This window comes from Hippoglossus hippoglossus, chromosome 3 (genome assembly GCF_009819705.1).
Source record: "Hippoglossus hippoglossus isolate fHipHip1 chromosome 3, fHipHip1.pri, whole genome shotgun sequence".
NCBI lineage: Eukaryota > Metazoa > Chordata > Actinopteri > Pleuronectiformes > Pleuronectidae > Hippoglossus > Hippoglossus hippoglossus.
The window spans coordinates 5114568-5239043 of NC_047153.1; the positions used below are offsets into that span (position 1 = coordinate 5114568).

The following is a 124476-nucleotide window of genomic DNA, read 5'->3' on the forward strand; positions in this document are numbered from 1 at the left end:
CATGAGAAGCATCAGCTGCAGTCTGCCAGTCTGCCCTGAGGAAGACGACTGAGATTAAAAACAGACGAGAAGTGGGAAGAAGGGAAAAAACTTCCAGCAGCACTCACACACTGTCAGGTTGGTTTTAAGAGTTTGAGTAAAATATCCAAATATCTGACGTCAAGAGAAACTGTCTGTTAGAGCAAAATAAAATATTATTTTCATCTTTTCATTCATGGAACGTCTCCGAGGTTTAAACTTTGAGGAAAGTTGTGGACGAATTGAAACCTCCGGTGGTTAAAACAACAGCAATACATTCACACCATTCAACATAATTGTCTTTCTCCAGTGTTTTTAGTCCTAAGCAGTAAAACAGCACAGTTGGTGGCTTATGTCCATGAAAACTTTATCTTTACAAGTCAAATAAAGGCTTATCTGACGTTATGCCTCACAGGGATTCAGGATTTCAGAATAAAACTACAGTGAAACTACTGTGAAGCCGTTTTCAGACACAAACTCCAGAAAATATCCGTGTGTTTCACTTATGACGAATGCTGCAGTACATTGTTCGAATAGATGACACTAGCGTCACATCACTTCCGTCACAGCTGTCATCCTGACATCCAATTAGCAGTCACAAATCATGTTAATTAACGATGTTGTGTTCAAATTACCAAACGACACAAGACGACAAACCAGGAAATGTCTTGTTTTAATCCTGCACATCCCTCGGGGACGGTAATTAATGTTTTGAAAACCAGACTTGCAGAAAGCCTTAAAATGAATGTTGCAATAAACATCCCCCCCCCGTGTGGAAAAGGCTTAGAGTTAAAAATCAGAGTTTAAAAGTGGATCCACATCAGCACTTTGAGACATGAGGCTCAAACGCAGGGGAGAAAAAAAAAACACATCAAATATATTACACTTTTTTTTTTCCAAGTTAAACTGAATTACCAGCCGTTCTGAAATGTCTTTTGTAATGACACGGACATTGAGCGTGCATTAAAATAGATTTGTTCTTGGGCCATTATCTCAGGCTAAAGAGAGAAATAACTTCATTAGAGGTGAGGGGGGGGGGGGGGCAAAATGTGAGACTGAGCAGTTGCCGCAGGAGAAGACAGACAGGAGGAGAGAAAACTAAGAATGGAATAGATGAGGTGTAAGTAAAGCTAAAGCACGCAGCAGCTAAAGCAGTTAAATATATTCGAATTGTGAAAATCGAAACTAGAAGAACATTAAATTTAAAAAACACAAACAAAAACATCATTTAAACTATATAGCATCAAAGATATTCAAAATATGCAGCCTACGATTATGAAAATAAAGGCATTAAGAAATCTGAAATATACAAAAGCAAAGAAATGAATATTGACAAATGGATAAATCTGCAATGTGCACATACAGGTGCATAGTTGTCAGTATTTGTACATTCATTATTAGTCAGAGATTTTTTTAATCCAAATTTGTGTGTAAAGGTTGTGCATGCGTGTTTATTGTAATCTTTTTTTGGGGGAACTGTATTCTATGGTATATTGATTCAAAGCTATGTTAGATCAGCTCAACTGTAGAATCTAGCAGCACTAATAGCCACTGCAATGCAATGGTAGCATCGTATGGTCCCATGTAGATGTTCAGCAGGTTCGGGGAGTAAGAAGACAAACATTTGCCAAATTAGCATTGAACACAAAGTAGACTACAGCTATAAGGCTAATGTCATTATCTCTGCAGGCAATTGTTCCTTAATGAAGGGGCTACGTAACAAAGCTAGAGGGGTTAGCTAATTGATTATGTTTCATCCCGAGAGGGAACTTAATTTCCAGTAATCGCTACAACTAAAGTCAGGGGATTACAGAAGTTCAGGAGGACACATCTTCTTAGAACAATGAAGGATTTGGACCAATCCATCTTATATATTGAGACACAAGTGACATTTTGACCTGCTGATGGCGATAAAGGAAAAAGTGGGAGTCAATAAAGTGAGTGGGTTTCCTCCTCAAGTCACGTTGGATAACTGTACAAACTTTCATGGCATTCCATCCAGTAGTTGTCTGGATATTTCAGTCTGACTCCTCAGAGCCGTGCAGCTATGCAGCGTCCATGGTTTGAAAGAACTGCAGTTTTGCTGCAGAGCACAAACTCTACAAAGACGGATTTCAAGTGAGCTGATCTCATCCGTCCACACGCTGCAGCATGTGGACATCAGCTGCCAGTCTGAAGCCGGGGAGTCCTGAAAAACTTCAGATCAAATACCACGACCCCCCCCCCCCCCCCCCCCCTCACGTGCGCACACATCCGTTCACATGGGAATTAAGATTGTGATTTTACATTTACAAAAGCCTGCTGTGCAGAGATTCTGTTAGTTTTGCAAACACTAAGACAACCAGGTGGCTAGAATGTTTTGCAGCTGTAAGAAGAGACGCTTCTACATCAGCAGCTTTGTCTTGTGAGAGCCGAAGCAGTAAAACAGTATAAAAACAGAGACACAGTTTCATACACACGCACAAAAAAAAATGATAGCATCATCAACTTTAAGGATACAAAGGACTTCTGGCTTTACAGATTCCTCATTTGAGGATCCGCAGACAAGGCAATGCATCTTCTGTATTGGCTGCACTATCTTAATCCTCCCTGACCCACAATCTGTCAGGAAATACAATAGATTCCCTGACTGGGAGAAGCAACCGATAATGAAAAACGATAAGAGGGAATATTGGAATTTCTCTTTGTGTTACGTTCTAAACGGGTCTGAGCTGCTGCACAAGCAAACTCTCGAAAGTCTGCATGATGCATGATGTCACTGCCACCGTGCTGCAGGCACTGGGCACGCTGGGTCATGGTCTCACTGCCAGAGGGTTGTGGGAGAGCGTTACAGAAAGTGGCGCCTGGATATAATTGGAAGTAAACTGTGACATAAGGGCCCAAAGTGAGCTGAGGAGCAGCCAAAAACATTTTCATGGGAGATTTTCTCTTGTGTCTAATTGTGTGAGTCTGAGTGAGTGTGGCAGACGTTTGCTGCAGCGTTGGACACAGACTTTTCCAAATATGCACCCTCCTCTGTGTCTGAGTAGAAGTCAGATGATATGACCCATTTAAGCTCAATGACACCAGAGAATACGTGTCAAACTGTATTGTTTACGTTGGATATTTCAACACAACTTTTTGAGACCAATTGGCATCGATTGTGTAGATTAATACCAGGAATATGAATTAGACATGGGCTGCTTTCCCCCAGTAATTCCAGCAATTTTATGCACAGACTAGAATGTCACTCAGTACAAAATTTAATTGAATCAAGCCGCACCAAATTGCTCAAGACTCAAAGAAATCCCTCCTCTAAATATGCCAGATTTTTTAAAAGAAATCAAAATCCATGAATTATTCCCTGGAGAAAATGTCCTATCTCGCAATGTTGAAGAAACAAAATCTTGCATCCATCTCTTTGTTTGGATCCACAACAAAAATGTAACGAGCTCTTTCTTGGCTCCTTCCACCATGTTTCAATAAAGTCAGTTCATTTTAACCTGATCCACCCGACATGAAAACAGACACAGCTGTGAAAGTACAGACCTCCTCGGTGGAGATGAACCTATTTGTACTTTGGCAAAACTCTCTGATTAACTTGAAATAAAACTTAATTCAGTTGTTTTTATGTTTGTAATATGTTTGGAAATACGTGTTCTTTTCTCAGTGCAGGTGCTCGATGATATGCAGCCCAGTAAAGTGAGTTAATCTTATAATGTTAAAGTGTAGTTGACACTGACTCTATTTCAGGCCTTTAGCTGTGCACCCTTTAGTTTAACTGTTTGGTGTAAATATGAGGAACAACTATGAACACGGGTTTCACTGCCACAGATTTGAGTCAACAGAGTCACAGCGTCACCATAAGCTCAACAATTCCGAAAGTAACACTTATTGCCAGACCATTGCAATACACTGGCTTTGATTTTCTGCCTTTGTTTACTTGCCATGTTCTTTGAACTAACATGTTCTTTTCAGACCCTGTCATTTTCTGACTTCAACGGTTCAGAGCATTGCCCCATCACCTGATCACCACCTGCACAACTGCCTCTTATTCTCCATGGAAACACATGGTGTACACTATATATACAATAAACTCTGTTATTCTATATATTCATCCACAAAAACTCTTGTTTGGAACATTTGATCCCTGGCGTAACCGACCTGCCGGCTCCCTTCTGGACACACTTCCCCCCCCAACAGCCAACATCTGTTCTGAACATAGAACAAACTCTGCTTTCACCTCCTCTGCCTTCGTACTCTGTTCTTACACACAACACCGTCCAGAAATGAGGTAATAAGTGAGCCCAATATACTGAGCTCTTAAATATATGAACTAACTAACAAGGTTTCCAATAACACAATACAGTCTCAGCTGGTTCCAGCAATTTAAAACAAAGGGAAGCTTTTCTGCAATCACAGGGAGAACTATTTGAGTCTAATCGCTGAATCATTTCCAATCAACCTTGGATCGTCTGCCGAGCCGGGACTTAATCCAGACTTGGTCAATTTAGCTCAAAGTTGGAGGCACTTTGGTGCAAATAAGGATGATTCGTGTTGTTATGTAGTAGATTTCAAATTCCTTCCAATATCTAGAGCGAGAGGATCAGATAAACGTCACCAGCTCAAACAACAGAGACTTCGTAAGAGGAAGAAAATCTCTGGATTGTGTTCCGTGTTCCAGCTTCGTTGCAAAATTAGGGAGGTCACAGAACCAGTTTTCTTTTATTATACGCCTACTCCTGTGTAAGTAGGACACTTCTTCACAATGATTGAATGTTAATGTGCCAGAAGGACTTCAAACTGCGACAGAGTGACACACCCTGAACTCAGAACATGACTTCATTTTCCATTTTCCTGTTTTTTTTTTTCATCTGACACCATATTGAAATTCCTTCTGCAGAGTGGTGACACAGGGCAGCCACCATTAAGCCTCTCTCGGCTGCCACTCTATTCCCTGTCTACAGGAGTTAGCGCTGCAGGTTTCTAATAAAAGTGGAGCTGCACACATGTCAATGCATAAGATTAATGTTAGCATAAGGAATACCTTAGTGTATAAGTGTAAAATCTCCGAGACTTGAGTTTGAGAAGAGGACGTCTGTGTTTCCCTGATATTAAAGACATTATGAAAGAAAAATGGAACATAAAATACAAAGCAGGATCATTTATTGCCTTCGTGGACAATAGTTAAAGCAGACGTTTCATAGAAGATATGTACTGTATGTTACATAAATGGTTTTTCCTCCTAATGGTGCCAATAACCTCTTTGCACAAATGAGAAAACCAGGAGGGAGGAAAGTCCCTGGTTTTATACAATGTGGGGTAAAGCTTCCACGTCCGTGTGTCCTTTATGTTGCCTCATCCCGAGTGTAAACTCTGGGCTCAAAGTCTGGTCAGACCATGTGTGCTTAAACTACATTACTGTACAGTTGGCACTTTTTCACGGAGTACAGTGGTGGATGCTCTGGATATTCTAGTTCCTTCTTTTCCAAATTTTTAAACTGTTTACACAAGCTTATTTTAAATTTAAAAAAGACAGACTTTTTTTACAAAATAATTTCCGCTGACAGGAAAAAACAAGCTGTTTGTATGCCGCACTCAAAATACCATCAACACAACATCCTTACATCTCAGTTGCTCATAAATACCAACGAGCAGCGTCTTCCTTCAGAAAACTCATAATTGAGGGGCCACGGCCTGCGTGTAATTCGCAGAAGAAAGATGCTTGTAAAGCAAACATGGAGGGGAGCTTTGTAATTGTGAAGCACGTGGCAGTACAGCATGCGAGTCCCTGTGGTTATGTGCCTACTACATAACACAAAGTCTGTGGACTGCCTGGATGCAGCTCCGCGGGGATCCTTGGCTTCACATGAGGAAAGATGTAAAGGCTCCATTTGTAAGTTTGTGCTAGAAAACATTAGGATTAGGTTGTGTTTACCAGTCTAACAGAAATGTTGAACAACAGCGTTCGGCACAACATTTTCTTTGCCTTTTATATCACTTCTTTGGTATAATTGAAGTTAGCACCCTACACAACTTGGCTGGCCCGGATGTGGAATGTGTTTATATATATATAAAGTTGGACGACGCTTCTCCACTTCCTCCCAATTTCTAGAAATTAAGCCAAAATATCCCAGATACAAACGTTTCGAGAGTCTGCACAGTAGCATCAAACCAAACTTACAGGGAAATTGAGCATTTGAGCATCGATCGATGTGATAAAACTACCAGAAATTACAGAAAACCTTTATTTGACCTGTATTTTGACTTCTTACTTTGGCCCATGCCCCATCCGTTAACATGGAGGAAGAGGGATTTATAATATATACTGCAGCCAGCCATCAGGGGGCAGTCAAGACGGTTGGTCTCACTGCTTTGGCTTCACATTATTTACAGTCTGTCATTCTACTGGAGTCAGCACGCTCACCAGCCGGCCACTTTCTGATAGTGAGCATTTGGAATTATAATATCTTGTCTTATAGATTTAAAGATAGTTGGTGGGAGAAAATACTGTATATATTACGTATTGCACCTTTAATCTCAATTATATGTATTTAAAACGGTAGAACAGCCGAACAGAACGGAAACATTCTGAGTAAATTTCAAATCTATTTTCCAAACTTTTTTATCTGAAGGTTTTTATGAATGTTTGTGCTGTGTTTAATTATTGTGTTTAACTTCATTATATTTTCCTCTGTTTCATGAACTGATAATATTTCTCTCGTTTTAATTCCCTTTTTTCCTGTATGTTCAGCATATCAACAATGTACCATGTAAATAAAATGTACGATTAATTCCCAGAATATATCAACAAAGGTGAAAAAGTTAAAGTAATTTTGCTTCAACACTGAACTTGAAACACAAACCTCTTTATTTGACACAACACAATCTGCTCCGACTGCCGTCACACAGATTAGTGTTTAACACTGACGTCCTCGAGTGCTGCCTGCAGTCTTACCCATCACACATCTTAGGTCAACAAGAATAGATATACGCTGCTCTATTTCAAAACTTTATATAAACAATGAATACATATCAAGGTGTTCTGTAATAAAGATATTGGCACTCACAGTATTTACTTACTTCTAATAACACACTGTACATTTGACAAGATTACACTGCCTGCACAGCACAGTAAAGTAAAGGCCTTGCATTTTAAATCCCGTCTCAACCTTTTAGCACCTTAATAGCAAAAAAACTAAAAAACAGATAGGTGTCCACTTGTAAACAGTCTTTTATCACTTCTGAAACATTCATGTGGAGGATCAGCGATTAATAGTTGCTCATGTGAGGAGCTGTAACTCAGCTTCTATATGAGGAGTTTTCCAAAGATAGTATATTTAACGTCTGGGGTCAGAATTAAAACATAAACACATATTATTCAGTATAGAATATAGACACTGACACATAAACTGCCCGAAGTGTCCAAAACATGACGTCGTCCTCCGGTGAATCAAAGAAATCTCTGCAAACATCACCCTGTTTTTTAACCTTTTTGATTGGCTGAGTCATAATGCCATTGTTTTTTGCATTTACACACACATACACACACAGACACACACACACATACACAAACCTGTGACAGATGAATTCAATGCACAAAAATTACCATTGTTAAGGATGACATTTAACAAACATGACAGCTTTCTTTTACATTCTGGGGAAATGTGAATCTCATTTGTTTATCCAGCCATGTTTAGTGTGGTGATGTAACCACCACTGTGTGTGTTTATGGTTTGTAGGGTGTGTTATTATTACTGACACTGGCCACAAGTCACAATGGTCTCTATACACTGTCACATGATATATTTGTTTTTACTGTAATGTTGAAAGAAAGTATGTTATATACTGTTCAGACTCTTTTAAAGGGTCAGTTCACTCAATAAACTGTTTTCTGACCGTTTGAATTTACTAGATTCTGAGATATCCCTCTGAGATTTCTCACTCACATCATAAAAATAATATAATAAAATAATATAACATATAAACTTGTCAGATCTCTTCACAACAACACCTCAAAACTTGTATCGTTGGGGAACCTTGAGCTGGGCTTGTTTTCTCTAAATGCTGTTTAGTTGTCTTTATTCGATATTTTGCAGTTTGTTTCTGGACAGAAAGGATTCATTTTTCCATGTAATTATTTAATGCTGAGGGCACAACAAACAAAACGCAATTCACCTTCATTGTTCTGGCTCAGCACAGACATATTAAACTCTCAGAGGGCCATAGGCTAGAATTAGCTCATGCACTCAGCATGTATACACTGGGGCCCCTGTTTTCCAATCAGGCTATAAAGAAGACTATACATGGGGCTTCATTATATGACCAGAAAGCAATACTCCTCGTATGGTGGAAAAATCTGTTGTGGGAAAGTTGATTGAACCCGGCTGCCTGGTTGCTAATCCAGCTTTGGAAGCGGATCCCTCTCGAAATCTGGGTAAATACATAGTTTGTTGATTTTTGAAGTGAAAAAAAGTGAAAACAGCCCCTTCTCCAAACAGACATTAAATATCATCCTTTCTTCAAATGCTAATGTGCTCGTTATATTTCATGAACTCGTGTTGTGGGATATGTGTGTAAGTCAGAAGTTAGTCAAACCCTATTTTTAGCAGATATCACAGTTTTGCAAATGCCTTTTGTAGCCAGATAAGAGTCTTTCAAGTCTTGATTAAGGAATTTTCCTTCATTGCAGATAACTTCAAATTCTGAGATATGTTTCTGCTGTGTTGCACACACAGCAAGTTTAATATCAGTTTGAAGTTATTCATGATGTATTTCAGTTTCTTAAATGACTCATTTACGTTTAGAAATTTGCTGACATTTACTGGAATCTATTCTTCCCGCTATGTTTCGTGTGTCAGTTGCTGCCGCAAAACCCCCCCCCCCCCCCCCAAGTATAGTATTTCCCCCCCTATGTTAAACAGCTGTCAAAGTGTGAGTTACTAATAGTGCGTTCCATTTGAATTGGGAAGTCAATCTTTCAGAGTTCCCAGTGGGACATTTTAACTGGAATGACCCCTGAAGTCGGATTTCCAACACGGAGAGTCCAAACAACCCCCAGCCATCGACCTGTTCTTTAGGTGAACTGACATTTTAAGCTTTGACTTTAAATCCCTGATATTAGTTTTCACCCTTGCCTCCACCAAACGGTCTCATTCAACCATAAAACTTAGAATAGAAAAAAATGAAATAGAGTGAGGTTTAATTTCACAGGCGTAAATCCCAGTTTATTTCCAAATGATCTCCTAAGAACTTTCCTGGAAAGAGCCCTGCCATTTAATAAATCATTATATTACTTTTGCATGGAAATTCATCTGGAAGTCAATAGTAAGCTCAACACAATAGAACAGACTAAAATAAAGCTCCTGTAACTCTCTTGTTTTCCTGGAACTGGTACAAAACTGCATAACTCTTTCCAGATATCTGGAAAATATACATTTATAAAGTATTAAAGGAAATAGCTCACGGATTTAGGCCACTTTAGGCAATAATGTGGCACTTCTGGACTTCTTGTAGCCTGAACAAAATGAAAGTGCAACCGTAAAACAACAAATGTGGCCAAAATATACCAAAACAAATATGGGCTTTGTCTCGCTAACACCCGGTGATCTAGGCAACATGTGTTCTGATGATGAAAGGTGAATACGGCCCAAATAGAACACAACTAATTTGGGCCATCCTTGGTTGACGCTATGGCTCGCTTGTGGCCAAGATCTGGCAAACAGGAGCAGACCGCCCAAGTGCCATCATTCCACGCATGTGTGTGCCAGATGACAGCGTGGGCCAAATCTGGGCCAAAACTATGTTGCACTAAGGGAAAGGACCTTTAAAATAAACTACGATAAAGCCGTGGCTGAGGATGACCAGGGACAGTGTTAGCCACATCTGGACCAAAACAATTTTACTCATAGGGAATTGATATGTAATATAAACTACGATAAAGTTTGTTAGGAAACTTTATTCAGAACTTCAAGTTGTCGTTCTCATGGCATGGGTGCGGATGATTGGGGACAACGTTGGCCAAATCCGGGCCAACACAATTTTGCTATTTGAGAAAGAACCTGTACTATAAACTACGATAAAGTATGTTAGGAGACTTCAGAACTTCATGTACTCGTTCTTCGGTCTCGTGCCGTGGCTGCTGATGATCGGCGACAGCGTGGGCCACAACTGGACCAAAACTATTTTACTCTGACGGAACTGATGTGTAAAATAAACTACGATAAACTATGCTAGGAAACTCTTTCAGAACTTCATGTTCTCGTTCTTCGGTCTGATCGATCTCGTGCCGTGGCTGCTGATGATCGGCGACAGCGTGGGCCACAACTGCGCCCAAACTATTTTACTCTGACGGAACTGATGTGTAAAATAAACTACGATAAACTATGCTAGGAAACTCTTTCAGAACTTCATGTTCTCGTTCTATGGGCTACTTAGTCTCGTCCCGTGGCTAAGGATGGTCAGGGACAGCGTGGGCCAAATCCGGGCCAACAGAATTTAGCTATTTGATAAAGGACCTTTAAATTAAACTACGATAATGTATTTTAGTTGACTTCAGAACTTCATGTACTCATTCTTCGGTCTGATCGATCTCTTGCCATGGCTGCAGATGATCGGGGACAGCTTGGGCCAAATCCAGGCCAACACAATTTAGCTATTTGAGAAAGGACCTTTAAAATAAACTACCATAAAGTATTTTTCGACTTTCTTCAGAACTTCATGTACTCGTTCTTCAGTCTGCTCAGTCTCGTCCCGTGGCTGCGGATGATCAGGGACAGCAGCTCGTGTTTGTCCCTCAGCCCCAGCGAGACGTCCAGCGTGTCCTTCAGCACGTCGCGCGTGTGCACCATCATGCTGAGGAAGTCGTCGTTGAGCCGGTGCTCCTCGCGCAGCTCGCTCTCCTGGCTCTGCTTGAACTTCACCTCCAGCTCCAGCAGAGACTTCTCGGAGTTCGTGAACGCCTCGCCGATCTGCGCCGTCTCCCTGCGCAGGTACTTCCCGTAGCTGTCCTCCCCGTCCAGGTCGTAGGAGATGCTCTTCCCGATGCCCTCCAGCACCCGCGCCGCGTCCTCGATCTGCCGCTTCACGATGGTGAAGTCGTCGCGGATCATCGCGTCCTGGTCCTCGTCGACGCCGCACTTGCGCTCGTCGGTCATCTTGAACAGCATCTGGCACTTCTCCGGGTCGTCGTTCTCCTCGTAGTCGCCGTCCGGCACGAAGTAGTGATGGAAGGTGCCGTTGGACATCTCCGGATGCAGCGGTCCGAGGTACGAGGCGGCGCACATTGTCCACAACACCCCGGCGCACAGGAGCCAGTGGAGAGGAGCCATGGCGCGTCCGCTCGTTGTCCACAAACACACGGTTGTTGAATTGTTAATAAAAATAAAAAAAAGTTGAAACGTCAGCTCGAGCCTCACACAGACTATTTGACTCCAGCCCGGCGGAGAAACCCAAACATCTCACCCGGGTTTAAACCTCCAAAAGTGCGCAGTTAGTTTCCTCCTCCAAGTCTCCTCTTCCTCCTCCCGGATAGAAAAACAACCTCTCTCCTCTTCCTCTTCCTCTTCCTCGTCTTCTTCTTCCTCTTCGTCTTCTTCACTCCAGGCTGCCAGCTCCCATCGCTGCCACTCGTCCGTGTGTGTGAGCGTCTCTCTGAGCGGTCGTTCTCCTCCTGACTTGTCTCGGTGCCTCGAACGCAACATCTGGATGTCTCAAGTGCCTCTCTGGGCTTTTTTGTCTAATAATAATACCCCAGTGCTGCTCTCAGGTTACAGCCCCTCCGTCACTGACAGGGCTGCATTCAGTCTGCACCCGGGGGCCAGCAGCTGCTAAAGTCTGCACCCAAACCGGGGAGAATCACTTTGGGTCAATGCACAAGTTCAAAAAGTTTTATTAGACCATTTAGAAATAAGTATAACCGCTTATCTAAAGGCCTGCAATACAATAAAAAACAGGAAAGTCCTGTAATTATCCTATATTTATAGAACTTGAGGACTTGTGGAAGAAACGTGGATTCAATTGGACGTAGTATTTCTTGTAGTAGTATTGTTGTAGATTACAAGTTCAAAAAGTTAAATTAGACGATTGAGGAATAAGTATAACCACTTGTTATTCACCTGAAATACAATCCATCTCAAAAGTCCTGTGATGAGTAGCCTTCATTTATAAAACTTAAATGTCTTACTGTGGTGCTGTAGGTTATTGGATCATTTGCACATTATTTATTTTTGAATTATACTTGCCTGAGGTGGAGTTAACCTTCTAATTAAAATGCTACTCAGGCATTGTTGATAACATTTTATTCTTGTACGGCTATTACAGGCTTTTTATCTAAGAAGACAACCAGGTCTTTGTGTCATGGATTCTACGAGAGATAGGAAGTTCTGGTCCATGTTGACATAACTGCATCATATAATTTCTGATTTGTGTGCTGCACAAATTCGCCACCACATCGCAAAGCTTCTTTTGGATTCAGCTCTAGTGACTGAAGGTAACATATAGAATTGGATTTTTTAAAATCGTTTTGTTCTTGCAGTTGATCAGCATTTTACTTTAAGGGATAACAAAGTGAAACACATCATTATCTAATACACAGGCTCAACCCTAATGCCTGTCTGGCCTTTGTTGCTGGTAGCACATATAATTCCGGAGGTGTGTAAACACATGTTCACGGAGCTTCAGACTGACCACCTGTTTTCAGTCTCCTCCTGGCGTCAAATGACAGGGCGAGTTTATTTCAAGGAGAAGGAAAAAAATCCACGTGATCGTCACCTGTTGAGTAAATGGAGCCGAGCAGCTTGGTCAGACCTTCAATTCCTAGGTGAGGAGTTTTGAATTGAAATGTTATATTTCCCAAACTAGCACACTGAGAGTAATCTAATTTGCTAAACCCACAATTCCCCTCAAAGCGAGCGTATCTTTCCAGTGGAAACAGCAGGCGTCACACCAGCACCTACCTCTGAGGAGACCTGCTCTCATTTTTCCACTGCATGAGTGATCTTCAGGGTTCTGACCTACATAAATAAATCTTGAGCAGAATATTTTTTTTTTAAAGTGGTCAACACACAGAGAGTTAAAAACAGATTTATCATCAGATTTGTCGACCAAGTAAAATATCATATTATATCGCAAAAATGTGGAAGTGAATGTGTTCCATAAGCCTTACGTAAACCGAGGTCTGCGATGTGCATCAGTCTGATTCCCGATGCACAAAAGTGTCTCACTGCTCATCACGTCTGTCTCTGGGGTTTGGACGATGTCTACTGAGCTGGCATGTGATGATGTGCACAGTGAAAGTTCGTGATGGACAGCGGCATCGAGGAGTCGGTGGTGTGCAGGGTTACTAAGGTTTCAGATATTGATAATCACTGAGAAACATCATTAGCTTTAGCTGGTGCTGGGCTGTTACGGCCTTACTGCTGATTCAAATGCGGTGCAGTGTTTTTTGTTCTTCCTCAGGTTAGCACCGCCCACTGACATTACAATCCAGTATTCCCCGCTTCTAGCCGGCTCAAAAGAACAAGAGAGAGTCTAGTTTAGCCAGGCAGCAGTTTCTTTTGTTCTTATGTTGGGGACCATCAGACTGGGTATAGGAAGAGGTTAGTTTAATGATTTGGCGTCACCCATTGTTCCTCACCTTGTTCAGTGCCGGTTAGCATTGCTGTTGTGGATCTTAATTTGCACCATTACAATAAAAGGCTACTTTGCCAGTTAATATCGGTGCTGTGTTGCTTCCCTTACTCCTAGACGCTCACTGAGTTGTAACATTGGCATTGCTGTTGTTGGTCTATTACACTACTATCACCAGCCTGTTGACCCAAGGCAGGTTTAGTCAATGGATTTATGCCACTGATGCCAAATTCTGACCTGAGACCAGTTTTGCCCAGTTTCGGTGAACATGTGTCCACTGCAGCCTCAGATTTCTGTTCTTGGACGATATGAGTGGAACCCAGTGTGGTCTTCTGCTGTCGGAGCCCTTAGGCTTCAACATGTCATGCAGTCTGACATTGTGTGATATCCTGGTTAGTTAATTGCAAAGGAAATACACAATTACACATTTTATTAAATTCTTTGTGATTGTCACTTTAAATGTTGAGCAATGTCCCCTCCCGTCAAGTCAGGTCAACCTTTCCTGTACGTCAACACATAACAGTGGATTTATGATGAAAATAAAGTATTGTTTTATCACAGGCGCACGTTGAACATTCACTCACCCAGAGTTGAGGCTTACTGTAGATTTGTTTGTACAGTATGTCTGTAGGTCAGACAAGTACATGGACCATGAAACTTGACATACATAGATCTGTAAGTTTATTGCCTGGACACAGCCAGTGTTGGGGAATAATAAAACAGAATCAAGTATTGAGAATATTGTAACTGTAGTTATGGTTACAATTTAAATAGGCCACAGTTAGAAAACAGTTGTATTAGTTATTATCGAACAACAAATCAAAGAGGGGAGACCAGACAAACTAAAAACATGCATGATATGTAATCTAAGACAATCTTGGCCAATTATTCTAGCCAACATTTTGATACAGCAGCTAGCTTCTTTGTTCCATGCACATTATCGTTAATTATATATTTTTTCACATGTTTAATGAAGCTAGAAACTGTTTTTCAAAAAAATCAAGAAAAAATTGGGTCATCCTTTTTTATAAGATTTAACATTTTCATCACTACTGGCTTCAGTCTACTTTAGGGAGCAGCATTGTACTAATACCACGTTTATTTACAACGTTCCATGCAATAATAATGTAAGATCCAAAGTATTTAAAGGTGTTACCGAGTACATTTCATTTTCTAGTCTGGATACAGCTTCATGTTGTTGTTGTTAATTGACACATGTGCACTGAGGTCATGCTGCAAAGGTGACGTCTCATCACCAGTTACCTCGTGAGACTCCAGTCTGTTATGTCATAGATTGTCCAGCCCTTTTGTGTTCCTGGTTAATAATTGTCAAAATGAAGCTTTTTAAATCAGAACTTCCCATGTGAGTCGTTACCATTTGGGACTGAAGACCGTTCTGCACATCCACTGGGAAGTGATCAACGCTCCTGAACCTGAAAAAAGACACAAGTGTTCAACTGACAGAGGTACGAGTGAAGCTTTTACTTATGGCAGGTTAGGTTAGTTCCTTCAGCAGTAACTGTGCCTGGTGCTCTGTAGCAACTGGCCACTTATCTGGCAACATACTTCAACATCTACATGACAGATTGGTATTAAACTTGAAAAGGTTTGCTTTAAATGCTTGAAAAGTGCACCACAGAGTGACAAGTGCACGAGGTGAGGTTAACCATTCAACCAAACCTGGGGGACAAACTGAGTATTCATATTTTGTTATTGTATAGTTATTTTGTAAATACACATTTTATTCTAATCTGTATATTTATTACCACTATATTACTATTTAACTTTTTTGTTTTTGCTCATATGGGAGCTTCCCTGCAAACGTTTTGAAGATGTTTATAACCTCTTTAGCAGTTTGGTTGAGTTCAAGCAGGTGCAAGTTTAACATACATGTAGAAAGAACAATTTGTTTTCGGATGCCACTCAAATGATGAAATGAGATTATGTGGAGGGGTGGGGCATGACCCAAGGAGGCACGTCTGTGGCTCAGCAGTTAGAGCAGGTCATCCTATAATCAGAAGGTCACAGGTTCATGGCCCTGCTCCTCAAGTCCACACCACCAAGTGTATTTGTTCAACAAACTGAAACTTCAATTGCTTATTTTTCTTCCTATAATGAGCAGGTCTATTGGATTTATGCAGTAAAAACCTGGGGCAGACGTTCATGTCTAAATCCATTCAGGATTGAATAATAATAATATAACTTTATTTTTACAAAGCTTTTATAGAAAGATAACATGATATAAAATACCAAAAAAAAGAAAAACATCTGTTAAAACCAGTTAAAAAAAATCAGACATTAAAAGGCTTTACTATGAATATATGTCTCAAGTGCGAGTCTAATCTCCTCAGACTGTTTTTAATTTACCTGATCCTGTCGCTACTTGTCTGGATTGTAAGATTAGAAAATTGGCTGCAGGCTGATGTTTGGTTCCCCTTGAAAATCTAATTCTTAATCTCCTGGTTAAACAAGAAATGAAATTCAAAATAAAAGCCCCAGAGCCTCAGTTGTACTTTTACCAGACATGAGCATCTGCTTGTTTTTTGACATTAACCCTGTTTAATACTGTTGTGTCGTCAAAGTACCAATATTCATGAAACCCACAGAGGAGGAAGGGTTTCATGAACTCAGAATCAGCCTTTGGCCTTGAGAGCACACTTATCTGATCTGAGCCGAGCCGAGCTGAGCTGAGCTGAACTGTGTGAGAAAAGTGTGACATCGTTCACTTCCTCCTCGACCTCTCACCTACTTTCTCTGCCCCCATAAAGAGCCGTGACAGACGGCGGCGGTGTTGACGGGCTCTCGGTGTGTGTGGTTGTGTGTGTGTGTGTTTGTGTGTGTGTTGAGGACCCGCCGCGTGTGAACCACACAGGTAACGACACACACTTTAATACAACAACTTAAACCACCGGCAGTTAGCCAACAAACGAGTTAGCTCCTTCCTCCGAGCTAAAGGCTAACAAGCGCAATGTTTTTAGCATCCGAGCTATTTTTAAAGTCGCACACGCTTGATGGAAGATGTGTTCAGTTCCTGTACTTGTACCTGTACTGTAAAAGTACTTAAATACTCAATACAAGTACAAAGTGCTGCATTTAAACCTCAAGTATTATCATCAAGTGGATAGAGTATGAAAAAGAAAGTAAAATGGTTTAATATTCCATCTATTAAATTCTATCTAGGTTATTATTACAGCTGCATTCATGTATATATAGGTTGTATTTTACCAGTTGATGTTTTTACTGTTATATAACCACACCATTATTATTATTATTACACAGTTATGCACTGTTTGGTATTTTAATCTGAAAAGCTAAAGCTGTCAGACAAATGTAGTGCAGTAAAAAGTACAATGTTTTCACCTGAGATGTCGTGAGGTACGAAGTAGAAAGCTGGACACCAATATAAATGTAAAGTACACTGTGTAGTAGTGTGTACTTAACTTTATATAATGATTGCGTAAACGTGTATGTTGCATTTAACTGCTGAAGATGTTAAAGGTTGAGCTCATTCGAACTAGTTCATAGACCGTTGGGAGGTTTAATCTGCAAGTTTATCATATGTATGTGACGTATCTAGTAGAAGTAGAAAGTTGCATAAATACCTAGAGTAATATAAAGTACAAGTACCTCAAATGTGTACTTTAGTGAAAGTAAATGTCCACCACTGCCTTTAGTTTGTCAACAAACATCAGGTTTGTATTCAGGTGATTTTATATCGTCTGCTAATCAAACTTCACATCCACCCACCGATAGTGATATCTGCTAAATTAGTGTTGACTTTGAGTGTTGACATCTTTTTGCAGGTTTGTTATCAGTATAAGCAAATACACTTCTTTATGAGTAGAGGATGACAAACATTTGATAAACAACAAATACTCTCTGTGCTTGACCAGTGCATAAAGCATTTATATACATATTATATTGGGCTTTGCAGCTTTGTTCGGATCATACCAAACACACAGTCAGCTGACCAAGCTTAGAAAATACCTCTGGCTGGCACGGTTACCAGTCAATCCTGATGACTGGAGACTTTTCAAAGCCCATTGAAAAGCTCCCTGAACTGTGTCCAATGGGCTTGGCATCGATCAAAAACAAGCAGAACACAATGTTTTGCTTCTGAAAGAGTCATTAAAAAATTGGTTCTTGTTATTTGAACTTCATCCCATTGGCTCATTATATCCTCAATTTAATTATATGGCATTTAGACATTGTATTTGTTGATATTTCAGTTTTTAAGCTCAATAGGAGACTCATAATATTGGTCTTTTATCCACTGCTGGTTTGGAAACACATCATCCGAAAGGTAAAAGTTCATGATTCTCTATTTAACCTTTTTTTTTTTCATATTCTTTGCTCATTATCTACAGATTCTGTGGCACGTTCTGCTCTTGAGACACAGGTGCCTGGTGGGAACCCTTCAGAAATGTGGATGAGCACATTTGCACGTTTCGCCCTGCCGGCCCTGCGGAGTCGCTCCTCCGCTGTGGCCTGCCAGGCTCTCAGGGCTTGTCGTGGACCGGGGCAGGCTGCAGGTCCACCTTCATCTCGTCTGACTTCAGTGCAGCTTCGTGGGCAGCAGACCATGGTCTCGGCCTCGGTCCCTGTGGCGAGCCAGTCCGTGAGGCACGCCCGGGCTCTGGGCGAGGCGCGGATGGTGGAGGTGGAGTGGGATGATGGAGGCACCAGTCTGTACCCATTCACCTGGCTGAGAGACAACTGCCAGTGTCCACTGTGCACCCTGCAGTCAGCTCAGGCCAGGCAGCTGGTGATGTGTGATCTGGACATCCACATAGGGATCGACTCTGTAGATGTCATCAATGACAACAAGGTATTGTTTCATATAAACTGTACAATTGTTCTGTATTAAGAGAAAAGCATAAATGTTTAAATTATTATCCAAACTAGCTGTGAATATGTCCAAAGACTTCTGGCATAAAAGTAACCTACCACTGTGGAGCTGCTTTAATTGATTGTAGTTAATTTATGTTTTTGGTGCATTCAGTTTTAACTTTCAACTTTCAATAAGTGACCTGTTTGGGCTTGGTATAGTTCTGTTGCTATTTTAAATAAACATTTAAATATGTCAAACAAACATGCTGCATCTTGAGATCCTAGCTCTTAACCAGGTTAGTAAGATATTGTCATTTTAAATAATCTGAAATATGTAAATAAGGTTTTACTTTTGGAAAAGTATAGAAACAATTATTTTGGAGCTGCATGAGGAGCCTCCTGTTACAAAGCATGTAGATGAAGTACTTCATATGCACATAGAAACTGAAGCAAAGTAGCGCACTCACATTTAGACGCATTTAATTCGAATATATCTCAACTAATCTATATCCATCTGCTCCTGCATGTTTGTAGTGTTCAGTTGTAGTAGTACAGTTTGTAGAGTTTCTTGTTGTGGATAAAAGTAGCTTACAAGAAAAATAAATGTGAAAAACCTTTGAGACAATGACGTTAAGATACTATTCATAAAAAAGTTTGTATAATATTTTTAGATCAGATCTGTGGGAAAGACTCAATTTCACTTTGTGTTCCCCTTCGCTGGAAGTTTTTACTAGAGATGAATTATGTGAATCGTCCATTCAGCACTGATGCACACACGTGTTGTTGATGTTGGATAATACATTTAACTTTAAAACGTTTTTGGCGGATTGTGATCAATATGCGTTTTGTCTCTCAGGTGTCGGTTGTGTGGCCTGACCATCACACCAGTGTGTTTGACTCAGAGTGGCTGAGGAGACGCTGTTTCTCTACCGCTGCCAGACAGTCACTGCAGGAAGAGCTTTTCCTCAATGGTGAGTCCAGCTTTTATATCTTCTCATTTCAAAGTCAATGTATAACTCTGAATTTCATGTGGTGAATTGGTGTTGTTAACCTTCACCTCCTCTATGGGCTCGGCTCCGTCTGCTTTAGCCTTGATGTAAAGATTAAGAGAAGATAGCACTTTATTGTCTGTTAACAAGGAAGTCTCTCACCACTGCCACGTCTACAACTTTGACACGTCGACAACATAAAAACATAAACTAAACTCTCGCTGCTGGCAGAGACATACGAGGGTAGTTGCACAGTCCATGTGTGAGTCTGTTGTTGTGAAATGATTTAGAGTAAAGTTGATTGGGGACAGTCAATAACTAATTGATTTGTTTAGTTTTGGTTTCACATTGTAATTTAAAAAGCACACTTAAGAGATTTTGTATTATAGATGAACGTCTGGTCATCATCACCCACATGGGCTTTGTCTCAACTATACATGTTATTGATTGGTGTACGTGGGCGTGCGTCTGACATCGGCATGTTGTCAATTTGACTATTGTTCTTTTCTGTTTGAATGGAGAAAATAATGAACCGGTTCACTTCGTTACTGTTGTTGTAATATAATTATGGTTTTTACTACCAGCTAAAATGAACATCATTATATTGTCATTGGTCTGACATCTTTCACGCCCGTTATTTTGGTTTGGACTAAACTGAAAAAGTCCAAAGTTTCCGGACCAAACAGCCTCAGAGTCTGGTGAAGAAAAGTTGTTGTACTTGTATCTGGAGCCCAAAACAAACTTTTGTAAATCAGATGCATAAACACACAATATTATTCGGAGCAGGCATTCGATCCTGCAGCTCAGCAGCATCATCGTGTGACGCTGTGATGTCAGATACCAAGCAGTGATAACATGAGCTGTCACTCCAGCCTCAGAGCTGGGTTCAGCCGCACTGACCTGCGGTGCTGTGGTTTTGCTTGGTAGCGGGTTCGACCACATCCAACCTCCTTCATTCACCGTCTCCTCCCCTCAGCTGTGACTTGAGTGACTGAACTTCTTTTTCTGAGCTAGAGATCAGAGAAAAATCGGTGTTTTTACAAATCTTCAGCTTTCGTAGCGCCTGGATCTCAGTCCAGTGTTCCTGTTTGCACTTTCACATATCAGACTTAATTCACTGTGAATTGATCGTTTTAAGCTGTAGACCTGTGTTCAGTTATTGCTAATGCAAACCGTAGCTGCTGTCGCTGTTTCACATGGGAAACTCTCCACTGGCAAAGCAGCAGGAGGCTTTTATTGTGAAGAAGTTATGGGAAATGCAATGTGTTTGTCACCAGCTTAGTAGGGCATCATTAGCTGTGCTATTCTACAAATAAAAACAGGTTTATGGATATATTCTGGGCTATTTGTCAGCTCAGATTGGTTTTAATTTTGCAGAGAGGAACAGTAGAAGCACAGGAAGTCACAGTGAGTGGAAAAGAGTTGCAGGTGTACTTTGCAATATGATGTGCTGCGAGCAAAAGCCACATGATTCTTGAGTAGATTGTAAAAGAGGTTAATGGTGTTTGAGTCACGCTCAAACGATGTCTCTACGACAGAAGTTGCTCCTCGTTGTAATGTGGACTCTCGGTTTTGTCTTGGCTGGTCTGAGTCCTTCTTCTGTTCAGAATTACCACATTCTGTGTCATGTTCTCTCCCCTTGTGTGGCCTTCATGCTAATTTCCTGGCCTGTATCTATATTGTGTTGGAAGAACACACAGAACTGTCCAACAGACAAAGAATTTCCATAAAAGGGTAATTTGCAAAAGATGTTTTTCATTTGTCACACAAAATGTTGTAATATCACAAAGCCCTAAGAAAGGATTGACTACTTTGTAATTGATTGATCTGACATTGACGTACTGGCCCTTTGCTGCTTGTTAATGAAAGAGTTTGTCAAAGTTACTCAGCGGAAATTTATTTCACCCTGACATTACTGCAAAATTAACAAAACGTCCAGTCTGTGATTTTTCATTCTGGATTACGTTTCTTCTTTTTATGCTTTCAAGAAGTTTTTGGCTTCATCTCTGTCTTCTGTCGTGTTCTTTTATCCCGAGATATGAGAAGAGCCGGTCTCGGTTTGGTTCAACAAGTATTTATTCAGAAGCAATGAAAAGGAACAGCATAGCTATGTGCACATAGCTATGGGCACTCAATACACAGCCTCGGCTAAGTCAGTAGCACGGGGTAGTCAAGATTCGCCCCGAACGGATGGCGGGTACAGTACTTATAATAGTAGGTATAACTTCATTGGTCAATAACGAGGGGGAGTCACCGGGGTTCAGACCTTGGCTCTCCCTTGCTGGTGTGCAGGCGTGGTCCCAGCCTCTTGGCCCTGGAGTCTGCGAATGATGAGGAGCCGCTCCCAGGTTCGCCCCTCTTTTGACAGTAGCTGGGATCATCCACATTCTGACAGTGTTTGGTTTCATGTTTTACAGACAGGCCTTCAGCTGAAGCCTTGTGGGTCTTCAGTATTTTTGCAGATATGGTGTTGTTGTTCATTGGAGTGAGAAACCTTGTTCCTGCGTTATCGGCTGTATGTTCTGTGTGCGTAAGCATGCGCATTTTCTAGACAAAACAACGCCTTTCCTATCTGTCCTTCAGAACCTAGTGGCAGCTGCTTGAATTCTTTCTAAGGGTAGGTCACAGTTTCTTATGAAAACAGTGCATTCATGTATGTGTGATGTTTGAATAAAGCTAATGGAGTTTAGGCTGTAATATAGTAAGTTGAGAACAAGTTAAAGTACAGTGTATTGTATGCCACAGATGTACAGTCTCCACAACAGGTGCGAGACTGAACTGCGATGTGACGCACACACACACACAACAACCAACTTCAAGATTAAAACCAGCCAGCAACGGCTACTAAAAGTCACTATGTGAAGGCCACACATTCTCCCACATATTCAGCCCAAACTGCCCCTGCCCCCACCCCTGTCTAACATACTGCATTTGTTTAGAGTTCAGTTTCATTGCCATCTTCACAGACACACACACATTAATTCTTTCTGTTAAGGTACAAACATGGTGCGCGTAAAATCGATCCTTTTCGGGGCTATAGTGTCTAATTATATTATTAAAATCCTAACACTTCACTTGTCTTTATTTTTGCAACTTTTACAAATGTATTAATCAAATAGGTTGTGCTGGCAACACCATGCCTTACCTGTGATGCACAACATCAAAATAATATATAACTGGGTAGGTTTACAACTAGGATTATATTTTAAATTTAAATTTAAGAGGTAAACATGCGGTAACAGCAGGAACAAGATGCTTGTTCACATCCATTATGTGATTAAACAGCAGCTCTCTGGTTTGTTTGGCTGTGAAATGAAAATTTGTGTATTTTCCCTGCTGACTTTTTTTCTGGGGGGAATGCGATGCCCCTGATTTAAACTCCTCTTTCCACCCATTTCCCCTCAGTAACACAACAGGGTTGTTAAGGAAGGACGTTGTTCTAAAGACTGGAGGGAGAAGTCATTTTACAGTACATTTACAATGGGCCCAATACACTTTACAGTCCTGCCAGACGGCAGACGATTCAAACGTGGAACAAGGTAGCGGCACTTCAGTGGAGTGGGGGGATGGACTGAAGTCAGTTTGTGTACACACACGTGGTCCTGAAGGACCCACAGGGCTGAGTGGCTCCTGCTCGCTTCCAGACTTATTAAGGGTGTGTGTGTGTGTGTCTGTGTGTGTGTGTGTGTCTCAGAATTCCTCCATTCATGTTGAAGTGTAAACAGATCTCCCTCATAGCAATTTAGAGACAGATAAGTCATTCTGTAGAGTGGATTCTTTTCCGCTCAGAGCCAGCGGCGTACCTTGAAGACGCTGCTAAACTCATTCACCAAAAACACAATACGAGATGACGCACAGGGTTTATTTGGGTTAAATTATTTCCCCCCTGACATTCCTTACACAGAAAAATAAGACCACATACTCCGAAAGATGTGTAATGAACAGCTTTCACCTCCCAGGATTTCCGTTCTACTCCCACTGCTGAGCTTTCGATGACGTTAACTCACCGAAGCGTAGTCCACAGTTTGAGTTTCTGTTTCCTTTTCCATGTAGAGCACCTAGATTTTACAGGCCCGTCCCTGCCTGTTAAAGTGTTCTCAGCAGCGAAAGTGAAGTGCGCTCAGGATACCAGGAGGTCAATATGATAATTGGAGCTGTGGGGATATTATTCAGCCCGCACCGTACCTCCTGTTTTTTATGTCTGGGCTAATGTTTTTTTCTTCTGCTTTTACTGTTTCTACGGAGTTGTGCAAACTTGAACTGCAGTATTTAGTTCAGCAGCAAGTTCTGGAGCAAGACATGGAACTAGTTCTTATCAAGGGCACTTACATTATGACTTTTTATCTGTTATACAGTCCCAAATATAGTTGATTGACATTGAAATGTACTTATCACACATTTTAGAATAGTTTTCAATGGAGTAGTGACATGATTAGGTCGACTCTGGGACCCTGTTGATACGTTTCCATCATTAACAGACATTAAATTGTGTATTTCCAGGGTTTTGGAAGCACATGAGATTTGTCAGCATTTCTGGTTTATTGGCTTTGGACATTTACTTTACACAAAAATAAATAGCGGTACAGTACGTCTGCACGTAAGCTGGTGTAAATGGAGCCCTATGAAAAGCTGACATCTGTTTAAATGTGAACGTCTCATTCAGAACCCCACGTCTGCCTCCGCCAGATGGAAAACTTATTTAGACTTGAGGGTCAAGAAAAGATCTGCATGTTCTTACCAAACACAAGCTCACCAGTATTTCCTTCCCTGGGAACAAGCAATTCCCTGAGCCTGTAGGTATGTGTAACCAGGAATTTAAACTCAAACTGCCCGGTGTCCACGACGGAGGAGATCTTACAGACATTTTCCTACTGAATCTCTAAACATCCACATATACAGTTGTCATTGACTGGACACTAATTTTGGGTTGTGACTCACTTTCATGGTCAGGTTTTTGAATTTGACCACTTTGGTTGCACGGTTGTTGGCTTTGTAATTTTTTAAAAACATCTTTCTTGCAAGAGAACAAAGATTGTTTGCAGCTGTGCTTCATCTATGGGTCTGTCTTCAGGGGGACGTCTTGATTTGAATATATTTTTAAGAGACAAAAAACTACAAAAGGCCACCACAGTCCAGTGCACTGGGTTTTTCTCTTAGCCAAAGCTGAGGCCTGGCTCCCGGGTTGGAAATGCCTGTTTGTTGGTGGATCACCCAGTCCACTGCTTTAGTCTAGACTGGAATATGTCAAAAACTATTAGATGGATTACCCTGAAATTTTATACTTATATTTATGGTGCCCAGAGGATAAATCCAAGTGATGACATTCCTGGTTCCAATACCATGGATCCTAATTTCTTTGGTGTTCCCCCAACTTTCCTCTGTGGTTTTGAGTGAACTGTCTAACAGCTATTGGCTGGATTGTTATGAAATTTGATTCAAACCTTCATGTTCCCCGTGGGAATAACATTTTGGCACACCACCGGTAAATCAATATTGGTTCTGGATATTAAGTGAAATACCTCAAGATCAAATTGTACAAGCTCTGTAAAATTTCTTGGCCAATTTCTAACAATTTTTTGTTGATGATTTTTCCTCAAGTGCAACCACAGGTTTGCATTTTTTGGTCACAACTATTAAACTTCTATAGGTTGTATATAAACTTCAAAATAAAATGTGTCTAATACTTTGGTTTATCTACTAGTTTGGTAGAGATTCACGTCCTTAATCAGCCTCTAGTTCTGCTACAGACTGCACTCTCCTTTAATTCAGTACTTGGCGTCTTAAGTCAGGTATTTAATTAGCTAAATGGTTAAATGGTAAATGGTTTTGTATTTATATAGCGCTTTTCTAGTCTTGATGACCACTCAAAGCTCTTTACAGTACAGATTTACATTCACCCATTCACACACACATTCATACAGTGCATCTATTAGCAGTACTTTGTTGTTCTATGAGGGGCAATTCAGGGTTCAGCATCTTGCCCAAGGACACTTCGGCATGCAGATGAGGAAGACTGGGGATCGAACTGCCGACTTTCAGGTTGGAGGATGACCGCTCTACCCCTCAGCCACAGCCGCCCCTAACCGCCTCTAACTGCTATGTTTATATGCATGCTCTCAGATTTATGTTTGCATCCAACACTTTCATCTTTTTCTGCATCGATACAAGTATTTACACCTGATTCGTACATGTTTTCAGCCTCTGTGAAATCCACACATGCCCATTTTTGTGCCGGTTTGTCCACTTTAAACCCGTCGCATCACTCGACACAGACTAATGTTGTCTCCGAACACCAAAAGCTTGTATATCACTCACACGCTTATCTGCAATGACTCTTCCTTTCACCGACAATCTGTCAGTGATTTGCTGAAACGGCTGCCAAATGCTTTTAATATTTGGAGCATGTCATCGTCTCACGCCTCAAATTTTGTGCTTGTCATGTTTATTTAGTCGCTTTGTGAATCATGACTAATTTCATGTCACTGATATTTAACAGGCAGATATAAATGGATTTTCTCAAAAAGTAAAAATATGACAAAAATAGAGGGATCACGGCTTTTTCTCTCGAATATCCACAACCTCACAGTTGTATTTTGTCAGATAGCGTCAGTCCTCTCTCCAAGATCCCTGTGCGACCCTTCTTTCATCCAGTGAGCCATTTGAATTGCTCACCCTCGACATAATGGCCATGTCATTGCTGTTACCACTCGAGTGATTTGTTTGGATTACTCAAAATTCATCCAGTAATAAAGGAGCTAAGGGAGAAGGGTCTGAGATCCACTCGTCCAAAATACTTTTGCACTGCACATGAAGATTAAAATCGATTGGATAGACGAGAGAAAAATTGAAAAAACTGATTTCTGGTTACATCTAAAGTTTTAGGAGTTATTTTAAATACAATTAGTTTTTATTTGGTATTTGTTCGTTATTTATTAAGTTAATTGACAGGACAGCATGATTGTACAGTGGTTAGCACGCACTGTGGCCCAGGCCTTGACTGATTGGAGACTCTAAATTGACCATAGGTGTGACTCTGTATCTCTGTAGGTCATATCTGGTGACCTGTCCAGGGTTTACCTCATCGCTGACCCAATGGGTATAGATTATGGATGGGTAGTTCATTTAGTTTGAGTATTTTGTAGTAATCTATTTGGCAGTGGCATCTCTTAGGATTCCTAGGGATCACTATATTTTAAACATCCGTAGCACCTTTGACTGAAATATACTGTGTGATATTTAGTCGTAGTCACCAGTTGTGGTACCGTGTGGGTTTCTCATGTCCATACCTGCAGGTTTTTGCTCCAGGTCTACAAACTTTACCTAATTAAGGTGGCAGATAAATACGTAGCCATGAATTAGACAAGGAGTAAAACAACAGAAATGGAGAGACTGGAGTATCTGAGACCCTGAGGACTTTGGGTCTTTCCTACGACTCCTCAACGCGTCCTGACTCACCGGAAAACAATAAACGATTGATTCAGCCAGCTGTTTTCAGCACATGGCCGTCATCACAATTTTTCACAGAATGAGTAATACCACAACCCAACCACAGAAAGGCTGACTCTTAACCAATTATCCAGTGAGGACTGGACACACATATGCTGTGTCATGATTCAGGAGCTGGATCCTTTGAAGTCTTTATTTCTAGACTCAATATGTCAGAATTGGCTCGTCCCATTTTTAATTTCTCATCCAGCAAATGAAGCCTCCTTGTTTCCACATTTGGAAGAAACACAATACTCAGAAATCCGTAATCCGCTGATGTCAATAGTGATTTGAAGTGAAGCATCAAAGCTCAGAAATTGTGGGAAATCGACAATTTCCAGTTAACACCAGCTCCTGATTTTGGGAAGACGTGGAGGTCTGGAGCCGATTATCTGGAGCAGAGCTATAATTGACCACTATTAATGTTCCCCACATTCAGACATTTCGAAAGATAACCCCATGAAATAAAGATATTCGAATAATACACATAATAATACACAGGAAAAAGTTGTTGACGCATTTTGTGAAATGCATTGTGGGAAAATTCCTAAAATTAGTTACGCTAAAGACGCAATGAGATTTCTGTCACTCCAACAGCTGTCCCTTTTTCATGTCTTCCTCTGGCCTTCCAGAAAATAATCCCAGTTACTAGTAGCAGCCAAACTATCTGGTCTTAATCGATCTCAGCTGAACGAAGATCCCCGTGAAGCTGACAAATCTTGACAAAAGCCATACAAGCCCTAAATACAAGGTGGAAAATATTCCCTGGCAGTTTAATATTTGACTGTGATACTATAGTCATGGTGCTTTGGGGAAAACATGTTGATGCTAATACCGACAACTTCTCTGCCTGCTTGACAAATCGAATGCATCTGTCTTGTTGACCCAAAAACATCACAGAGGAGTTCAGAGTTGGTCCAGATCTCTGCTGATCATTAACTGAAGGAGAGGAAACATCACACCTTTTAAAAAAGCATCACTCTTGTTATCTTTAATTTACTGCCTGGTGACGTCCGTTACGAGATGGAAATTCAAGACCACGAGAAGTTTGCACATCTGCCGTTGGAGCAAATCCAACAAAGACTGGCTGTGGACCAAAAGGGAAGCTGGAAATGGTAGTGTCCTAAATGTACATGTAAATATGTTTTGTATTTCATAATATTAATCTTACTCACTTTTAAACTTGATTATTAGTTACAAAAATAGTAACTTTTGCATTTAACTTCAAAGTAAGCTGTTTTCAGACATTGTTGAGTTTTTCTTTTACATATGTAGAACACAGCAGGAGATTGTCGGGGTCCTGAGATCTTTATATATTCTTCCAGTTTCATGCCTGTTCCGTGTCAGAAACATTATCAACACGCCCGCTGTTTTCTGGACATTTTACCAGGTTCTGACAGGAGAAGTTCCAGAAAATGTCTGGACTTCAGTACATGTCTGAAAGCAGCTGCAGTAATCATCTCAATACTCTACTACTTTATACACTTCTACTTCTACTGGCAAATAAATTGTCAGTCAAATTCACAACAGTAATCTGCTCTCACCTGCAACAAATATAAAGTTTAAAGAATGAGTTTCTCTTGGCAGTCACTTCCTGTTTTGAGTACCTACAGAACACGTCAGTCGGTGTCCATTTGAAAGTTATCCTAAACTTCCTGACGGATCGGTCACTTAAACTGACTCTTGAGTTTGGAAGTTTCTTCATTAAGTCTGCTGACTGATCCTTTACTCCGCCAAGTAGCAGCTGATTTGTCAATTCTCTTTCTGGCTGCTGTTGCCCCCCCCCCCCCTGGCCATCTGGTCTGAATTTAGTCGCGTGTGTCATCACTCGTCAGTTGACAGGATGACTCCTGGAAACATAGCTGAGGAGGTCCTTCGATTGGAAAAACTCTCATGTTCTTCCAAACCTGAGCATCACTTCACACGCCACAGCACAACCGACCTCTCACACACGTTCTCACACATGTGCGGACGCTGTGTTACCAACCTGAAAGGAATGTGAGGAATCTGAATTTGTAAACTTTGACTTTGAGTGTTTTCATTCGTCAAAATTAGCAATAATGGTCTGCTGAGGGTTGTAGTGCCTCGGACGTGTGGTCAGCCAAACACATCACTCATCAGGTCCAAGAAATTTCTAAATTGTCCCATTTTCAGAAAGTATTATCATTTTTCACCCTCAGTGTTTTCACAGTATTCCTGTAATCCCTCTTCTTTGTCATCTCTTTACATCGGACTGCATGGAAAGCTCGGTCGATTATAATGATTGGACTTTTCATTGCTTTGGCAAAGCGGACCTCCCGCTTGGCTCGTCAAACGACACTGAGAGCCGTTTGAGTATAAGTTGGCAAAAAGGACATAATTTGACAAACTACTGCAAGGCTCAGTAGGATTCTGGAAAGCTAAACTTGCTGATGGAGAGAGAGTTGGGTCTGGATTAGTCTGCGGAGGGGCTGCGGCTCTCTGGTGAGAAAACACTGCTCAGTCTGTCTGCACAGAGACTGTGAACGCAGAGGCCGGCCGCCCTGTCACCCAAGACTGTGTCGTAAATAAAGGTGCGTTTGTCGAATCGGTCGAGGGTGGAGTGGGTTTCCTGCCGCTCCATTGACACTCACACACAAACAAAACACACACACACACACACACACACACACACACACACACACACACACACACACACACACACACACACACACACACACACACACACACACACACACACACACACACACACACACACACACACACACACACACACACACACACACACACACACTAATGGGTGATGATGGAGCACAGCTTCTTTTTTTTATTTTTCAAATGTCTGGACTCACTGGTCTGGTGAGAATAAGTTTCTTTTTTAAACACAACACAATTTCAAGCCTTAATGAAGTTATTCAATTGCAGCTGATTTTATAATTGCAGTTGCTCACCAGTTGATGAAATACCAAATCAGACTTGGTCATTAACGTTGACTTGAACATGCGTTAACACATGGAAAACATTAATACTGATTTATTACTTACTGTGAAAAATACGTCAGTTAAACTATGTTTATTTAGTGGTGGAGGAAGTACTAAAACCTTAAAGTAAAGTAATTTAGAAATCCTCACGTTTTTTAAAAGTACATGAATATTAAAAGCAAAATGTTTGTTGTGACATCAGTCGATATCAATAATCATCTTGATAAATGTTCCCATTATTATTTCTTCTAAGTTTAAAGAGCACCCAGACCTGCAGTGTACACATGGCAACCTCACTTTCTACAATATGGGACATTTATTTTATCAAGTAACTAGTCACTGTAGCTGTCAAATAAATGTACAGGAGTAAACATAACAACATTTCTCTCTTCCTTTTAACTGAACTATAAAGTGCTATACTATAGAAACATGTAGTGAAGAACTACCACTCAAATATGTACTTCAGGACAGTTTGTGATTTTATTTTTTGGGAATAAATGTTCTTGGCTTCATTCCACCACATTTTATTGCTGCCGAAAAATTCAAGCGAGGGATACTTGGGGATTACCTTGGCGCAGAAAAAAACATGGTGATCTCATTTTATTTCAGTAGAATCTCTAAACTGAGCTCCTTCTATAAACAACAGCTTCAGTCAGATTTACGAGGCCCGTTTCTTTCTGAAGACTCGCAGCCCTCCTGTGTGTGTGTGTGTGTGAGCTCCACAGACGGCCCATTGAAGTGAGATGATCGGAGCTCTGTGATCAAACTTAACCAAGTCAAAACAACAGCTCTGTGGCGACTCGAGCAGAGGTCTGAAGGGTCTCACAGCTGCAGAGGAGAGCGAGCGACGCAGCCCACCGAGCTCCAGCAGAGCACAGTGAGCGAGGCCAGGGCCAAACTGCCATGAGCTGCCCGGCAGCCACGGGAGCCGGGAGCTTCAGGTTTCCTCATCTGGAAAAGCCACTGTAACAGACCGCGAGCGAGGGGGGGGGGACTTTGGGGAGGGGGGATTATGCACATATACTATCTTGTCAGGCTGTCAGAGGTGTCCTGTCATGCACATGCCAGCACTGTCCTGTGAAAACCACAGTGGTTTTACTCAAATCAGCACACACCAGAAACTCTGGGCTGTCGCAGTGTGACGCTCCCTCACTCCGTGTGTTTCTCTCTTGCCCCCAAATACTTAAAAACACATGCTACTTCTGGTGAATATGAGGATTGAGTATTGTTCAATGGAGCCACAAGGCCGGTCTTTCGAAAAATGATTCACTTTGCTTCCAATTTCTCTTCCAGTCATTCTCTCTGCAATTTTTCCAGTTCATTTCCTTTTGTGTCTGACTTTTAATGCTTCTACACAGGCACAGACAGTCTTCAAGCATTAATCACCGTCCACGTCTCTGGCTTTGTCTGTGATTAGTCAGATTCTCTTTGTCTCGAGCACAGACGGCTCCTCAGGAAGCAAGTCCGAAGCTGTTCCCATCTTATTTTCATATTTAACTGATTAATCTAGTGAGTGATGTTGATGTGAAGTTTGTTGGCTGCGTCATACTAATATGGTTTTGCTTTAAAACCAGAATGATCCGTCTAGTCAAGCGTTTTATCTCTGTATCGGCACCATACGGACAAATCTGAAGACGACTATCACATGACCATTCGTAAACACTGAGCGTGTGTCGATGTAAACAGGAAGCAGATTTATTCTCTGTGAAAAGTAAGAATCGGGAGCTGATGACGAGGTGAAACCGTTTATTTAGCAAAGAAAATGCCTCCGTCGTGTATTTGTCAAGAGTAAAAAGTTAAATATTTCCCTCTGAAGTCAAACAGAGGAGATGCACAGTAAACAAGCCTCTAACAGGCCTCGGCGCTGTACTTGAATAAATGTTATTTTTCACTGGAGCTCCTTTTTTCATCTGCTCTAAATCTGACCAGATTTGTATCCGACAAGGCTCTTATTTGTTTTTTTAATCTGCAGCCAGTGTGAGACTAAAAAAAGAGCTTCTTCATTATCCGTCACATCTAAGACTCGTTATCAGCGTCTCCAGTTTAAGATGGTCACACGATAGCAGACGTTCATGCACAGCTCTCATCTTGTATGTCCAACCTCCGTGTGAACTCGCTCTGCGGCAGCAAAAAAACGTGAGAGGTTTTTCAAAACGAGAACGGAGCCGAGCTGCAGCCTGGGGCCGCTCAGCTGATGTATCGTCACGCTGCGACCGACACCTCGGCCTCTTTGTCCCGGCTGACACCGTAAAACTGTGGAGCTGAGACACCGCGCACGCAGCTGCACCACACGTCCAGGTCCAGTTTCACGAGAGTAATTTGTAACATTCTGCTTTGACCTTCGCCCCAGTTTCTCATTCTCAGCCTTTGTTTCCGTCTGACCGCTTGACAGGTTTTAACAAGCAGGGGGTGTTCCTGACCCTTTGAACTGTTTGGCCAGAAACTCATTGTTTGTGACAACAGCCTGGAGGGAGGTCAGCGACTCCTGAGGATCGCTGTGTGCCTGAGTGTTGCATCTGGAGCGCTCGGTGCCTCCCTGCCTCCCCGGAGAAATGTTTAATTTAAAGATTGTGCTGCTGAAACTCCTCATTACGACTTAAACTCTGCTTGTTGCATCTGTAAATCTTTATGGCCTTCAGCGCACACGGTCACATTTCTTTAAAAGTTGCAGACGCTTTGGAGGACGATGAATTCTGCATGACGTTTTTCAGCGAGCTCGTCGTGTGTGTGTGTGTGTGTGTGTGTGTGTGTGTGTGTGTGTGTGTGTGTGTGTGTGTGTGTGTGTGTGTGTGTGTGTGTGTGTGTGTGTGTGTGTGTGTGTGTGTGTGTGTGTGTGTGTGTGTGTGTGTGTGTGTGTGTGTGTGTGTGTCCTGGCCTCAGCCTTGTAATCTGTTTGCGATGCAGCCGTTTGGAGAGTTGTTGTGAGTCGGTGGGGACGGAAAAGAGACACAAAGAGGAGCCGTAACCATCAGACAGGTACACAATCCCCCTCAGTTAAACCCCCCCCAGCACCAGCACCAGCATCACCTCACCACCCCCCCCCCCCCCCCCCCCCCCACCCCCCCACCCCCCCTCCTCCTCCAAATGTACTTAGCAGCTGTTTTCTGTGGAAGTCACTGGAGGGAGACTCAGTGGAAAAAGCAGGCGAGCCAGCTGGGTGGAGAGCAGTGGGAGGATTTTTTCCACTTCTGTCCGTCTGATGGAGACATGCTGATTTCTCTCAGCCAGCTCTTCGTCTTGAAGTGTGCAGACGCTCGCGTGCGGCGTCACGTTTCAGTGTTTATAGACCAAATCAGCTCTAATGAGTAGGAGGCCAATAATAGACTTGTATTGTATTATTGATTGCTTCCATTTTGCAAAACAAACCAAAGTCTGTCAAACTGTTGTTGGATCTGAATGCAATTTAAATTCAGTTTTAAGTCAGAAAAATCTACAAATTGATGATGTGTCTTATTCAATAGAAAGTTTTCATTCATACTTGAGTTGATTTGTTTTGACAGTTTTAACTGAATTTGTCCTTGTTTTGAAATATCTGTGATTTATTTTAATGATCTAAACATGCACATTTGAACAAACAGTGTGATGAGAACTACCTTAAATAACAAAAAAACATATTTGAGAAGTGTTTTGACTTTTTAGTTTGAGCCATGTCCCATCTACTTACATGGAGGAAACAGGGTTTAAGACCTTTTCTGTAACAAACCACCAGGTGGCGATCCAGATACTTTGGCTTTGAGGCACCTGTAATGTATATATATATATATGTACATTACAGGTGCCTCCCATATATTACAGGTGCCTCCCTTATATTACAGGTGCCTCCCATATATTACAGGTGCCTCCCTTATATTTCTCCCATAGTGCACTTTCCACACATTGTTGGACTTTTCTTTGTCACGTGTTCTTGAGGGTTAATGTAAATATAAGCGAATGGTTGCTCATCTCTGCTGCACACAAAGGTGCAGGTCCATTTATGTCAGTTGAACCTTCAAAGTGATGATGTTGACCCTGTTAACTCTAAAATGTTATTATATTTATTTAGTCAAACGTAAATTAGTAGTTATCATTCATGATTCAGAAAGAAAAACCTGCCTGAAAGGTCGTGGTGGTTATGAGGCTTTGGGTCGATGCTCAGTAAAAGAAAATGATTCTAACAGGAGAAGCTGAGACTGAGGGGAAGAAACAATGAACCTCTGATGAAGTGATGAAACAGTTCAGCTTCATGTCAGAACACAGATGCACTGGTGGGTGGAACAGCTTCAAGTTGGCTCCTTGCAGACGCAGTTTATTTCTTGGCGGACGCACAAAAACCAAAAACATGTAAAACTCTTAAACTATCAACTATTAAAAGGATATTTCCTCCACGTCCTTCTTCTCATTTCAGATCGTTATTACTTTGATTCCAAGCTGAACATCCCCACCGGCGACTACGAGGAAGTCCTCCATGACGATAAGGCCGCGCTGGCCTGGCTCCTGGCCCTGCGTCGCTTTGGCATCGTCCGCCTGAAGGGGGCGCCGAGAGAGCGGGGCCAAGTGGCCAGACTCTCCGAGAGGATCGGTTATCTCAGGCTCACATTCTACGGGTAAGTCTGCATGACGTTCATCCACTTCTCTTCTCCAGTCGGCCTCAGCCAAGCCACTGTTTAATAATCTGACTCGCCACTAAATCTTGCTGTTGAATGTTCCACTGTTCATATTTTAGCTGGAGCGGTGCCCGGGAAACGTTGTTGGAGAAAATCAGATACAAAAGATTTTTATTTACATCCTTTTTCCAGGGAATCGAACAAGGCAGGAAGACTTTTTTGATAAGATTCTCGATTTATATTGTTTAATGTTGAGGAAGATACGTCAATGAGTCAAGTTCTCTGCAGCATTGATTGATTTTGTCTCCGTGGAGAAGCTCAGTGAGTGTCTGCTGCCTCCTTCATCATCCAGACTTCATCTCTTTGACTTATTGCAGAGCTGATTACTCGAGGACAGAGACGGAGAAAACAACCTAAAAGCATTCCAGCGTTTTTTTATTTTTAAACCAGAGGAATTACCTGGTGCACTCAGTCAGAACAGGGGTTTGGAGCGTAAAGCTTCTTCCTCTGCCAGCAGATGAGCTCATGCTGCTGGAAGTAAAGCGGCTGCAGACTAAAGCTGAAGTCCGGCCATCACAGAAACTAGACTGTTTTACGAGCCGGGAATCCAAACGAGGCATGCAAACAGAACAGGGAAGATAACTTTACCTCATTAGCGCTCGACTCCTGCTGCATCTCAATGAAGTATCTACTTCAGAGGTCTGAGCATTCCTGTGAAGCCGCTCCGCCCCCCCCCTCAGGAATCCCTGCAGGGTTCATCTCATCTTTTTTTTTCTCCACACAGCCTAATTGTCGCCGCTGATCTTCCAAATCCAAAGTTAAATAATGAACGTGGAGTTTATTAATGAATATTATCTTTGTCCTCAGGCACACATGGCAGGTCCAGGACAAAAACATGGCAAACAATTTGGCCTACACGTCCAAACGCCTCAGTCTCCACACGGACTACCCTGCGTTACACTTCTCACCAGGAGTGAGTAAAACCTCACTTATGAATTCATGTTCTTGTTTTGACATTTGGCTTTTATGGCCTCCGAGTTGCAAATTGAGCATTTGTGTGTGTGTTGGACTCTTGTAGGTGCAGTTTGTGCACTGCATCAGCCAGGCCGTGGAGGGGGGGGAGAGCGAGGTGGTGGACGGCTTCCACATGGTCGAGCTGCTGCAGAGAGAAGACCCGGAGGCCTACAGGACCCTCACCTCCACCCTGGTGGACTTCACCGACATGGGGAGGGACTACTGCGACTTCCTGCTGCAGTCCAAGAAACACGTCATCGAGTGAGTGGAGACGAGCTGTCACACCACATGTTGTGGTTTTACTCTCATACGTACGCACACGTGTAGCTTCTGTGTTTGAGGCAAAGATTCAGACCCTACACAACAACAGTGAATCACAAAGAAAGATGTGTATCTCACCGGCGAGGGCGTTTGTGTGATTTGAAATGCGACACTGCCATCTGCTGGCTGGGAGATGTTCTCAACACGGCCTCACACTGAGCAGATGTGTGTTTCAGCTGCTTTGTGATTATTCATTGTGTTGGAAAGAGATGTTTAATAATCACACACGTGCGTCAAATAATTGTGAATAATAAATAATGTCAGAAAACTTACGTCTTCCATCTATCTATAGTATTATAATATAATATGAATGTGTGTAACTTCTATAATATGAATGTTTTCAATTTTTTCATTGTCTTTTATTATACTAAACATTATATTTGCATTTTTTAAACCATAATTAACAGTATTTTTATGGCACTTTTCTTAACAAACCTTCAAAGTTCTCAGTTGAAAGAAAAACATTTAAATGAAAAGAGCAGAGATTAAAACAATATTCGGACAAAACAACACGTTTGAAAACACGAGGATCTTTTAGAGTTTTTCTTCTGAAACTTAAAATCAACCTCTTCCAGATTATATCAGAATAATCCATTATTAAAAGTAATCACTCGTTACTAGTGACTTTTCCTTCTTCTTTCTGAGCAGCGTCGATCGTACAGGCCGAGTTGAGAGGATCAACTTCAACAACGCCACCAGAGACTCGGTGCTGGACCTCCCCGTCCACCAGGTCCAACCCTTCTACAGAGCGCTGAAGGCCTTCACCGACCTCATGAACCGCCCAGAGAACGTGGTCAGCTACACGATGGAGCCAGGTCAGTGGACGACACCTTTCAAACTGACATGTATAAGTGTGAGAAGGTTAGAAGGAGTGAACATGTGAGTTTCTCAGGGAAAAGTGATTGAAGAGGAACAGAAAAAACACCAAAGGGCCATAAAATTATAACATTTCGAGCTAGCAGAGTATTTTTTGCACTTCCAGGGATTTAATGTTCCAGTTAGTTCTCATCCTGAAATCATTTGTAGGATGTTTGGAAACGAGAACAGTGGAAACAGCTGAACAAGTGAGAACAGTCACATTATTCCTGTATCGCTCTCACGTAACGAGACTAACAGGCTCCACCCTGCAACACAAGGACAGTAGGTGTGTGTCCGTCTGTCGTTGTGTAATCACGGAAAATTAGAAAACAAACCAAACTGTCACAGAAAGATTCGGCTGAAGTGGAGACGTTTGTCTATTGATCAAAAACCAGAGAAGAAACAGCTGCAGATAAAAACCTGAATTCTGTGTCGACTCTGTAACATTTAACATTTAACCGTTTAAACATTTAAATCACGTTGTAGTTCCGTCTTTTATTTTACGTTTTCATTCCTGTTGCACCTGTTTCTTCTGCAGTTTAAAGACACTAGAAGAGAAATCTTTAAACAACTGTTAAAGACGACAAATTAATTCCTTATATTTACTGAAAAGCAGTGGATGGAAACATATTAATGTACTTTTCTTTTCAAAATTTGGTGAAGATTTATAATAAATTTAGATCAAAATCCAACTCATGTTTTTACTTATTTCCTTGTGAGGCTGATATCTGTAGTTTGCAGCTTAAGCCTCTTTCTTTCAGCCTGATGTCTAATCACGAAAGTAGTTTAATAATAATACAGATTATATTATATGATATGATTTGATAACATAACAAAATATTAATATGAAGCCATCAAGTGCTTGAGATCCTTTTTTACAAGTCAGTTGGAAACATGGAAGTAATTCTAACTGAGTTATCTGAATGAAGTGGAACGAAAATGACAAAATAACATATCTTATTAAAACAAACTGATTCGAATGAAACAAATCTTCACATCTGAACTTTGCGTGTTTGTTGTATTTCAGGCGAAATGGTGACGTTTGATAACTGGCGCCTGCTCCACGGACGGAGGAGCTACGTCACCAGGCCCGACTGCTCCAGACACCTCGAGGGCGCCTACCTGGACTGGGACGAGGTCATGTCTCGCCTCCGGTTGCTGCGCAACATCGTCCACAAGCACACATGAGCTCGGCAAAGCAAACGGTGACATTACGTTTTTTTAAAAAAGGATCTTAGCTAAAGAATAGGAGCTAAACTACATATTGGTGTTGAACACTGAGGTGACGGGGCAACGTGCAAAGGTTCTGAGATATTTGTTAACAGTCGAGAGCCGAATCTTAAGTCGTACACCAGGAATTTATAAAGCAAACAAACAGCAACACTACAATGCAAAGACAAAAGTTTTTTTAATGATTAATTTCACTGCTTTGTCTTCTCCAGCAGGGGGTGCTGTAGCCCCCTCATCACCAGACTATTGACGAAACATTGTATAAGATAAAATTGTATACGTGTATAGTTTTCTACATTGATCTGGCTCCTTCAAATTATCATTATAATGATGATTTTGAGTAAATTATTCGAGGATAAAACTTCCTGGTTCTTGTTAAAAATCAATTTACTTTGCACCTGATTTAAGTTACAGTCGGCCATTTTCTCTGATATCAAATATTGATAACGCTACATAGAAATGTTCAGGTGTTGAAACTTAAAGTGAGTCTCTTCAGAAATGATCTCTGGGTAGATTAAGCGTTTATTTTTCTCTTGCTGCTTGTTTGAGAATCTTTGTTCCGCTGGTTTTTAATCCTCTTTACATTCAAATCACTTAAAGCTCTGAATTCTCCTTCAGTCTGAATCTTGAAGTTGCCTTAAATCCTGTTTTAGTCGGATTTCTTTCACTCGCTGACAAATCCATCGCCAAACTCCAGATTTCAGGATAAATGTCTGTAGGTGATCCGGCAACAACTCCAGCCAATCAGAGCGCAGGAGACCAGTCGTCCCAGTCAAGGTTTCTCCAGGTGAACGTTGAGGTTGTGACTCTCCCGTTGACAAACAGTCGTGTGGTGTGAACTCTCAAAGAGTCCGGATCACGAGACAGGAAGTCGTGTGGTGTGACGCTGCTGGTTCCCGAACAGTCGCTGTTCAACATTTGTAAATTAGTTTGAAGTTAAGAACTTTAAATAACTCTAAATAACCTGGTTCGGAGGTTTCAAGAAACTGAGTCAAACCACATCTTACTTCATTATAATTAGTACAAGTTTCCTGTTTCTGCTTTAATGTGAGATTTCAGATTCTCAGGATGATGCTTGTTTAAAACTCTTGTGCCTGAATGTGATGGTGAAGTTTCTGTTAAATATAAAAACTATTTCTACAAAAACAAAACGCATTTCTCGATGTTTTTAGCAGAATAAATACATTTATTTTTTCTTTTCATAGAAAGGAACAAAATCTTAGTTTGTAGATAAACGTTTCAGCGCAGAACTTGGATGAAATGATACGAGATCGATTCTTCTTTTGTGTTTGTTTTGCAGGTTTTATGTTTTTGTTTCTTTTTCTCTCTTTGATGTTGCATGAAAGATCAAAGTGTTGTACAAACGTTTGTAAAACTGTGGCATCACTCGCTTGAATAAACGTCATCGAGCTGAAAGGAATTTCTCCACGTCTGATTCTTTTTACCTTCATCAAAGAGTTCATGTTCTCATCCGTCTGTCACCAGGATGAAGGAACATGTTTCCACCTCCAGGTCCGTCTGCTCCCTGCGATATCGTGTTCACAAGAATCAAACATTCACTTGAACTCAAAGATGAAGAGATTTCTGGGGTCAAAGGTCACTTTGACCTCACTTTTCTGTTTTGCCTTGTGAACACTGTGGTGGCAATTTCTGTTTAATAATGATACTCTACTGTATAATAATACACACATAACATTGTCTCTCGGAAAGTTCAATTCTAACACCTGCAGGTGGGCTCACCCCACACAGCCACCTATTGTAACGTGTATAGAATGAACACAGAGCATAGGAGAATCACTTCACTTATACAATCAGAAGCCCCTCCCTGCGAGGAGCCAAAAGGTATTCTTCAGCTTCCTGATGTCTGACCAGGTTGGGCAGAGTTCCTGTCTCAGATCTCCGTCCCAGACCCCTGGTGTGAGACAATCTGTCTCCGAGATCCTCTAATCTTCATTTACAACATCAAAAGACCCCAGTCCTGTATACAATGCAGAGTTCCCCTCACCCATCTCTATCAGACACACTAAGTAAAACCCCTGCAGTGAAGCAATTGCCAAGTCACACATGTGGGGGCCATAAACACTTATAGTCCCCTCTGCAACTCTTGTAAGTCATAGAAAACATTTGTTATCTACTTCTTCTAAATACATATCTGTTCTTCTATTAAACATTACACAAATGCAAAATCTGCCATTACAACACGACATCTCCAAAATAACTTGAGGGAGTTCTCTTACATTTGGCAAAAACAATCTTTTGGTTTATAGGATTAACTCATTTGATTTTGGTGGCTGAAGGTCAAAGGCCAAGGTCACAGTGACCTCATGTTCTGTCAATGTAATTTATCAGGACGGCCTGTAGGGACTTAATGAAAACTGTTGTGTCCTGGCTGAGGTTCTACGGAGTTCTACTAAAAAGCACGATGAATCCACGGAGCTTCATTTGGGACAACTTTTATTTATATTGCCAAAGCTGTATATATTCTATAAATACTTTTTCAGATACTGGAATACTTCCACCTTGCATCTCAGTAGTTGTGACTTCTCGTTACAGCAGCTGGCCAAGTACAATGACAAGAGATGAGCTGGAATAATCCAGTTGTAAAACAAAAAAACGTTTTAACTTAAGCAGAAAGAGCCGTGTCCTGTTCCCGAACCAATTTCACAACAGCTTCAGATCCGGTTTGGTCACGTTCACACCGACATGCGGTGTCATTTCATGAGAGGAACAACATTTCATCAACATCCCACTGATCATTTTCCTTTTACAGCAGTTAAGTTACTAAAAATACGAGCATGTCAGAATCAAAATAAAACCTCTTTCCAGTGACATGGCTGTACCGATACATGTATATTGCTGATCAGGAGAAAACTGTTCACCACAGGAACGCACACGTGCACACACACAAATACACACAATTACACAAACACACACTCACACGTACTCTCGTTGTGATGGGACCAGATTTAACACAAAACAGAGACATTTAGAGACGGTGTGTTTTCCGCAGGGAGCAGGAAACCAAACTGTCGGGGGGAAAAAAAATTCGCTGCCAAGTTAGTTTTTTAACATTTTGATGCAGTGATGTCAAAGCAGGTGGTTTTTCTTGGTTGTTCACTCTGGTTACAGTTTGTTTTTCTTTACTAATATATTGATCATCTTTACCTTTGCCGAGCAGGTTTTCATGTTTTCGTTACTCAAACTACTGAACCGAGTTTTGTGGAGCGTTGGGACTTGACCCCAGGAAGAACCTCAGTACATTGTTAGGTCACATCTGGATAAACGAGCAGATCCAGGAATTTTTTGACCCGCTTCTCTTTAACATGAGACGAGGTGTTCGTCCTCTGAGCTGTTTGAGTTTTACATCATTAGTTGGACAAAACAAAAAACTTTTCAGAGTTTTAATGAATCGCTAATGAAAAGAATCATTACTTTGATGACAGATTCTTGGTCATTCTTGGATGGATGTAGTTAATTATTACTCAGAGAAAGTGGCTTGAAATACCTGGATATCATTTTCTTCATTAACAAGTGAAACTAGGTCCAGTTTACTTATTTTTAACTCTGGATTTCATTTGGATGAAATCAACATTAGTCTCTGACGAATCTAAAGATAATAAAGTTTTAACTCTGCCGCTCATCGAAAACGCCTGCTGTGACATCACTGTTTGGGGGTGTGGCCCGAGTGCCAAACGCCCTGTGGTTTGTACAGTTTTTTCCTGTTTGTGATCTGAAGTAGATTCACTTTTAAAAAGACAAACACTAAACAGTCATGTCACATTGAATCGTCATATTCACATCAATCGAAACGTAAAAAAAAAAAAGGAACAAAAGAAATCTTACATCTTACATTCTCCACCCTGTGAAGCCAGTGAACTCCACTAGCTCTGGCAATGGCTAACTACTCATTAAGTATTGCACATCTAGCAAATGAACAATTGGTAACATTACTCTTTTTTTCCAGGGAAATGTACAGTCAATAAATGTATATATTAAATAAATACTATATATAGAAATATATATATAATATTTATTTGTCACAGGAACATGCAGTTGATAACAGAGCACGGACGAGAAGTTTTACAGCAGAACTAGAACAGTTAACTCAGCCTGGACGGCCGAGCTGGAGAACACACGTCTGAGAACACGTCACATTACCGAAGGGTTCAAACACCTTGTAAGAAGCGTGTACATGCGGAGCTCCGGTGCGGTTTACAGAAGCGTTTTTCAGCGCGGGACGTCCTGCACGATGAGAAGCTCGCCCCCCCTCCTTCACCAGTTTAAACTTGGAACAGACTGGAACTTTACAGTAACCACGGAATCACAAAACAACTCACACAGTCGTACGGAGACGAGACGAGAGGGGTCTACTCTGCAGTAGAAGTCAAGGCTGTGCACGGGACCTGCATGCACTGTGTGCCTCAGGATGGGGGTGGTCGTGGTGGTGGTGGGGGGGTACTCCTCCACAAACTGTTGAGTCTTGGCAGCAGGAACGACAGGAGACGTTTCACAGAGTAGAGTCGTCACTTCTCTGGAGTTTAAGGAGCAGGCAAACATTTAGCTAGGTCATCAGAACGACAGCGACGAGGAGCTGGAAGTATTTACATGACATCACGGACCAAACACGCCATCACAAGAAGATCTAAAAGGGGTACGAGGGTCTCGTATATACACGGGAGAGGGGGCGGGGGGGAGGGAGGGGGCAGGGATCGTGTGCTTAGAGTAAAACTATGGATTGTCAGAAAGTCTGTGGTTTAAGAGCCGAGATGCCGTTTCAAGTAGAGAGGCACACAGAGGACGATACGGGGGGGGACAGGGGGGGGACGGGGGAGGCGAGGGAGGTGTGGACTAGCTGGGAAGGGGTCTCGGCGAAATAATCTTGGGTTTCCCTTCCGCCTCCTTCCCCTTCACGGCCGCCACGTAGGAGAAAAGGCAGAGGACGGAGTAACAGATCTGATGTGCCTGCAGACGCAGAAGAGAAACCAAGATGTGAGGTGACGTCTGTGGTAAAATATCACAAGGTGCAAAGTCTCTGAAGCAAATGAACTCAAGATATAAAAAGTTGTCCTGTGGAGACTCTGACCAGTAAAAGACACTGGAGGGGTTTTTCCTCACTGGTGTTTGTTTGAACATCTCCAGGTTCATGATGCTCTGATGTTCTGCTCATGGCAGCGAAGCTCTAACGCTTCAGTTCAGACCTGGAACCAACATCTGTCCTCAGAGATGTGATCACAAGTCGACAAGTCCGTCTGTTCACACCTTCAAAAAAATGTTTCCTGAACGTTTCTCCTGTGATCAGATCCCACTTCTCTGAATGTGGTTTAAGTGTTTAGGGCTCAGGACACATTCAGGGGCGAGTTCAGACCTGAACCTATGATCAGATCACTCAGGACAGATGTTGATATCAAGTCTGAACTGAGGTGGAGCAAAGTGCGACAAAAACAACCATCAGGCAAACCAGGATGTAAAGATTGCTCAATTAAATTAAAATTAGAGTCTCCCAGTTATTTTTATGAACATGAAATAAGTTAAACACGTCTGTCCAACGTCAAAGACACGAGAAATCTCCACAGGGCATCTTTTAATATCCGTCCTTAATCTGAATTTCACATTTGCCTGAATTCAACTCAGAAAACTTTCCGATTCACCAGTGGAATTTATGTAAACGCTTTATTTACAAGTAGAGAATCAACAGTTTATTCCCAGATTATCTCCTGGGAAGTTTCCCGGAAACAAACACTAGAGGACTCACCATGGGCGTCTTGTACTTGTGGATCACCACTTCTTTAGTTTCAGGAACTACGCCGATGCAAGAGACAAAACAAAGAATTCAAAGACAGCAGGAACCTCAGTGAGTTCATGTCTGAGACATCTGGGGTTTCACAGAGATGGACAATCAACAAGGTGTTAAAGAACTGAAGAGGAGCTCCACACGTCGGTCAGGAGAACGTCCAATGTTTGACAAATGGCTGCTCTACTTTTAAAGAAGCAGTAAAATCCCGGTCGTGTTAAAAATAGATCAACAATCTGTCAAACGAAACACTGGAGGTGAGACGCTCATGACCCACGAGATGGACGAAGGAAAAACACAGATGTGTTCTAACAAGAGACCAAAGAGTGTGAAGTGTCAAATAGGAAAAAGAAACCAAAAGAAACCAGAGCCCGATCAAAGATATTCTGATAGAAAAAAGTTTTTACTTTTTTCTTTTTACAGATTATAGTATATAAATATATATTGGGGGTAAATAGAGAAAGCAAATATTAAATTGAGCTTTAAGCTAATTTATACTAAACGAATATATCTATGTACTTGTGTGTGTTAGAATATCCACTGATATGATATAATTTTGAGACATAACAATATTTTTCTCCCTAAAATAAACTCCAGAGTTGGTCGGGCTCTAAAATGACAAACAAAAAAGAGAAAACAGGAAGTGAACTGAAAGTCAAACGACATGAACAGAGAAGCAGCTACAAGGCCAAAGACCCTTTGACCCGGGACCATGTCCCCGTCCACAGGACTTTTCATTAGTAACTGTGAATCCAGAGCAGAGATGAGGAGGCGGAGATCTGGAGAGATGAAGGGGGCCGGGAAAACATCCTCCCCCCTCCCCCTTATTTATATATATTTATATATATATATATATATCTTTATATATAAATATAAAAACAACTCCAGTCCCACCACAGATCTCCACTTGAGGCAGAGACGTCAGAGAGAGAGAGAGAAAGAGAGAGAGAGCGAGGACCAACGTGGGGAGGAGGGAATCTGGGGTTCAGCTCCGCAAAAAAACGAGAAACAAAAAGAGAAGCGGAGGGAAAGTGAGAGAGAGGATGGAAACTAAACGATGGATGAGGAAATATTCAGCACAGAACTGGTTTGAATAAGAAAGGAGAAAGGTGACAACACTTTACCTGCTGGAGAATGAAGGTTTTCATAGTGGCAAAGATGAGGGCAACATTACAAAAGCAGCACAGAGACACGACAGTAACCCAGCCTGGCTCTCACACCTCAACCTGCTCCTCATACTGATGATATGTGTTGATCTATAGATCAGATATCTGTTACCCTCTTCTCTTCAAGTCTTTTAAAATACACGTCTAAACTACTGTTTGCTTCTTATTATTGTTATATTTGATTTTATATATTTCTGAGGCCTTTTAACACTGAAGTATCCTGGATATGTTTTTTCCAATGTAAACGAAACTAGTGATTTTCTTAGTTTAAGAACTAAAACCTTTACATTTTCTTTGCTCACGGTCAAATGGTGATTTTCATTAAACCTTGTTGAAAACCATTATAAACACTTTTAAGCTTGAATGCATTTATTGATTTACTCATTTACTTCAGGGGAAATCTTTAACTCATGATGCGTGAAAACGTTCAAAAAGGTTTATTATCCAATTCTCTTAAGGCTGCTGATCTTCTATATTTTCATTTCTATTCAAAGTCCCATATTTGACAATTTTTTGTGTTTTATTTAAAGAAACATTTGTGGTTTAAGAACCTAAAAACATTTGAATCTCACTCTTCTGTCTGGAGCAACAAAATGATTATTTTGTGTTGGTCTTGGAGAAACTTTTCTGATTCCTGCCTGTTTTGGTGAAGTAAAACTAACATTTGAAAATAGTAGCCAGGCTGTTGTGTCCTCCCACTTGTCTCCACGTGGTAGAGACGTGTTTCTGTCCCTCTTTAACGCCTCCACGAACAGTCGCTGGCTCTCAACTAAAGAAAACCACATCCTGTACAGAATTCATCCATCACTTTAACACCTGCAGACATCGGTGGCTCAGCTTTTCCTCCAGGAGAACGAGTATCCAATTTATTGAACCCCTTATTCGTCAATACGTTTGCCATGAAGCTGAGTTACTGCCGTGCCGAGTACAGGCCTAGAATCAATAGATGGTGTAATTACCAAATTCCTCCAGGACAAAGACTCCCTTCACTGTATTGCACTTTTTAATGTGACTCAGCTCTATGAAAACCTAAAAACAAACAAAAAAACAAACAAAAACAAGACAGAACATTATTAACTCAACAACACTGGATGAGAAGTAAACACTTTGTATTTAAGAAATGTTAAACTGGGTTTTAATCAGTATGAAAGGTCAAAATAAAAAAACGACTACACATGGATGCAAGCTTTTAACGGCTAATGAAAGAAAAGAAAGTCACACTATGAGAAGTTTCCATGATCGAACGCATACATGGGCGACGGTTAAATGAGGAGAAATGCACCGAGTCCGCTCAAAGCTCGGGGGGGGGGGGTGCTAATGACTCGTTTCATCAATGAAGTGTGTCACAACTTTAAAGATTACACTTATATTGTTAAACTGCAAAGTGATTTTTTTTTTTTTTTTTTTAAACAACACAACACATTTCTTCTTTTTTTTTACGCTCAGTGATGCAATATGGGCCCAAATGATGCAGACATGGAATTTCCATACAAAAATGTAGACAAGGACACAAACTTAGATTTTGCCAAAAAACAGCTACGACAGTCAAAAGGAAAAGATAGAGGAAACAAAAAAAGGAACCCAATAAAGATGTAACTGCTAATAAGCAAACACAGCAGAGGTTGTGTACCTTCCGCTCCTTGCAGGGGGAGAGAGCATGGGAGAGAAATGGTTTGGATTATTATCGGACAGAAGAGCACAGACACTCGACGACACTCCCGAGAGGGCGCTATCCGCAGGAGCCTCGTGCGGAATTCAGATCAAGAGATCTGGCTGAGAGGTTTCCAGAGCCAATATGAGAAAAATGAAAAATAAAATAAAAAAGGTCACAAGACGAAATCGGCCCCCGTAAAGGTAGAAAATGGAAAAAAAAAAGAAAAGAGGACTAGGGGTTTGACTAGGGGGAGAGCTGGATTCACCTTCTGGACTTTAAACATCTCAGTCCCCCAGAGCCCTCCATGCCTCCTCCTCCAGCAACAAGGGCTGGCACCAACACCACTTGCTCACACAGCAGCACCGATAAACTGAGGGCAGCTGATGGAGAATAAACGCCGCTACGTGAAGGACGTCACCTCGGACACGACCACGATCGCTGCTCATTCACTATCATGAAGAATTTAGTTTTACTCCTAATGAGGATGTTCCTGCTGTGGAATCGCAAAACTGAGCCTCTTTAGGAATAAAAACAACTCGACCCCTTGAAATGTGAAGCACAAAACTTTAACGTGAAAAGTAGAAGCAGGAAGAAGAAGCAGGAATCATAACAGTGACTCAGTTAAAGGGTCAGTTCACTCAAATTATAAAACATTATTCTAAATCCGTATCTGATTTTATCTGCCCTTCTTTTATTGTTTTCACTCTTCCTTCAGCTTTTTATCCCTCAACTAAATCCTGAGTGAAATATCCGTCACCACTACTTTCACCAGCTAGTGTTTATCTTCCTGCTGTTCGATGTGCGACAGGTCGAGGACACTGGGTTTTTAGAGCCCGTCTCCTGAAACAAGCTACGACCGACAACAAACACCAGGAGAGAGTGAACTGAAAGGGTCGAGATGGGAGCTGGAAAGTCAAAATAATGAGCTGAGAGATGCTGAACTGCTTTTGTTACGTTAAACTATTTCCTCTGCAGAGAAGCATTAATTTGTAATACCGGGCAAATCCACCTTTATAAAAACAAACCCCCAAGATGCAAAAGCAAACAGCATTTAGTCAGGGACAGCTCTCTGATTGGTTAATTGCATGTTATGTCCAAAACACACCCCTGATTGATTACGAGACTAAATACAACCCTTTGAACCACACGTCTAAACTTTGTAATAAAGATGGACGACATGACGGCTCCTCCAATGTGAAGCCAAATCACCTGGATCGCCACTTTATGGATTATAAACCCCACGTCCTCTATGCTAAGATGGTTTCGGTCATTTCTTTTCCTACTGATGAATATTCTTGTTCCTGTTTCTGATCAATTTGGTCTTAATCATTTAAATGATTGATTAACTTGATTGACAGCTGGGACCAAATCGAGATGTGTGACTGGGACCTCGATGCTGCAGCTCCACCTAAAGATCACAACAGGATATTTAAGCTTCACTTTTGTAAAGTGGGAGGAAGTAGACATGTCGTCGGTCTTTATATTCAGTCCATACTCCTGCTGCAGACACTTTTTTGTGCCATTAAACGAGTGGATTTGTACACAGCCTGTATGCACTTCAGACTTAGATCATTAAAATAGAAGCCAACCATCTCAGACCAGGACAAATTTAACCAAAACTGTCGTGGATAGACACCACGAGCGCTGAAGAACTGAACGTTTGTCTAATCTGAGTGAACTGACCCTGAAAATCACGTTTATTGTTGAGTTTAGTTTAAAGACGCAGGACGTGTGAGGAGAAACGCTGCTGTTCAAGCTATCGGACACTTTTGTGTTGTTGTGTTAAAAGATGCCGAACACTTCTGACGTGTGTTAACAACACGAGAGGCTGATCCTTCCGCGCGGTCGCTCCTCAAGACTATTCACCTACCGCACATTGTACAATCACAGCTTCACACACCTGAGAGGACAACGTACCGTCTATCGCTACCTGCACAGACGTGAAGACAACACACGACGATGTTCAAGGGTCCCAACTAAAACGTGGAAGTTGCTATTAAAGAGCCAATTATTAATGAAAAGTCGTTGCTGGAGATCCTCCATCGTACCACTGACGCACAACACACACACACACACACACACATTAACACTTCATCTCCTCCCACACAGTAAATGAACATGAGGTTTGAGCACCACAGATGTCGAAAAGAAACTCGTGTGGAAGGATGTGTTAATTAATGTTTGGGGGAAACGCATGCACACAAAGACACACACACACAAACAAACACAATCTGAAAACTTAAAAAAGCAAATCCATAAAAGCAAAAAAAAAGCACAAACGGAAAGTCTTCCTCTAAAGGAAAAAAAACATCAGATGGGAGTAAAGGCCAATCAAATGTTGTGCGATCGGTCGTCTCTGCCGTTTTGAATGAGATTGAGTTTTTAATGACAATAGAGGAAGATCTGACGAGATGACGGGAAATGAAACAAACACGTGAGACGAGCAGAAGGACGGGATGAGCTCTGAACCATCAGGAGGGATTTCTTTGTTTTCATGCCCTCGTGTGAGATGAAAAGCAGTTTCTCTGCGCTGGTTCAGCCCTCTTACCTGGCTGTGCATGAACTTAAGGTTGATTCCTTCCAGTGTGACCTGCAGCAGTCCACCTTCGCCCGTCTTCATGTCCTGGACAGGAAACTCTCCGCCCAGCTCCGGCCCTGAAGGAAACCACAGCTCAGAGGTCAGAGCTGCTGTGGATGATTCGTTCTCAAAAAGCATCCAATAAAACCACATGCTGCCGGGATGCAGAAATCTTTTAGCCTATTCTAGTTGTGGATGAACATCGAGGGGATTTAAGTTAAGATGCTGATGAGAAGAACTAATTCAAAACGTAGAAAATACAAAGAAACAGATTTTTCGAGCTTCTGCAGAGATTGACCTGCTGAAATAAAACACTGGAGTACTCAACCAATCAGGCATCTTCAGCACTACAAGCCCCCCCACCCCCCAAAGGTAAAGTACGACCGCCGAGCAGAGACGAGCGCTTTTATTTTGATATAAAATGGAACAGAAGGTTTAAAGGAATTCACAGGACTGCAGAGCAACACAGAGCTGTCATGGAGCTTGAAGTTTCCCCCAAACTGTCTGTTACGATTTGTTCAGGTCGATATGAAACTTCTTTTTGTTGCTGCAGCTCATCCAGAGAAACATTTTGTGAGAAGAGCAGGTTGTAAGGACAGTTTTTGAAAGAGTCTAAGATAAATAAAGACCGAGGAAAGAAAGAATAAGCAAAAAGATAATTCAGCACAGCGAGCTCGCTCTCTCCTCACCTGGTTTAATGCTTTGCTGTCTGGCTGCAGCTCTTTCCATACTGTCTTTAACACAGTAGTAGAGTTCACGACACTGGAACGCAAAAAAGCAAAGTTATTAGAATGAATCGGCAACGTTCTCCTCCAGTGGATTAAAAGTACAGGTCGTCGGTATCCTGACCTTTTTGGTATAGAACTTGTTGAGCTGCGTCTCTTGGCCGTTGCGTCTCCACAGACACAGAACCTTGGTCTTGGGGCAGTACGTCATGTTGATGAGTTTCTCGTACCACCAGCGCTCGTAAACTGTGCCGATGTTGCTGCGCAGGACGATACAGTCGTCACAGACCTGAAACAATCACCAGTGAAGAGTTAAATAAGTTAATTTCCACAGAACTGATTCATTAGAACAGAGTTATTCTACCTGCTCTGCTGCGCCGAGTTTTTCATTTCAACAGAAATAATGTTTTAATGCTGTTATTTATTCCAGCTCGTGTATTTTTACTGATCAATGTTAAGACAGCTTCAAAAAAACATATAAAAATAATTATCTTGATGTTTTTATTTTTCAAATTAAAAGTCTACTTATGAGGAACAGCAGAAAAACATTTGGTGTGAAAATCCTAAAAGAAAATACAAATTAATTCCTTATCCACTCTTGACGTAAGTAAAAGATAGTTTGCAGAATTCTCTTATGTCACAAATAAAGCTCTATTCATAGTTGGTCAAATGGTGGTTGGTGAACTTCCTCTACCTCCATGAAGAAGATGTCTCCTGTGGTGTCAGTGCCGGCGTGAACAACAAACGTTTGCTTCTTGATGTGACGGCTTCCACTGGGCCTGATGGACCACTCACGGCCATTCTGAAAATAAAGCACAGACCAATTATCAATCACACAGGAACATTAAAGGTTTCCTGGAAATAACCATGTAATTAGCTTCTAATTATCAGGAAAACAAAGACAAAGTTGTTACGAAGTTATGAAAGTTGATTTTATAATTTATGCCGATTATCTGAGGCGTGTCCATGAAAGAAAAGGTCAATTTAAACCACAGTAATTATACATTGGTCTTCAATTTAATGACAGTTCTTTTATAATGAATGTTTGTTTGTAGACAGATGTTCACCTCCCCCCCCACTCTGATCCAGCCTTAATACATGTAAACGACTGGATGTTAAAGCAACTCCCTCTTTTCATCTTTAATAAGAACCAGATTACTCAATTCTTTTGTAGGAGAACTTCCCAGGAAACAATCATGGACGCACGGAGCCATAAACCGAGGCAGCAGCAGCTGAATCAACTGAACAAACACAGGACCGATATTCACCATGTTTGCCAGTTTGTCCAGCATCTCGTTGATCTCCTGGCTGTACGTGAGGCCGATGTGGGACTTTCCCATCAAACGTCTCACTTTCTTCCTGATGTCGTTTGTGGTCAACTAAACAAATATTAAAAAGGGAAACAAACAGCAGTAAAAAAAAAAGTCAAACAGGAAATTAAGTGAGTGATTTAACGGTTTCGTGATATGAATAACAAACAGGGCTCCGTACTTTCATCATGAGCATGTACGCTATCATGTTGTGCAGCAGAGTAGCCAGAAGTCTGTCCTCGTCATCCTCCAGACGCTTTCGGTCATGATCTCCCAGCGACAGGTATCTGTGGTGACAGACAACACACAGGAGGGAGAATTAGGAGTTCAAGGGAGGTGCTGGGATCAAACTCACAAGAGGAATCTGGTAACTGTGAATAGGTGATGCTAAAATTATCCAAAGATGAGGCAGAAAGAAAACGTCAGCCGTGTGGAACCTTTCGATCATCTCCTGAGGCCCCTGGTCCATCCCCATGCCCTCGCGCTCCAACATCACAGCGTCTAGGAAGGCGTCCTCCCAGAACTGCAGCTGGTCCCACAGGGTGGAGCGCTCTTTGCCTGAACACACCACGACAGAGCACGTTCAGCTCCACATCATCACAGCTGATCCATTCAAAAACAACCTAGACCACGTAGGTGCAGCCACAAGAGAAGCTTAAAAAAGATTTCTGTCCCGATCGAACGAACTTAATTAAATCGAATTAAAAAGATTAAAATGTTCTGAAAACAGTCAGCAACAAAAAACATGCACATGTATATGCAACTGATATAAATATATAAACTGATATAAATATATAAATAATTTATTAGACATGCAAAAAAAAAATCACATTATAATAAATTAGACCCTGTTACAGTTACACTATGCTTATTAAGGGGATTTGTGGTGAAGCTCGTAACATAATAAAATATTTGCTCTAATTAACCTTAACTATTTGGCAGCTTTTTATAAAAGGAGCATTGTTGTATTTATAAGAATAATCTGATGCTGCCTTTAAATGCTGCTCAGTCAATAATAACTGAGGAAATAATATTTAGTTTTATTTTGATAGCGGCTCTATACAAAATTATTAAAACCTTACAACGAAGTTCATGTCTCAACTTTAAGGGTCAAACAAACTGTTTTCACAGGAGGTTAAAAATGTGTTAAATATTTCACTTGTACCTTCAGTTTAACCCCCCCCCACTCGTATATCATCAAAAGAAACTAATTAGTAATCTTGACATTCTCCAGTCTTATCCAACAGGTGGTGTCTCGTTTGAGTGCGCTCGAGTCATTATTACATTTCCGACAGCACTTGAAGGCAACGTGCACTCATCCGATACGCGAAGCCATGAAAAAGCTTTTAATCCAAGTCGGTCGGACGACTGTGAAAATGCAGGTGAGCAGCGGTGAAAGTGACGTGAGTGGAAACATCTCGATCTGCCTGTGAGGGGAAACTCTGACCAGATTCTGCAGCTGAGCTCATATTTCCACCTCTATCACAGACGTGCAGATCCCCAACAACACAGGAAATACCCCACATCACATCAAAGGTAACACACAGAGACCGGCAGATCAGTGGATACACCCCCCCCACACACACACACACACACACACACAGGGAAAAAAGGGCAAAGGCAAAAGATTAGCCCTACTTAGAGAAAAGGTTTCCATGGCAGCATCCTCTAGTTGATCCCAGACGGAGCTCTTATCGCGGCCTGGAAATATTTCCCAGGAGGAGCAGCAGGAGGGAAGAGGAGCAGCGAGAGCAGGGGGGGGGGCGGGAGAGTTAGTCGAGGAGGTGAGGAGGTTTAATGAGAGCAGAGCGAGCAGAGAACCAGAAGAGGAACAAGAACCAGGACAAACAAGGACAGACCACGTTTAATTACTCTTATCTTTAGACTTTGACCTCAGAATATTAAACTAGAAATATATATAAATATATATATATATATATATATATCAGCACAGTGGATTCAAAAAGCAATATCTTATAAGTGTTTATCAATGAAAAAATTGTGTTTCCTTAAACATTCAATCACAGTTATGTGTTATTCCTTTTATAATCTGTTTTCACGCTTTAGCGACGTGTCATTTAATTAACACAACTTCCTCCTACTGAGTTCCTCTTCATCACTATATAAAGCTGGACAGTTACATCAGGCTGTAACCTCATCGTTACACAGCTCATTAACATGACACCACTTCTCTGTCATCACGTCTGACTCTTTTCCCCTAAGAAAATTATCAAAAGTTCAATGTGGTCAAATTCTCAGGAAAACCAAAGCAAATGACTCTTTACCTTCGTGGAAAGTACCTTTTAATATTGTTAGAAAAAACGATGCAGAAAAATCAGAGCAAACTACCGTGACAGAAAAAGTGAGGGAGTGAGTAAATGGAGGAATAAATATTCAATCACACATTGACTGACGTAACTGTGAGAGAAGGTCTCTGAAGCAGACGGCGGAACGTACCCAGCAGGCCTTCACAGAGGTAAATCCTCATACTCAGGTCCTCCAAGGGCTGAGGGGGGGGCCCCTTGGACAGAGCTGGGACGGGATCTTTGACGCCTGGTTTCAGAGTGTGAGTCCTCCCCTGGAAAAACAAGACAGGGTCATTTCAGTAAACTAAAGAGTGGAAATTAATGTTTGATTTAAAGGATTCAAGCCTCTGAAACTGGGCACCCGAGCTAGGTGAGCCCCAACAGACTATCATTCGTAAAAGAAAAATCCAGAGCTTTTAATTTTCCAGTTTTTTAATTCACGCAGAAACCCTCCAGTGATTAATCTCCAGGCGCCTTCTCTGACTTCATATTAAGCTCATAATTCAATTAACTAACAACCAAATTAGATTTACTATCTCAACAAAGAGGGGGTATAACCTGCACATTCCCATTATCCTGAGTCTTTGACTTACAAACACTGAGCTGGTGGCTGGATTGGTTTCTATCTCACTGTCGGAGAGCGTCCCTCTGGACTGAGTCAGATGAGCAGCCATCCTCCCACCGAGGCCGTCTCCCGCTGTGCTGCTCAGGTCACTGTCGGCTCCCAGAGTCTCCCCCGAGCTGTTGCTTATCTAAACATAAAGATCCAGGTGCACGGATGAAACACAAGTGCAGAGGATTTTGTAGAATTGGAGCTTCAGGGACTCAGATTGATGCCTAATCGCTCTGTGTGGAATAAAGTGGCTTCAAACTAACAGCATCTGAAACCTTCACGTGTGGTGTGTTGTGTATGAGCTTCCAGCTCTTCTTTGAAATAGATTTTTATAGAATATTGATTTAAGAATCTGTGTTTTCAAAGGTTGAAATATTCCACCGGGTTGTCCATAATTTTTGCTCAGTTCTTTTTGTATGCATGAACTTTGTCTAATGACGGTTTGATGCATGAGCGATGTTAAATATATACACACACATAATATACAGGAATTTGCAGCCCTCAAACTGAGTGTTATCAATTATTTGTCCGACTAGTAAGTTTCATGCTGCTAACAATAAGCTAAACGTGGCAACATGTTTTTATAATTATAGATTTTCAAGAGGAAAGACAAGAGTGACAAAGTATCTGAGTTTTACAGATATATATTAGTATTGTGACATATGTATGTAGAATACAAAGGGACAGAGTATCTGAGTTGGCCGTGCCCTACCACTGTGCTGGCCTCTGAGTCCTGGCTGGTTGTTCTCGTCAGGATCGGTGGCTCAGAGCTCGTTACCGACTCAGTGTCGCTCTTCTATAATTAGAAAACATAAAGACAGAAGAGAAGAATTTGGTTGTTGTCATTATCACTATTTAAGAGATAATATGCAGCTTTTCTCTTTTTTCCCCCCATTTGCTAACCTGAGAGCCAGATGTGACACTGAGGCCACTGTCGGCACTGATCTGTGATTTCTTCTCCTCTGCATCGGCCACCTGGGGGCGCTGCTGCTTTGCTCCTTCAGACCCTGCAGGGCACACATGATTATCAGCAGGTCGTCGTGAACAGAACCTACACGACCTTCTTACCTCGAGGAGTCGCCTCACTCAAAGCCACCACCACAGCACAGCAACACTGACGCTACAACCATCTAAAAGTGCCAAAGCCTCCATTTCAACACTGCATCACACCGGAGACACAGCGAAGCAAACAGTAGAACACTACCTCACTCGGGGCATGAAATGATATCGAAGACTTTAACTTCCTCCAGGTAAAAAAATACAGACAGTTATGCACTTTATATTTTTCACATTTTCTGTATCCAGTGGTGAGTTTGTTTTTTCTAAAAAGACCAGACAGAGAAGTGACAAAAGGGGGCAAGCAGAGAGTGCAGTCAAATTGGGGGAAAAGTTACAAATGAAATAAATAAAACAATAAAACTGCAAGAGCGTGACATTAATTCTCAGTCAATGCTGCAGATGTGGCCCAAGTTTCACCAAAACCAACAGACACAGGCAGTTAGGCATGCAGACAAACTGATGGACGGTAAAGGAGACATTTTCTGTTTCAAGTGTGATTTGTATTTATCAGGTGACACGTCGAACCTGACACTTCCTCGTTTGTCTGTGTGTGTTTTTTTTTTTTTGTGACACTTCAATTTTGAAGATATTTAATAAAAATGTTGGCTGTAAATAGGTAATTCCCAGCAAGCCACTTGAAACTGGAAAAAATACAGTTAAAAGAGCGGGACAGGGCGGCAAGTTTTCATTTCTGTTCATCGGGATGCAGGGAAATAAAGAAAAACACACTGGAAAATAAACTTACTTTGCTCAAGCTGAAAAAGTGACTAAAAATAGCAAATACTTGATTCTAAACGCTGTTAAAAATATATAAAGTTCTTGTCTGACTAAAATGCATATAACCATCACATATTAAAGTCATGGCTGCTGAAGGAACTGAGAAAACAAACCAATACATCCTCATCTTAAGTCTTAATTAAACACAACATGAAACATAGTTCAAATTGTGTTCCAATTTCTCACAACACTTCATCTGTGAGAAATTGTCTGACCCTAGTTGTCGTGTAGCCAATACTGCAAATTCAATGAAAACTACTTAATATGATGAATTAAGTATCATGTTCACTTTGTACAAAACATCAATATATTCTTATTGTAAAATGAAATTACCCCGATCGACCTCTTCTCTCACATGAAGACTCTAAGCTGGTATATTATGGGTTATCCATTGAGTACATGATTATTAGGAGCATTATTAGATTTTAATTGTTCATCTGTTAAGACACGGGTGAGGCAGGTGAGAGAAGGGGGTGGGAAAAGGTCAACAGCCGAGCACCCCATTTGTTATTCTTTTTTTATTTTTCTGGTGTGTGAAAAGTGTCTTACTCTGTGGTTTTTCCAAAGCTTTTTGCTTATCCTGGTGCTTGCTCCACAATTCTACCCAAGATGCATTGCAAGCAAGGAGAGAAAGACAGAGAGAGAGTCAGAGAGCGGATTGAAAAGGCATGTATGGTGGATGAGCATTCAAATCAAAACAAAGAACTCAACAAGCAGTTAGAATCTGTCATTGCTAAACATAGGCGTGTTGTAATGTTTGCATGTAGCTGTGGTTTAAATCTGGACAAGATGAAACGTTTGGTCTCTCGTCGTGTGGGTCCACCGTGTGTGACAGCTACTACGGTAACATTACAACAGCCAGAGCTCCGGTTCCAGAGTCCTGGAGAGCCACACAGTGAAGTCCGGCCGAGCTTCGGCTCCGAACCGCAGGACACTGACGCCATCGACTGCATGTGTGCGGCTCTCCAGAGCAAAGGTTAGAGAGAAAGAGAGCGACAGAGAGAGAGAGAGAGAGAGAGAGAGAGAGAGAGAGAGAGAGCTGGATGATCCGGAAAAAAAGAGCATGGGATGGGGTTGAGAGGCCGACTAGCCAGCAGGTGAAATGGAGCAGTTGCAGAAGCCGGGATGCAAGTCTCAAAGCATTCTGTAGAATTGAAGGTGCAACTTCTAAAAACAGGAAGAAAAGGGGTGCAGGTAGGAGAGGTGTCAGGGTGGTTGACTGAAGAGTGTCCCCCGTATACAGACCCAGGAGAATTCTCAGAGAATTAAGAGGTAGAGAGAGTGTTAAAGATTTTCTCAATCAATTGGTTCTTTGGTGACCAATAAAAGAAGCAGTGAAATTTGTCTCTTTACTGGGACTGTTTACTGGGGAGCGATGCTTCCACCCTCCATGCTAATAGCAGAGGAGCTGCCGTTTTGTTTCTACAGCACGCCTCGCAGAAACCTGCAGTAACAGGCACAAGACCGGCACCGATTTTTGACTTATCGATGCACGTACCTCCGGTTTCCTTCGCCCACTACTGCAGATTTAGGATATTGGGAGACCAAAACAAAGACATGCATTCAAGGTGCTAAGAGGCTGACAACAGAAGTCCAGAGGGGAGGCAAACAGGGGCACAGATGTTTGAGGGAGGGGGAGACAAACACACGCAGTCCAGGCTGAAGGACAGGGAAATATTCCAGACACTTTTTCATGTGACATCACGTCTACGATGGAAATCTTGTAAAAAATGTGTAAGTCTGAAAATTCAGACTTTAGCTTTTCATTTAAAATTATTTTGTTTAGGTTTGAAAATCATTACTAGGCATAGAAATTCCCCTCTTGTATTTTTATAAAGGGGATTTTCATGTTGTGCTGCTGCTCCAGTGTTTGAGGTCAAAGTGTGTGGAATATTTTAACACCTGTAAGAATCTATCTGAAGGGATTTTTCTTTGAGACGGTTGGAGGGGGGTGGGGTGGGGTGGGGGAGACTGGTGTTCAGGTTGATGAGCTTGTAGGGGGGCTGGGTAGGGGGGGAATCTCACAGTGCACATGCAACCGGGGCCGGAGTGGTGTACACACCAATCGAGGCAATAAAGTTCTCCTCGTTCAGACTCCGGGTATCAAAATGGCGGTCTCCTTTCCCCGTGGGGTGGTGCGGCAGCTGCAGGTGGGGAACATTCAGGAGGCCCTGAGGTCGGGCAGTCTCCATACGACCAGACGGACTCTCTTTACTCCCCGGGCTGCCAGCACTGTCTGTGGGGCTTCGCTTGCGCTTTTCTGGGTCTACACCGAGTTACCGGGATTAAGGTTCCAAAGACAGAGTTCATCAAGTTAAGAAGAGAAGTGGGAGAAATATGTGGGGGGTGCAAACTGGGAGAGGGTTAGCAGTTTTACACAAAGAAGGAAAAACAGCGAGGAAATATTAGCTTTGCAGTTACAGTTAATGTTAAGAGTCAAAATCTCGCATGCAGCTTAAAGCTTAATATTAACACAATGCAAAGACATGGAAACGTGTTAGTAGAACAGGGCCACTGCTACTATGGTTCCCAGCAAACTTCTAATAAATTCATCAAATGTAAACATTCCTGTGCTAAACACCTTTGTGTGACGTACCTTTGGTTTGATAATGTGTCCGTGCTATTTCCAATAGGCTGAAGACACTGGCCATTCCTCCAAGGCCTGCGTTTGTGTACGAGTGCTCCAGACTGGAAACTGTGCACTTCAAGATGTCCAGCATGCCTTTGTAAACCTTCCTGCTCACCTCCTAGAGGCAAGACACAGTGACACGGCTTATAATGAGATCAACAAGACAAGTGACAATACAAGTAGCTCCTGGTCTGACGATAGAAGACCTCAAACGTCTTCTGAGAAAAGTTCATTGCAAGTTCACTTAAAAACATAAGAGTTGCCACAGGGGCAAAAACAAGCATCTCACCACGTCACGTATGATCTCCTGTCGGGCATCTTCCTCCGACTGGACGGCTCTGTTCAGTTTACTCAGAACGAAGACGCGAAGCTGCTCATTCTCCAACAGACGCCGGACCTTTTTCATGTTGAGCCAGCCGACCCCCTGACCATCGAGAACACTCTGCACCACCTCCTTCAAGAACTGCTGGTTCTCACTGGGAAAAATAACAGTTTGTGTTTAGTTCAACGGAGGAACAGGAACTTTTCCTGCCCGCTCCAAGTAAAATGTACAGAAAAATGTCAGATTGAGCCAATGTGAGAGTGCAGCAGGAAACATCCAGAAAATTCACAGCGAGCAAGTGGGCGTGTCTAACAAATAGAATGCAAATATCTCAGGATGAAAAAGAGGAGTCATTTACGAGAGGACGAAGATGTCAACTTGGAAAGACGACGAAATTCGAGAGTTTTTGGTCATAAGGGTCGACGCCGGTGTTGATGTGCTGTAAACACAAACAAGTTATTTCCACAGGGGAATTTATACGTCCTGTCCTGACTCCTGCTGCTCTACACAAACACCACTGCTCGCCTGAATGTTCTGGACATTATTCTCTTGTTGTGAAGCGTCTGACCTGCACCCTCTCCTGCTGCGTTCTTCATATGTGAAAAACAAACTCTGCAAAATGTCTGGACCCAATTTTCTGGTGTTGGTGTCTGAAAGTGGCGTGGAACATTCGGAAGAATCCATTACCTCGTGTTGTTGACTCGACCTTGAGGAGAGGGGGATTCTCTCTTCACTGTGGGACTGTGCTTGATCACCGAAGACTTCTGGTCAACGAGTGCTCGCGGTGCACGTGCGCCTGGAGGAAGAACCACACACATCAGGAACCATAAACCAGGACGAGAAACTACTTTCAAACCAAGTTGTTTTTTAAGCTAACACGTCAAATACAAAAGAGAGCAGTTGACTGTGTGAAGAGGACACACACACCTGGAATCTACTGAAGGTTATCTACTGCTGATCAGACAAATTACTGGAGGTGCTAGAGTCTATTATTACAACAAGAGAGGTGAAGGGCAAATCAAACAGGGATGGTTCACACACCACACACACACACACACACACCACACACACCACACCACACACAGGTGTCCCAATGGTGCTCTTGGTGGTGACATCACACATTAGCAGCATAGAGATGTGAGGTCAGACAGAGGACAGTCTGAACAGCAACTACATCAGTGACGTCATGCATGAAGGAAATAAAGAGATGAGTGGATGATAAAGAAGATGATGAGCCACAATTCAAGGACCCGAGCTCATTATAATACACATTGAATTGATGCTGCTCAGCATCTGCAAGTGAACCTCTTGGGTCAATCATTTTATCATTATATTATATTTCCCTCCAACAAGGAGGTTGTGTTTTCATTGTCATCTCTTTGTCTGTCTGTCAGCAGGGTTACTCGAAAACTACAAAACCTATTTCCATGAAATGTTGTGCGTGTGAGGGGGTTTGGATCAGGACCCAAGGGAGAACACATTCAATTCTGGAGCAGATCGGAATAACGAGCAGATCCAGGATTTTTTTTCACACTTTCTATGAAGTAAATAGGTTCTACTCATACACAAGTTGATGCTTTTAATTAGTGTTATTACATGAGAATGTTTACAAGCTGTCCTCAAACTGTCTATTGCTACAGTTCCTCTTTTCAGCCTCTGTCTGAAAGACTTGGTTTTAGCTCATCTCTCTATACGACCCCCCCCCGTCCTGATAAAGCCTGCTCTGTTGGTATTAGTCAACTGCTTCCAGCACGTGTAGGAAATGTCAGCTTCTGCTCCCGCTCTACATGGCTCTGTCAGGGGGTGTGTCGGGCTAGTAGCTAGCAAATGTGAGGCCCTAATGATGTGACATCACGGTTCCATGACAGGACTCTCTGGTCCTCGAGATGTATTTGGGGTCACTGATGTGTCAGTACTTCATTCTACAGAGATGAGTTTTATCTCAAGTGGTCCCTCTCCTCGGTCAGTTGTCCAACTCCAGAGCAGAATAAAGACTAGAACATTCACAGCACCCAGTCCCCTTCTGTTCCTGCCATGAATCTCAGACTTGGACTAATCAAGAATCATCCACTGTGTAATGCTGGTGTTTCTTATCCCACCTCAGGCACTTGGCCTTGTTTCTGTGAAGTATTTTAGAAACGACTTCTCGTCCTCTCAGGCGACTACAACAGAGCTTCTATTCTTTATTTAGAAAATTCTGCATCAGTGAAAAAGCTCTTTCATTTTCTATCTTTCAGGAAACTAAACTTGATGCGTATGTATATGCAACTTGATCACAATACTTTCTTTGCAACCAAAGATCTTTTTAGATCTTTAGAGAATCAATTAAGCAATTCTATGACCATGATTTCACATTCACTGCAATACAATAATCTCTAGACAACACTTGAAATGAAATACAAGAAGTTAACGTTTTCTTTAGGATGCTGAAAAATGCAGGTGAACCAAGTACAGTCAGTCACATCACTACTGCCCACACTGTGAAAAGTGCATTCAGTGGTCGTTGTGTCACTCCTGTGTGGCGACACAAGATTTTTAACGTTTGTATTGTGGTTTTCGGTCGTGGTTTCAGAATCTTTACACAACTACAACCAACAGGAAGCTGAGACAATCACAGACATAGAAAGAATCTCTGTGGTAACAGCATCGGTCACATTTAACCCCTCATCTTACCCGGTCAAGCTGAAATCATAGTAAGTCAAGCTGACAGACTCTTGGGTGTCTGACTCATGTTAGACAGTTATTTATAAAGATGACTCATTATTAAATACATGAAAATGTATATATTCATCAAATTGTGTGATGTCTACGGTTAAGAGATTTCTTTCTACACCATCTAATGGTATTTGAACATTCCAAGCGCATGTGTGACATTTCACCTTTTTTATTCCAGTTCTCTCTGTGGCTTCGTCACATAATTATATTCTCCTCTGGACTAAGGATTAAATTATATTGTTTCTGTATATCAGCAGCTCTAAGGAGCAAACTGGCCCTACGGATAATTATTTGGTTAAACTTGATGCATAGGAAAACATTTAGACTGAAAGACGAAACCTAATGGAAAGCTGCATGAAGAAAAAAGGAAGGAAGAGAGACTCAGTGGGTGAACTCTTTCAGTGGAAGCTACAGGTAAAGTATTCTACCCCTGCTGGCCCGCTGCATTGATTTTATAATTGGATTGTCACAGTTTATGCATCGCACGATAATGGAAGCACTGCCTGATGAGCAGTGTGCAGGTATGGGGGCGGAGGGCAAGTCGTTCTGGAGATGTTCTCATGTTTGTTTTGTGAAATGGATTTCTGATGTGCAGAGATCCAGATTATTCTCTTCATAACTTGTAAAGTTTGTTTTCCTTTGGCAATTTTTAAGGGTTTTTATCACATATTTGTCGTCTGTAAAGTCATCAAGTCTGTCAGCTTCTTATTTATTCATAAGTGATCGACTGTGACTAAGCAGACTCCTGAGATCTGTGTCTGTTATCTTGGAACGTGTCTGTGCGCTGCGTTACCATTGTTGCGGTATTATATACGAAAGTAGCACATAAATAATGTACAGTTATGAATGTGAATGATTGTGACACCAACAGAAGCAAAATCCAGCAACAAATCCTGCAGGATAAGTGAGGAGACGTTTCATGTTTTACAAAAGAGAAATAAAAGTGGAAAATGGAAATGTGTAATTTTCTTTCATTTAAGAAATATATATATATTATACTTCCCATTGCTTTCATTATGTATTAAGTTTCAGGACTGCAATTATATCAAATGCCAGCTAATGCATCTTGAGCTAAAACTAATAAAGTCTGATATATTACTCCTTCCTACATTCACCCCTCCAGGACGTTATAATGTTCAGTTTTTATTCACGGGATTATTGAATGCATTCTGTGGAACTCTTGAATTGTAATGCATTATATCGACATGTGTTATTTTCGCATAGACTCGCTATTTAGTAAATGGGGTAAATAGTATAAACACGTGTCCATATGATGCAACATCATCAGCCTCCAAACTGATCATACAGTTCAACCAACACATCTCGGAATCCTTCATGAAGGAGCATTTATTGTGGGATGTATTTTTAGCTGGGTGCCTAAAATACATAGCCAACTGAGCTTTGCAGCATCATGCCTCATCTATAGAATCTGCTGTGCTATCCAAATAACTGCAATGCCCGGGAACCATCTAGACAACCATTATGTTGCCTGATGAAAGCCTGACATTCACTGATAAAAAAGAAAAAAACCCATTCAGGTTCAGAATTTGCATAATTTTCACTGGCGTCACTGCTCATTGTGCTCAGCACAATTAAAGCTTGATTCGGCCCAACCCCCATATGTTCTCTGTGGGAGCGTAAAGGACAAGAAAACAATGGCAAACAATGGATGTGGGTAGATTAGCTTCATCTATTCTATTCTTATCCTGTAACTCCAACATCTGCTTCCGTGTTTTGTACTTCATTTGCCTCCCTGTGGCTTTTTCAATTTTTCCTGTGATTGCTGATGTTGGTTCAGGTGTATTTTTCTAATGAAATCTATTCAGAGTCACTTGTGATAGAGTTACTTCAACAAATAAAACCAGACGTACTGTGGAGTGAAAAAACAACAATCACTATGAATGGCAGCATGGTAAGACAAAAAGACTCAATGCTCAACTGGATCGTTGATGACACACACAGTGACTGGAATGAGGGACAGAGAGAGGGGGATGCTGGGAGATGTAGTTGACTGGCTTGGAGAAGCATGCAGCTCACTCGATTAAAGGGCAGAACCCACCTTCTCCGCTCCCCGGGCCGGCCTCAGTAATAATCTCCATTAGAGAATTTAGCCCAAATACTGCACACAAAACCCAGAATTAGTGCCGCGAAAGAGGTGGACAGAGAGAGGGACACCGGCCCAGACACAACCAGTCTGAACATCAGCCCTTAACAGACATGCACACTCAACATGGCGCCAAAACAGAGAAAGAAAATGAAAGTAAAGAGGAAAAGGGCAGACAGACAATAGAATAAATACGTACTGATGGTGTGTCAACCCTGAAACTGTTTGAAAAGATGTCTTATGCTGTATGTGTATAAGCTCATATTCTTAGCAATGACTGGAGTTGTTTTTCAATCACCGGGAAGAAATCGTATTTTGAGCACAAAGACAGAAAAGATAATCATGACTAACAGAAGTAACAAGTGTGATCTTCAAAGATTCATCACCGTTTCTGCCAAAACAGTCTTAGACCTCAAAATAGGGAAAGAAACACACAACAATGGAAGCCACAACACACGCAAGCAAAGCAAAAACACATGAGCATGGGCGGCAGGTGGGATTTAAACTTCCAACAGCAATCCAAATACATATATTATGTAAATGCGGGTAACACGGATTAAACCATCCTTCTGTGGTAAGGATGTGCAGATGCCACACCAATAACGGTTTGTCGTCACACGTGAAATCCTCTGACTATAAATGCATCCAAAAGACTCCCACCAGTCACACAGAGGGGAATGGCAAAGGAACGGAAGGGGAGGACATGGATAAACATGATTATGGCATTAAAAGGGGTCTTCTATCTTAGTCCTATGTTAAGGAACAGGGTGTAAGATAGGGAAAAAAGGTCACTTCAAGGATAAAGGAACGCCTAAGTCAGGGGGCTGAAACAAACTACCACACCAGACGTAACATACCCGGGCTGTCAGGGGAATCTGAACGACAAAGACAAAACACATCATGTTCAAAAGGAACAGAACTTTTTTTTTTTTTTTATGGCAGCTATTCCACACGGAGTGGAGCTATTGAGTTAGGTTACCATGCTCCACTTCTCTTTTTCTCTCAGTTAGAGTGAAAATCCAGAAAAACAGAATTCATATTTCCGTCTGATTATTAGCCATTAAGTGTCACTCCCTGTAATTTAAGCAAATCTTTAAAAAATGTATGGGCTGTGCAAAATTAACTTATTTCAGAATAGTTAAAGTAATTAATATATATTTTGAAGTAAAAGGACCAGATTATCATCATCTAATGTTTATTCCATCTCTCCTTTCCCGAGATGCGATTTTTAAATCCTTCTAATTTCACTAATCACGTCGCACTTGATGTGAATTGTCGAGTAAACTGTTTAATCCCATTTGATGTAAATACGATACCTGACCGTTTAGATTCTCTCACTCATTGGTTCCCTTCAAAAACTGCCTGTGCACAGATTTTGTTAAATTTACATATGAACAACTAATCAGTAGTCTGTAGCTCATCTCAACAACAAATCTGAAGTCTGTTTTTTCGAGTGGATTTTCCTCTTAAGAGAAAAACGTTGTTTCATATATCCTCAATATTCTCCTTTAAAATAGTGCCATATCCATTTGGCAATCCAGAGGGAAGGAAGTCAGGCTTTAAAAATAGCTCTACAAACCTGCTTGATCCATTTCCTCCTCAATATCAATATTGAAATATTCTTTTATCCCCAAAAATCAAACAGAAAAAGAAATACAAACAAACAGTAAGTTAATTAGATAGAAAAATAAAGTTAAAAACACTTCACTGGGTAATTAGTTATGGTTGTTAATGCAGAAGCACTGCTCGCTTTAAACAAATGACTAGTTAGGGTTTTTAATTGTTAGAATTGTATGAATGCATGTGATGTGATGTATATTAAAAATATTCTAATAAAACAGGTAAATAACTGCAAATGTGATGTGATGAAAAAAATGACATTAATGGTAAAAAATATTAATTTATTGAAAAGTATCCTTAAACTTTCCCTCAGGTACCTGTATATTTTAACAAAACATTTTTCTAATCACCTTAATAGACACAAACACCAACTTCCTGAAGTTTACATTGAACAGATGTAAAAATGGTCACATCAGCTGTGATGTCCTACCTTTCAGGCTGGGAAAGGGTGTGGATTTATCCCTCGCTGCCTTGTTGGGGAGGGCGAGATTGGACAAACTGAAACTGGTGCCATGGTTCTTGTACAGATTGCCTATAGTGGGAGTGACAAGAACCATAGTTATGTCTTCAAGAACATATCACATTGGTCTGATAAGAGCTTTTGGTGCCTTGATTCATCATCATCATCCACATAAATCCGCCCACTTTTCATGTTTTTCTGGATTTCAGCTGAAAATTAAATGCAAATATTCTTACTGGCAAAGGACATGAGTCCTCCGAACCCATCATTGCTGCTGTTGGAGATGGTGGAGTTTGGCGAGCTGTTGCGGGAGTCTCCCTCCCCGTCAGACTCTCCTGGAAGCCTCAAGCTACTGGGACGTAACGGACGCTGCGTCCTAAAGAAATGACCAAAAGACATCAGCGTGTGTCCAGGACAAGATACAGGTAACTTACAATATGGGAAACTGTCAAGCATTCACACCGCATCACAACATCACACCACCAAAGATTCAAGACCACCATGAATGGAGAGAGTCGTATGGCATGCTGGGTTTTGATAGAGAACATTGCATGGTGGGTCAGAGCCCATTTGAATGATGATAAAACATTCATTCAAGCGATGAACAAGTATAACACACTTGTTGCCATTGAGGTTCTGGTTGAATCGAGGGGTGTATGACTCCACTTGCTCCTCTGCATCAGGGTCATCCTCAGCGGGGAAGCCATACTGGGGCTCAAAGTACGGGTTATCATACTCTTGCTTTTTGTTGCCTGGGTCCTGCAGGCCAGTGTCAGCTGGAGGCCTGAGGAACGGCTGACTGCCCAGTGCGGGGACAGGGTTCTGTAAAGCAGCGCTCGCCGATGCTTCAATTTCAGGCGCTTCCCCCTGCTCCTGAAAAAAAACGCACACGGATTAATGGGAGCCTCGTTCGACCATATTTATTCTTCTGATAAATACGACATTGAAAAGCTCACGACGCTCAAGTTGCATCTACAAAAACAATAAATATAACAAAAGTGAAGAAGGTTAGAGAAAAATACAGTTTCTAGAGGAAACACTTTGATTAGAAAGGTCACACACGTTGACTCCCTGGATTATTGTACTGGGACTGGAGCTTGCAGTTGTGCTGGAGCTCGAGCGCAGCGGTTGTCCATCGGAGGCTTCAGCAGGTCCCTCCCCACCAGGGGGACCCTCGGAGCCAGGACCTTCCCCGAATTCATGGAAGTCCTGAAACTCCACCTCACTGGCATCTCCCAGTGCAGCGTGGGTAGGAGGGTCCAAGCCTGAGACATCAAAGTAAAACACCATGAGGAGGAAAACAGCATGAATATGGTCAATGTGCATCTATTAAGTCAAACAACTTACTGGGCGTATCTCCCTGGATGTCCCCTTGGATCATCTCGCTCACCAGGTCACCGAGCGAGGAGTAAGATGAGCTGGAGTCATCGTAAGCCTCACTGTCACTTCCACTGCAAGAAATAAAACTGATTGAAGAGCTGCCAAAAGGAAATGACTATAGACTGTATACATAAAGATGGACTAACAAGTCAAAGTACACTTAAAATACATTTTTGCGAAATATGGTTTCTGTCATTTCAGGTAGATCTTATCACACTGATGTATTCCTAATTTCTCAGTTATTTTATGCTATAAAAATGGGGTGAAATGTCGTGATTGACAGCTGAGGCCGACTCGCCACTGATGTATAGGCAGGACCTCAATACACCACAATTCATTTTTGTAGAACCGGAGGAAGTGGATGTCCATCTTCCATCTTTACATACAGTTTATGTTGTGATTTACCATTGGCAATTTGCATAAAGCAAGAACTCTTGGATGTGATTGGACTGTTTAGATTGCTCTTTCTTACCTGTCTGTGGGATCAGATTCGTTGCCATCGTCCTCCAAGGGACCGGCCATGGCTTCAACCAGCTGGGAGCTCCCATCATACACTCTGTACGACACTGGTTGTAGCTGGTGAGCGTACCACTTGGGTTTATCTCCGATCAAGGACGGGTCAAACACATCTGCAACAAAAGTAGAAGGTTTGTCCAACACATTTTCTGTAAAGAACACGAAACAACTCAAATCAACTGAAATGGGTCTCACTGTTATGTATCCTCTGAAAGGCGAGGTTGGTGGGGTTGAGAGCCCACTCTCCGTAAAACTCCACTGCCTGCGTGTGGGACAGTTTATCTGCAAAGCTAGAGCGCCGAGGCCGAGACGCAAGAAAAGACTGCGACTGGAAAGCCACCACTGGTCGGGGGAAGAGGCGCAGGGTACGAGTGTGCATCTGAAACCCCTGAAGAACGTTGGCGGAGTTGAAGAACCGTACCATGGCCACCCTGCAAGACAGAATTAATTCAGTTTAATATTCCTTGACTTCACAGGCAGACAGACAGTCACTGGGAAGAGACAGCGAGGACTCACCTGGTGGCTACATCCACTGAATCAACGTCATTGCCGTAAATCAGAGGGTTGAACTCTGTGGAGGACGGTGAGGCTTTGTCTCGTCCCGGTGGGAGCAGAGGCATCTCCTGACCTTCCTGGAACTTCTCCAGGTTCAGAATGGGCTGGGTGTTCAAACTCATACTGGCCAAGGCCTACGACAAGTAACGGTGACACTAGTTACAAACACAGCAGTGGATTTATAAACAAAAAAAACACAGCGCTGCGATGGACCACCCCCACGTTTGGCATCAACATTTACTTTACAATTAATGGGACAATATATCATAATTTGGGGAAACAATTGGGACCAAAGTATCCGATTGCAAAACTGTAGGGGGTTAAATATGGAAATTATGATTCATGGGATGAAATTATAGGATGATTCAACTTTTTAAAATTGATCTCAATGGTAATCCCAGTAATTGCAATGTTTAAAAGGAAGAGGATAATTATCTATATGGTCCAAACTATTGGTTTTCTCCAATTTGACTTATTATATAAAGCGGCTGAAGGATCAGTTTTATGCATATTGATGCCTGAAGTGGGTGTGTCATTTTGGAGAGGAAGAGCACAAGGGAAGTAAGTCACTATGCATGGTTTGCTTTGAGGGAACTGCTGCAGACTCAAGTGTCAATGTTTAGCTTAGCATAATGGAACATTTAGTTGCTGGGGTTTGGATGAATGTTAACTTTGTAAAAGTGATTAGCTTCATCATATCTTGCTTTGGTTACGAGAACACTCACTGATGCCAAGATAGATGCACGCACATTCAGTCATGCGCAAGCCAGAGCTAAGCAGTGTATCGAGAGGACTGGTCCGAAACATTCTGCGACACTTTTAATGCATTTTATTCAAGTCTTGAGAGGAGGAGACAAGTAGTAGTGACAAGCAAAAACAATGTGAGAGAGAGAGAGAGAAGAATATCCGTGCAGGGGCATTACACATTCCACAGGAGGAGAAATAAGTAACCTTATTTTCAGAGGAGAAGATCTGCTTTTGGGTGATCACGGTCAACCTAACCAGACACTAGGAAGGGGATAAGAGAGATGCGAGGAGAATCACATGAAGGCCTGGGATGACAACTTCGTGACTGACACTGGAACAGCACATGACGGAAGAGTCACAACTGTGGCGCTTTCCCTTTCTTTCCTTTATCTCCTTTCAACAGCACTTCCTTTTTTTTGCTGACAGCAAAAACGCACACGAGAATCAAATAGATCTAACTTCATGACAAAAATCCATAATGGATTTTCTTTTTTTTTGCTGTTGCTGTTTTTACCATTTTCCATTTTGTCTACAATTCACTGAAGAAAGGAGATAAGAAAAGGTAAATCTGTATTTGCTTTTGAAGAGGTGATGGACAGCCAGGAAAGCAAGAGAGTGTCCGACAGGAAAGAGAGAGAACTGTCAGAGAGATCCAGAGAGAGAGAGAGAGAGAGAGAGAGAGAGAGAGAGAGAGAGAGAGAGAGAGAGAGAGAGAGAGAGAGAGAAGAGGAATGTGAGGAATGTTTGGTTTTAATGTTTAACGTGACAGACAGTGAGGGACAGAGACAGGTGACCAAACAACCAGACTTCACCCAGAGAGTCCGGCCACTACGAGACACATGAAGACCATCCATGGTGACCAACTGGAACAAACCAGTGATTACAATGGAGTGGTGATGACAGAAACAAAAACAGCAGATCTTTTCAGACATAGAGAATAAAAATACTTGCACGACAAAAGTACCTGGAGCAAAACAAAAGGCTTAATTGTAACTGATAATTCAGATAGAAAAATGTTGGGTGAGCGGGAAAACAATACAACCAAACCAAAAGTAAACAAATGTGTCACTTCCTGGTGCAAGTATTTTTTAAAGTGGCTCTCAAATCAGCAGTGTTCTGCTTTGGCATCACAATCTGATAATCACTTAAACCATCTTCGGCGACATTTTCTCCATTCACAGATATTCAATATTGTGAGCTTGTTTCCAAATATACAACTGCTAAACTGAGGCTTTGCACACTCCTACACACCAGCCTCGCAGTCACACATCCGCACACAGGGAGAGAGCTGCTAATCACACACAGCTAATGAACCGGCTCTGATTCAAGGCATGTTACACAAAATAATCACTATGTGCACAGGATTCTAACTTTAAAAAACATTTTTTGAAAGTTTCAACAAGACATGAAGTTAAGTTTGAATAAACCACACAAGGAAAGGTCAAATAAAAGTTGAAAACAGTTTCAGGGTGTTGACTACATAGCTTGTGAAGCTTTAGGGATGGATCTGTAAAGCAACTAAATTATGATACTGGAAATTATGATGCTTAAAATTGTGCCCCTGCATCATTTAAATTGATGATTAAAAGTAAAGTTATTATAAGGATTATAAAATTAGCATTGGTTTTAGAACTGCAGTGGAAAAACAATGCCTGGATACATGGCAATCTAACTGACGATCAACAGCCAACGGACAATATGCAAACTGAATGATCACTTGTTTCCATATCTGCAAAGATGTGAAGGGACTTTGTATGAGAGGGCGCTGGTATCACTCACATGTTAGACGTATGAAAAGGTCTTTCCATGAATCAGAACCTGATGTTTTATTAAAGGGACCCGATTATGCTTTTTCAAATAAATCCTTTTTTATCCCAAACTCCCTGTTAGGTAGCACGTCAGCTGAGCCTCTGCCTCAAACCAGCTGTATTAGCTCAGGCCTCCTTAAAAGCCTGCTTTCCTCTGATTAGCCGAACATCTGGACGCGCGCTGAGAGGCAGCAAACTAGACGCTTGCGAGCACCACCTCATATTTTAAAGTACTTAATAACCAAAGCTAATTAACAGGAAAATAATTGATTTGAAATGGCTACTCTGTACATGATGGAGCCTGAATTCGATCTTGAGTGGGCAGCAGTAACATCCACAGCAAAAAAAGATGACAGCAGGATTCCTCTACTTGAATAATATTACGCTGCTTTCCTACTTAATGTGCAGCATAACGGTGGATTCAGTCTTTCAATGACAATCTGTGTGTAAAATGTTTTTCACATGTGCTCCTGTTTATAGTTGTACATGTGAGAAATGCACAACGGCTGCTGTCAGGAAACACCAAAGGTAAAAAAAAATAAAAAATTTCTGTTGCCAAAACACTGTGTGGTGAACCTGCACCATTAGTTATTTAAATGCAGGAGTACATTAAATTAACATTAAATGTTAGTACTACTGATGTAGACTGTTAAAGGAAAACAAGCTGTGGTTGTAGATGTAAAAAGTAGCGGGAAAGTGTTGGAAACCTTTCAGAGCAGTTTTTGTCTCACAGTAATTACCTGTGCATATATCAATTCTTAGTATGTGAAACCTAAGCCACTTTTAATATAAACATCTGAAATTGTTAAAATATATGCATTACATTTATATAAATATGTTAATTTCTGACAGGAAATAAAGAAAAGCATAATAGGTCCCTTTAAACAATGAGGTTACAGGGGTAAGTTAGTTACTACAAGTATTTCTAAAGGTTTTTGCTTGGGGAGCAGGGTCCTAACATCTGCTTTTACCTCCAAGAGCTAGAGCATGCAGAGAGAACAGGACGAAAAAGAACAGGAAAAAAAACAAACATTTGTTCATGTTAGTGCACGACAAAACCCTTCTCAAATGCTGCCACACTCATGTTCAATACATACAACTGTGTTGAGGAAGGAAATCCCTACTCTTCGCACTGCTGAAAGAGAAGTTTTATGCTTCTATAAGACTTCAAATCACAGGTCACAGGAAGATGCATCAGACGGTGGCTCCACAGGAGTCCCTGAGTTCTAGAAACGTCTCAGCAAAATGCTGATATGTAGCAGTTTGACTGGTTTTTGTGCCGACGGCCATCGTGTAAGAGAATCAGAGAAAGGTCACACAGAATCTAAGAGGAATCAGATTTGCAGTACCTGTTTCAGATGTTTCTTAAGCTCGCATGCTTCCGGCTCTGGAAGAGGTGGTAGCAGCTCTGCATTGGTGGGTGCAACAACCTGCCGGCAAATAAAACAGTCCTCTTTAATCAATTCTAGAAAACGTCCCTCCAGGAGCAGGTTAATTAGACATTATCTGTCAGCTTTCCCTGGACATGATGAAAACAGACAAAACGAGATCAGGAGGAGGAGAGGGAACTAATGTTGATGTACCGACCTTGCTGCTGTCAAGGTCCACAAGCCACACATCATCCGGGATTTTGAAATCTGCTTTGTAGAGGAAGAAACTTGCTGGAACGCCAATAATGTAGGGAGTGGGGGCAAGAAGGAGCTGAGGAGACGAGAAAACACACCAGTCAGTCACAGTTCGATGTTACAACCTCAAACAGCATTTGCAATTAAAACAGCAATAAATACAATTATAAAGCACATAAAAAAAACATCTGCTTAATTGCAATATATCTTTACCTGTTCAGCTGAGGCCATACATGTTGGCAGTAGAGGGATGACAGGGAACATGTACTCCAGAGGGTAAATCATGGCCACAAAGGCCATAACGCTCATTGATAAAGCATTATAATCTCTGGATTGAAGAATGACCTGAGGGAAAAAATACATACATGGGCGTTATTATCTTTATTTTACTGTGTTTCAATACAAACTTTCTGGGTGTTCACGGCCCTGTTTCCTTCATATTTAAATGAACAGACACACTAACACCTCTTGACGGCTTCTTCTGTTGCTCTGTTACATTACGATGGTTTATCAATACCTCCTCTAATGTTAAGATGTGAACAACCATTTGACCGTGGATTCATAACAGCAATATTCAAAACTGAGCTTTTAGGAGAAACTTATATCTGCAGCATGAAGTGCTTGAAAGTTAAAAAAAAAGCTTCTCGGCAGCACTTAGTTCAGACTGACTGAATTTAATGATGCATTGAATTCAGCTTCAGAATAAAAGAAAATGGATGAATACAAAATGGCCGAGTTTGATACAGATGGTCTATGGACTGTGGGGAGGAGAGGGAGGAGAGAGGTGCAGAGGCTGCAGACAGCACTGAAACCAACCAGTGACTCCACATCGGACAATTAGACTGAAACACTGAATCACACCCTCTTGCTTTTCAGGCTTTCCATCTTCTTACCTCCTTTCTTCAGTAAATCGTAGACTAAAAATGGAAAAATGATAAAAGAGCGACAGCCCCAAAACAAATCTAAATCATAATGACGTTGTAGGAATTGAGGGTTGCACAAATACGTTTTCATATTTGAGAAATGCTTAAGTGACAGAAAGGCAGAGAAACAACCAGTGTCTCTCCAACACTGAGGTCTCTCCGCAGTGTGGCTGAGGCTGTAAAGCTGAGATTTGATTGGTTGTACATGAGCCTTTGTATCAGTGTCACTGTAAAGCAAGAGCAACAACACAACACCACCTAAGAAAAACACAGATTCCTATAATGTCCCTACGAATGCCTCCAGTGTTGGAGATAGGAGAGACAGAAATGAAGTCTTTCCGTTCAGTCACTCTGTGTACTCAGTCTTCTATTTACCCATAATCCTTTGTCCAAACTGCTGACGAATTGCTTCGGCGAGCCTCCATCTAACAGAGAATGTCTGATGAAGGACACTCAGGACATTTCTAAGGAGGTCGGTATGAATAAATATAGCTCCGCTTATCCTTTCTCCTTGAAGCATTCGGTCTGGTCTTTAATAAAACCCCACAGGGGATATGGTTGCAGTTTGAAGCCACGCACGCACACATCTCATGTTCCTGCTCCGTAAACATTGGTGCAGAAAGCAAAGATGGACCTGATTGACAATTGATTGGCGGCTGTTAGCATCCTGAAGTCACCGCTGTGCATGTCCCTACCTTGTGCTCTAGCAGTATGCAGCTGAGGACCTGAAGACAGGCGTCCACCCCCAGCAGCTCCAGGGGCAGGTGCAGGGGGAAGTCGACCATTGAGAAGCGGGAGTTGTCAGGCAGGGCGAAGTTGAACGGCCGTTTGAGTTCATGGGGCAACACTTCCACGTCCACACGTCTCTGACCCGCCACGGGTACTGGTGAACGCAGCAACCGGTACATCCAGGATTCAATCTCCCGCAAGTCGGCCAGCAGCTGGCTGCCTTTCTCTTCCACCGTCAGCGCCCCAGTAAACACTCGCCACATGGTGTCCCTGGAAGTGGAAGGAAAATGGGAAAAAATAGATTAGAAAAATAAATAAATCCGGGCTCAGTGCATATGTCAGGGTTGTTTTTACATTTGTTCGGATTAAGTTCAGGGAGAAATTAAATCATTTCCAAAAGAGCAACAAGTTTGCCCCTAACTTCAATATGATGTTTCTGCATTGCTCATTTAGTTTATCACATAATCCACCACTTCAATTATATTGAATTTACTAATACATGCACTCAACAGTGATGTTAGGGTTAAAAACTGAAGCGACCACGAGGCCTGAACAAACACCCGCTGAAATCACTAATACGATGAGCAAATGAGACTGAAACACAGGAGAGGCTCTTAAGCAATTGTGAATTGCAAAGTATTGATGTGTAAACCCTCCACTCTACGCACACATGGTGTCATTAAACCCTTTCTCAAGTGTATGCTCTCTGCACGTGTGGCAAAGTGGGAGATAAATCATTAGGCCTTCGGAGCCCTCCCACCAACTGCAGCTGCTACCCAAAGGCAGCCACAGACCTCAATCTGTCAGAGCCACCATAGCACAAAGCGCTTGCAGCCATTATGCAATGGCCTGCCTCCCTCTCCGTCATTGACACACCGCAGCTCAACCAACCACGTCTGGGTAAAAAGGATTCTCAGGTCACTTCAGCCGCTGGATAGAACGGCTTTTTCCAAGGTTGTCAGATAAATGAGAGACATGTGGATCCACTGCAGCATTTCACCAGAGACAAATACAGTGATGGTCTGAGATGAGCTGTGCATTAGCCACTCAATTACTGTTAGTGATGATGAGAAAGCTGCACTGGTTCGACACCTATAAATACACGACTGAGGAGAAAACACGGGCACCAGTGGGTGAAAACCAACAATCACACTGGGCCGAAGCCAGTGTTAAGTGACAGCCTAATTATCACTTTGTCACTCCAGTGTTGCAACCTATTGAGTCACCCATGGCAACAGAGTAACCCAACGAGCACTGCAAACTGCCGCATCACAAAGTCATAACCAAATGGTGTGGGTTTTTTTTACTGCCTCATTTCTGCAGCTTTAATAAAATATGAATCATCGGCCATTTTACCACATGAGCAATTCTTTGCCTCAAGTCTAACAAGTGAAATGCCATGCTAAATGCCATTTCACCATGTCGCAGTATACCATGCAGTGACTAGGTTTCTTGTTTTCATTTTCTTACTCAGTGTAATAACTTCTTATTACATTACAGTATTTATAGAGCACAAGGATCACCACACCTTCACAGTCATAACATCTAACCTTTAAAAACTGTCTTCAGCTAAACCCGTGACACTGGTTGAAATAATATTTGCCCGTAACGCAAGTTTCTCAAAACAATCTGATGCAGTACACTGTGAACACTTTGGTTATTTATCATGAAGGTGGAGTGTAGAGAGAACTGTGAAAACATGACGAGCTGCAGATGGCCTGCAAAGCTGCACGGGGCCGCAGCACAAAGGCTCCTGTATTAATTCTGGAACACAAACATACAGGTGGACGATGAGGGAAGCAGGTGGGAAGCATGAAAGCGTGTGAGCAGCAGCAGACATAACGTGGAACCGACACATTGTCATGTAGTCGTCTCCTTTTGTGATCTTTTCTAGAACTAAAAAATGCTGAATTACAGCAAACAATGATTTTAAATAACGCATACAGCCTTTTGTTTGTAATGAACGAATGTACAGAATATATTTAATAGCTAACAGATGATGAAGATAGTTATTGGCTTTAGCTACCGACCGATTTATTTGTTGGCAGATAAAAATCAGGTGATCAGTATAAAAAGATCTTAGGAATAATTGCCAAATTTACTTATATAATGTAGTGTAAACTTTTTATTCCCTAATATCAGTATTTGAATCAGCAACAAAATATCCATATATTAGTTGGACTCTACAATTTACCTTATTTTCTTGTGTTACGAGCACTATTTATTATTTTTACAGGTGTGTATGTACATGAAATAAAATTGTTTATTAATGGCCTATTGTTATTTGTTGGATGTGCATTTTCATAGCAATTAACTATTAGAAGTTTGGTATTTGTTTAAACTGTATTTCAAGGACTTTTGATAAATGATCTATTAGCTGGAAACCTGGCTAGTGGAAGATTTGCTAAGTGACACTTAAGTAAAGAAAAAAACACGAAAGAATCACAACAACTTAAAGGCAAGCAACACAAATGAGTTGCGTTAACAACTTGTATAGGCAATCTCAACCCTCACCTCTGGGTGGCGCGAGGCAGCCCAGCCCGCTGCGTTAGCCTCTGACTGCAGCAGTCCACCAGCCTCTTCAGAATATATAGGCATTCCCTGAAGGTGGAGAAGAACGGGTAGTGGCTGAGAATGCACAGCGAGGTCAGGGTGCTGTTGCGGTTCCTGGGCGCCGTCTTAGCAGCGCTTCGTCTGTGCTGTGGGGATTTGCTGGCGTTTAGCTCGGCACCTGGTTTTCTGCCCTCTTCTCCGGAGGCAGGCGGAGCTCCGGACTCAGCATTGCTAGGTGGAGCTAACACGGAGGATGAGCCTCCGCCACTTCCATCAGACCCTTCACTAGCGGTATCTGCTGCCTGTGCGGCTGTGTCTGAGTGGCTGCCCTTGTCCCCGCGGGCACGGTGATGCCCTCGCTGAAAAGAGCGGTAGAAGTTGATGCAGATTCCATAGCGGGTGATTCCTGAGTCTTTGTCGGTAAGAGTGAAAACAAACGAGGAGTCGTCGCGGAGGCTAACCCTGCGCTGGCGGATGCTAAGGCAGCCCTCCGGTTGGCAGAAAAACACCACATCTGGTGGGAGTGGGAAGTCAGGGTGGTCCTCCAGCGGGTAGCGGCGAAGGAGCTGAGGTGTCTGGGCCACAGTGTCACTGCTAGGTTGCCTGGAGGGGAGATAGAAAAACATTTGTTACGTTTTTAAAGAAGCAATTTACAGACTGACGACAAATTAAAGGAAAACCTGAACAATTTGCAAAAAAACAGGATGACAAAACCCCAGAACAAAAGGGCACATGAGGTCACTGAGAATAAAAATTATGATCTTCGCAGTCACCAGATCTCAACCCAATTGAACAACTACAGTATGGCAGATTTTGTCTGCATGGACAGTAAAAACTTCATGGACAATAGCACGATCGAGTGCTCTGCAAACAGTGCTGCACACAGCTATGCAACGCATCAGGTTAGAGATTGATTATGAGAAGTGTCAAAGGATTTTTGGTTCATTAAGAAACTGTGGTGGAACAAATTGGAATATGACAGCTGCCACAGTCTTGATAATTAATGGGAACCACTGCTGAATGGGGCATTGGCCTGGGGGGGGGGGGGGGGTATTAGCTCTTCGCCTCTGTCCATTTGTGTATTTGTGGGTTGCTTTGTTGTCTGTACAATTACGCAAACACCTCTGAACAGATTTCCACGAAACTTGGTGGAGGGATGGGACACGGGCCAAGAAAGAATTCTTAAAACTTTTTTCATAGATTTCCAAGGAAATAATTCTTGGATCCTCTGGCAGTTTGAGCGGTGCAGTTTGGTGAAGATCCAACCACAAATCTGGATCTGATGAATTTAAATGTTGTGTCATAAGGGGACTGTTGGGTCATGACCAAAGTAAGTGCTCTACTGTGAGCCATTCTAGTTTACTTTATTGCTGTACCCATCATTAGCTCTAGGTGGTTGAATAACTCTGATGTAATCTGTTTTCCCTCATAGTTTTAAATTGAATTTGAAAAGGCCATCAACTCATGAGAAGTATTTTATAAAAGAGGAATCAAAGCCAAAGTCTTTGCTCACTTCATAGTAAAAACGCAATGTCTAAACAAAGTCCTGACAGTAGTCTGTTGGTTACAAAAGCAAATTCTTAGCTTTTGAAATCCAAGAACTGATTTGAAAAAAAATCTAAATCAGGGAAACTTCACAAATTACATGCATCTCACCCCATAATAACTCTGAAATTGCCCCTGAAGCATATCGCTTCAAATCCATGAATGTTACAGCAGAGATGCTCGGTGGCCAGCTTCAAAAACACTAGCACCCTGGACTGTTTGCTAATTCTACAGTGTTTATATGACTCATCCTTTTCTCCTGTGGATACTCTGCTTGAAACAATGTGCTACTATGCTACATTATGCATGCTACATCAACTCCAAAGCAAAAACCTGAGAGTGTTAACACAGGGGTGGAGGAACCTCTGGCCCGCAGGCCACAATACGGCCCCCCGAGATAAATACATAAAAAAGCAACTAATGAATTCTAAAATCCTCATGACCAGGGCTCGAGACAAACGGCACCACATCGTCTCAGGAACAACAAAATGTGAACAAGATGAACAGAGATATTCTCCAGGATGCCTCCCGGGAGAAAAGAACTAAATAGTTTATATATTTACTGATTTATTTTTTTAATTATTGCTCAGCCAATGGCAAACTGAATCCAGTGCTGACTAGTGAGCACAGCAGAGCAATTTAGTGTCTATAGCAAAACCTGAAATGAACTGACAACACCAGTCAACCCATCTGCTCAGTCACAGGTTGTTAATAAATATGCAGCTAAACAAAGAACTGCTATACAAGAGACAGAACGACCACAGGGGGGGTATAATTTTGATCCATCCCAAGTAAAAATGTCTGCTTTGGAGTAAAAAAAAAAAACGTGCTACTGTCTTTTGTCGTCTCCTAAGCCTCAAACACGTAGTCACATGGTTTGTTTGTGGACAACAGTGGTTGTGGTTTGTGTAATTTGGACATGTGACATGTTTAGCATTAATAAACCTGATCTGATCAGCTCTGGAGCTGCAGGGCGGGGGGGGGCTGCTCACCATGAGCACAGCCTGAATCAGATTTCACATAGCGTGCAATAAGAAGAAGTAGATCAAGAGATTGTATTTCAGTTCACCAGAGAAATGTCTACAATTACTGAGAGCAGCATCTCTAGTCTTTACAGATAACTCTTTTGTTTTAAACAATATTTTTGAATGTAGCAAAACAAATATAATTATTGCCTCTGCCAAGGAGGTTCTGTTTTCACCCCGGTTTGTTTGTTCGATTGTTTGTAAGCAGGATTATGCTTAAAACTACTGAATGGAATTTCACGAAGCTTTTAGACAGTAAAGACGATACGTCTCTACAACCTGACAGAGATTCCCTCAGCTGACATCACTTAACTTCAGTTTTCAAAGCAATGTTTAGCACCACCCTTATATCTAAGCTGAGGATAACTTTAAACCAAAACTACTACTTAAAGTCAGATTAAGTTCTTACCTTGCTCCAACTACGACTAAGTAGTCGAGAAGGCGAGGGCACATTTTCTTTTTCTCCATCTTGGATTGAACCCGTCCTGTATGTCACGGCATCCAGGATATGTGTTCTGTCTTGAGTCAGTGTTGTCTTTCCAACCGCTGCGACTCGCTCGTCATTGTGTTGATCCCAAAGAAATGACTAAGTCAGACCTGTAACGCACAGAGAAGAAGAAAAAACATTAGCTCAGTTTGAGCTCACGTAAAACACAAGTCTACTGACGTGTCTCATCTTTTACCTCTGTCAGAAACTCTCTATCCAATTGAAAACAAACAAAAAAAAAATATCACTTTTATAAGAGTGATTCTTCAGTTTGAGAAATTGTGATGTTGCGCTGTCCATGGTTGTTGAAACAATTAAATAACCTTTCATGGCCACCGGTTTATTTTACAAACCACCAATGTCAGATCAGCAACAGGATAAAATGAAGCCGTACTAAATGATTTGGGAGAGTTCATGATTCGCGGAAAAATGTGGATCAAGGGGACATGACAGAGTTTTCATGTTATGAAACACCGCTGTCAAACTGCTGAGAATGTAACTGCAATGTCACGTCTACATTTTACAGTGTGTTTGACTTAACTAATAAAAACATGCCTCAAACAAAATGTACGGTTCGTTCTTAATAAACTTGCTGTGAGTGTTTTTAGATTCTGTTTTGACCATTGTTTCAGCTGCTTGTTTTTGTGGGGGGGGGGATAAGGATTTTTCATTAGCGGCTCACTGATATAATAAGCAGCTTAGGGGCCTTAGTGGTGAAACAAGCAACAACCCCCTCTCTACTTGTAGTGTGGTCTTTACAGGCCTGTGACTGACAGGTGAGTGGAGCCTCTTGAAATTGGTGAATGTGTAAAAAGAAAAACATCCCATCTCATAATGGTGAAAACTAATTCTTGGCAATGCGCCTTTTTCCTGATCCGACATCCTATTCTTCCACTAAGTTTGTTGGAAAGCCACTCAGTAGTTTTTTGCGTAATCCTGCTAATAAACAAACCGGCCAACAAACAAAGCGAGACACAAAGACATAACCGTGTAATTCAATTATTATATTTGAAGCAATGTCCTCAGTCCTCCTTCTCCGCTGCCAAGTATCAGCTACATCTCTGGCCAAAACAAGTCTCGTCATTAAAAACCCAACATTTTTTTGCATCAACAAACCAAAACAAATCTGGTTTCTTCTACTGGATCTTGTCAAACACAAATTTCCTTTGGTCCGTCAAAGAATTACAAAATGGGATTTATCCTCAATAACCCTTGGATCACAAAAGCACACACGCGTTGTCCGGCAGGAATGAGAAATGTCTTTACTTCTGCCTACGTCAATTGCCGGTGGCAAAGCACCAGCTCTGATCCGAGCACACAAAGCCCTCTGTTTTCTCTGCAAATTGTATTTCATATATCATTCAGCAACAATAAGCCATAACTTCATCTGGATGTGATTTCTAAGCTTTGAATTTGGACAAAATTTGTTGTTTCAATTCATCTTTATAAAGCTTTAATATATTTTAGTTTAACTGTTGTTTAAATTACCACGCAGGCTATTCCTACAAATAAAATTCAGATCAACGATGGAAATTTCTCAAATAATTGAGCACGATCCCAGTTTAAGATCTTTTTTGGTCCGTTTTTTCCTCTGGCAAGTGAACAAGGCAATTCTCTGACCTCTGCAGTTTCCCGCTCTGCTTTACAGACAAAGCTCCTCTTTCATATCAACTCAAATAGCTCTGTTAACAGTAACTTTATGCACCCAAAGAAAGCATCTCGTGTTCGATTCTGGATACAATGTCTATCAGGGGAATCCGCACAACGCCACGCTCCTGCAGCATACCATGAAACTGAGATGACGGTTGAATTATGGAGAGATAAATAATAAAAACTAGGGTCAGGTGACGATTACATGTTATTTTTCACTGACCCTCTTCCAGCCGCTGCTCTGCTAACATCAATAGTCAATTTCCATTATTCCCTCCATAAACTTAGCAACACTGTAATTCACATCAATTCATGAACCAAGGTTGACCTGCTTAGTTCTTGAGCCCAAACATTTACATAAAGGGTTGATGATGATAAAGGGGGGGGGAGTTGGTTGCCTGGCTTCACTCAATATGAAACCAGCAAGTCCTTGAGATGTTCGACTGCAAACACGAGACGGGAACAAGGCTTCGGAGCATCATCAAAACCTTCGATACCAAAACACATTCGATCTAGTGAAGAGCTTACACGAAGGAGACAATCGGTCGACTGCCTCCAGCGTGTACACAGACGAGCGGCTGTTCTCGCTCTACCTGGCTGTGTTAGTTGCATATCTCATGCAAATGTGGGTCACGTGACATCACAAAACACCACGGCAGTAACAGCCCAACCACACACAAGCTGTTTCAGGAGCTCGAGCAGCAGTGTTTTCTGTGGGGGAGAATTAACTGTTGACTTCGGGCTTTTAGCTCTAAAGCAGAACCTTTATATACACACACACACACACACACACACACACACAACAAAAACCTAAAAAACACACTAGAGAGAGAAAGTATAATACCCCCCCCCCCCCCCTTTAAAGTCCTCTTGTAGTAGAAGTACTCTTGTGGAGGTGATGAGGACACATTAACAACTCCATTCAAAAACAAACAAACCAGGAGGGAGGGGGGGGGGTCATGATGGGCTCAACTCTACAACCACTTGCAGCGACACAATCATTCCCACTGACATGTCATGTTGTGCTATGAGGTGCAATAATGTGATGTCACTGACGTACACCGACCCACAAACAGAGGTCAGAGGTCAAGATGATAAGAAACCATCTGCTTTCTTTATGCCTGTTAGTTACCTGCTGTGTGCACCACTGTGTTTCACACGAGCAGGGACACAACCAGCATCGAATAAAGCACAGTCGCTGTCACGTCCACGACAGATTTCACTCAGCATGACTGTTAAACGTTGCTGCAAAATGGCGCCTCTACTAACAAGCTGTTGCTCTTTGATTCTGAGGGACGAATAAAAAACCAAAACGCATGCGTATTAGTAGATCCTATTGTACTGTACATGTTCTGTTATATCATACGGTGTTATACACATTATTATATCTGTCACAGGGAAGCTTGAGGTGTTAAAACATAACTGTGAGGACAAGCTTCCTTCAGCAACTGGAACAGATGTTTGTAGAAAAAGAAAAAGCGACAGTGACAGGATCTACTTGGTGCCACAGCGAGCGGCGTTCAACTCTGACAAACACGAGGCTGAGCTTCAGAAACTCCACCCTGAAACACAAACATCGAGAGCAGCTTTCCACTGTCTCTTAAGGGCTGTTATCCCTGCACTGATAAGCTAATGGATCAGTAATTTAGCCAGTAGGTGTTATGCGTTCCAACTGAGAAAAACCTGGGCGGTTACACAGCATCGTTTATACATGAAGAGGCGTCAGTGTTAAAACCACTACCCCTCTATCACACTAAGAGAAAAAAAACGGAATATTATCTCTTTTGACATTTTAAATAATCAGGCAAGTCTGCTGTGGCTTCAAGCTTAATTTTATTTACTTTTAAATGTATTCAATTAAAAAAATAAAAGGCCACAGCCCATTAAAAAAAAGAAATATTTAAAAGGCCTCATAATTATCTTGACATTAAAAATAAAAAAACAAGTTAATTAAACAACTATTAACATTGGGAATTATCCAGACACAGTGTTGTAATTGGGGCTTTTTTAGAAACGTCAACCTGATATGGTCGTGTCGGCTGCACCATCCCTGTGTCACGTTTCCAGAAAATCGTATCAATGTCACACGGGCACCTTAAAGCAGCCCGACTATCTGGCACGAACAAAAAAAACCTCAAAGGCAACAAGGTAAATGACAGGAGTGTTTGTATTTAGGTGGCGAGAGGGACAATAAAGTCACACATCCTGACACAAGCTGCCTCTAACCCCCAACAGCCACAGCATGTGATGCAGCTGCGTCCAGTGGGGGTGACTTCATCACAGAAGGCTTCAGATGCATTATGGGTATAATTATGTCTAATAGCTCTACTTTTGAGTAAGGAGCCATTCGCAAATTGACTTGGACTAAATGTCAGCTAGACTCATTTTGAAGGAAGAAGAAAACAAAGCTGGTCCATACTCGATAGGGTCGAGATAGATTTTTGGCACTATAGCCTTAATTGATGGGACACAATCTAGGCGAGGTTCTCAAGCATCCACCCAAACATTTTACTGATTCTTTCTTAGGTCATGACCCATCCCTCCACAACATTTCATGGAAATTGGTTCTGCAGTATTTGAGTAATCCTGCAGACAGACATCCAGACATACGGCAATGAAAACATAACCTCCCTTGCGGAGGAGGATAAGAGTAAACAGGCTGACAGTATTTGAAGATGTGGTTCGCGCTGCACCACACAGTGAAACACGTCGTTTTGAGGGAGCTTAACGTCACCGCTCATCACACTTGGTCAAATTATTCAAGTGCTCCCCAAGCCTGACAGTCTCCTGCTGCTCTTTGCATGTTAATGAACAAGAAGGCCACAGTAAACTGTCACTTAACATTAACGAGGATATCTGCACTAAGCAGCTAGTCAGAGCACATAACCCCGTGTGGCAATATTCTATTTTACTGTATTTCTGCATACTACTGAACACGTTGAAGGGTTGGAGGGGTAAACAGTTCATCCTTACTCACAGAAATGGTTAATTACAGGAAGTAATCACAACATATCGCAGAGTACACATGGAAACCTTTTTATCTCAGGTCTGGAAACGTAGCTGCCTCCTGGTGCGAAGCCAAAATGGCCATTTTCTGAAGCAGGACCACATCATTATTTTTAGATGAGGATGGAAGGACTTCACCACTTCACTGGTTGTATTGAGTGAGTGAACTTTGTTTCTCTCTCTCTCTCTCTCTCTCTCTCTCTCTCTCTCTCTCTCTCTCTCTCTCTCTCTCTCTCTCTCTCTCTCTCTCTCTCTCTCTCTCTCTCTCTCTCTCTCTCTCTCTCTCTCTCTCAAAACAAAAAACACGAGATAAAAGAACCACAACAACAGTGTAATCTTGAAAAGGGGGGAGATAATGATGTAGGTTAACACGACAGATGAATCTGGTCGGAGTTGTTCGCAGGCTGCGCTCTTGCTGGTTATGTAAGTGCGGAGGGGAAGATGGATATGATTCACAGTGTTTCCTGCCAGTCACAGCGACTGGCAGCAACTAGCGATGGAGACTGTTGAATTTGTTTTAGCCGAGTGACGAAGCACAAACGAGAGAGAGAGAGATGAAGTGTAGATTAATAATCAAGTATTGATCGCTGCACACTCACTTTTAGAATTAGATTACCCACGCCTGGTTTGTTTATTACATGCCTGAAGAAATGCAAGACCTGATTAATTACCCTGTCAATAAAACTGGTTAGCACAAAATTGTAGCCTAGACCTCTTTACCCCCCCCTCTCTTATTATGTATGATATTTTAAAGACGTCGTCCGGGCTGTGACCCCCATCTTGGTGGCATTATTCACTTGTAGTGTTAGGTTGTGTGTTTGTCTCATAGACAACATGCACGACATGACAGCTCCTTTTAAAGTGAAGCCAAAAGTGTCTAAATCGCCCCCTGGTGGCTGGCTGCGGAATATGTCCTAAACCTCCTCAATGTTAGTGGTTGGGAAAATCTAAATACAAGTCTCAAAGATGGTTTCTCTCATGTTAGGTCGTTCTCATCACTGAGATCTGAGCACGTGTTTCTGCAGAACCTCGCACAGACTCTCTTGGCGTGAGATGCCAACATTCGTATCAAGGATTAGCATCGTCCATGTTTATATACAAGTCTGAATGAAGATGAATGCATGTGTTAGAATCTGCGTTACATCCTCTTTGTACCCGTCTCACTCTGGTGTCATAACAGTAACAGTTGAATGTGATGACAGGTTGCATTTGGGGCCGGGTGCGATGACTCAAGCCGTCATGTCGAGCTTGTACTTTCTCCTGAGAAACAGGGAGGGGCCTGAGCTCAGCGTGTGGCACATCAAGACATTCACATACAAATCGGGTATTGAACAATTCACCATGTACCGATACCTTTGTCAATCCACATGTCCATCTGTGTTTAATAATCAATCGGGACAATATTTAAGCAGTTGTCAAAATGAATTGAATTATCACTTGATTTTTTGGGGGTCACCTTCACAAATGTGCTATTTATTCCAGACATGTATGTAACCTGTCATGTGACACTATCCCAGTGTCATAACGAAATACTATGATACAATATAAATATATGAATGCATTTGCTTTGAAGTTAACAAATGAAAAATGAACACTCGTGCATGACAACTAATTATGGATGACTATTTTTTATTCGGGGGCTATTTGGTGCATTTGTGGTCATGCATAAATCAGTCATGATAAAAATTCAATTAAAAAAAAAAATCAAGTAATTCGTTTCCATGGCAACGGCCAAAGCTTCAAAGCATCTAGTCTTTTGGGAATAATTTGGATGTGGAGCAGTTATACAAAAAGAAACCACCTGATAATAACAGGATAAACAGCTCTGTTATATGGAGGCCAACAATTTAGAGCTAGCTGGAGGAATCACCAGACAAAATGGCTTTGACGCACTTGTATTTTCTACGATTATTATATGTGAAGTTATAGCTTCAGCCGACACCATTTATATCTCCATACATTTATATATATTATACTGAAAATATTGTATTGTCAATATCTCCATTAGCACATACTTCTTCACAGTGACAGCTTTGCAGTACTAGACTTTCATCTCACTGCAGTGAACTTATTCTGGACCCATTTTGACCTTTTATAATTCTTATGCTCTTGTGTTTGACTGTTTTGTTTGATACGGGATGCATGAATTTCCCTCGGGGCCAATAAAGTATCTATCCATCTATCTGTCCATCCATCTATATTACATTTATATTCCTTTGTATATTTTCTGTTACTTAATCGCTTCAGTGTTTTCTATCTAATTTCTTGTGGAAATTGTTTATGTGGACCAGAATAAACAGAATGACAGAATGAATGAAGTCTAACCCCTGAACGGTAACTAGGATCTTCCAGATAAATATACTGGCTCCTCTGACACGTACCAACTGTGAAAGACAGACAGAGGCTGGTTGAAGTAGAAATACTCTCACAGTAACTGAGTGCGTGTACTTAGTTACTTCGCACTACTGCAGGTTTGACATTGAGTAAAAACAACCGAACAGAGATCAGGCCTCAATGACAAACACGTTTTGACCAGTGTGGGAGGTTAAAACCAGTTAAACCCCCCCACAGGAGACCAGTTCAGTGGAGGTTTAGAGGGAATTTCACCTACAACCTATGGAGATTACAGACGATGAGCTGAAGGTAACTGAGCTAATAACTAGAGATGAGGCGATGCTAACATCTCCCGGTGAATCCCACAGATCCGAGCCTGTAGCCGCAGGTGGTGCTTCCGTGTTCCCAGCTCCGGGACGAGGACCCAGGCCTCGTCCTCCACATCCCTTCCCCCGAACCTCCATCCTCTCACCCCCGCTCCGCTAGCTCGACGGCTGTCACTACGCCACGGGTTGGATTAGCTAGCTAGCCGCCTAGCTGCTAACGCTAGCGTCCCCCCGCGGATAACGACACAAATGGATAAAACATGGTGGATTGTTAGGAGGTGGCTTTGTGTGTGGTGGTGATGATGAAATAAACCCAGCGGGGTTGAGCGGCTCGGGTGTCGGTGTGAAAGAGCGTCCTCACCTGGCCGCGTTAGCCGGTTAGCCGCTAACGCTCGCTGCGGAGCCAGCTGCTGCTGATGACGGCCTGGGCGGAGGGTGTCCTGCTCGGTCACGGAGGGAGAGAGGCCGCGCGGAGCGTCTGGATTCGGGCGTTTCTCGTGAAGACCGCGGTGTAGCACCGGGTGTGGAGGACGGGTTGTAGGGGCGAGCTGCGCCCGTGTGGTCCGGCGGGCAGAGGTGTGACTGATGATGGGAGGAGGTGTGCGTGTGTGTGTGTCCGCCTCTCCGCTCCGCTGCTTCGGTCAGTTCCGACCTGCCGCCTTCACAACATCCCCTCCGACAGCACCGTCAGTCCGCAGGGAGTTCCGCATACTCACGGTCCCAGAGGAGGGAAGCGACGAGCGGTGACACAGCCAGCAGGGGCGGACATCAGAGTCTGTGGTGACGGTGACAGCAGCAGTAATGTGTCGGTCAGGTTTTCACTGTGTTTTATCATCTGACAGGGCCGGTCCCAGCCTTTGTGGGGCCCTGTGTGTATGACACCCCCCCCACCCCACCTCCATTCTAACTATGGCCAAGACCTCCGGGTAAAATCTGGAGAATTGGCTGCAGAGTTTAGCCAGAGTTTGTCTTTTTGACACGTGCACAACACACAACGGGAGGTTTTCTGCACAACAAAAGCAACAAATCCTTCATATTATTACTGCAAAAGAAACTACAAAAAAAAAAATGTTAAGAAAAAAATCCTGTGCTTTTATTTTGAAGGGGATTTTGATGGTATATATTGCTATTACTCGGTTGTACACTACTCTTTAAGTACTTACTTAAGTTACTGAATTGTTACGTATGTTGTAATACCTTGTGTCCGTCAGATGCACTTTTTTGGTTTTTAATTAAAATGCAGCTAATTGAGTGTAAAAGGGAATATTTCCCTCTCGAGCATCTCCACCTGCTGGTCGTTTTGGTTTATCATTGAACTTGTTTTTTTGTGTTGGCATACTGTGATATTCTGGACTATCTCAGGTTCAAACTGCGCCATCTTTTCATCAAATAAATTTGAGAAGTTGAAACTTTTCCTCGATTTGGGTCGCGGCTTGTCATCAAGGGGGGATGGTGGGTCCCGAAGCCAGACCAGTTGAGAACCACTGGTGTAGAGAACTATATAGTGAGTTCAAAAAAACTTCTTGGTTTTAATAACACATTTTTCTTTATTTTAGTTACTTTCTAAAATAGAGGCTATGTATGACAGCTCCCTAAAAACGACACCTGGTGGCCGGCTGCAGTATCGATCATAAATCAAGCCTCAACTGTGTTAGTGGATGTGACACACGGACCAAATTTTAAAAAGTCAAAGTACACGTTAAATAAATTTTTCACAAAGATCATTGTAGGTAGTTGTCACACTGATGTACTGTATATTCAAGTGTTCATTATTCTAGTAAGTTTGTTTTTACTTTGTTATTAGGCCAGTTCTAACAAAGTAACCTGATATATAATAAAATTCTATCTTGACTGGTGACAAATATCTGTGTTCATATAGTTTGAGGCGCCCAAACCCTTTTGGTATAAATGTTAAATGTAAAGGTCTTTACCTTTAAACACAATCTGATGTTTTTATATGTCATGCATCATGATTATAGTGCAGTGCGCTACAACATCTTCTGAGATCAATGAGGAAATCTTTGAGGGACATAAAAATAACTAAAAACATGGTGAGATAAAGACAAATTAATAAGTTTGACCCCTTAAATCAAGTCCCTGAGCATCAACAGGTCTAAAGTCTGACGGGCAAACAAGTGATTCCGGTTCCAAACACATAAGCACTACAGCATAGCTTTAATTTATACTGTACATACAAAACAGAAGGTCTTCAGGAGTTACAAGTATTAAAATAGGTTTGCATTTCTATATATCAATATTGTTTAGTGTCACCCTTTGAGGACAGGAATTAAATGAGATCAGATGTCACTTACAGTATATACAGCAAAATTAACTGATACCTACATCATTAACATAACATGTACACCAAGAAACAAAGATTTCAGAGCCAACAACTTGATTCGAGTACAACACGAGAACATTTGTGTCCGTTGACCTGTGGGTCATTAGAACATGGTGGGAAACTTGCAAAGGCTCCTTTTAAATTCAGTGGTTTGAAGTATTTGGCCTCAAACAGCAAACCAGAAACCAAAATGGCAAACTTTACATTTCACTGAAACCCAAAGTTAAGTTTTGCAGAACTGAAACAAATCACTTATAATCTGCTTCTTTTAATTATCGATCCATCTGTCAAAAACAAATCCAAAAACATTAATACAAATGTTAGCGAAGGGGGTGTCAGAAAATCCATTACAAACAAATGTGTTCCCATTTTGAGGCTATTAATAAAAAACAAAACCAGGTTTTTGAGAGGGAAGGCAGAAGGCTTCATACAATACATGGTCATATTTTGCCAGGTCACCGTGTGTTAGTGCCGAATGAAAGTGATCCTCAAGAAATTCTTTTTACACGTCAGACTGAAATTAAGTTTGGAGACAAAGTTTGTGATGTCAAATGAACAGTGCAGCACATGGGCATGGAGCTGTAGATGTCTTGAGTCCACCTGTATGAACTAAAGCTGCTTTAACTGTGACGATTCTGCAGCTTGAAAATCATCCCACTGTTAAAACAAGCATGTTTGTATTCAACCAGGAGGGTTTTTTCTCCATTCACATGCTGCTCAATTGGCCATTTTGCCATTTAATCAATCAAATGAAAAAAATCAATTGTATATATATCACAGATGGATTGAATCGCAGTTTACACAGAGGTCTATGTTTTTTTTCCATGATACGAGTGGATCAGTGAATCCTGTGGTTTTTCCATTGATCTCTTCAGACTGGGTTTCAAAGACACACACACACACACTCCTCTCCTGTGCAACGGGGAGGGACATGAAACAGTAGAATCCTTTTCAGACAAGACATTTTAACAAGTCACAGTAGAACGTTGATGATGTCATTGTTAATGTTATAAGCAACACGCGTGTTTCTACTACTGCAGCATGCCAAAAATATCTGCTGTGAGAAAAGGATGATTTAAAGAATGATTTGACCATTAAGGAGGTTTTTAACTGAAACAAACACGATGCAAACAGACATGTTGGTACTTTACGTACGAATAGAAATAGAAAAAGTCTGCAATTCAATTCATCTGTCACCAAGTGCTTTACAAGACCAATTCAGATCAAATGAAACCTCATCCTGCCTGATGCCCCTGTAACCACACGGCTTTCACCTATTTGACAATGACAGTTCGGTTTTATCTGCTCATGTGAAGAATCATCGTCCCATTTTAGCTGTTAAAAGCTCATTTATTTAACAAAAGCCAAAAGAAACTGTCTCTGAACATGATTAAAAAAGCTCAACAATGATGTAAAGGCTCTGATTTTGACTGGCAGCTCATATAAATGGTTGAAAATGTTTGACAGAGCAAACACAATGTTTTTACTTCTGCGGTTGTGAAAGTCTAATGTTGATACTTGTAAGTAGCTCCACACAGACAGCAAACACGCTGCAGTAGCACCGTCTCATCCAGTTTCTTTTTTTTAAAGCCAGAATAAACATCACAACTATGTATTTACATTTAAATTCCTCTATCGACTGTTACGCAGCATTTTAAGTTTGCACTCCACAGGAGAAATGCCTGAAAATCACAGAATGAATATAAACATCTAGATCTCTGCAGTTACGACAATTAAAAATGTTTCTATTCATTTCCTGATGTCCTCTGCTCCACGTCGACGTAGATTTTTCTTTTAAAGAAGGCTTTGAAAAAGTCTGACCAGTTAAAGCTGTTTGTGTCGAGTAGCAGTTCAAGGAGGATACTCAGACGACGGTAGACCTTGTTTTTCTAATGTGCATTCAGTCACAGATGTTTTTTTTTTAATCAGTATCATTCGTATATTATCAAAATTAAAAGGCAGCTAATTTCTATGTATCCTGTTCAAACTGTCACGATGATTAGCCTAGATCCAAATATGAAAATGATTGTACGGTTTAAGTATGAAATGAATAAAAGAAACTTCTTACATATACATCATGATGAATTAGGTGTTAATAGAGGTTCTTTCTATATTGATTCATGAACATAAACTTTGTGAGTGAGGGGATTTTAAACTTATCGGAGGAGATTGACTTCCTTTTTTTAAACCAACTCTTCATCTTTACACGGAATTTGAAGACACTCGTCTATTTCGAGGTACCGGTGCGCTGTGTTGAAAATAGAGAAAATGTGTCACTTCACCATTTCCTGTCAACGAGAGCACGGTCTCTCTGTCACCTGCAGTTTGACTTTCTTGTGCGTTGGTTTGTGATTGTACAATCTCGTGGAAACTTCCCCTGTGTGCACTCAACTACAACACTTTTGTCCTGTGAAAATAAATATACAATTTACATGAAAGTTTTATGGGCATCTATAAATGACCAAAAGGGTCCCTTATGCACTTGGAAGAAAACTCAAGTCCTCTCTTAGAAATTAAAGAAGCGCCCCCCCCCCCCCGATTCCCAGAGGTGTACTTCACATTACTTTACCTGAGCGACTACACCAAACGTTTGATTTCTGAACTGACATCAAAGAGAACAAACTATTTGTTGCCATATCACGATGCACAATACCGTCCAGGTGACCTACTGCTTCACCCCAACATCAATAACGTGAATATCAGATACGAATCTGCCGGAGCTCAACTCTGTATCCGGTTCCACCTATTGCACGTCTGCAAATCCCTGTTTTTTTAGACCAAAACTTCAGCTGTAAAACGGAAAACAGCTCAAACCTGATCCAAACCTTCTGATGATTGTTAGAGGATGAGTACAGAACTGCACTAGAGAGACTTTCAACAAATATTAAATCAGATAAATGGCTTCGGAGCCTGATGCTGGTGTTCAATATTGCCACAATCATGTCAGCATCTACACAAGAGGAAGAACAACAAAAGGCTCGAAGAAAAAAGTAAGTGTCCACGTTTCTTCTCATGAACACAAAACCGTTCAGCAGTCTGTGTGAGAGCGAAGGGCAATGATGCTCTCCTGCCACGAGAAAATTAAATCTCAACGCCTTAAACCAGTCCGTGCGGGAAGAGGTCCGTGTCCCTGCTGGATGCCGTGTCAGTCTCGGACTTTAAAAGCCACAGGAGTGCGACACTAGGTTCGCAGTCACTCGTTGACGTCCCAGATTTCCGAGAGCAGCGGGGGAAGCTTCTTGTCCTGGAGGCGAAGGGCAAAGACCTGCTCCGAGTGGACGCTGCTCAGCGTGCGGAGGCTCACCAGCTTCATCAGCATGCGGGGGAACATCAAGTGATCCTGAGGAAACGTTTAAAAAAAGATTTAAAAAAGGAAGAGAGGACACTTTTTGCCCTTCGATCAAGTCTACAATGTGTGTCGCAATGAGTCATGTTGCTTTTAGTTCAAATAAGAAAAACACAAAGTAACAAAGGCTCTGGTGCAGCTGCAGTAAAAGTTAAAACAGTTCCTCTATACGTCCTTTTCTCATCTAACACACAACCAAGCTGCTCAAACCGCCCCCGAGTCTGAACCAAAGGATTTAACCTCACCCCTGACCCAATGTGCTTGTTGTGATGACAGCAATGCTGACATACTGCCGGTCACAAGAGAAGTGCTTATGTAAACCACTCAGCACTTACATGCGGTCTCTTGATCATGATGTAAGAGCGCAGTGCGTCCACGTAGGGCTGCTGCAGCCGCTCCACCAAATCATGATCCTGCACATTTGGTCGATCTAAACAAAGTTCAACAAGCAAAACAAAGATTAGCAAACTGTTAATTCTCTAATTGCAACAGATTATCAGATTGTTTTGATCATGAAAGCCGCAGACATGGAGGATTCACTGCAGATTGTGTATGTTCTGAATTCTGACCTGCAGAGAAGATGTTGATAGCGATGAGCAGAGCATATTCGGCCTCGTCCAAGTGCAGGTCATTCATTCCTTTTGAAAACTCAAAGATGGGGTTGATGAACTCTAACTGAAGCCCTGCGGAGGAGAAGGTTGAGAGAGACACAGGGAAATAAGAGAGATTATTTTTAAAAGAAGAGAGAGTACACTGTGTCTTTAGCAGAGGGAAAGTAATTCTTTGAAACCTGAAACGTGAATTTGAAGTATCGTTACAGCCCTAGGATACAAATGTTCTATCAGACATACCAGTACCATACCATCAGGTAACAAGATGCAGCACCTCTGAATTACAGGCGGATTTAAAACGTCACTGTGGGGCTCTAATTGATTTCAAAATCAAAACATTCAAAAGTGGCTACGGCTGCTCCAACTTTATTTGAAGCATATAAAAACAAACAGGACAATCAGCTTGAGGGATATCGAACATTCACATCCTCCATGAACACAAATGAGTAAATTCACCTGCTTTTGCGAAATCCTCCTTATTATAACTGAAATCCTTCAGAAACGTGATGCTGTCAATAGCAGGGTTGTACCGGCGTGACGTCTCCAGCAGCATGATCTGAGGGAGACGAACACATTCAGGTATTTGTTATAGTTTGTTTTGCAGCAACATTTACATCCATTCTAATGTTGCCTTACTCAAGAGAACGATTCTAGTCTCTTCGACACAGTGAAGCCTACAAATTTCTAATCAAACACTGGCATGAAATCGGGCCACTACCTAAAAGCCCAGGTCTCAGTTTCGGAAATGAGAAATCAATTGGGTGCATCCCTATAAATCAGGACAAACCTCGATGGTGGACGTCTTCAGCAGAGCGATCTGATCCTCCCTCGTGAGCTCCAGGAAACCAGGGAGCTGCTTCGCAAAATCCACGATCTCCTGGACTGACATGATGGCGAGCTCGGTGAAGTGGGCGAACCGCTGCTGACGCACTTCTCGGTTCTGCAAGTCCTGACTCTGAGGCCACGGCTGTTTGATGCACACACAAAAAATATATATATTAACAAACACGAGCATATTTATGGATTGGTTAAGTTTTTACGAGAAATTGACGACAGATCATCTGTCAAAGTTCCTGCGCACATGAATACGTGTCGTCTATATAGCAGCTGTATCTTCTCCTTCACCTGCCAGGTTATAGCAGAATAACAGCCACCCACACTAAACACCTACTCAAATGCAGCATCTTGTTCCTCGAGACGTTCACTTACCGTGACTTTTGGTCGTTCGAGGAAAGATCTCTTGTTGCATTGCTTCTGCATGGTCACCAGCTTCTCGATCATCTCCAGCTGCTGAGGATCCAGCGTGGCCACTTCCTGCGGAGGCGTGGGCGTGACCACGGTGGACGTGCGGGCCGCGTCCTCGTCATGCTGCTTCTTCATCTTCTTTAATCTGATTTGCTCCTCAGAGAGGACACCTGAAGGTCAGAGGGGATCTCTCAGTTAAGAGGATCACTTTCATTCTCATGTTGTTCACTCTTCATGTCAAAGTACAGTGGAATTTACATTTTCTATATCTTTGAGCCTTTTGGTAAAAGGACAACTCACACTGCTCCAACATGCCGGCCTCCCGACACTTGCGCAGGCGACACTGCTGGCACTTGCGGCGCATGTACATGTCCATTTCACAGCGCCCGTTGTTCTTGCAGGAGTACTGGGCACTTTTGATGACGCTGCGTCGGAAGAAGCCCTTGCAGCCTTCACAGCTCAACACGTTGTAATGGAAACCCGAGGCCTTGTCACCACACACGCTGCACACCTCATTGCCCAACATCTTCGGAGCCGGCCCCTTCTTCCTCTTCACGGGCTGACCATCTACACACACGGAGTGAGGTGATAAATCATATTAAGTAGTTTGAAGCATTTCAGTCAGAGACATGCTTTTAGGCAGTAATGTGACTAAACAGGGATCCTGCAGGTTTCAACACGACTTTTTAGAGAATAGAGTAGAGAACAACACTTGAGGCGCTACATTCTCTATGAAACTACAGAAGGACACAGTGGGTGTGTACTGAGATCAGTTCTGACGATCAGTTCAATGTTGGTCTTGTAGTTTTATTGCAGCTTGCTAGTAACTGTATTGTTGAGACAGAAGTACAACACATGGAGACATTACAAACTATGCAGACCACCAAAATATTTCTGTTAAAAATAAAAACAACCATTATAAGGTGCAAAGGAAGCAGCATTAAATTGACGTTAATATAATTAAGATTTACCTTAAATATTTTGACATATTTAAGACCACTGCTCCCCGTGCACTTGAACAACATAATCAAATTAATAATAATTAAAAAAATAATAATAATAATAAAAAGTGTAACTATTAAAATCCAAACACATTCAATGAAACTTAGAAGAAAACCTTTCTCTGCAGCTAAGATGGAAAATTTAATAGAAACTTTCATTATGAAACAATACAGCCCGAGCTCACGGTGTTATTACAAAAAGATCTTGTCTGTGACAAACAGGTTCGTGCAGTGTGGAAGATAACACCAGCTACACACAGAAAGATACTGGATGACACATCACACACACACGCACACAACACCCGACAACACTGTTGTATCAGGTGCTGACTGAATCTGCCAGAAAACACACAGCATCTTGACCAAATATATATATATAAAACTGAATCATCTACTGGAGCCATTTGAGTCATTCCTGCTCTGACATGATCGTTTTCAGAAAGGAAGAAAATAGAAACACAAAGAGCAGTGACATTAACAGAAACTGCCGTCCAGATTCATAAAGGGGAAACTTCATTTTCTTAAAGAAAACAATTTACAGACTAAAGGATTCAGATGTAACATCGGCTCAAGTTGTATATTGAAGCCATTTCTCCACTCTCACCTATGCTGCTGCCGGACGTGTCCCCAGCAGCTGGGTCCAGCTTGATGTCACTCGTCTCGACCGGCAGGGGGCTGCTCATCTCGGTCAGTGAAGGGCCGTTGTGAGGGGGGGCATGGAAGTCATCAGGCTGGGAGAGGTCAGCGAGCGACAGCAGGCCGCCGCGCTTCACTGTGGCGCCTCCACTGCTCTCCTCAACCATGCAGTCCAGCTGCAGCTCAGAGGCCCCTTCAAACACCTTACTCTCATCTGACAGAGGAGACACACACACACACACACACACACACACATTCAAAACCATCTTCAATTCCCTCGGTACGTTACACTGATACGTTTCCAACACAAGTTTCCACTTGTCGTTATCAGTTTGGGCCATTGTCCAAAATAAACTTTTAGCGTACATTAGCCAAGAGGTGGTGTGTGTGTGTGTGTGTGTGTGTGTGTGTGTGTGTGTGTGTGTGTGTGTGTGTGTGTGTGTGTGTGTTACTTGGAAATGATTCCTAAATTTAAGAAATTTTATAATTTTTAAAAACATAAATGCACATGTTTTGCTGCATTGTTAATTCTGTCAAATCAAAGCTTTCATACTGGCACATATCAGCAAACTGATATTGATTTGACAGTGAAGGGCTCCTATCAGCGGACATCATCAGCCAACTGATAAATGAGCCGGGCTCTACTGATAACATGTCAAAGAAGCGTCTCTCACCATGACCAACATCTGGGATATCAGTCACAGACAGCGTGGACATCTTCTGCACAACAGTTTGTCATTACGAAACCAACGTGCACCTGTGAAGCACAGACAAGAAGCAGATTTGATTAAAGTGGTAAATTTACGAGTATGACCACTAACCGAGGGGAAAGCTAAATCTCCTGAAGCAACATTATACCTGAGATAGACAGAAACACTATGTTGGCCACCACCTGTTACTTATCTAATGGTGCACAACTTGGATTCATGTCAAGTTGCACCAAACATTGTATTTAACTTAGATTTGAATTCATTGCACAGAGTTCTTTCTGTTGCCAACAGAAGTGTCATAAACAGGAGAGGATTTCTGTCACTATGGGGAGATTGTTTAACTGTATATAGATTTTGTACAGATTTAAAACAGAGACAAGGTTAAATGACAAAAGCGAAGCAAATTATCATTCAAGTTCTTGGAAAGATCTAAAATATGAAAAGTCTTGTAGTCAACCGGGACCCTGCCGACAAATACGTGCATACAGGAAAGTCGACAGGCCGTGAAAGCAGAAATGAAAGTCTGTCATGTGCCCCATATGGATGCATTTCAGGAAACTGACTCAGCAGACACTCGTGCCTTATTTTCAGTTATTTTTAAACAACCTGCAAGAAGGAAAATCAGGTTATAAAATATCCATCCTTCTGCAGTTTATCTCACACGTTAGCCCCTTGTGATTTTGTAATATTACATCCTTTTGTAGGATGAATGAAGCGGGTAAAATCCTCTACAACTGTTTATATAATATAACATTGTCATATGCATTTCCTGGAAGATCAATTCAATTCGCTGTTGCCTTAAAAAAAAGGCAAACAAAAGTTTCGGAACATTGCTAAAAATGGTCCAATGCTACCAGATATTTAAGGAACAAATACTTTGAGTTCAATTTAATTATATTTTTATCGCACCATATTTATCTCAAGGCTCTTTACAAAGAAAGGGTGAGACACTGGAGATTGGAGAGAAATAAAAATTCGGAAACCTCTTGCACAACCACTAACAGGGTGAACGGACACCTGCCTCTACAGGTTGAACTGGTACTTAAGTTTAAACGGTATAAAAGAAATCTATTACGTCATTATTGCTTCACTTGAATTTTTAGAAACCTGAGACGTGTTTGATTCCTTTGTGAACAATCCAAACTAGAACTGAACTGTTTCAAGCAAAGAATTCCTTGTTTATTTTATGTATTTTTTCCAGAATTTAGTTTCGGTGAACACATGAGAAACGCAGCTTAGCAACAATAGACAGAAGAGACATAATCACATCATCATCACCAAGAAAAATCTGTTTGATGTTAACGTGTAAATTCAACATAGTGACAGAGAGAGAGGAAAAAACTTGTGTGGTTTTTAATATATGACCACAAGCAATTTCACTTTTCCATGAGTACAACACAGGGTCATTTCTTAACTTCTCACAAAAGCTGATCACAGGTTCAAGTCAAAAAAGTCAAAATTTCCAATGGTAGTATTTACTGCACGACTGGATTTCTTTTCTTTTCAGGAAGAAACAACAAATGTCTGTTTTAAATTCCATAAACTCTGGTCAGACTACGTGGACGACAAATTAAAAGGAAAACTTCTATGGAACATTGAATGAAAACGCTAAAGTGGTGACGGCAGTAACTTTCCAAGCCCAACAGATAATCGCGTAAACATGGTTTTCATGTGGTGAAGTAGAAGAGCACTTGTTCGAGAAAGCATATAGCTCCACCAACAATCCCATACATGTCTGTCTAGCTCTTATTAAATAAGAAATGATAATCTGCACCATATTCTACAAACTTGTGGATGTAAACAGCCTAAATACGTCTGGTCTTTGCATCACAATTCAAACATGATTTGTCTGAGAAACTCATGAAACTTTTGAACTTGCAATGTTCAATGATAAAAGAATTTCCTCAATGTGCCCCTTAAGCCAGACCTGCAAAAACATGGTTAAATGGTCCAGTAGTTTTTCAGTATCGCAGCTGAGACGCAAACAAACAAACTCTTTGGCAGAGATTAAGAGGCTATTGTTGCAGCTTTAAGATAAAAGCTTCCACACAGGATGTAGTAGAGTTTCATTTGTGGTTTCTGGCTTTTTCAATGATAGCAGTTATTGTAATAGGTTATTCGAAAATGAGGAAAAGTATGATTATGACTAATACTATATTTTTCTAATATAATTGTCAGAGCAGTCATGTTGCAATATTGCTGACAGAAGGAATCAAAGTCTAATAGGATTTTCTATAAAAGTCTATATTTGACCATTTAAATGAGAAAGCAATCTCGCTCTAGATAACATCAGTCAACAGATAAATAAAACCAGAAGGACCACATTTTTATACTAAGCCCCACTCCGCTCAAATGAACCTGCTCCACTGACTCTGTGACAGGCATCGATTTCCACTGATCTTACCTCTGAAGTCGATGTCTTATTTACCGCCGATGCATCTTCCCCACGCGAGTCCACAGCCTCAGTCTGTCAATGTCCCCGCGCCGACAGACGACTTGCTGGAGCGATGAGCCCTGATGTCAAAACCACCGTGAGTCACTGGGCTGAGGTTTAATGACTTGATATCTTGAAGAGCGCGAGGAGAAAAGAAGACAACTCTCTTTCCACTATGCCCTATGGGAGACAGGAGGGAAAACAGACAGAGAGGAGGAGGGGAGGGGGGGGTGAAAGAGGAAACACAAGAGGTTACTACTGGTCATGTATGGCTCCCAACTCCCCACAGAGCTGTGGTGTTCCAGCCTTTTTCACTTAGACTATTTAGGAAGCAGATTTTACTAAGAACAGCCTCATGCCACAGACACACACCCCTCAGAATAACCCCAAGCTTTCTACAGTTCTTTCAAAGTAAAACCACTAATGTGGTCCAGTGAATAAGATGAAATACTACCAGAAAGCCTCTCTCAAAGAAATGTCACACAGCATAAGAGGGGGGAAATCCCAAAAGCAATACTACATCTAGATTGAATGCATCAATCAGTTAACAGTAAAAGACTAATGTGATATTCATATATTGGGAAACCACAAATCATGAGTCTAACGTCATGTCAGCATTGCAGATCATGATGGACGTTTTGATGAGATTTTGATCTTTCCGAAGCAGGTGAACAGCAACAGTTGTTTCACAGGCTGCGTATTGTCTGCTAATCCAACAGGTATCAAGTTTTATTGGGCGAATTCACATTCTGCGGTCGTAAAACATTTCTACTCTTCCTGTGACCTTATGTCATCCCCACCCTGAGCCCTCTGCTCCGGTCCAATGTCCCCTGCATCTTATCAGTCAGTCACCTTTGTCCGTGTGCGTGTTTTCATAGACGACTGGAAATGAAAGCACCAACGAAAATCAATCACAAACAGAATAAAACCAAAAGGCACTGATTATATTTTACACTTGACAGCCTTGTCTCGTTACTCACACAGTCATGTGTTCAGTATACATCTACTAGTATGCTGTTAAAAAGCCATCACACGTATAATGAACCGGTTCCCTTGATTCCAACCTTCTACAGGTGAATATAAGTTGCTAGTCAGCGCAAAACTTCATCATCCAAGTATGAAAACCAAACAGGATGAGTTCTGGTTGCACATATGTTTGCTGACATCAGATTATCAGGTGTAAATATAACAAATATAATATAATTGACTAACGTTTATTTAGCAATCACTCAACTGCTCAGTTAATTGTTAACAAATGAATCACCAGCGAAATATTCTCGACATTACTGGATAGACAGAGGATGTGGAGACTAGAGATGAGGCTGAATATGCCTGGTCTGGTGTCGGCGAGTATACGTCTCTATGCACCGTTCTGATACCGCGTCCTTTAAGTATATGTATATGTTTTTATAGCAGTGAAGAAGTGATTTCTGGATAGTGTACCGTTAGACAGAGCTAGCTAAAATATCTGCAATTTGACAATATTTCACACTGGAAAGTTCCACGTGTAAAATGGCGATACGTACGCAGGACTTCAGTTTTGAGGGGGTGGCGCTAGTGTTGCCAATTACAACACTAGCAATCTCATAAAACCACTTCCATACAGGGTTAGTAGTACGCAACTGTTAGAATATGTTCTACAAGTTGTGGTTTGTCTTTAATGCACTGGAATCGGATCGGTACAAAGTCCAGGTATCACAGTTGGCATCGGGAAGGGGAAATGTTTTATTGGAACATCTCAAGTGGAGACGTATCGTCCATCTTCGCAAACAGTCTTTGATTTCACTGCAGATTTTTGCCCCTGGCTCGTTGCCAACCCCTCCCTAAACGATATAAAACCAAACACTGAATCTGTTACTCAATCAGGTTTTCCATTGTTGCTAGGGAAATAACAAACCCCCCGAAAATATTACACCGATGTGACATTTTCCGTTGGAGAGAACACGTGGAGGGTTTACACAGCGTTTGTGAAAATGACTACTACTTCCCTCTCAGTACACCCGATTGTACAAATACAGTCAGCACAAGCGAGTGGGAAACGTCCTTTTCTCAAAGTCTCAGAGCCCCGGCGGATGCAACTCTCCCTGGTGAAGCAAAAACGGACAAACCCACTCAGCAACAAGTCAGAGTGAAAGCAAAGAGTCAGTGCTTTCGGGAGTCAGTGGCTCCACGGCGACTGTTCCCATGAATGAAACACGAAAACCAGTGATGGGAGAAGAAGTGGTCGATCCAGTGGTGCAAGGCCCTGCAGACCCACCCAGTGTTTTCACTTCTTCTCCCTGAAACAGCTTGTGTGGCTCGGGTCAACACAGGGTGGAGACACACGTCCGGTCCACCCGGGTTATTAAGAATGATAGAGATGTAACTCCTGACTCACACTGTGGGGGCAGGTGTGATCACCAACATGGAGGAGGAGAGAGAGCTGACAAAACAAGGGGCACTCAAAGACACGTGTGGGTGGATCAAGGACATTCAGAGACGACCACGATTAGACACACACAGACAACCACCAGGGATAAAGACAGAGAATTAGGAATCAGACTGTCTCAGCCCTTTGTCTGGAGACATTAGCCTCCACAGTTAGCTTAGGTAGTTGTTGTCCACAGGCTCACGATGACATTTCGCAACCGGGAGAACTTTGTTGACGCTTAAAAGAGCAAAAGAAAAGTAAAACGACTTAAATCACATGTGACAGGTTTGAATCTGACACCTGGTTAGAAAGGTTGAGTGGCTGTTTCCAAACCACAGACCTGCGACCATCACTAGCCAAGTTAGTTAGTTAGTTAGTTAAGAAGTCCCCTGCTAGTTAGCTAGGAGGTAAACACAAAGTTAGCCTGAACTTGGGCTTGTGATGACGTGAGTTTGAACGCGAGCGGTGAGCGCGGGTGGATACATGATAACAGATTAGCTCAGATTAGCTTCGATGCTCAGTCCGAACAAGGCCGATATTGTTCACGTTAGCTCAGCCCACCCGCACTCCGGAGGAACTCCCCGCTAACACCTTGAGCTCGGCTAGCTGAGCTAACGCCCCGGTGGCACGAGGAGGAGAAGAAGGTGACGTCGGTGGATTTACCGGAGGTTTCCAGGCGGTTGTTGATCCGGTGAGGGCGACTCCGTCTCCGGCTGTGGTGCGTGTTGACAGCGGCTCTGACAACCGACGCTAGCGTGTTAGCTCGCTATGCTAACCAGCGTACATCCATCATGTGATCCAGCGGCCCGGTCTGAGGCTGCGGCAGGAAGCAGCTGCTCTGCCCTGCGGGAGGTCTTACAGGCAGCGGGGGTAAACGACGACTGCTCTGCCCTGCCGCTGGTCTTACAGGCAGCAGGGGCAAATAATGACTGCTCTGCCCTGAGGAAGGTCTTACAGGTAGCAGGGGCAAATAATGACTGGTCTGCCCTGCCACTTGTCTTACAGGCAGCGGGGGTAAACGACGACTGGTCTGCCCTGTCACTAGTCTTACAGGCAGCAGGGGTGTATGTCAGGTATCTGTGACCTGCTCTGCCCAGAGGTCAGTCTTACAGGCACCATGGGGGGGGGGTGTCTGGTCAGTGCTTTGCCCTGCGACCAGTATAGCAGGCAGAAGAGGTGCATGGTCACGGCTTGCCCTGCGGAGTGTCTTACAGGCAGCAGGGGCGCGTGTAAGTGGTGATGTTCAGGAAGTCAAACGTAAACATTCAATGTCCAGCTTATATATTATTTTGCCTCTTCTATTCTCTCAGCTGTAAACCTATTATTTACGTCCTTTTGTTTTCTAAGTGATCCTTAAACAAAACAGTCACTTTGTCAGACATCACTGTTAATTTATTTATTCTGTTTTGCAAGGTGTGAAAGGCGCCTATAAATAAAATGTATTATTATTATTTATTATAATAATTATTATTACTTTACCTTTAAGAGCCAGAGAAAATAATGTATCTTCAGTTGCATTAAAAGATTTCACCTCCTGAATAACTACACGAGCCGCCGCTAGAGGGCAGACGCTTCCCTGGCAAGACGGGAAGTCAAAGCGGATGTGTACATTTTATTTCCGCCGAGGAAGAAGCCAGAGGAAAACAATCACAAACCACTGATGTTTGTTTACTTCTTCTTGCGCGTTTGAAACGTTTTTTACACAATCGCGTAGTTTTTTTTACCAGAAGCGACACAATGCCCGTCATCTGTGCGGCGACAGGCTGCAACAACAAGTTCGTTAAAGGGTCGGAGATACGGTTTTACAGGTACGTTTACACCGGAGGGGCAGAAGCTTCACGTTAGCTTAAATTTTCTAATTTGATTTAAAAACGCAGCGTAGAAACAAACACGATTGACTGTGACTTTAAATCACTTGAATATAAATCACGTCCTCTTTAGCAGTGCAGTGTTTTCAGTCTCATTATTATCTTTGATAACCGATTCAATAATAAATCCTGGTGCAACTCAACAGAGCTGATGTTAGCAGACGTCCTCGTAGCTATGATAAATCTATATTTCCACCAATTATCAAAACAATATGACATCATACAGTGACTTGTATGTTTGCTGGTTTAAGTGTTTGAGTGTCTGTCGCGTGAGATGAGATGTGTGTGTCAGTCAGTGGAACAGGAAACACAGTGAGAATGAATAATGGATTCAACAAAAATCTGCAAATTCTATACACAAATGTCCTTTAGTCAGTTAAGACAAATGATCCAAATCTAATCGATGAACTGCTTTAAGAAAAAACAAATGGAACTACCCACCTGTCGATCACTGAAGATCTGTGGGCTGATACTAAACATGCAAGAAAACTCCAAGAACACCTGAGAACATGAAGTCGCCTGCAAGAAGGAGAATCAATCATTCAATCATTCAATAAGCAAAAGACTTGGTTAAATGCAACAAGTGTTTGCAAGCAATGATACCTGCTGGCGTGGGAGGGTGCCCAGGTTTTTCGGATGTGCTGCAGTTATTGTTTAATGTCTTCCCTACTTTTTTATATTAAAAAGAGGTATTTCAATCGTTTTATTTCAAGTTGATCAGAAATCTAGTTTGCTCAAACAACTGTATCAGCGTAAAGCTTAACTATCAATTAAGAAATTGAATATATTTAGAAAAACACAAAGTTGAAGGCAGTAATGCATCTTAAAGATGAGCTCTGCTTGTCACTGACCCTCTCGAAAAGATATATTGCTGGTTTATCCTGATATAATGAAATTTGACAACAACATTAAATCACATGGAATTGTCTTGATTTCGCCGGCTGATGTAAATACAGAAAACCTGACATTCAGCCAGTTGAACTGTATCTCGTCTGCTGATGTTCGACAGAAAACGGCAGCACACATTAAACTTTACAATTAGCTTCATGTTATTCCTTCGATTACAAAGAGCTTTCACGGTCTAAATATGAATTCTCTGACTTGAGGCAGTGAATGAGCGACCAAAAGAAGATGATAGTATAATTACATACAAAATAACATAGAAAGAATAGTACATCTTTGACCGATTTGGAAAAGATCTCGTTCTGCTGTTAAAACGGTTCAAACTGGTTTAAAGCCGTCTCCTCCCTCTCCTGTGTCTCAGGTTCCCGCTCAGCAAACCTCAACTGGCCAGCAAATGGGTTCACAGCCTGGGGATGAAAAACTTCCTCCCGACCATCAACACCTGTCTCTGCTCAGAGCACTTCAGGTCCGACTGCTTCAGGGACTACAATGGCAAACAGTTCCTGCGAGAGGATGCGGTGCCCACCGTTTTCACCGGACAGGATTCCTCAAAGGTGCAGACTCACCACATTATATCGAATATTCCTCGGTGGAGTCTGTTTTCTAACTTATTTTGAAAGCGTGGTCTTTTCATTTTAAGAACATTATTTGTTCATTTCACGCTCAGATTTTGTAATGTTTTCCCCTCAGAATCCTGCCGTCACTTTTGCTCGAAACAGTTTGTCTGCACTCAGATTATCTGCTGCTGCACAAACAGTCTGTGCTTCAGTTCCAGCATTTCAGCAAAACTAAATGTGGAACGAAGAAATAATGCTCTCAAAAGGAAAGAACGCGCTCTTGAATCAAGATAGGGAAGAAAGTCCATATTCCATCCTAACAACAGGTGGTGATGACAACAAGTCGCTCTGCTTGATAACTGTGAAAATTCCACAGATTGAACTTCGCAAACGAGGAGTCGTACCAAAGGAGACGCCCGTTGTTCCTCAGATCGGAACGCAAGCGGACAGAGACAAAGCGAGAGAAGCCGCCAATCTACGCAGAGAAAAGAGAGGAGGAATGAGGGTGAGATTTCTGCTGCTGCTGCGGTAGATAATGTGTCACCCTCTGAATGATATAGTAATTACATCACCTAACATGTACTTGTACTTGTTGTCACAGGGGGGACGAGGTGGCCGTGGAGGAAAACAGCTGTCCGACAGGTGAGACACTTTTATTCTCACAGATCCATGACATTGTTGTGATAACAGACATTAATAAGTGAGAGAGTGATTAAATAAATCCCCTGAGGAGAAAATGCATCAAGAACAGACTCTGATTAAAGAGACGACTCGTTGATATCTGTTTATTTCCTCTGGATCACGCAGGCAGTCGCTCGCAGCCAAAAGCCGAGTGTACGACAACAAAGGTCGACTGCTCTCCAACGCCAAAGACATGTGTGACTGTCTGGACGTGGACTGTATGGGCTGCTTCTACGCCTGCCCCGAGTGCGGCTCGCGCAAGTGTGGGGTGGAGTGCCGCTGCGACAGGAAGTGGCTTTACGAGCAGGTGGAGGTGGAAGGTGGAGAGATAATCCGCAACAAGTTTGCTCTTTAGTTGACGGTGACTCTTAGGTTGTTAAAGATGGATCCAGAGGGATTCTGGGAAACGTTCAGCTCCAGGGCAGTCTGGTTTTTACGGTCAAGACTCTGAAGCTGTGTAAATGGATCTTCCACTTACATCACGTTCCACAACGCTGCCCCCTGTGGCAGTAAACGGAACAGAACAATGTGCGTGTTCTGCTGAATGTCGGATGTGCATTTCCTGGTTTTCTCTTTTCTTTGTCAGTTTTATGTAACAACTTGTGTTAATAAACTTTTAATATTTCACGTCTGCTCTGTTGATTTAATCGAAAAATCCGCAGAGGAGCGATTAACTGAAGTTTTCATGTCCAGCTGCTGCCAGTGAAATTATCTCAAGCTCCACTTTGTGCCAGTGAGATGCTGAATTTAGTTTCTTTCAAAAACATTAATTTACTTTTTTAATTGGATTATTGCAGAAGGGAAAAACATGAAATCATATTATGTAAGAAACAGGGAACTGATGCTAGGGCTCAGACGGTCTAAAGAGAAATTAAGGATTTGACATATACACATTTAATATGATCTGTTGGGCAGTTGGTGTTTATACAGTTTTGTTGTCAGATAAATATTATTCTCCAGAACAGTAACACTTCAATTCATGAGGAATAAATAGTGAAATTAGGAGCCATTCTAACCTGTAATGTTTTGTTTGGGTATTGAATGCAAAATAAACAAAGAAAGATAAAACATTTTGATCTTTGCTACAGTCGCGCTTCCAAACTCTTCCGTCCGTACGATCCCTCTCACTGCGTCTGCACTGAAACAGCGTGATTCCTCATGTTCTGGTCGTCACAGCCAGGAAAAACAAACAACTTTCTCCCGGTGAAGGCAAACTGAAGAACTGGGTGAGATGTCAGGACAGTATCGTGACCTGTGATAAACCGGATACGACTTTAAATCTTACGCATGACCACTTTTACTCCAGAAGCTGAAGAATGAAAACATCTTTTGGCACAAACCTCCGCCAAGACCCAACAATCCCCCTTAAATCAACAACAATGTAAAAAAAACGTCCAATCAGACAATGTTAAAGAGGGCGATAACAGTTCCTCCCTGACCCCCACACATCCTTTCACTAAGTTGGTAAATCAACCAACTAATGGACAAGGTGAAAACAACCCCTGGAGGTCATTATAATAATTAAATATATTATTAAAACTGTAATTAAAAGGTCAAAGCTAAACCTTAAATCTAATAGTCCGTCTGTCCAGTGCTCAGTCTTGAGAGGTCTAGAGGAGTCCTTCCTCATTTAACATTTTTAAGGATAAAAGCCATAATACCATTAAGTTTATCACAGAAGGAACCACCAGTCTAATTGTATTACATTTGACACAAGGCTTTTTAACAAGGAAAGACATTAATTCACGAGTCTGTTAAAAGTCATCTCAGGAATCCTACTGCTATAAACAACCCCTTTTTTAAAATGTCAATATTGCTTCTCTTATTTCCATTAGGACAGGTTGTTTGATTATCACAGACTGGAGGCGTCCTGTCACGTCCCCCTGTGCACTAACAAACTGCAGCAGGTGAGCAGCATGACACAGCACTTCATCACGCTGCCAAGTGACGTCTCATTTGTACACATCCCGTCGTCCTTGAGCTCGGCCGGAGGTCAGGTGTCACAGGCCGCTGTTTCATTTCCCCTGTCTGTGTCCAGGGAGCAGAGGAACCACAGCAGAGGGGAGTTTATTATTTTTTTTTAAGATGTTGTGTAAATGAGACGATTTCGTGTGCAGGACGTTAAAGGAATGCGTTTTCAGTTATGCCGTCTTCATAATGTATCCTTATACAGAAGCTAATTTTTTAAAGGGGCTATGTATAAATAAAGCTTATTAATATTTATAAAACCGCGTCGGTGTGTGCAGAGAGCGAGTCATTCATCACAGCGGCTGACGTTTTGCTACAAACTCTAATTTAAACGGAGCAAATTGACTTTGCACAGAGAACAGACGATGCTTTAAGATGCGAGCCTCTCGTCCTGCCGGCTGCAGGCGGGGGCATCGATCACAAGTGTTTCCAGACTCCGCTCGTCACTGTCTGACTCTGTGACCCTCGGCCGCAGCTTCATCACCTCCCGTCTCGACGGCGGCGACAGTGTCCTGTCCCGGCTCCCCAGCATCAACCTGGCTCCGGTGTGAGCTGCCAGGGTTCTCACCTGCAGCTCATCCCCCCCCACACCCCTAATCCATCTTCACCGCAGTCCAGTCATCAATTACAAAACCCTCGTCCTCGCCTATAAATCCCTCTGTGCCCAGGCCCCCTTGTACCTGTCTGACCTCCTCCACCCCTCCACTCCATCCTGGAAACCTTTGTCATCGGACACGGCCTCGCTCTGCAGCCGCTGCACCATCCGTAGAACCTACAGTGACGGGGCATCAGCCCCCCCCCCCCCCCCCCCCCCCCCCCTCTGGAGCTCTCTCCCATCGGAAATCTGCACTGCCCCATCTCTGGACACTTTTAAAACTCAACTCAAAACACAAAAACAAAACGAACCCAATCAAATGTTGGTGTGGATCCAGATCATCCCGGTGTAACAGGCCAAATTAACCCCCACCCAGATTAAACCTGGGTATACTCTGGCCTGGGCCAAAGTATACCCAGGGGATAAACTGTCCTAGGCCAAACTATACCCGGGGGTGTAAAATAGCCTAGGCCAGACTATACCCCTCCAGGCAGGGCCGGTCCTTCCTATAGGCGACAAAGGCGGTTGCCTAGAGCACCACCTAGAGGGGGGCGCCAAAAACTGCGCCTAGCAAAAACAAAAAATATATATATTTATTTTTTGCTGGGCAGAGTAATCTTTGATCTTTGTGGATGTTTTGATGTTGTTATCAGTGTTTAACTTTGAACATTTATATTGTAGCGAGGACTTGCTAGTCTTAGAAGTTGAAGTTTCAGGACGTAGTGGAAGTTTGTGGAAGTCTAATATTTTTTCTGTTTTTCTGGTTGAAGTAATAAAAGTCTATGTTTTAGAGTTTTAAGATTTAAGTCAGTTAGCTTTCTCACTTAACTTACCTGACAAAGCTGAACCCCCAATAAAATGTTGAAAAATTAAGTAATTCTTGTGTATATCACTCAACACTACTGATATCATGGGGGTATAATCTGGCCTGAGGGGTATAAATTGGCCTAGGCCATAATATACCCGGGGTATAATCTAGCCTAGGCCCCTTTAACCCCAGGTATAGTCCGGACTGGGGGTATACTATGGCCTGTTACACCGGCATTTGTTCTCACTTTCTTAAATATTGTGCGATAGGCCATTTTCTCATGTTTTCATTGCTTACGTGCAGAAGCGTCACAAGCTGCGTGGAAACATGAGCTGGGGGGTCCTTGAGAAGAGTTGATTGCTTAAGTCTGCAGCAACAACAACTCTGTGAGAACCCCTTTAAATTCTATGTTCAGTTATACAGGCCTGACTGCAACGCGCCATGGTTGGAAACCCCCCTGACAAGACCCTATGCTTCTATCTTTCTGGGGCCCTCAAATTCCCTTGAAACACTCCTGCTCACGATGTATGTTCATGTTTATGACCAGAACCGTTCATGAGGGACTGAATCCTTCACTGCAACTAAATATTTCTTCAGACGTTCATGGTCCCCAGAGGAAATGTAGTAACTCTGATCTTAGTGTCATTTTGTCTACTCGGCAGCTCTGCTCTCATTCAGAACGATGCAATTTCCAAGAAAAGTACACGTCAATCTGCGTCCTCTGAGCCCTGTGTGTTTTAAGGAGTAGTTAATAAAAGATAGAAGTCATAATACGTGTTTGGGATCATGCTGTATACAACACTCCCCCAAAAACATCCACTGTCTTCAGCCTGACACAAACCCATCCACCACATGACTGCATCCGTTTCCTCCCGGCAGCCGAGGAGGCCGAGCGACACACTCGTCTATAAACTTGATAAAATGTCGATGTAAGTATTGGCCGCAGCCGTCATCAGAGAGAGAGCGAGGAGAGAGCAGCAGCCTCCGGGGAGCGGCCGGACAAAAACAAGCTGCTATTAAAGGACACCAGTGACCTGAATGGACCGAAATCTGTCAGCAGATATCCAGCCTGCAGTGCATCGAACTGAGACTGATGAGCGTGTGTGTGCGTGTGTGTGTGTGTGTGTGTGTATGTGTGTGCGTGTGCGTGTGACAAGGTCTGAAACAAAATCTATGCCAGAATGTGAAAAGGTCTCAGGTCTGTCAGGATGTTGACAGAGAAGATGAAGTAACTGAGCCGTCACAACTTTCTCTCCCTGATTAAAGATGGATCATAAGGACGGACGGGAACACGGCTTCCAAACAGTGAAGCCAACGCGTCGCGTTCGCCCCCTGCTGGCTGGTTGTAGTAACGCTCATAAACCCCGACTTCTCAATTTTAGCGGATGGGACATGGGCCACACTAAAACTACAACTACACGGCAAATTAATTGTTGTTTTTTAAGTTTTTTAGTTATTTGATATTTATATACAGTTCTGTGGTTGTCATACATTTTCTAATTGGGACTCAATATGAAGAACAACTGAGGGCGAAGGGATTGTCTTGATTCTTTTGTAGGAATCTGTTCTTAAATGACAACTTTGAATTTGACTCTATGATATATAAAATAAAATGAAATAAATAAAGATTAGATTAAATACATGCTATTACAATGTTATTTGATCATTTTCTTGTATTTTACATCAATCTGCAATATCAATAAATTTGACATGACTTGATGCAACATAAAAAGTAAATTACAAACCATCTTAAATATGAACAAAATTGAACAACAGTAGCTGTTGGGATATTTCAATCTGGATCACGACAGTGAAAAGTGAAAAACACCGAAAATGATCTTCAATTGCTGCTTTTCTCTTTATTATATCACTTTTTTATTGAATATCTGTTGGTCCCAGGTCCTGATGTAGAGACATCACTTTAGGCTGTGAAAGGTTATGAGAGACATTTTACTGTATATCTTTTTACATGAACAAATTATGAATAATAAATAAAATAATAATTACAGGCCCCACAATTATCTATTATATATTGTTTGTGTAAGTTTTTGCCTCTGCTGCGATGAACATGGGATTTGGGCATTGTTTTGGATTTGAGATATCAGATATCCATGATTTCCAACCTTTGCCTCAGGGTCTGGGACTGATTCATTCAATCCACCCTGAGCTGGAGAAGTTACGTCTTCAGGGGAATTACTCAGCTCTGGTTCAGGTTTCCACTCTTCTTCTGCTTTTTATCTGCCAATGCTGCCAGAAAATATAAATCTCTAATGAACTGCTTCAATTCAAACCTTCTCAGATTCCTTCACGTCACATCTGTCCTCTGCCAGCTTCACACCTCTGGCTGCTTCTATTGAAATAAGACACGTTGGTGCAGTGATAAAGTTCAGGCAGCTGCTCACACAGTATCTTAAGGGCACCGTCCATCTCCTGCTGCCAGCGTCGTCCTCACTCGTCACTTCATCTGCTCTGAACTTTTCCTCTAAGCCTGTAAACAAGTTAAAAACCTCTCTCCTCTCCTCTCGTCTCCTCTCGTCTCCTCTCCTCTCCTCTCCCCTCCTCTCCTCTCCTCTCCTCTCGTCTCCTCTCGTCTCCTCTCCTCTCCTCTCCCCTCCTCTCCTCTCATCTCCTCAAATTTCTCTTCTCTTCTCTTCTCTTCTCTTCTCTCCTCTTCTCTTCTCATTTTCTCTCCCGAGCTTCCTTCAGTCTGAAGAAAACCTTTTCTCCCACATCTCATTCCTTTTCCAGCCTCATCGATCCTTCTGTTCCGTTATACGTTCAATCATTAATCACTTCATTGATTGTTACACTCTTTATGGCACTTTGGTTGATATCAAATACAACTTTTCAGATTAAGTGTAACTGCAATGAAAAGCCTCTGAGGGTGAAGGATAGCCTGTGTACAATGCTAAGATCTTATATTGTCATAATGCAATTTCGTTGTGACGTGAATAAATGATGATAAATGATTATCTAATCTTAATAAGCTGTGGCCATCCTGTCACTAACATCAATATTGTCTCCAATATTTTCTGACCATATTTAAGTTGACCTATTTTTGTTTTTAATCCACATATTATAATTATTATTGACTGTGTGAGGAAGAGGGAGAACCCTGAAAACCCCCGGCAGACACAGGGAGAACATACAAGAGGCGTTTTTGCGAGTCCCAGAAAGTGGAACACACAATTTCTGGAGAATCCATTTATGAGAAAAACAATTCTGCAGACCTTAAAATACACCCAGACTGTCACAACAAGCCCCGTGGTGCCACTCGCTCTTTTACGAGTGATCTTTTAAAAGCAATAAGAACCAATATTTCATTGTTTGCAGCTGCATATTTTTTCTCCCCATCTTTATTTAGAAAAACGACTCGTCCTTCTCCCTCCCACCAGAGTCATAATTGCACCTTTCAGCAAACACGAAATACTAAAATGAATCAAAACACGGTGGGTTTTTTCCCAGTGACCTTCATTCAGCGCTGACAACACATTGTACCGTTGAACCTGAACTCAACGCCGTCCACAGTGAAGCAGCTGGTAAGTTGACAAGTCACCACACTTAGCGTCGTTATTAACAACTGGTCGTGTTAGTGAGTTAGTTCTGTCTTGAGCAGAGGCCTCCGCCTTGTCCGTGACACTAACAATGTGCAGACTCAGAAACTACACGTGCTATTGGCTAAGAAGTAAGGGCTCCTCCATCCTGTATCGTAGGAACAATGACGGTCCCTGGTGGACTTAGAGGCGGAGAGCTGATTTATTCTCCTCATTTCTCTGCAAAGTCCATTAGTTTGTCCATTAGTTCTGCTCTGCTGGGATCTGGGATTCCAGTTTCCCCCGAATTATAAAGCGAAGAGATAAAAAAACAAAGCAGAGGCAGAACTGGTCCGTGTTTCTTCCCAGGGAGAGAATATTTCATGTTTTTTTGCTGACTGCTCACATGAACGTTTCCTCAATCCAAAAAGCACAGGATACCGGCTGTTTGTACTTTCCCTTCTTTCTGATGAGCAGTTTTCTTTTTTTTTATTTCAGGGCAAATAATTCACTGTGACACAATATAATGGCTGAGATTCACAGGTTATGCACGAGAACACAGAACGTACCACACGGAGGCTTTAAGGGGGAGTAGTTTTAATTGCTTATATGATACAACACATTTCAAAGATTAGGAAACAACACTCCAACACTTGAGCGTTTATTTCAGTCCAGTGTGGACAGAGAGAGAGAGTGAAGGGTGGTCAGACAGCCGGGTATGTCTCCGGGAAAGGGGCTGCAGTCAGTGTCATCCAGGTTACATATGGAGCAGTGGCAGTGTCTGGCCACAGGGTAGGTGACAGCCACCGGACATCCGTTAATGTGTTTCACCTCGTACGACCAGTCACCGTTACAGCTATTCTGTTTATCCGGACCTTCTTTGCTGATGTAGACCGGATCCTGTCGTCGACGACAACAACACACACAAACACAACGATTTCAGAGGAAAACAAAAAGTGAAGGAATGACTGAATGAATAACATCTTATGAGAAATGTACCTGACATGTGACTTTTACCTGCAATCTTCACAAATCAATCAATCAATCTGTGTTTGATGACCTAGTACAGGTTAGTACAGTAGATGATCAGAGCACAGATCAAATAGTAAGACCAATGAAAATGAAACACAAATGCAATAATACAACAAAAGACTAATTTTACAATTAAAATCACTGAAAGAAAATGATTACCCATGATCCCCGGCTTCCTAAATCAGAAAAGCTGCTGCATCAAATCCACCAAACTCTGTATAGAATTCTTCTTATTTAAAAATTGTTCCTGGTTGATAATGGAGATAAACGCTGGTTTTTGAATAACTTCCAAGTCTCTTTAACCGATCCACAGTTCAGCTTCACTAACTCACTGGACCTTATTGTGACGATTGGAGCTGCAACTCTCAGTGAGTTCCACATTTCTCACAGGAGAGATCGAACCCACTCACCAAAGTTACATAGAGCAAGAACAGACACTCAGGGTGAGGAGTGAGAATGAAAGAGGAAACATTCTCCACATTTACACTGCACACGTCTCACTATGAACAAGTTAGAGGCAGAGCTGGAACCGCCCGTTACCTTGTTGTAGCACTGTCCTGCACACACGGTGGTGTCGATGTACTCGGTGCTGCCACAGCTCTCCACGGGGATCCTGACGTTGGTCGGACGGCAGTCGAAGCTGCAGCCCTGCCCCGCCCCTGCCACTGCCGCCAGCACTGTTGCCATGACGACCAGCTGCATCCTCTGCTGGGTGCAGCACAGACGTCTGCCACGAGAGGGGAGCAGGTCTCGCGTCACACATTTGAAACCGTGTCAGAGGATCCGAGGAAGTTAATGTGGATTTAGGTGTGACAGTGATGCTTTTTTTCTAATAGATCAAATAAACTTAAGGTCAATTAAATAACTTTTTTCTGGACGTTTCAATCACATCTCAGATTTAAGGTTGAGGTACGAAATTTGTCAAACTCCTGACAAGCGTATTTGTTTTCAAGGTCAAACGTGAACTGTGAATTACATCTCTGCGTATTTTTGACACTATGAACAACACAAATTGGGAAAAAAACCCTCAAAGATTCATCTCTCCTGTAAAGCAGAGAATTAAATTAGGAGAACACAGGAGATAAGTGGGAACATTGTCATTTTCAGTGTAGTTAGTGTTGTTAAAACGTTCTTCAAGCTGCGTCTTTAAACAACAGTCTGTAGAAAACAAGCGATCAGGGAATAAAGATGAATAAATCATAAGAAGATAAGAAGAATTTACATATTTAAAAAAAACTTTTTAGAGTTAAACTCACCTGAGGTTTCATCCTCAGTGCCAAGAAAATGATTAAATTATAGTTGTCAGAATATACAATACCTTAAATAACCTCTACATACACGGAATAAATATTATTTATGAATACATATTATTTTAGCAACACTACAGTGATGCAATCAATATACGATAAACCTATGATAAATCATGTTTAGTAGTTTGCATGTAGTCTACACGAGTCCTGAACAGGAGACGTACCTTAAGAGCTCTGTTGTCGCTTTGAATCTCTGTTGTGAGTCTTGTTCCTTCTCTTACTCAGTAAACATCTGTACCAGCGTTCAGCCTGTGACTCTCTCCCTCCGCTACTTAAATAGTGCTGCACATAAATCCATTTAATCTGTTTGGCCTTGGTCGGGGGCTATTTTTCCTTCTCGGTGAGACTTAAAAAGGCGAATCCCAGTCTCTTTTCCTTCAACAGTTCAGGGATCGGCTCGTGGCTCAAGGCCTTTCCTCCTACACACGAGGAGGAGTGAGTCGGTATCTTCAGAGATCTTGTTTGGATTACGCGAGTGAATGGTTTAGATGGATCACAGAAACATAAACACCCATCTGCCCCCGCAGCGAGACGGAAAACACTGACAGTAATTAATACGCCACCCTTCTCTGTATGACTTTGTGTTATTTTTTTCCAGTGTGTCAAAGGCAATAACTTGTCTATGTATATGCACTTTAGTGATAATGTATACAAAATATGCGTAGCTTACTGAAAAACCTTTTTATTGCTTTCCATAATATTAAAAATCAATTCATGACCAACTTAATTACAAAGCTTTTTCAGAGAATACACCAAAAATGTGACATTTTAAGTGTTTGTTGCATCTTCCAAATAATTCTGCCGAAAGTTTTTTTGTTTGTTGAAAAATGAGACCATCCAAGTGAAGCGGTACAGAGTGTTGACTTCAGCCCATTCATCTCAGGAGTGAGATTCAAAAACACTGTAATATTGAAAAAGACTCGGCCAGTGACTTGATGCTAAAAGTAAAACTAAAAAAGTTTCCCAAAGTGAATTTAAGAACTTTTCTGTTCACGATTCCAAAACTGATTCATCAACGTCTACAACTGCAGAGAAGCTCCATCGGCAGGAATAGATCCGTATGAATAATCAGACCCTGGAACATCTTTTATTACTAAGGTGCCATTTATTTTTCACTGGGATCCAGTGGTTGAGGGATTCATTAAATCATCAGGTTACAGGCTGGGAAATGTACTTTAAATATCCAAAGTAAGTTAAGTACAAGTAGTACTTAGTAGTAGTAATAGTTTTTTGCAGCTGAAGATGCCTTCTGAACCTAAGGTCTGTTGCATTAAGTAACCAGGACAGCACTCAGGAGAGCAAACACCTCCATCAAGGCCTCTTGAATTCAATCAAGCTGCATTCACTTCCACACACTCATAGATATCAGTCCCCTTAATACACCTGTTCTCTGTCAAAACCTCCCTCGCCCACAATATCAGAGAAAGTGATAAAGGATTCTTGGACGTGCCTCTTCTGTCCAGATCTACCCCAGAATCTGTATGGTTTCTTTCTCTGCTTATTTCTTATCCTTCAACCAAGTTTTGTGAAAATCATTCAGATGGTTTTTTTGCGTAACAAACAAACAAACCTCCTTGGCAGAGGTTTCTTTATTTGGTTTCTTACATTTACTTTTGTAAAAAATACTTTGCATATTGAAACACCTCTTCATTTAGACACTGTGTTACACACAACATCTATTGTCTGTCCAGAGGGGGGGGGGGGGGGGGGCTGCATTGAGGTTTCCACTGGTTTTTCCCCCTTTAGGTTGTTTTTCCTTCCTCTCGTTGAGGGTTAAGAACAGAGGATGCCACACCTTGTTGAGCCCTATGAGGCAAATTGTGATTCGTGAATGTGAGCTATACAGATAGAATTTGATTGATTTGATTAATTGAGAGGTAAAAAGCCATTCCACACTGAACTAATCATCTATAAGTCCTGCATTAAAGTGAAAGTATCCGCAAAATGTGCTTCAAATATCAAAGTGAGTAACAAGTGACTCCAAACTGTGCTTTCAGTTCTTTTCTATACTCCTGCTTGACTCCCTTTCGTCAGTGTGTGTTGTGTTCAGTCAGCACTGCACCACGAGCTGGACACTCTGCAGTGACAGTGGAATATTGAGGCAGCAGCCACAGTTCATCCAACTGCTCCTCCCTCTGCCCTTGCGGCCTCCAGGGACTCCTTGCTCCCCAGCGTCCTGCTGAACTGCTGTACCTGCCTAACAAGGACTGCCAGGACTTTAACAGAGCGTCTGCCACGTCCTCTGAGGTGTTGCTTCCTTTAGGAAATCTCAGCTGAAATGCATCACTGCTGCTAATGCGGTTTGTCCTTAATGAACACCAGTCGTAGCTGATTAATCTCGTATTCGGAGAAGGACACATCATTAGTCATTTCCTGACTAGCTGGTAATTCTTCTATAAAATGAGTGCATCCGCACTGAAAATTGATGTATTAAGTGCGCAGCCGAAAACATTAGGTCCGTGCCTGCGCTGCATTGATATGCTAATCACATAAAGTGGAACCTGGAAAGGGCAGGTAAGACTTTCAAGTACATGTCAATATTATGGGTCTAAAAATAGCTAATTTGTGCTGCAGCGAGCTCAAACAAAACAATAGTCTAGAGTATTAAAATGAGATTCCCCCGTGAGCATCTCACTTCTCTCTGCCGCAGCCGTAAGAGGAGAAGGCCTGCACTGTAATGTCACATTAAAGTCTCCTGGGAATCAATTTGGAAATGATGGATGAGGTGATGGTTTCAGTGCCCAGAACGATTTTCTGCTTCATAACTCTTAAAACTGCAATAAATAAAAAAAAACATCACCTTTGGGGCGCGAGAGCTCAAACCAGTTTTTATATGAAGCCACATATAAAACAGCTCCGAGCTGATGCTGACATCACGGATTTGAGTCGTGGGTCATTGGGTTTTAAATTGGGGAACAGAATCTTCTCGCTTTTTTTATCAACAGGCCGTAAACCCAGCGATAACAGGACTAACAACATCCACAAACCCACTCAGTCACACGCCGCTCCCCTCCCCTCCGCCTCCCCTCGCCTCCTCTGCCGCTCCATCTGCTACAGTGCGAGCTCGTGATCACGGTTACAAACAGAAACACACTCCTGGAAGACAATTGTGTCGCATGCAAAAGAAAACCCACTGGTCGAGGCCCTGAACACACTGCATCACGTCCCTCCTCCCTCCACAGACGCCTCCACAGCGCTGCCAAGGACAAGACTTTTGTTTGGTGACTGTGCTGCATGTGTGTGTATGTGTGTGTGTGTGTGTGTGGAAGTAGGTGGTAGGTGTGTGTTTGTGTGTATCGACTGCTCAGAGATTCTCCACTGCCTCCTGTTCTCTCTGTTCACTCGACTGTTTTTAAATCCTGTTGGTTCTAAATCCCACAGAGATCATTGGTCCAAATTGACCTAAAACAAGCCTCCACACACCTGTGACACCTTCACTGCTCACTGAGAGAATCTGAACATCTCTTTTAAATTAATTTAACTAGTAAAGCTTTATTTTATGTCCTCATATTTATAAGTACTATATAGATATTTCATACGCAGCATAATGCAGGTGTTAGCAGATATACTGTATTATGTAGGGTTTACTAGTGACTCAGAAGTGGACAGTAAAACAAAGGTGTAATAATAATGTAACTCCTCATAGGTGAAGTTATAATATCTGTGTCTGTACCAAAGCACATCACACTAAAATCTATTAGATATTTCATTTTACTTGGTTTAATCAACTTATTACCAACAAGTAAGCTGGTATCAAGTGTCTGATGATGTGTGTCTGATCGAATCATGTGATGTGTCTGGTGCGAAAGACAATTTGTCTGGTTCTATTGGCAATGTTGGTGCAGAAAAAAGATACTAAACTTTAGCATCTGGTAATCTGCTTTTGTACAGGCAAAATCAAAAGGCAAACATTGTTCTCTTCATATAAATTGACCTCACAGAGCTGGATGTGTTCACTGTGTGTGTGTGTGTGTGTGTGTGTGTGTGTGTGTGTGTGTGTGTGTGTGTGTGTGTGTGTGTGTGTGTGTGTGTGTGTGTGTGTGTGTGAGTAGGATGCAGGATGGAGTTGTAAACAGATGAAGCTCTGTTGCAGCTCTGGCATCAGCTCAAAGTGCATGTGAACCTGTGAGGCCCCTTCTATCCTCACTCCATCACCCTCGAATTATTACTGACCTCCCCCTGGTGCTGACTGAGGAGCACACTCAATGAAGTGCAAGGAGTGAGTGTGCATGATGTGTGTGTGTGTGTGTGTGTGTGTGTGTGTGTGTGTGTGTGTGTGTGTGTGTGTGTGTGTGTGTGTGTGTGTGTGTGTGTGTGTGTGTGTGGTGGGTGGAAAATTGCCTCCATGTTGTGCAGGGCATGAACAGCTCCTCTAATATCTTATAGGTAAGTATCTGAAACACAGAGAGAGAGAGAGAGAGAGAGAGAGAGAGAGAGAGGGAGAGAGAGAGAGAGAGAGAGAGAGAGAGAGAGAGAGAGAGAGAAAGAGACGACTGTGAGAACGAGCTCTTTAAAGAACCGCTGAGTGATGCCTGCACCGTCAGCAGCACCAATTATTTCACAAGGTAAAACCATCTGCCTTAAATTTCCAGATTTCCTCTTATGAAAACAAAGCAGGGCATCTTTCAGAGATTCAGCACAAGCAACCCAAAAATATCTGGTAGTAGAACTAGAGGTTTTAAAAAACACCTCAGGGAATGATTAGGATTCCTTAGAGGAATCGTATCTGTTCTCCGGTTCTGGAATAACACGCTGTTCTTGTCCTAATTAGAGTTTTTGAGTGGAATGGATGGACTGAATCAAATGGACAGGACTTCAGGGGCTGCACTGATTACTGCATATCCCACTTCCAGGCCTGCAGTGTGTACCTGCAGAAAGAAAAATCCAATTCTCGGCACAATCAAATTAAATCGGGGAGGTTCCAAAGGTGTAAATTAGACCTTTACTGTCCCATAGTGCACAAGAAAGGGGATCAAAATAAATCTGTGGTGGCAATCGAGTGGTTGATCAATAACAGTGACTCAACAGTTAGCTCGCCGAGATGCTGAGATCTTTTGTTTTTCAAACTCAGCACACCTGCTCTCACTATGTGCACTACTGACCAACACCATCCGCACTAACGTCTGCTGTAAGACTGTTGAAAAGATGGAGCTAAAAGTCACATTACAGAACAATGAGTGTAATGATTCACTATGTAACCTCATCATTTTAAGTCCTTTTCTTCATGGTAAGACTGGGACGTCAATCGAATTGATCTAATAATTCCCAAAAATCTCTTGTGTGTCTGTCTGTGTGTATGTGACTCACATATTTCGAGAGGTGTTCATCTCGTCGGCTTCACACTTGGCGTGTATGTTGTTCAGGGCCGAAGGAAGTGCAGAGTGGAATTTGGTGCAATTTAACAACAACTGATTTCTCCAGTTCGGGGCTCTGCGTACTGACTGTCCATTCACATCTATTTTTACAGAGTTATGAAGTCCTTGTTCCGACTTCGGTGTGTTCATCTGCTTGGAAGTCGGAATGTGTGAAAACAAACATGGACACTGTGAACACAATATGATGTATTTGTGTGTTTAGGGCGTTTGAAAAAAAAAACACCTCGACACCTCTGTCCAATATTTGCATAGTAAACAAAGAGCAAAGAAAGAGGATGTTGTGTTAGAGAAATGTTTCTCATAAGTTTGCAAGAGACAGAAATATAACAATTGACAAACACACATTTAAATCCATTTGGAGCTGATTGTAAAATTAAGTTATTTAGCTTATACCAAAACATTTCCGCTGACTTTCCAAGTTGTTGCTCCGACCTGAGATCCCGCACATGTCAATTTTCCCAGTCGGGAGCAAACTTTCCTGATCACGCCGAAACCCACGGGAAACGCACAGTGAGTCGACGTGGTCATGTTTACCGTTTCAGAAGAGAAGGCGGCAACCAGCATCACCACAGATCGAGCAAACAGCCCATTCCCAAGAAAACAGGTTTAGAACGGGCACTGCACTGGTTTTATTTCTAATTGCAGACGTCAGCACAGACCTTTAGATGATTTATTGCATCGGCCACTAATCATCAAACTGCTTGTTTGTTTAAGGTACGACGCTCAAAAACAACTGTCCTTTCGTCAGGTATCATTATTCCCACAAACTGTGGAGAATACCTGTGTATGAATAATAGTTAATGAGGCCACATTTATAAAAAATCACCAACATATTCATTACACTTACTTGTCTGAGGGTTTCCAATACTCATCACTCAAAAGAGGTCATGCATTCTTAATAGCTTGTTTCAAAAGTAATGCCTTCTTTGACTAATTAATACCTGAACACGTCAACACGGCCATTTGTTAGTCTGCGTGTCGCGGCACCAGTCTCCACACTCGTGACTGTACTGTGAGAAAAATCCGGTTGTTTCAGGTCATGTGAAAGATGAAGAACACAGGGAGTAAGGAGCTCTGCTGTTTCCGGGCCGAGAAGGTGACCTTTAATTATACACTGTGTGAATGTGGTGCTGTGGTTTTAAATTGTATTACTCTGATTAGACGGTGAGGTGTGTGTGAAAGTGATGTGGTCACACTGAGCTCATTACACCTCAGTCCTTTTGGGGGACATTTTCTGATGAGGCCCAGACTCAGTCACTACGTTTACATGGACGGGAATACACTGACCCAATTCTATAAGGTTCTATAAGGAGAAGACTGCTTGCTGATAGGATATCCCTTTCATATTCCTGTTTACAAGTTCATAGTCTGATTATGACTCACTCGCTTGTTTACACTGGAACCCAGGACATGTGTCGTCAAGCGGTTGGTAACGGTCACATGTCGATGTCGCTTCATGCGGGGAAAACTCCAATAAGACATTATACTGTGATTAAACACGTCAACACAACCTGGCGACCGCAGGGCCCCCGAGCAGAGCGCTGCTACACTTCAAGGCTTGTTGTTATTGTCAACTGTAGATTTATGAATGTTTTATTCTTTTTTTATTTCCCAGCACTTTTTTTTTTATTAGAAAACAAAGTTTGGCTGAGATCTGCAAACCTGCAGACCTCTGAAAACTTCCTTGAAATATAACCCAACAGAGAGAAACCTGGAACAAGCAGGACTGATGTGAACACGTAGCTGTTGGTCACACAACTCTGCCTCCGGGATATGATGTTCATTCTTGCGTTAACAGTAGAATATGTAGAGGATGAGAGGAAAACAAAAACTTGTCGAATTCAAAGAGTTTTTTTTCTGTTGTACATTGCCTGTACTTCCTGGTTGAAGCTAAGACAAACCTCAGAGCTCCTGGTTATAGCCCTTGTTATGTTGATTTGCATTATATTTCCATATTGCAAGTTCATTTAATCTTTTCCTCCTGAAAGGTAATCAGTAAGTACAGTAATCAGTCACTCTTTCAATCTTCACTCATTCATCTCCATCTTCACTATGTTGCAATAATGCAACATAATCTTTCTTGGCTTCTATTCCACAGAAACATTAATTTGAATATAAATTTTACATAGCTAACTAAAGAGTCGGTATCAATTATTCACTTGCGTTTTGTTCCAAATATATGCCACCTCCTATTGCTGCGTTTACAAATATTAATGACATAAACAAACCTTTGATTTAGAGGGCTGTTAAACTCTGCATTAACAGATCTCTAAATCAGTTCAGGAGAGAGAGAGCTGATCTTAGGTGCGTTCAAACACGAGTTCTGCCTCGAAGGGAGCAACAGAGGCTAAGTTGTATTTCCTCTTGGTTTAAAAGCATTAATGTTCCTCGACAACATCACTTATTTATATTTTCATGCCTCGAGCAAAAAGAACATTTATAAAAAAGCTCTCACTCTCAAACCAGCTGGAATTTTCCAGGGTTGATGTTTGTACATCACAGACATTTATTTGGCTGCATGTGTGGATTTGATTTGTATATACGTGGTTTAATACTGCTTCCACTATGACAAGACACTGAAGTTGTGTTATATTGTAATATAACAGATTGTACATCTGCAGCATTGGCACAAATTCAGGGTTTTTTCTCTCTGTTTATTTATTGACTGAACTTTTCTTGGATACACTTAAAGGATAATGAACTAATACCATGAATTCACTTCTAAGATAAGTGCTCTATATGCTTAATCAAATATCAAAGTATAAAACAACAAAACTAAATTGAGTTTATATTTTCCTGCTTAGTCACAGGGGAGACTGCACATATATTAGGATTTCTTAAGGTTTGTGAAGCAGAGAGTTAGTCAGTTAATTGATTAGCCTGGAAAATCCAAGGTGACAGCTTCCGATGTCTTGTTTAGTCTAAAACCTATAAAGATAATCAGCTTACTGTGAAATAAAACTGGGAAAATAGACACTTGAGAGACAGGAAACAGCATTTTTAGTTTTTAGGGTTAATTATGATTTGATAGGCCTGGTGCAGTGTTTCAGTGCAGAGTATAATGGGGGGAAAGAATATGTTGGAATCGGTGTAGATGTCTCCACTGCTGTAAATTCACACTTTTACACGTCTGTGCAGGTTCAGGTGAAATATTGTTTTGGATTTCTTGTCCTGTGGCGCAAACTGGGTGAGGACAAAATACCGAAACGTTTCCCAGACTGATTCCTAAGAGTAAAATATATATTTTCTAAACCCAGCAGTGCCCTGTTGTGGTGGGTCGAGGGGGTGATCTTTTTAACTCCAACTTCCCGAGCATAATGACGTTACATCACAGGTAATGCATTTCATTCTGGGGGGGGGGGGGGGGGGGGGTGGGACACCGGTTGCCACCCGGCAGTGGTGGTGAAGGGCAGAGGAGGCTCGGGTGTGAGACTGCAGCACGGCGCGCAGTGACCGGCTGCGTCCACTGGGGGAGGACCGAGCACCGCCTGCGTGCGCTGCGGCGCAGGAGCGACTTTCTCACCGAGGCTCTCCATCATCACACAATGGGAGGGACACGGGAGTGTAGGTAGGGCTCCAGCGGCAGACAGACAGATGTGTGATGCTCAGCCTCCACCGCGGGGCCGTTCCCCCTCGCCTCACTGGAGGTAAACTTTTACCCACCCTGGGCATCTTTGCGCCGTGACCGTGCGGAGCCGCCGCTGTTGCCAACTCGCTGCCCGCGCTGCACACCTGCCCCCCTTTCTTTCTTTTTTCTTTTTTTAATTTTGGGTGATAAAACCCCATCACCGCTGCCTGTGAACCGGGAGCGATGCAGCACAAACGGGGGCTGAAGTGGCACCAGATCCTGTTGAATTGAGGCAAGACGTCGAGACGCAGCCCCCCCCCAAAAAGTGTCCTCCAGCTCCAGAGTGCGTCAGAGCACAGTGGATGTTATCATGGTCGCTGCCTGGATATACGATCGAGGGATTTGAGATATTGCCCCCCACCCCCCTGAAATCAAGTGGGGAGATTTTGGGCAAAAAAACAAGCAACTGCATCCTCACCTAGCCTACCTCCTCCTCTTCCTCCTCTTCCTCCTCTTCCTCCAGCAGATCTGTTTGTAGAGGGCTTTGCTCTGGCCCCCTTTTTCAGCTGTAAGTATGGATGTCAGAATGAGGGGAGGCTATTTTAACGAG

The 124476-nt window shown here is 42.0% G+C and overlaps 6 protein-coding genes and 1 long non-coding RNA gene across 53 annotated transcripts; 3 read left to right on the forward strand and 4 right to left on the reverse strand.

Moving 5' to 3' along the window:
- Positions 1-6850: 6850 nt before the first annotated feature.
- Positions 6851-11767, reverse strand: fibinb (fin bud initiation factor b). 3 transcript variants are annotated; one of them, XM_034581208.1, is made up of 3 exons: positions 10395-11767; positions 7538-10239; positions 6851-7488 (listed from the first exon to the last, which is right to left on the reverse strand). In XM_034581208.1, exon 1 carries the CDS (start codon positions 11325-11327, stop codon positions 10707-10709), a length of 621 nt encoding a protein of 206 aa, XP_034437099.1. In that variant the 5' UTR covers positions 11328-11767; the 3' UTR covers positions 6851-7488; positions 7538-10239; positions 10395-10706. The 3 variants fall into 3 exon arrangements, with proteins under 3 accessions (XP_034437099.1, XP_034437097.1, XP_034437096.1); XM_034581206.1 differs by having other exon boundaries at positions 7550-11767; XM_034581205.1 differs by having other exon boundaries at positions 7538-11767.
- Positions 11768-16341: 4574 nt separating this feature from the next.
- On the forward strand, positions 16342-39022 carry bbox1 (butyrobetaine (gamma), 2-oxoglutarate dioxygenase (gamma-butyrobetaine hydroxylase) 1). 3 transcript variants are annotated; one of them, XR_004613448.1, is made up of 9 exons: positions 16342-16498; positions 17994-18454; positions 19313-19427; positions 34275-34473; positions 35341-35446; positions 35552-35748; positions 36457-36623; positions 37694-38683; positions 38872-39022. XR_004613448.1 is itself a non-coding variant. In XM_034581202.1 (8 exons), the coding sequence occupies exons 2-8, from the start codon at positions 18050-18052 to the stop codon at positions 37852-37854; spliced, it is 1350 nt and encodes a 449-aa protein (XP_034437093.1). In that variant the 5' UTR covers positions 16342-16498; positions 17994-18049; the 3' UTR covers positions 37855-39022. The 3 variants fall into 3 exon arrangements, 1 of the variants encoding a protein (XP_034437093.1); XR_004613447.1 differs by having other exon boundaries at positions 37694-38542; positions 38637-39022; XM_034581202.1 differs by having other exon boundaries at positions 37694-39022.
- Positions 39023-40334: 1312 nt separating this feature from the next.
- On the reverse strand, positions 40335-87786 carry madd (MAP-kinase activating death domain). Of its 42 annotated transcripts, none has more exons than XM_034581159.1 (41): positions 87296-87786; positions 79541-79728; positions 76523-77164; positions 73975-74278; positions 72570-72701; positions 72319-72432; positions 72081-72161; positions 71703-71711; positions 69128-69184; positions 68138-68310; positions 67817-68052; positions 67578-67734; positions 67073-67176; positions 66788-66990; positions 66345-66598; positions 65962-66101; positions 65696-65797; positions 65225-65266; positions 63601-63660; positions 59514-59622; positions 59185-59265; positions 58794-58980; positions 58472-58622; positions 57938-58141; positions 56425-56475; positions 54943-55046; positions 54755-54835; positions 54020-54178; positions 53578-53698; positions 52759-52821; positions 51558-51678; positions 51302-51407; positions 51079-51189; positions 50505-50612; positions 49935-50099; positions 49775-49847; positions 49056-49162; positions 46484-46492; positions 45813-45882; positions 43649-43695; positions 40335-42858 (listed from the first exon to the last, which is right to left on the reverse strand). In XM_034581159.1, exons 2-41 carry the CDS (start codon positions 79597-79599, stop codon positions 42745-42747), a joined length of 5211 nt encoding a protein of 1736 aa, XP_034437050.1. In that variant the 5' UTR covers positions 79600-79728; positions 87296-87786; the 3' UTR covers positions 40335-42744. The 42 variants fall into 42 exon arrangements, with proteins under 42 accessions (XP_034437050.1, XP_034437049.1, XP_034437047.1 ...); XM_034581158.1 differs by having other exon boundaries at positions 54752-54835; positions 66345-66595; positions 87296-87785; XM_034581156.1 differs by having other exon boundaries at positions 54752-54835; positions 87296-87785.
- On the forward strand, positions 43280-64494 carry LOC117759200. Its single transcript, XR_004613449.1, has 3 exons — positions 43280-43293; positions 58285-58297; positions 64161-64494. It is a non-coding gene; the product is annotated as an uncharacterized LOC117759200 (long non-coding RNA).
- A 3067-nt stretch (positions 87787-90853) lies between the features above and the next one.
- On the reverse strand, positions 90854-102749 carry nr1h3 (nuclear receptor subfamily 1, group H, member 3). The gene is made up of 11 exons (XM_034581201.1): positions 102332-102749; positions 99229-99438; positions 96789-96871; positions 96083-96328; positions 94778-95044; positions 94442-94647; positions 94020-94199; positions 93689-93788; positions 93191-93304; positions 92957-93051; positions 90854-92615 (listed from the first exon to the last, which is right to left on the reverse strand). Exons 3-11 carry the CDS (start codon positions 96829-96831, stop codon positions 92469-92471), a joined length of 1398 nt encoding a protein of 465 aa, XP_034437092.1. The 5' UTR covers positions 96832-96871; positions 99229-99438; positions 102332-102749; the 3' UTR covers positions 90854-92468.
- Positions 102750-103260: 511 nt separating this feature from the next.
- arl14ep (ADP-ribosylation factor-like 14 effector protein) lies at positions 103261-106478 on the forward strand. The gene is made up of 5 exons (XM_034581204.1): positions 103261-103476; positions 104801-104993; positions 105373-105501; positions 105598-105638; positions 105804-106478. The coding sequence occupies exons 1-5, from the start codon at positions 103406-103408 to the stop codon at positions 106030-106032; spliced, it is 663 nt and encodes a 220-aa protein (XP_034437095.1). The 5' UTR covers positions 103261-103405; the 3' UTR covers positions 106033-106478.
- Positions 106479-113156: 6678 nt separating this feature from the next.
- Positions 113157-115224, reverse strand: fshb (follicle stimulating hormone subunit beta). Of its 2 annotated transcripts, none has more exons than XM_034581209.1 (3): positions 115088-115224; positions 114154-114340; positions 113157-113481 (listed from the first exon to the last, which is right to left on the reverse strand). In XM_034581209.1, the coding sequence occupies exons 2-3, from the start codon at positions 114313-114315 to the stop codon at positions 113248-113250; spliced, it is 396 nt and encodes a 131-aa protein (XP_034437100.1). In that variant the 5' UTR covers positions 114316-114340; positions 115088-115224; the 3' UTR covers positions 113157-113247. The 2 variants fall into 2 exon arrangements, with proteins under 2 accessions (XP_034437100.1, XP_034437101.1); XM_034581210.1 differs by having other exon boundaries at positions 114154-114362; positions 115088-115221.
- Positions 115225-124476: the final 9252 nt, after the last annotated feature.

What these genes read in the sequence shown, in the direction of transcription:
- fibinb (XM_034581208.1), bottom strand. Translation starts at nt 11,327, where the DNA reads ATGGCTCCTCTCCACTGGCTCCTGTGCGCCGGGGTGTTGTGGACAATG.
- bbox1 (XM_034581202.1), top strand. Translation starts at nt 18,050, where the DNA reads ATGTGGATGAGCACATTTGCACGTTTCGCCCTGCCGGCCCTGCGGAGT. An exon ending in GGAAGAGCTTTTCCTCAATG is followed by an intron (nt 19,428 to 34,274) that starts GTGAGTCCAGCT and finishes TTCTCATTTCAG; the next exon opens with ATCGTTATTACTTTGATTCC. An exon ending in CAGCTACACGATGGAGCCAG is followed by an intron (nt 36,624 to 37,693) that starts GTCAGTGGACGA and finishes GTTGTATTTCAG; the next exon opens with GCGAAATGGTGACGTTTGAT.
- madd (XM_034581156.1), bottom strand. Translation starts at nt 79,599, where the DNA reads ATGGAGAAAAAGAAAATGTGCCCTCGCCTTCTCGACTACTTAGTCGTA. An exon ending in GCATACTGCTAGAGCACAAG is followed by an intron (nt 72,702 to 73,974) that starts GTAGGGACATGC and finishes TTTTTCCCTCAG; the next exon opens with GTCATTCTTCAATCCAGAGA. An exon ending in GAACTTTATTGCCTCGATTG is followed by an intron (nt 56,476 to 57,937) that starts GTGTGTACACCA and finishes CATCTTGGGTAG; the next exon opens with AATTGTGGAGCAAGCACCAG.
- nr1h3 (XM_034581201.1), bottom strand. Translation starts at nt 96,831, where the DNA reads ATGTCCACGCTGTCTGTGACTGATATCCCAGATGTTGGTCATG. An exon ending in TATCCCAGATGTTGGTCATG is followed by an intron (nt 96,329 to 96,788) that starts GTGAGAGACGCT and finishes CTCCTCTGTCAG; the next exon opens with ATGAGAGTAAGGTGTTTGAA. An exon ending in GGCCGGCATGTTGGAGCAGT is followed by an intron (nt 94,648 to 94,777) that starts GTGAGTTGTCCT and finishes TCTGACCTTCAG; the next exon opens with GTGTCCTCTCTGAGGAGCAA.
- arl14ep (XM_034581204.1), top strand. Translation starts at nt 103,406, where the DNA reads ATGCCCGTCATCTGTGCGGCGACAGGCTGCAACAACAAGTTCGTTAAA. An exon ending in TCGGAGATACGGTTTTACAG is followed by an intron (nt 103,477 to 104,800) that starts GTACGTTTACAC and finishes CCTGTGTCTCAG; the next exon opens with GTTCCCGCTCAGCAAACCTC. An exon ending in GGAAAACAGCTGTCCGACAG is followed by an intron (nt 105,639 to 105,803) that starts GTGAGACACTTT and finishes TGGATCACGCAG; the next exon opens with GCAGTCGCTCGCAGCCAAAA.
- fshb (XM_034581209.1), bottom strand. Translation starts at nt 114,315, where the DNA reads ATGCAGCTGGTCGTCATGGCAACAGTGCTGGCGGCAGTGGCAGGGGCG. An exon ending in CAGGACAGTGCTACAACAAG is followed by an intron (nt 113,482 to 114,153) that starts GTAACGGGCGGT and finishes CGTCGACGACAG; the next exon opens with GATCCGGTCTACATCAGCAA.